General features: G+C 45.0%; 1 protein-coding gene and 1 pseudogene across 1 annotated transcript; one reads left to right on the forward strand and one right to left on the reverse strand.

The window, feature by feature from the left end:
* The first annotated feature begins 37,493 nt into the window (after positions 1–37,493).
* On the forward strand, positions 37,494–70,881 carry LOC123447034 (annotated as a pseudogene).
* Positions 70,882–92,749: 21,868 nt separating this feature from the next.
* Positions 92,750–94,237, reverse strand: LOC123449510. The gene is made up of 2 exons (XM_045126755.1): positions 93,708–94,237; positions 92,750–93,571 (listed from the first exon to the last, which is right to left on the reverse strand). The coding sequence occupies exons 1-2, from the start codon at positions 94,059–94,061 to the stop codon at positions 92,978–92,980; spliced, it is 948 nt and encodes a 315-aa protein (XP_044982690.1). The 5' UTR covers positions 94,062–94,237; the 3' UTR covers positions 92,750–92,977.
* Between the last annotated feature and the right edge of the window lie 49,942 nt (positions 94,238–144,179).

Raw genomic sequence — 144,179 nt, forward strand, 5'->3', positions numbered from 1 at the left:
GTATGGACGGTACCCGAGGATTCGGCTAGCCGTGGAGTGTGATTGATTGGTGGTGGGGGATTTAAAACTTTACTTTTTTGTTTGGGAACCGCCTATAGCATGAGTAGCATGGAAGATATTGAGAACTCTTGGTCATTGCATTGAAAATGAAAGCATTCCACCCAAAATTATTATCTCTGTTTTCAAAGCTTGAGCTCTGGCACCTCTGCAAATCAATGCTTCCCTCTGCGAAGGGCCTGTCTATTTATTTTCCTGTTGAGTCATCCTCCTCTTATATAAGCACCAATTAGAGAGCACCTCTGTCATTTTTATGCTTTGCTTTTGATTGATATTGAGTATGACTATGACTGGATCTTCGTTGCTATGAATTACAATGTTTAGTCAGCCCTTGATCTTTGAAAGTGCTCTACGTTTATGTTTTGCGGTCTCAGAAAGAGCTAGCGAGATACCATCTATTCATATTGCTTCATGCTTGTTTTGATTGAAGTGTTGGTATTTGAAACTCATTACTATTTGCTCGTTAGCTGATTATGCCATTGATATTAGTTTACTGTGAGACCTTTGTGTCATTTGCTTATGTGGTTAACTTGTGATCTTGCTGAAATTCTGGTTATGAGTTAGACATAGTTGCAACAACAAGATCAAGCAGAGTTTGTCAAAGTTTTTCTTTCTCTCTGAGTTTGTCAACTGAGTTGCTTGAGGACAAGCAAGGTTTTAAGTTTGGGGGAGTTGATACGTCTCCATCGTATCTACTTTTCCAAACTCTTTTGCCCTTGTTTTGTACTCTAATTTGCATGATTTGAATGGAACTAACCTAGACTGACGCTGTTTTCAACAGAATTGCCTTGGTGTTATTTTTGTGCAGAAATCAAAGTTCTCCAAACGTCCTGAAAATCTACGGGGAGCGGTTTTGGAAAATATAAAAAATATATGTGCCAAGTTCCACCTGAGGGGGTGGGCCAGAGGGCCACAAGCCCTGGCTCTGCCACCACCCCCCTGGTGGCGGTGGGCAGGCTTGTGGGGCCCACACGGCTCTGCCGCCCCCAACCTCAGGTCTATAAGTTCACTTTCGTCCCAGAAAAAATAAAAAGAGAAGTTTTTGTCGCGTTTGCGATACGGAGGCGCCGCCACAACCTGTTCTTCATCTGGAGGGCAGATCTGGAGTCCGTCTTGGGCTTCGGAGAGGGGAAATCATCACCATCGTCATCATCAACCTTCTTCCCTCTCCAATTCCATGAAGCTCTTCATCGTTCGTGAGTAATCTATTCGTAGACTCGCTAGGCGGTGATGAGTAGGATGAGATCTATCATGTAATCGAGTTAGTTTTGATGGGGATTGATCCCTAGTATCCACTATGTTCTGAGATTGATGTTGCTACTACTTTGCCATGTTTAATGCTTGTCACTAGGGCCCGAGTGCCATGATTTCAGATATGAAATTATTATGTTGTCACCAATATATGTGTGTTTTAGATCCGATCTTGCAAGTTGTAGTTACCTACTATGTGTTATGATCCGGCAACCCCGGAGTGACAATAACCGGAACCACTCCCGGTGATGACCATAGTTTGAGGAGTTCATGTGTTCACTAAGTGCTAATGCGTTGGTCCGGTTCTTTATTAAAAGGAGAACCTTAATATCCTGTAGTTTCCTTTTGGACCCTGCCGCCACGGGAGGGATGGACAATAGATGTCATGCAAGTTCTTTTCCCTAAGCACGTATGACGACACACGGAATGCATGCCTACATTACATTGACGAACGGGAGCTAGCCACATATCTCTCCGTGTTATAACTGTTGCATGATGAATATCATCCAAACAAATCACCGACCCATTGCCTACGAGTTTGTCCTACTGCTGTTACTTGTCTTGCTCTGCTGCTGCTACTACTGTTGCTACTTCTGTTACTTGCCTTGCTCTGCTGCTGCTACTACTGTTTCTACTGTTGTTACTTATCTTGCTCTACTGCTACTATTGCTACTACTTTCGCTTGCTACTGTTGCTACTTGCTACTGTTGTCACTACCGTTGTTCCTTGCCACTGCCGTTACTCACTACTTTGCTGTTACTACTTTGCTTGCAGATACTAATCTTTCAGGTGTTGTTGAATCTGATCAATTCAGCTGCTAATACTTGAGAGTATTCACTCACCTCCCGTCGTGCGAATCAACAAATTTGGGTCGAATACTCTACCCTAGAAAACTGCTACGATCCCACGCGCTGGTGGGCGTCAACAAGATTCTTATAGTTTCGATTGCCGGAGAGTTCTAACAACATTCTTCTGGTGTCGTTGCAAAGGGGAAGAACAGTTGACATCATGGAGCAATAGTAGTAGATGCAGAAAGTATCGGTCTACTTGTTTTGGACGTGATGCCTATAGATATGATCATCGCCATAGATAACGTCATGACTTTGCGCGGTTCTATCAATTGCTCGACAGTAATTCGTTCACCCACTGTCTACTTGCTTTCATGAGAGAAGCCACTAGTGAACACTATGGCCCCGGGTCTATTCACAACTATCGTCTCCACTTTTACTTTTACTTTGCTTTGTTTACTTTATGCTTTCAGTTCTCACTTTGCAAACAATCTATAAGGGATTGACAACCCCTTCATAGCGTTGGGTGCAAGCTCTTTGTGTTTGTGCAGGTACTTGTGACTTGATGCGATCCTCCTACTGGATCGATACCTTGGTTCTCGAACTGAGGGAAATACTTACTACTTCTGTGCTGCATCACCCTTTCCTCTTCAAGGGGACACCAACGCAAGGCTCCAAGGCCGCGGGGAAATCCTTTGCATATTTGCCAAGGAAATCCCTATAGGCGTAGCCAGCAGCAGAAGGACCTCTAACGCCGTTGCCGAGGAAGGTCTTTTGTTGTTGTAGCAATAATCACCTACATTGAACTCACGCTTTTGTATCCTTTTATCATGCCACCTTTTAACCTTTTCTTTGAACAACTTGGCATTTTCATATGCCTGAGCTCTCCATTCATCAAGTGAGCTAATATCAAATAATCTCTTCTCACCAGCAAGTTTGAAATCAAAGTTGAGCTCTTTGATTGCCCAATAAGACTTATGCTCTAGCTCAAGAGGTAAATGACATGCTTTACCGTAAACCATTTTGTACGGAGACATGCCCATGGGATTCTTATAAGCAGTTCTATAAGCCCACAGTGCATCATCAAGCTTCTTAGACCAATTCTTTCTAGACCTATTGACAGTCTTTTGCAGAATTAGTTTAATCTCTCTATTGCTTAGCTCTACTTGACCACTGGGCTGAGGTTCATAGGGAGATGCAATTCTATGATTGACATCGTACTTAGCAAGCGTTTTACGGAAAGCACCATGAATAAAATGTGAACCACCATCAGTCATTAGATATCTAGGGACTCCAAATCTAGGGAAAATAACTTCTTTAAGCATCCTGATAGAAGTGTTGTGATCAGCACTACTAGTTGGGATAGCTTCTACCCACTTAGTAACGTAATCAAAAGCAACTAGGATATGAGTATACCCGTTGGATTTTGGAAAAGGTCCCATATAATCAAAGCCCCAAACATCAAATGGTTCAATGACAAGTGAATAATTCATAGGCATTTCCTGGCGTTTACTGATATTACCTATTCTTTGACATTCGTCACAAGACAAGACAAACTTACGGGCATCCTTGAAGAGAGTGGGCCAATAGAAACCTGATTGCAATACCTTGTGTGCAGTTCTATCTCCCGCATGGTGTCCTCCATAAGCCTCGGAGTGACACTTTTGAAGGATCTGTCCCTATTCATGCTCAGGTACACAACGTCTAATAACACCATCTACTCCTTCTTTATAAAGGTGAGGATCATCCCAAAACTAATGTCTCAAATCAAAGAAGAATCTCTTCTTCTGCTGGTATGTGAAACTAGGTGGTATATATATTTGGCAACGATATAATTTGCATAATCAGCATACCACGGTGTACTACATGAAGTATTGATGACATTCAATTGCTCATCAGGAAAGCTATCATCAATAGGTTGTGGGTCATCAAGAATATTCTCCAACCTAGACAAGTTATCTGCTACTGGGTTCTCAGCACCCTTCCAATTCTTGTAGCAAGAGAACCCATCTGATAAGTCTAGGTTTAGCGTCTTTCGTTTCCATGAGGTACTTAATAGCAGCGTGATCAGTGTGAATAATGAATTTGGAATCAACTATGTAAGATCTGAACTTTTCACATGCAAACATGACTGCTAAAAATTCCTTTTCCGTAGTAGCATAGTTTCTTTGGGCATTGTCTAGAGTTTTACTAGCATAGTGAATGACATTCAACTTCTTATCAACTCTTTGTCCTAGAACAGCACCAACAGCATAATCACTAGCATCACACATGATTTCGAAAGGTAAGTTCCAACCACGTGGTTGAACAATAGGCGCAGTTATCAAGGCCTTTTTAAGTATTTCGAAGGCTTCCTCACAATCATCTTCAAAAACAAAAGGAATATCCTTTTGCAAGAGATTGGTAAGAGGCCTAGAAATCTTAGAAAAGTCCTTAATGAACCTTCTATAGAAACCAGCATGACCAAGGAAACTTCTTATACCTTTGATATCTGTGGGGCATGGCATTTTCTCGATTGCATCAACCTTAGCCTTATCGACTTCAATACCTCTTTCAGAAATTTTATGTCCTAAGATGATGCCTTCATTAACCATAAAGTGGCACTTCTCCCAATACAAGACAAGGTTGGTATCTTTACATCTCTGCAAGACTCGATCAAGGTTGCTGAGGCAATCATCAAAAGAAGACCCGTAAACGGAGAAGTCATCCATGAAAACCTCAACAATATTTTCACAAAAGTCAGAGAATATAGCCATCATACATCTTTGAAAGGTGGCAGGTGCATTACATAAGCCAAAAGGCATACGTCTGTAAGCAAAGGTACCGAAAGGGCAGGTGAAAGTGGTTTTCTCCTGATCAGATTGTGCAACAGGTATTTGGGAGAAACTAGAATAACCATCTAGAAAGCAAAAGTGTGTGTGTTTAGACAGTCTTTCTAGCATTTGGTCGATAAAAGGCAAAGGGTAATGATCTTTCCTAGTGGCTTTATTCAATTTCCTAAAATCAATCACCATCCTATAGCCAATGATAATCCTCTGTGGGATCAATTCATCCTTATCATTAGGGACAACCGTAATACCTCCCTTCTTAGGGACGCAATGTACCGGAAATACCCAATCACTATGATCAACAGGATAGATAATACCTTCTTCCAGGAGCTTTAGTATTTCTTTTCTTACTACCTCTTTCATCTTAGGATTTAATCTCCGTTGATTATCAGCAACTGGTTTGGAATCAGGATCGGTTTTAATCTTGTGCTGGCATAGAGTGGGACTAATGCCCTTAAGATCATCAAGAGTATATCCAATAGCAGCACGGTGCTTCCTGAGAGTTTTCAGTAACTTCTTTTCTTCATGCTCTGAGAGGCTAGCACTAATAATAACAGGATATATCTCTTTTTCATCGAGATAAGCATACTTAAGAGTATCAGGCAACTGTTTAAGCTCGAACACAGGATCACCCTTTGGTGGGGGTGGATCTACAAGCAGTTCAACAGGCAAATTATTCTTAAGGATAGGATATTGTTCAAAGATAACTCTATCTATCTCACCCCTTCCATCCATATGCATATCATTTTCATGCTCAAGCAAATATTGCTCTAAGGGATCAGTAGGAGGCACGGCAATAGAAGCTAGGGCAATACGTTCATCCTTACTAGGCAACTCTTTTTCATGAGGTTGTCTACCAAACTTGGAGAAATTGAACTCATGTGACACACCTTCAAAGCCAACAGTGACATTTTGCTTCTCACAGTCAATATGAGCATTGACAGTATTGAGAAAAGTTCTGCCAAATATGATGGGACAAAAGTTATCTTGTGTGGTAGCAAGAACGAGAAAATCAGAAGCATACTTCGTTTTACCACACAAGACTTCAACATCTCTAACAATTCCCAAAGGGCAGATAGTATCTCTATTGGCAAGCTGAATAGTGACATCAATAGGTTCCTTCTCAACAGGTGCAATCTTGTCTTTAATTTCATCATATAAGGATTGAGGTATTGCACTAACACTAGCACCCACGTCACATAAACCATGATAACAATGATCTCCTATCTTAACAAAAACAACAGGCGTGCCAACAACATGCCTATGTTTGTCTCTAGCATGAGGTTTAGCAATTCTAGCAGCATCTTCATAGAAGTGAATATCATGGCCATCAACATTGTCGGACAGGAGATCTTTGATAATATCAATGCTAGGTTCAACTCTAATTTGCTCAGGGGTGTAGATGTTCTAATGTAGCCTCCACGTATCACAGTTGAACCTTTAGAATGATCCTTTATTATAACGGGGAAAGGTCGTCTCTCAATGTAAGCACTAGGAACAATAGGATCATTATAGGCAATGACTTTCTCTTCAACTATATTGGGTTTAACTACATTGACTTCTAAGGGAGGATGATATTTAAACCACTTCTCTTTAGGGAGATCAATATGAGTAGGAAATGATTCACACAATGAAGCTATTATCTCAAAGTCAAGTCCATATTTAGCGCTAAAATCACAAAAAGTAGTTGTTTCGACAAAGGATTTAACGCAATCAAACTTGAGATTCATACCTGACTCCTTACCTTATTCAAACTCCCAATCTTTAGAGTTGAGTTTAATTCTCTCCAATAAATTCCATTTGAAGTCAATATCTCCCTTCATAAAAGAACCGGTACAAGAAGTGTCAAGCATGGTGCGATCATCATGAGAAAGCCGAGCATAGAAGTTCTGAATGATAATTTCTCTCGAGAGCTCATGGTTGGGGCATGAATATAACATTGATTTAAGCCTCCCCAAGCTTGAGCGATGCTTTCCCTGTCATAAGGCCAAAAATTATAAATATAATTCCGATCACGATGTACTAGATGCATAGGATAAAACTTTTGATGAAATTCCAATTTCATTCGGTTGTAGCTCCATGATCCAGTATCATCACATAGCCTATACCATGTCAATGCGTTATCCCTCAAAGATAAGGGAAAGACCTTCTTCTTGACCTCATCCTCGGGCAAATCTGCAAGCTTAAATAAACCACAAACTTCATCTACATAGATTAGATGCAAGTCTAGATGTGATGTTCCATCTCTTGTAAAAGGATTAGCCAGCAGTTTCTCAAGCATACCCGAAGGAAATTCATAGCAAATATTTTTAGTAGGTGTAGCAGGTTGAGGAGCAACTCCTTGCGCTTGCGTTCGAGGTGAAGATACCCCGAAAAAGCTCCTCAAAGGATTAGTTTCCATAGTGACAAGTGACAATAAATTTCACCACACTATATAAATGTTTCCTTACCAAATTCCACTTACCAAAGGCGCTTCACTCCCCGACAACGGCGCCAGAAAAGAGTCTTGATGACCCACAAGTATAGGGGATCTATCGTAGTCCTTTCGATAAGTAAGAGTGTCGAACCCAACGAGGAGCAGAAGGATCTGACAAGTGGTATTCAGCAAGGTATTCTCTGCAAGCACTAAAATTATCGGTAACAGATAGTTGTGTGGTAAGATGATTCGCAGCAAGTAGCAAGTATCAATACTAACAACGGTGCAGTAAAGTGGCCCAATCACTTTTGTAACAATGGACAAGCCTGGACAAACTCTTATAGGAGGTAAAGCGCTCCTGAGGACACATGGGAAATTCTGTCAAGCTAGTTTTCATCATGTTCATATGATTCTCGTTCGCTACTTTGATAGTTTGATATGTGGGTAGACCGGTGCTTGGGTGCTGCCCTTACTTGGACAGACCTCCCACTTATGATTAACCCCTCTCGCAAGCATCCACAACTACGAAAGAAGAATTAAGACAAAGTCTAACCATAGCATTAAACTAGTGGATCCAAATCAGCCCCTTGCGAAGCAACGCGTAAACTAGGGTTTAAGCTTCTGTCACTCTAGTAACCCATCATCTACTTACTACTTCCCAATGCCTTCCTCTAGGCCCAAATAATGGTGAAGTGTTATGTAGTCGGCGTTCACATAACACCACCAGAGGAGAGACAACATACAACACATCAAAATATCGAACGAATACCAAATTCACAAGACTACTTATGGCAAGACTTATCCCATGTCCTCAGGAACAAAAGTGACTACTCACAAAGCATAATAATATTCATGACCGGAGAGGTATTGAATAGCATCAAGGTTATGAACATATAATCTTCCACCGAGTAATCCAACTAGCATCAACTACAAAGAGTAATTAACACTACTTGCAACCTTACAAGTACCAGTCGGAGTCGCGAGACGGAGATTGGCTACAAGAGATGAACTAGGGTTTGGAGATGAGATGGTGCTAATGAAGATGTTGATGGTGATGAGTCCCCTCCGATGAGAAGAGTGTTGGTGATGATGATGGCGACGATTTCCCCCTCCGGGAGGGAAGTTTCCCCGACACGACGACCCTATCGGAGCTCTAGATTGGTTCTGCTCAAGTTCCGCCTCGTGGCAGCGGCGATTCCTCCTGAAAGCCTCCTCTTGATTTTTTTCTGGAACGAAACCCTCCTTATAGAAAAAGAGGGGGGCTAGAGGGCCAACAGGGAGCCCACAAGCCCCCTAGGCGCGGCCAAGGGGGTAGGCAGCGCCTAGCAGGCTTGTGGCCTCCTGCTGGCTGCCCTCTGGTACTTCTTCGGCCCAGTATTTTTTATAAATTCCAAAATAAATCCTCGTTGATTTTCACGGCTTTTGGAGTTGCACAGAATAGGTATCTCAAACTTGCTCCTTTTTCAGGCCAGAATTCCAGTTGTCGGCATTCTCCCTCTTCAAGTAAACCTTGCAAAATAAGAGAGAGAAGGCATAAGTATTGTACCGTGAAGTGTAATAACAGCCCATAAAGCGATAAATATAAACATAAAAGCATGATGCAAAATGGACGTATCATGTCCCAAGCTGTCACCATTGGGATCGCTGGTTCCGGACTATAATAGGTGTATACTACTCATAGATAGGATCAAGAACACAAATATATTCATGAAAACATAAAGTATTCAGATCTGAAATCATTGCACTCGGGCCCAAAATGACAAGAATTAAGAGTAACAAGTAGTAGCAAAGATGATAAACACCATAGTAGATGATAGGCAACATGCCCCCAACAATCCGACGAACTATTACATGATCTAATTCATCCAATCTCTTCCATCCCCTTCACCTACAGCAGGGAATTACTCACACATGATGGAGGAAGCCATGGAAGGGTGAGGAAGTGATGATGGTGAAGACGATGGCGACGATTTCCCCTCTCCGGAGGCCAAAACAGCCTCCAGATTAGATCTCCCGAAAAAGAACAGATGGTGGCGGCGGCACCGCGTCGAGAACTTGCAAAACGACTTCTGTTCTAGGATTTTTTCGTCATGAGTAAAAATAGGAGCCAAACTAGGGCACCAGAGGGGACAGACCCCACCCACGCGGCCTCCCGGTGCGGCCAGGGGGAAGGTCGCGCCCACAGGTCGCTTGGAGCCCTGGTGGCCCCCCTATGGCCCATCTTCTGGCCCAAGGACCCTCATGATGCGTGGATTTTCTCTATTTTTTATGGGAATTTTCCCGGACGTCGAAATATCCATTTTCCTGCACACAAGAAAACCATACAGGCAGCTCTACTAAAAACAGCATCAGTCCAGGTTGGTTTCATTCAAATCATGCAAGAATCAAGCCAAAACAGTAGCAAAAGTGTTTGGAAAAGTCGATACATTTGAGACGTATCAACTCCCCAATCTTAGCATATTGGTTGTCCTCAAGAAATTCAGTTCAACGAACTGGACGCGACAAAGAAAACTTGACAAACTCTTTTGCTTCATTAGATGTATATAAGCATGCACTACGAACAAGTTCAACGAGTATTGAAGCAATGCTACAAAGATGATGCACGAAGCAATCCTTCGATCATGTGAAGAATTTCAAACAACTAAGAACGAATAATATGCAACTGAAAATCATGACGAGATCACAATGTACATGACTCGGACATACTAGAGTGGTATCTCGCTAACCCCCATGAGTTAAGCAAACCATAAATGCAGACGCTCCTTCAGAGTTTTTAAAGGAGCCTAGAAATAAATACTTCAGAATAAGTAATATCACAATCATACAGAAGACAATGTGGTACCTTGGGACAATGCACATTACACTCAGAATGACAATTATGCTACCTATAGTTGGTGCTTTTTATAAGAAGAGGACGACTCAACAGAAAAGTAAAATAGATAGGCCCTTCACAGAGGGAAGCATTAATTTGCAGAGGTGCGAGAACTCAAGCTTTTAAAATAGAAACGAATCAAAATTTTGAGTGGTATGCTTTCATTGTCAACGTAACAACTAAGAGATCTCAACATCTTCCATGCTAAATACATTATAGGTGGTTCCCAAACAGAATAGTAAACTTTTCACTCCCCCTCCACCAATCGATCACACTCCACGGCGGGCCGAATCCACGGGTACCGTCCATACAAACAACAATCATGGGAGAGCTTTGTTTCATTAAATTTGATTTGACTTTGAGCATGGAACTGGGCATCCCGATTACCAGCCACTTTCTCGTGAATGATAGTGAATCAACACATATGTTGAGAATAACCCACTTAGCATGGAAGATACTCATAGACCCTAGTCACTACATGAGCGATTCGGGCATACAAAGCAAAATATTTATTTGAAAATTTAGAATACGACACATGCAAATTTACTTAGGACGACACATAAATACCGCATATAGGTAGGTATGGTGGACTCATATGGTGCAACTCGTTTCAAGGATTTTGGATGCACAAGCAGTCAATCCGCTTAGTACACGCGAAGGCTAGCAAAAGACAGGGAAGCGACCAAATAGAGAGCAATAACTGTCATAATCATGCAGAGCGACAAAGCAACATTGACTCAAGCATGAAAGTGATATAACTATTCTGAAATAAAAAGATCATCAAGGCTTGACAGACTTCTAGTCATAAACATGTTTAAGCATGTGCCAAGTCAATCCTAAAATTCTTTGAAGGGAAATACCACTTCAATATGCCAAACCATGAACAATGAAATGCATGCAAATCATTTAGGTAAAAAATTATGCACTCCAACTATTTGAGACTAGTCACAAAGAAAGCATGAACTAGTAGGAAGGCATTGTAATCATAGCACTATGTCGCTACAAGCTGGTCTCTAGATCATAAGTACATGCATATGTACAAAGGTAGCAACAAATAGAGTTCATACCAGTTTTCCTTGTTGCATCCCTTCCGTCGATCTTCGTCATTATTGCATCGTCACTTGCACGACCGAACGTAGAAAGATGTAATCAAGTGCAATTGCAACCATGGACGTGAGTTGAACTCTGCAAACAAAGTAAACTAAAGAGAGAAAAGAAATCTTTTTGGGTTTTCCAAAGGTTAAACGAAAGCAAAAGAAAAGAGAAATATTTCTGTTGTTTTTGCAAAGAAAGAACAAAGAAGAACGGGCAAAAACTTTGAAAAGATTTAAAATGGAAACCACAGATGATACAATGGAAGGGGACAAGGGTACGTACTCCCCCAAGCTTAGGCTTTTGGTCCAAGTTGAGCTTGGCTACTACGGGCTCCAGGACCTCCCTCCGGCTCCGGAGTGGTATGGGTGGCTCCAAGAATCATACGAGGCCTCGGGCGCGTACACTGATGCCCGGCTGGCCTCGCAAGAAGAAGGCTCTTCTTCCTCGGGAACAACCCCCTCCATGGGGTTGTGGAACTCCTTGTGGATCACGAACTCTTCGAGCTCAATCAAGGTGAAAGACCATCTGTTCCTGCTAGTGTAATCAAACAAAAGTGGTGCAGGTAGACGGATCTCACGAGTAGTAAGCTCACCAAACCTCATAATATAAACAAGGTTACCAAACTCAGAAGTCCTAGTAACAAACGCGTGCCTCTTCATAGCGGTAAGATCAAAGCTTATGAATGAAAAAGGCATATCATCTGTGCATACTCTGCGCCCGAGGTGCTCGACGATAAGCGTGGCATAAATGCCGCCAAAGTGAGGCCCTTTGCCGCTGTTAGCGACGAGGCGACGAGCAATCAAAGCACCAATATTATACGTCTTATCTCCTAAGAGGGCAGTTGCGAAGATAGCGAGATCCGAAGCCGAAATGTTGCTCGTGTTGTCACGAGCTAATACCCCTCGAGCAATGTAGTATGCGAAATACCTGATGTGGGGAAACAAGATGCTGGAGATTTCCCCCCGGTGAATGTCTTGCGGATCTTTGTTGCAAAGGGAATCGAATAGGGATTTTAGCTCGTAGGGCTGAATTTTCATTTGGGTCGTCTTCCCGACATTCCGCACACCTATAACGTCACAAAATTCTTCCAAAGACATGGTAAAGACATTCTCATATAATATGAATTTAATCATGGAAGTTTTATCATTATATCTAAACGAGTTGACAAAATAATAGGTGAGTTTTGGATATTATTGCACACATTGTGTTACGAGACGTGTCAAACCTGCAGCTGCACAAAGGTTATCAAACTTATCCTTAATACCTGCCGCCATAAGGAAATCTGCACACGGGTATGTCATGGCATGTGCCGTGTCCGTCTCGTGGAGCAACTCCGGTGGCACGATATCATCACTGTTACTTGTCCTCACAGTGGAAGGTGAAGTTGTAGCTCTAATACTGTGTTGGTAGGCTCGGGTCTCTTCTTCCCAAGCCATCCTTTTTCTTTTCCAAACAAACTCATTTCTGAAATTTTTATGCATCACAAAAATGAAGGTTTAAGCAAAAAATGAGTTGGAGAAAACTATTCTACTCCCTTCCCCGATGCATAAGCTTGCGTCAAAACTTCATAAATAAATTCCTAAACATGCATGCAAGCTGATATGAACAACACCAAGAACTCTTAAATACTCACAAATAAGACTACCAATCAAAATTCTAATTGGAGGAGTGGAGGAGTCACATACCAAGGAGCAAATGCTCAAATTCTCAATGCAAATGATGGGGTGAAGAGAGAGATCGAAATTTCCCACCAAGAACAGCAAGAACTCGAGCTCCACGAGAAAAATCAGGATTTTTGGAGTGAGAGAGAGAGGAGGGAGCAAGAAGTACGTGGAAAGGGGACCAGGTGGGCCCAGGCGACCTGTGGGCGCGGCCAGAGGCCAGGTCGCGCTAGCTAGCCGCCTGGACCAGGGGTGGCCCCCCTGGTTGGCCCCAGGTGCCCTTGCGTCTCTTTTTTTATGGAAATTTTTATTTTTTATTTTTCTGGAATTTCTCTGACAACTTCACTTTTGAAAAAAAGTCGAAGTACCGAAAGTTGCAAAACTTCCGGAAAGCTCGAAACAATGGTTAAACATATGAAGCTTCAAAAACATAAAACTTTGGTACAGCAAGGAGAATGAAAGATGAAATAAATGAAAACATAACAAACTTCTCTTTTTATTCATATAAAACATATTTGTTAGCAAGGTTGATCAAGTCTTACTACCAAATAGGTGTTACATCAAGCAAAAAGTTTCACTTCTTATAAAGCAATCATGGCACCTTTATTTTAATGGATATTGTCCCCACCATAATGGTTTTGTATTTATGGTGCACATGTAGAGGACAATACCACTCTCCAACCTTCACGGTCTCAATATTCTCAATAGAATTAAGGTCATGCCTTTTATCATTCTTGTTCGGAAAATATACTATATGCTCCTTCTCATTAACATTGAAAGTCACCTTTCCTTTATTGCAATCGATAATAGCACCTGCGGTGTTAAGAAAAGGTCTACCAAGAATAATAGACATGCTCCCAACCTCGGGCATGTCGAGCACAACAAAATCAGTAAGGATCAAGCAATTAGCAACTTCAACAGGAACATCCTCACAAATACCGACAGGAACGGTTGTTGACTTATCAGCCATTTGAAGAGTGATATCTGTAGGGATTAGTTTATCTAGACATAGCCTTTTGTAAAGGGAGAAAGGCATAACACTCACTCCTGCACCAAGATCACATAAAGCAGTTCTCACATAATTATTTTTTATGGAGCAAGGAATGGTGGGTATACCTGGATCACCAGGCTTCTCAGGAATCTTTCACTAAAAGAGTAATTAGCAAGCATAGTAGATGTTGCCTCATTATGAACTTTTATTTTATTAGTAACAATATCTTTCATATACCTCGAGTACGGAGGCAACTTAATAGCATCGTGTTGGGGATATTGCTTATTAAGTGACTCGCCCAGTATGGGCCGGGTTACTAGTAGGGCGATTCATCCTTTGGGGCTAGTTGGGCCTCAGCCTGGGCGGTTCAAGGCCGCGGGATGGTTATGATTTATGGAAGGTCTTTGGGTTTTGCAAGACGGCGACTCAGAGGCCGCGGTGGTCACGATTTGTAAAGAGGAAGGGACTCTTGTAAAACCCTAAAGCCTCGACCTCTATATAAAGGCGAGTCTGAAGGGGGATAGATAGGTTAGAAATCATCGAGTGCTAGGTTAGGCGAGTTACGCCTTTCTTGTAATCGAATCCACATAAATACACGCCAAGCAGGACGTAGGCTATTACCTCCACACGAGGGGCCGAACCTGGGTAACCCGCCGCGTTCTTCCTGTTCAACCCCTTTGAGTCGCCACCAAAGTGCGATGGTTCCCATACTAAGTCCATTCACGAGGACATCTGCCGTGACAAAACCACGACAGTTGGCGCCCACCGTGGGGCCTACGCACGGTGGAGTTGAGTTCTCAAAGGGAGCCCTACCAGGGTTTGGGAGTTATGCGACGGCGCTCATGACTTGGAGCCGAAGCGGCATAGCCTACATCGACAACCAACGATGGGGACCTGAAGCGAATTCTCTCGAATCAGGCTACAGGGTCCCCTTCGGCAAGATCAACGTCTTCATCGGCATGATCGGGTCATCTGTTCCTGAGCCGGACATCTCCTCCGACATCGTCGAGCCGGCCAGGTACGTCCATCCAGTCATAACACGGAATCTGACCCACTCGGTCTTTGTGGGGTTCACGCAGGGGTCGGAGGAGCCAGAGCACGCGGCGGCTCAGGAGGTCACCCCGGTCAACTCTGACGATGAATCATCCATGGGCGATTCAGATTCCATCCAGTCCCTCCACGGAGACGGTCTCGGAGGCTTGTCATTGGCCATGGATCTGGAAATCCTCGATCAAACCCGCCGCCAGATCGCCATCTACATGGCCGGGGCGACTCAACCCGCACAGAACCCCGCCGGAGGCGATGGGACCGGCGGGACATCCAGAAGTGCGTCAGCAGTCCTGGTGGATTTAGCGGCGGAAATCACGAGACTAATGTCAACCCCCCTCACGCCAGAGAACCAAGAAGAGATAAACGCAGAGTTAGCAAAGCTGAGGGAGGCGGTGGCAAAGGCCCATCGGAATGCTGAGACGGAGTCCGCCAGGATGGAAACTCGACAAGCCCAGATTATGGCCGAAAGGATGCGATTGAACACAGACAACTGGCGGCTTGAAAGACAGCAGCGCGCGTCCGACGCCGTCCATCAGCGGAGACACCAGGGTCGCCTGCCCCATGACCTCAATCCGACTCGCCTGTTCGACACTCCCCAAACACCCGGGATGGGAGCCGCCCCAGCAGGAGGACCGGGCCGCCCTCCTAACCCGCCGATTCAGCCGACTGAGGGTCAAATTCCTTGTTTCCGTACCCCTCGAGGCCACTTCTCTAACCCGGTGGATAACGTGCTTGCCGCAACTCGCCATCTGGAGTCTCTTCCGATCCACGGCAACACCCCAGCTGAGATTGAAGCAAGGAACGCCATCGAGATGTTGAAAACGGCGGTGGTCCAAAACGCGCAGTTCTCGCACAGCCCTGAGCGATTGCACTCCACCCCCCCAGGCGAGCTATACCAGGAGTAGACCGGAGGATCAGCCAGCCGTAAACAGTGCCCCGCGACACTTCCCGCAGGACAACCCGCCCGAGCGGAACCCGCCGGGCAGAGATCCACCCAACATTCAAGAGGCCCAGACTCCCCTCGCGGGGACCGGAGGGCGAGTTGGGGTGCCCTGCTTGTCCCTAGCCCTTCGAAACGAAAGAATGCCCAAGGATTTCAAAGGACCAAGAAAGGTGCCTAATTACACACCAGATCTCAAACCAACATCTTGGATCGAGGGCTATGAGATCGCCATGGACATGCTCGACGTAAACGAGGCGGTTTGCGCCAGATATTTCACCATGATGCTCGAGGGATCGGCGCGCACTTGGTTGAAAAACTTACCCCCCCCCAATTCTATCCAGTCCTGGGCCGAGCTGAAGGAGCGTTTCATCAAAAACTTCCGGGGAACCTGTAAACGGCCGATGACGATCGTCGACTTGCAACACTGCGTACAACGCCCGGATGAGTCGGCGCACCATTGGTCGCGGCGAGTCGCGGAAATTATCCATTCATCGGATGGCATCACGGCAGCGCAAGCTGTGCTTATCCTCGAACACAACTGCCACTATGAACCGCTGGTCCAGAAATTGGGGCGACTCAAACGGAAAGTTCAGGATATGGGTGAACTGATGGATACCCTCACTAGATACGCCGAGGCCGATGATACCAAGGATCCCGGCGAGGATGGTAAGGGTAACTCGCCCAAGAAGGGCGATTCAACCAAAAACCACACCCGCCTCCAAGGCCGCAACCGTCACAACCAGGGGACCAACGGCAAGCGTAGGCCACAGGAGGAGCCCTCGGATCTGTTGGCCAACACCAACGCCAATGACGGCAAAAAGAAAAATCAAGGCTTCAGTGGGAAAAGGCCGCGTAATTACGAAGAGCTACTCAAAGGCCCTTGCCCGCACCACGCCACGGCTGACGGCCCGGCGCACCACTCTTGGGAGAATTGTTTCGTGATGCGAGAATTTCGGGCGAAGGCAATCAAGAAGAGCCAGAACGAGGACCCGAACCGACGCCAGGACCAACTCGCCGCGCCCAACCAAAGGCAGAACCCCTTTGGCGGTTTTCCCGAACAGGGGGCTTAGGGAGGCCCGCAGCCAGGCAGCGGCCAGTACCCGGTGCACCACCAAAAGCGGTACAACCCGTCGGGAGTTTTCCAGCAGCCGCCCCCACAGGGGGCTCCACAGGACCAGGATGACCACGGGGGCTTCCGTAACAATCCTAAACAGCTAAGTAATGGGCAGTACCATGTTTTCACCACTAATGCTTGCAGGCGTGATAAAAAGGTAAATCACCGGGCGTACAGCGTAATTGAGCCGGCAATTCCTAGATATCTCCACTGGTCCGAACAGACCATAACATGGAGCAGAGAGGATCACCCGCCAAGAATAGATAACCCGAGCGACCTGGCATTAGTCGTGGCTCCCCAAGTGGGGGGTTACACTCTGTCGAAAGTACTAATGGATGGCGGCAGCAGCATTAATATCCTATACTTCGACACCTTCCGGAGGATGAATCTATTGGAGAAAGACTTGATGCCTTCAACCACGGTCTTCCACGGCATTGTCCCGGGAAAATCGGCTTATCCCATAGGCCGGGTCAGGCTCTCAGTAGCGTTTGGAACTGCGCAGAATTACAGGTCGGAGTCTCTGGTCTTCGAGGTGGTCAAACTGAAAAGCCCGTACCATGCGCTGTTCGGGCGACCGGCTTACGCTCGCTTCATGGCCCGCCCGTGCTACGTCTACCTCAAGCTCAAAATGCCTGGTCCTAAAGGACCTATTACGATTGGCGGAGATAGAAGAATCGCAAAGGAGTGTGAGGAAGGAGACGCGGCTTATGCGGAAGTCGCCTGCGCGGCGGAAGAGCTCAAAAACCATCGGGCCAATGTTGACCCGGCAGACATGTCACCACTCAAGAAGCCGACTACAGATTCCAAGTCGCCCCTCAAGTTCAAACCAACGGATGACACAAAGACAGTCGATTTCGTCCCTGGCGATTCATCCAAGCAGTTCACCATTGGGACGGGTCTGGACCCCAAATAGGAAAGCGCGCTCATCGAATTCATCCGTGAGAATCGGGACATCTTCGCATGGAAGCCCTCTGACATGCCGGGTGTACCGAGAGAATTCGCTGAGCACCATCTTAATATTGACCCAAAATGCAAACCTGTCCAACAATACCTTCGCAGGTTTAACGAGGAGCGACGGAAGGCGATTGGAGAGGAAGTCGCCCGTCTTTTAGCCGCCGGGTTCATCGTGGAAGTCTTTCACCCCAAATGGCTAGCTAACCCGGTGTTAGTACTCAAGAAGAATGGCACGTTCCGTATGTGTATTGACTATACGGACCTCAACAGAGCTTGTCCCAAGGATCCTTTCGCTCTTCCCCGCATCGACCAAATCATTGACTCGGTGGCGGGATGCGAACGATTGTGCTTTTTGGACGCCTATTCAGGCTATCATCAGATCAAAATGGTCGTGGAAGATCAAGAGAAGACGGCCTTCATAACCCCCTTCGGGGCCTTTTGCTATGTGTCCATGCCGTTCGGGCTCAAGAGCGCAGGGGCGACTTACCAACGCTGCATCCAGAACTGTCTTCATAACCAAATTGGCCGCAACGTCCATGCTTATGTTGACGACATTGTGATCAAGACTCGCCGGGAGGAGACACTTCTGGAAGACCTTAAGGAAACCTTTGATAATTTACGGGTATATCAGATGAAGCTAAATCCTACCAAATGCGTTTTCGGCGTACCTGCGGGAAAACTATTGGGTTTCTTGGTATCGGAGCGCGGCATCGAGGCTAACCCGGACAAAATTGAAGCGGTTACTTCCCTCGGCAAGCCGACGAATGTTAATCCAGTTCAGCGATTGGCGGGTCGCATTGCGGCTCTAAGTCGTTTCGTGAGCCGCCTCGGAGAAAAGGCGATTCCTCTTTATCAATTGTTGAGGAAGTCCGACCGATTCGTATGGACAGAGGAGGCAGATGAGGCGCTTCAGGCCTTGAAGCATCAATTGGTTAACCCGCCGGTCCTGGCTGCCCCGACTGAAAAGGAGCCTATGCTCCTGTATATCGCCGCGAATTCCAAAGCGGTCAGCGTGGCTGTGGTCGTCGAAAGAAAGGAGGAAGGAAAGGAATACCCGGTGCAACGCCCGGTGTACTTTATCAGTGAGGTGTTAACTCTTTCCAAACAGCGATACCCACATTGGCAGAAACTGGTCTATGGGGTGTTCATGGCGAGTTGAAAGCTTAAACATTATTTCCAGGAACACCCGATCACCGTGGTCAGTTCCGCGCCCCTCGGTGACGTCATCCAAAATCGGGAGGCAACAGGGCGAATCGCCAAATGGGCAATAGAGCTTGGGTCGCATCACATACAATATACCCCCCGCACGGCCATCAAGTCCCAGGCACTAGTTGATTTCGTTAACGATTGGACGGAGCTTCAGGCTCCGGAAGATCGGCCTGACCTTACCTATTGGACTATTTATTTTGATGGATCCAGGCAGTTGGAGGGCTCGGGGGCTGGTGTGGTGTTGATATCCCCTCAAGGACATAAGTTCTGCTACGTTCTCCGGCTCATGTTCCCTTGCACAAATAATGCGGCAGAATATGAAGCTCTGCTTCACGGTTTGCGACTGGCAAAAGAGATGAACTTAACCCGAGTCAGATGCTTTGGGGATTCAGATTTGGTGGCGCAACAGGTTTCGGGTACCTGGGACTCTCGGGATCCTATGATGGCGGCTTACAGGCGAGCTGTATCTGACGTGGCGGGCTATTTTCATGGGTACCAGGTTGATCATGTTGATCGGCGACTCAACGAAGCAGCTGATGCCCTCTCGCGACTCGGCTCATAGAGAAAACCGGTCCCCCCTAATGTTTTCTTGGATGTCTTGCATAAACCGTCTGTGACTGTACCCACGGAGGAGGAATTGGCGATACCAGATCCCGAGTCTCAGCTTGTGGCGGTTCTCCATGCCACTCCGGATTGGGCTCTTCCTTATCTGGCTTATCTCGCTCGTGGCGAGTTACCCACCGACGAAGTTTTGGCTCGCGAGATCGTTTGACGTAGCAAGTCCATGGTCATCATTAATGGCGAGCTATATAAACGAAGTGCTTCAGGGGTCTTTCAGCGGTGCTTTTCTTCCGAGGAAGGATGCATAATCCTAAATGACATCCATTCTGGAGACTGCGGGCATCACGCCGGGTCACGTTCTTTGGTATCAAAAGCTTTTCGACATGGTTTCTTCTGGTTGACGGCTCATGCAGATGCAGAAGATATAGTACGGCGGTGTGAGGGGTGCCAACGATATGGGAGACAGGCTCATGTGCTGGCTCAAGAATTGAGGATGATTCCCATTACTTGGCCTTTCGCGGTCTGGGGGCTGGACATGGTCGGTCCCTTTAAGATGTCCTCTAACAAGAAAACTCACTTATTGGTGGCGGTTGATAAGTTCACTAAATGGGTTGAGGCGGAACCTGTTGGAGCTTGCGATGCGGAGACTGCGGTCAAATTTCTGAAAAAGCTGATTTTCCGTTTTGGATATCCACACAGTATTATCACGGACAATGGTACTAACTTGTCCCAAGGAGCGATGCTAGATTTCTGTCGCCGTGAACATATCCGGCTTGATATTTCTGCAGTTGCTCACCCGCAGTTAAACGGGCAAGCAGAGCGGGCGAATCAGGAAGTCCTACGAGGGATTAAACCTCGCCTCATGGTTCCCCTGGAAAGAACTCCAGGGTGTTGGGTTGAGGAACTACCTTCGGTATTATGGAGCATCCGGACCACCCCGAATCGATCCACGGGGTTCACCCCTTTCTTTTTGGTCTATGGAGCAGAAGTTGTCCTTCCTACCGACATAAGACATTATTCTCTTAGAGTCGCCGCATATGTGGAGCAAGATAATGAGTTGGCGCGTCAGGATTCCTTGGATGCCTTGGAAGAGGCGCGTGACTTAGCGGCGGCTCGTTCGGCTATCTATCAGCAAGATCTGCGGCGTTATCATAGTCGTCGGGTTAAGAGTCGGGCTTTCCAGGAGGGCGACTTGGTACTTCGTCTGATACAAGATCGGGCGGGCATGCACAAGCTCTCGCCCCCTTGGGAAGGGCCTTTCGTCGTCAGCAAGAACCTCCGCAATGGCTCTTACTACTTGATGGATCTTCGGCCTGATCGACCGACTACAGAGGCTGAGTCAACTCGCCCTTGGAATATTGCCCATTTGCGGCCTTACTACGCTTGAGTTCTTAAAAACTCCATGCTTTGTAAGTTTTTCAGTTTCATTATGAAGTAATAAAATGTTCCTCGACTTGGGGGCTTCTTCCTTAAAAAGAGCAATCTGTGTCATCCTGTTGCGACCTTATGAGCCGGCAGAACCTGCATTTTAGGGTGGGTGCACGAGCTTTCTGACTCGCCTCCCCCTGTCGCGACCGTATGAGCCGACGAAACCTGCATTTAGGGTGGGTGCACGAGCTTTCTGACTCGCCTCTCCCTGTCGCGACCGTATGAGCCGACGAAACCTGCATTTAGGGTGGGTGCACGAGCTTTCTGACTCGCCTCCCCCTGTCGCGACCGTATGAGCCGACGAAACCTGCATTTAGGGTGGGTGCACGAGCTTTCTGACTCGCCTCCCCCTGTCGCGACCGTATGAGCCGACGAAACCTGCATTTAGGGTGGGTGCACGAGCTTTCTGACTCGCCTCCCCCTGTCGCGACCGTATGAGCCGACGAAACCTGCATTTAGGGTGGGTGCACGAGCTTTCTGACTCGCCTCCCCCTGTCGCGACCGTATGAGCCGACGAAACCTGCATTTAGGGTGGGTGCACGAGCTTTCTGACTCGCCTCCCCCTGTCGCGACCGTATGAGCCGACGAAACCTGCATTTAGGGTGGGTGCACGAGCTTTCTGACTCGCCTCCCCCTGTCGCGACCGTATGAGCCGACGAAACCTGCATTTAGGGTGGGTGCACGAGCTTTCTGGCTCGCCTCCCCCTGTCGTGACCGTATGAGCCGACGAAACCTGCATTTAGGGTGGGTGCACAAGCTTTCTAACTCGCCTCTCCCTGTCGCGACCGTATGAGCCGACGAAACCTGCATTTAGGGTGGGTAGACGAGTTTTCTGACTCGCCTCCCCCTGTCGCGACCGTATGAGCCGACAAAATTACTGAAACTATTTGTAGTTCTTTTGTTTTCACAGATAATGTGTTCAAGGTTTAGTCCTTGGCGGATTAAGCATTGCAGAAGATTCTTATAAGGGCGGACCAAATATTTCAAACCGCTTCAAAAGCGGTATAAGGGTTTTTCTTGCAGAAGATGTCATCAAAAGATAGTACTGACTATTACATGGCTCGCGGGCCAAATTCAAGAAAAGTCTACTCCGCTAAGTCCTGGCGTGAGCCCTGACCAGCTTCGATTTGTAAATCGCCCAAGACCCAATTGCACCTGGACAAAGAAGCAAAATCGTCTTCATCGGTCAAGATTGATGCCAGGTCTGCTTCCCAGTCGAAGGGATTCTTGGGTCGCCGAGGAATTAGGTTGGTCACCACGAAGGTTGGCGGGTTGATTTTCTTATTCTTACCGTCATAAGCCACCTGATACTTCGTTAAATCGAGACTTGCGGCGAGTTGAGTTGCAGCCAACCGAGAATCCTTGACAACTTTCTGGTAATCCTCTTCCACGAATTCCGAGCCATGTCTTTGAGCTGAGGGAAGCCGGCGGCTACTTCTTCCAAATTAATCTCCGGAGCATACGCTAAGCAGCGACTCAGGGCCGTCAGGACGCCTTTACGGGCGGCGGACCGAGTTAACTCGCCAATCTGGGGAGGAAGTGTGGACAGACATCCAAGTACTTTCTTGATGGATGTAATCGGCTCTTTTGCGCCCATTACAGCTTTGACGGTCAACACACTGCCTGTGTACAGTTGCTCTGTCAGCGTATAGATCGCCTTCAGCATCAACACACAGTCTTCTTGCAGGTTGGCGATTCTTGGACCTGAAATTTGATAAACCGGTAACTTAACATCAGAAATTTGGCCCAAAGGAGGGGATAAGGTTGGAGATTTAGGTAAGGCTTACCGAAGATGGCTTGCGTCATGTTAGTGATATGACGTTTTAAGCCGGACAACTCCTGTTGGACAGTCGCCAGCTTTGCTTCAGCTTTTTCTGCTCTCTTCAAAGCCGCGTTTTGGTCAGCTTGAGTTTTTTCTAACTCGGCTTTGAGCTTTTCCAGTCCAACCAGAGCCAATTTATATTTATCTTCCGACTGAGTTCGGGCATCTTGTTGATCAGCCAAGTTTTTCCTTAAGTCGCCCAGCGCTAGTTTGGTCTGGGCAAGGTTTTCCTATTTAAAAAGTTTAAAACAAAGACAAGTCTCATAATTATTGCAAGGCAATACCCCTGACACTTGGGGGCTAATGTATAATTTCTCAAGGAAAATTATACAGAAATCGAGACCCGGCTCATCATTTTACTGATGACCCGGCCCTTGGGGGTTACTGGTCGCGAAGTTTTTTTAAGACCCGACTCATCTTTTACTGATGACCCGGCCCTTGGGGGTTACTGGGAATAATATAGAGTATAAAGTTTACCTCATGTTTTTCGTTTAACATCTTCAGCAGATTTTTCTCCATCTCATAGCTCGCTTCCAGGCGACTTGCGAAGCCAGAACAGAGTTCTTTAAACTCCAGATTTGCATAGTCGGAAAGCTTCGCCTTGGAGAGCCCAGACTCGGGGATTGCTTGAGAGGAGGATGCTACGTGTTTAGATAGAACTGTCGCCGCCGGCTTGGAAAAACCTGAACCAGTAATGACTACAGCGTCTGGGTCATCCGCTGTTGCCAATATGTTTGGCGATTCAGGGGCGTCCGCTGTTTCTTTCGGCGACTCAGGAAGATCCACTTGCATAGCCGGCTCAGCTTGACCCGGATCCTCTTGAGTCGGAGTTGATTTCCTTGGAAGTTCGGAAGTTGCGTCAGGGATTGATCCACTGGTTTTCCTTTTTTTGGCTTGTGCCCTAATCAAAGGAGATAAGCGAGTTAAGGAATTGAAAAAGATCATTACTCTCAAAAAGTCAAGGCAAAAGACTTACCCCGGAACTCGAATCATTGGTGGAAGTGTTGACATTGCTGAGTCGCCGGAAGAGGGGGGAGAATTCTGCAGGAATTATACATTAATAATGCAGGCGGGTTGCAGATGTAATCCAAAGCAGCACGAACAATGGTTGTTCTTATATAAAAAAGGATCCTCGCTTGGTTTTCTTTTGTTTGTTGGTGGCAAGCCAGATATTAGATCGCCGGAGTGACTTCGTGTCTTCCGGTTTGAGGTGTGTTGTGTTCTCTTCAATAAGAAATTTGGGTCCAAATGGGCATCTGGATGTGAGAAGGGGACTTTCCCACATATTCGCCGGGCCGGCTTAGGCGGGGAAGGAGATGAATCGGAGGAAACAGAAATTACCTCAACGGAGTCCTCTTGGCTTTCGTTATCTTCATTCTGTTACAAGAAGAATGGGAGATATGGATAAGAGGTCAAAAGTAATAGGTGGCGAGTGAAAAGGGGACGGATTTGTACCTCTGAAAGTGCGTCGCCGGCTTGAGATTCGTCGACTTCAGATGGCTCGGCTGCAGCAGATTTACCTTTGCCCTTGTTTTTCTTGGAGGGCGGCTTAGCAGTCTTCATGGATTTTTTTTAGGTCTCCTAGACCAGAACTTGTCGCCTTTCTGGAAAGATATATGGCATGAATTTATAATGACAATAAAACAGAAGGAACAAAATCAAGGGCGGGTCAGCTTTGGTTACCTTGGGCGCCGGGTTGATCTTGCAGAAGGGCTTAAGGCCGATTTGGCCGCACTTTCCTGCGGGCTCGCCGGTCAGTTTTTTGATGATGGCGACGATGTCTTTCTCCGTTAATGCTGTGTGAAAGTAGCATTGGGGATGATCCAGAGTGCCGTCAAATTCACACATTAGACCATCTCGGCGGCTCAGAGGAAGAATCCGCCATTCGACCCAGCAGCGGATCAGGTCAACCCCGGTAAGACCATTGTTCGTCAAGGATCTCAGTTCAGACAAAATTGGGATGAACTCCGACTCTTTTTCCTCGGTGAGCTTGTCGGGGAGCTTGAAGTTAACCGGAAGGCGGGTTGGCCTGTAGCCCAGAAGTTTGTTCTCACCAGCAGGGGACGTTTCTTTACAATAAAACCAAGATTCACCCCAGCCCTTGGGATGGCTAGGCATGGTGAGTGAAGGAAACGGACTGTCCCTACGTCGCTGGACGTTGACACCGCCGAGTTCCAAACTGGGGCCGTTGTGGAATTCCGTCTGGCGATTCAGATGGAAAAAGTGCCAGAATAGAGGAACGGAAGGCTCGATCCGCAGATAAGCTTCGCAAAGGACTTGGAACTGACTCAAGTTGCTTATGGAATTGGGTCCCAAATCCTGGAGTCGGACATTCATGAAGGTCAAAGCGTCCCTAAGAAATTTGGATCCGGGCGGCTTAAAACCCCGTTCCAAGTGTTCCACAAAGACTACTATTTCCCCTTCTTTGGGGTTGGGGAGATCTTCTCCCAACCCGGTGCGCCATCCAATGACATCTTGAGGATCCAAACAGCCGGCTTTCACGTAATTAGCTAGAACAGCATCATCAACTTTGGTAGGAAGCCAATCGCTCTTGAAAACGGCGCCCATGCTACAAGTAGGTAGAAGTCTGGTATTACATGTCTCGAACATCTACTGTGTGAATCGGGATCGGTTCATATTAACCCGCCAGACTAAGAGGCCGGGTTGGGTTGATGTGGCGACTTATCGAAGCAGGGATATTTCCAAAGGCAATATTACTATGGATGGTAAGGTCTATTCGTTCCGAAGCACTAAGGGGGGGATGAAGGTTACAAACAGTTTTTTACAAACAGTGAATGAGGAATGGATCTGCCGAACAGATATAAGACCTACGAATATGGCTGAGCATGAACAATATATTATCAGGTAATGCCCCTCGTTTGGAGAAGGTATTGTATTCAGAAAATCGCAAGAACAGCGAATGGTTAAAATTATTCGAAGCACTGGCTACCCTAGCGGCGCTCGGACTCATCGATTCGAGGGAGATAAATGACTACGAGCGGAAAGCTTCAAAGCTACGGCAATGGCGAAGATACGAGCAAAGAATAAACCTACTCCTAAGAGGGGGAACGAGGACCTAACCTGATGCTCTCGGTCGAAGAAGACCGGCGGTGACAGAGATCGCCGGGGAAGCGCGGGGGTCCCGACGAACGAAGAGGCCTTCGGCGGCGGTGGAGCTCGGGGCAAGCGGCGAGGTTGTCGGTAATGGTGTGATGGACAGTAACGGCGGACGGATTGACCGAGGTGCGAAGCTTGACGACGGCGACGGCTTGCGGGTGGCGCTGGAGCTCCTCGAACGGGGGCGGAAGTTGCGGCCGGCGGCGAAACCCTCGGGAAGCGGTGCGGTCTTCTGTTGCGATAATGGGGGGGACTGACGAGACTGGTAGGTGGCCAGCGCCAGCCCTGTCCCTTCCGCCTATTTATCAGGCCGGGCGCTGGAATCGAGGCGCCGTGAGCGGGAACCGTTTGGGAATAAAAGATTCGCCATGATGACGTCCGAAAATTTTGGGATAATGATGCACTAAAAGATCCGTTGGGATTGTGTTAAATTTCCCGAAGATCGAGGGCTAAGGAAGGTGCTGACGGGAAATGCATTGGCGACTCAAAGATTTTTCCGGTACCGGTTGGCGAGTTAAAATTTCTGACGTATGGAGGAACATGAAGGAGTGAATCACCTTCAACTAAAGCGGAAGCATTGGCATGAAGATTCAAGCAATTTCGGGCCTAATGTTGGGGATATTGCTTATTAAGTGACTCGCCCAGTATGGGCCGGGTTACTAGTAGGGCGATTCATCCTTTGGGGCTAGTTGGGCCTCAACCTGGGCGGTTCAAGGCCGCGGGATGGTTATGATTTATGGAAGGTCTTTGGGTTTTGCAAGACGGCGACTCAGAGGCCGCGGTGGTCACGATTTGTAAAGAGGAAGGGACTCTTGTAAAACCCTAAAGCCTCGACCTCTATATAAAGGCGAGTCTGAAGGGGGGTAGATAGGTTAGAAATCATCGAGTGCTAGGTTAGGCGAGTTACGCCTTTCTTGTAATCGAATCCACATCAATACACGCCAAGCAAGACGTAGGCTATTACCTCCACGCGAGGGGCCGAACCTGGGTAACCCGCCGCGTTCTTCCTGTTCAACCCCTTTGAGTCACCACCAAAGTGCGATGGTTCCCATACTAAGTCCTTTCACGAGGACATCTGCCGTGACAAAACCACGACACATCGGTCAAAGGAATTTGAAGAAAAAGAGGTTTCATCCATTCACAAAATTTATTGTAATGCTCTTCTTCTTTGGTTTTGAAAGACTTACCTGGGAAGGGCATTGATTTCTGTACCCATGGTTCTCTTTCCTTCCCATGTTTTCTTGCAACAAAGTCTTCTCTAGTATACCTCTTATGCTTGTCGGGTGCTTCTTTTTCTTGTACTTCAGGTGGATCATTTTTCTCATTATCTTTATCAGGTTGAGCACCATCTTTAGTTTCAGCATCGGAAGTAGATATACTATTAGGATCAACAATAGGTTCTTCATCAATTATGGGATCATTTGAGTTATCAACTTCCTTGTGTTTCTTCTTCTCCGAGAAGCTGACAACGTTTTCTTCCTGCAATTGAGAATCTTGCTCGATCATCTTTGGATGCACCTCCGGATAGAGAGGGTCCTGGGTGTGTGTACCACCTCGGGTCTTTATGCCATATGCCTTCGTATCAACTTGTTTGGCATTGTTAGCCAGCAAATCTTTTTGCACATTAGAAATTTGTTCAAGATGAGTTTGAACCATGTGAAAATGCTTAACAAGACCTTTAACATCATTAACAGTTCTACTTAAAACATCAAGCAAAGTTTTGATAGCAAGGGAATTGTCATGCAATTGGCTTTGAATCCTCTCATTAAAGTGACTTTGCTTGACAATGAAATTATCAAGCTCATCTAAACATTGACTAGGAGGCTTACCATGAGGGACGTCACTTGCATTGAATTCTAAAAGAGAGGGTAACTCTACCATAGGTGGGTGAATGGTAGGCTCACATAATTTCTCAATAGGAGGTAGAATCTTCACATCTTCAGCGTTAATACCTTTCTATTTAATAGATTTCTTTTCTTTTTGCATAGTTTCGGGGCTTAGGAAAAGCATACCCCTCTTCTTTGGTGGTGGACGAGGTTCAGGCATGGACCAATCATCATGATTCTTAGCTATCTTACCCATTAGTTCCTCAGCATCGCCCGGTGTTCTTTCCCTGAAAACACAACCAACACAACTATCCAGATAGGTTCTAGATTCATCGGCTAGACCAGCATAAAATATATCAAGCAATTCATTCTTAGGGACTCCATGTCCCGGTCTAGCCTTGAGTAAAGTGCAATACCTCCCCCAAGCTTTAGGGAGGTGCTCATCCCGCAACTGTTTAAAGTTATATATTCTTTGTAAAGCAACATGTTGCTTATGAGCAGGAAAATATTTAGCAACAAAAGATTGAGCTAAATCTTGAGGACTCTTAATGGAACCACATGGTAGTGTATCATACTATGCTTTAGCATCTTCCTTCAAAGAGAAAGGAAGTACCTTAGTAACATAATAATTTCTCTTCTTGTCCTCTGTAGTGAATAAGCCACCGAACTCACCGAATTTGGTAGGATGTGCAATAGCATCATCATTTTCTCAGCCATAAAAGGGGTCAGCTTCAACTGTGGATATAAGTGAAAGATCAACGGAAAAATCAAAATCAGCATCCTCAATGCAAATAGGAGATGAAGCAAATTTAGGATCAGGAGTAAATTTGTTCTTCATAGAATGCTTTTCAAGCAGCTTCTTAACACAAGCGGGGTCAGAGTCAGCACACTCTGTAAGTTCCCTGCATAAATCATCATCAAGTTCAACATAGTCATCATCAAGAATTCTTTCCTTGAGACCACTCAAGTCTGGCTAACCAAATGATCTACCAATGGGGTAGCGTGTAACAGGAAGTTCAATTCCAGACTGCTTAGTAGCCTTAGCAATTTGAGACTCAATAAAATAACCAAGTAAACCAGTCTCATCAATAGTAGTAGAAGCATCATCAATAGTATCAAACATAGAGACGGACTCGGTAGAAGCAGCATCTAGTGGTGGTGAAGCAAACTTACTCATTACGGAAGGTGAATCAAGCGTAGCACTAGTGCTAAGAATAGTACCTTTTCTCGTAGTGGATGGTAAAATTGGAACCTTGGGGTCTCCTTTCTTACCCATGGTGAATAAATTGCAGCAAGCAAAATAACTCCAAGTAGACTTGTAAATAAAGCTATGGTCCCCTGCAACGGCGTCAGAAAATAGTCTTGATAACCCACAAGTGTAGGGGGTCGCAACAGTCTTCGCGGGTAAGTTAACCCAATTTATTGATTCGACACAAGGGGAGCCAAAGAATATTTATAAGCTTTAACAGTTGAGTTGTCAATTCAACCGCACCTGAAATATACTTGCTTGGCAACGAAATATTAATAGCAATGGTGATATGGAAGTGATGGTGGCAACGGAAATAATAGTGGCAAAGCAACAAAAGTAAAACGGCGAAAGTAAAGAAACTCGTAACTAGCAGTATTTTTTTTGACCCGCTACTGTAGGGAATCACCCCACGGCATTTTCTTTTAATTCTATAAAAAGAGTTTGTATGTACAAGGGAGGGAAAGAATATACAAAAATAGAAGTGAGGGGAGGGGGGTGTATGAGATACAAACCTCAAGGAGGTAAAAATGCTATCCATCTAAGGAGATCATCCCTAAAACTAGGTTTAATCCTGTGAGCTAGGAGAGAAATATCATGAATAAAGCTAGACCTCCATTTTCTGAACTTGGGTTGCTGATGATGGAAAACTTTGGCATTTCTCACAGTCCAGATGTTCCAGCAAGCAATGAAGACAACTTCAGGGAAGAGGGATGATGAAAGTCTCTTCTTGCAGCTAAAGAAGTAGTCCACATGGAATTTCCCTGCCATGATACCTGAAGATAATTCCAGATCCTGGTACTGAAAAGACAGTTGAAAAACAGATGATCTCTGTCCTCCTTGGTCCTGGCATGGCATAGAACACATAGATTTGAATCAGACACATTCCAGTGACGCCTCTCCAGCATATCTTGAGTGTTGAGTCTGTCCATGATCAACAACCAGGCAAACATCCTAATTTTCATAGTGCAACAACTCTTCCAGATCCAGCTGAGCAAGGGGTTTGGTGTGATGGGTTGCTAGATATGGACATAATACTTCTTGGCAGTGTAAGCTCTAGAATCTTTACTCCAGAGCCAGACATCAGCAGCATTTTGGTTTATAGCAACGTCCTGAAGCAGAGTGTTGACAGTATCTAGTTCTCGATAGGCTTGTTCAGAGAGAGGTAAGTGGAACATGGAAAGCATATTGTTCTCTTCGAAAGCATGGAAAACTTCCTCAACAGTGCAAAAAGAATCAATAACAAAAGAGAACAGTCTCTGGAACCTAGAAGCCAAAGGTCTGATAGAATCTCCAATCAACCAGGAATCAGACCAAAACAAGAATGTATTACCTCTATTGGGTTTAACATATGTCATAGTTCTGAAATTATCCAGACGCTTGCAGATGTCTTTCCACCAAAAGGAACCACAAAGTGAGGTACCTTGGGGAACTGTGTTATGGTAGTATGTGTTCCAAATTAGCTTGACCCAAGGTATATTAGCTTTGTTCAGGAATTTGTCTACATGTTTGAGTAGCAGGGCCTCATTCTGGACAGCGAGATTCATGATCCCCAACCCACCCTTCATCTTAGGTCTGCATACAAGGTCCTAGGCAGCAAGAGAGGGGGCATGATCTTGACCATTCTTTCTCCATAAACATTGTCGTTGGATCCGCTCTAGCTGCTTAAGGATCCCTGGATGAACATCTAAGGTGCAGAGAAAGAAGATAGGGACCGAAGACAGAACTGAGTTCAAATTAAGGACAGTAAAACTGAACCTAAGCCGAGTCCTCACAGCCACTTGCGTTTTCGGCCATCCATTTTTTTGATCTAAACATTTCTAGATGTTGGATATGATGTCTATAGCTAATTGTACTGCATTTGTTAACTACTGGCCCAGCTGTCCTTTGGCCTCCTACTCCTGAGGCCGAAACGAAGCATTCTGATAATTTGGGCCTATTCTGCAAGCCCATCTAACCAGTCGAGTGTGCTGGATCGCTTACCTCCCGGAAAAAAAGCTCACAGTCGTTGGGAGAGGGGAGGTCAATGGAGTGGATCAAAGGCCATGACTGGATCCAGCCGCTCCCGATTTGGGCCCCGGTCACAGGAAGAAGGAAGGTCAACGGGATCAATCGAAGTTAATGGCTCGATCCAGCCCTGTGCAATGGGTGGAGCGCTCGATCGGTTTACAAGGGAACTCCAGCTGATCAACGACTGCGTCAGCGGCAGGAACTGCTCTAATGCGCTGCTCTACGACTCGGAGCCTCATGTTCCACATCAAGCAGGTAAAGGCTACCCCTGTCCCCTTTATCCAACTTGGAAATATGTATACTCCTCTCAAGTTCAATCTTCCCCTATTCTTCGCTCCAGGATATCTTCATGGGACGGTGATCGTGCGGGCGAGCGGTGACAAGTGGTTGCTCCTCTATTGAAGCAGAACACTTTGATTCTTGGGGTATTTATTCTCGTATTTAAGGTACTATGATGTATACCACAAGCTTACGTTGTTATTTCTGTCACTTTTTCTGAAGTTCGGTCAGCAGGTGCAATAGAATCCACTTGCAATGGTTATATGTTGATCTTAACTTTTCGCACAGTTCCCTGTTTAGATGAATGGATGAGAAATCTACATGAAAGCCAATCTTTGGCTTGTCTGAATTTCTAAAGTTATTTCATTGCTAGGAATTAGTCAGATCCTTGTTTAAAAATTCATCCTTTTTTAGACTGAATCCAACCACATTGAGATATGACACCAGCCATGGTATGAATGGCACCAGTGGGCGCCCACCCTGATTCCAAACACCTATGATTGTAAGTCATTTCTCTACCTGTTCTATTATCTCCACCCTTGGAAGATATGGCGTAGCTTTGAATTCTTCAATTTTTAGTTTTTTCATGATTTCTTAATTCCTACTATTATTATTCAGTAGCCTTAGAGAAGTAGGATCTGAGAGACATTTGATTTGCACATGATGGTAGATGTTGGCTTTTCTCTTCAGTTTGAGAGGAACCATTTTGTGTTGTAGTAGTTGCTATTGGCAGTGGATTTTTCATAATCTGAGAGTTGTGCGCTCGTTGTCATTTTTGGAGGCATGGAGCAATCAGGGGGGAGCTGCCGATCTACTCGTGCACATAGCGCATTGTTGGCAAGCTCGAAATTATTTGGACCATGGGGGAACCACCTCAAGGCCTTGAATGACTCAACCACCAACAACATCCATCCGGTTATTTTTCCTCTCTTTAACCATGATTTATTCCCATGTCGTAAATGAGATACCTATTACGCTATGGGACGCATTGATCGTGTTGTAAATAATTTATTGCTTCTATTTTGTCGTTACTTGGTAATGTTTTAGTTAGTATTGCCCAACAGAGATATAAGTGAAACTTAAAGTTAGTTAATCCATGTTCGATTATTTTCAACATATGCAATTAGTTTCACTCGACCATACCATAAGATCTTGCAATATTGACTAATCATACAAGCTCCTACGCATGGTGCAAGGTATTTCAATTTTATTTAGTACTCTCTCCATGTTTTTAGTACTCTCTGCATATATACATAGAGGAACAAGTATTCCATAGAGTTCGTGATGTTGTACCTATCAAGATTCATGCAAATTCTCTATTAATAGACATTCTTTTAACAGTTTTGTGCTAATTTATAGATATTGCAATCACATAAGCTTCCAAAATCATGATATTTGGCTATAGAATGAAGGTGTGTGATGAGTTGTCCTAAGATATACCTTGGTCATTAGAAAGAACAGTGGTGTCATTCTAACGACAACTTATGGGAAAGTTACACATGTCTTGTATGCTTAACAAATATAAATCTCTACATAGAAACAGATTCGTTCGTTCCTGTTTTAATGCTAGGAGTAGAAGAGGAGATATTTTTGTTAATGATGTAATGTTCGCAAATCACTTCCTTTTTGTCTTGTTACTTTCATAGTATTCGAGTTGTCTATTTTCCTAGAGCTTGTAATGGTGGGGCTGACACGCCAGCTGGGATTGGTGCTTCCTAGGACTATGTAATCCTATTTTGTTTTGTCTATCACATCACAAACTTTGTAATTTGGTGGCTGTCAATTTGGCTAGCTCATCCCTTAAATGAAAACTTTATTTTTTTAGAATGATATTATATCTGAGTAGTATGGCGCTTATGGCATCCTTGGTTGTAAATCACATGTTAGAGTGAATTTGATTATATGATAAAGATGTCATTTTCTTATCAAATATGCTCATTGTTGGCTAAAAGGATTTTAGATTATATAAATTGACATATGAGCAATGCCATTTTTATCAACTCTTTTGCAAATGATGTGTCATATTATGATAATTAAAACAACAACTTATGAACCAAATATTGCCACTTGTGTGGCAATATGTGTCTTTGTGCATGGGTAACTAGATCAACAGGACGTATGGTCACCTTATGCAAAGTTAACTTTAACATTATGCTTCTATATTTATGCAATTTTTAACCATTTTATTGAAACAATAGGCGGGTGCGGCACCGCGCGCCTTCAATGATCTAGTATTGTAAACGGCCCCCCTGAGCCAGGAAGGATGAACTTGCACTGAGTCTTCTTTCCATATTATCCACTAAGGGCATGAGATCAATTATCCTTGGTTTGGTTGTTCCTACAGGTAAACCAAGATAGGTGAATGGCAAGGAACCCAGCTTGCAACCAATAGCATCAGCTAACCTTTGGAGCTGTCCTTGATCTATGTTGATGGGGAGGAGAGCAGACTTGTCATAATTCACCTGAAGACTAGTGGATTGGGAGAACAGAAGTAGCATTTTTTTGAATTCAAGCAACTGAGATTCTTCTGCACGTAGAATGATGAGAGTATAATTAGTATATTGTACTATGGGGAAGTCTCTGTCATGGCAGGGAATTGGCAATTGAATGAGGCCATCCTCCAAGAGCTTATTGACCAAAGTTTGAAGGAAATCTGCAGCAATTGCAAAGAGAAGAGGGGACATGGGGTCTCCCTGTCTGACCCCCTTCTTACACATGAACTTCCTTCCAGGAACTCCATTTAGAAGTACGGAGGAGGAGCCAGAAGTGAGCAGTTGTTGCATCCATAGGAGCCATCTATCATTAAAGCCCTTATATCTGAGAACCTGAAAAATGAACTCATGTTCCACAGAATCAAAAGCTTTTTCAAAATCCAGTTTGAGCATGACAATAGGTTGCTTGGACTGATGACATTGGTGCAAATACTCTAGTGTCCAGCCCACACAATCTTGGATGGTTCTGGATTTGATAAAGCCATACTGATTTTTGTGTATGCATTTCATAACTTGCAGTTGCAGTCTGTGGCCACCATTTTAGACAAAAACTTAAGTCTCATCCCTGTGAGAGAGATAGGCCTAAAATCACCAACCTGCTCAGGGGAGCTCTTCTTGGGTATCAAAGTTATATAGGATGAGTTCATGTTTTCAAGCTTGGCAATGCCAGCATGGAAATCAGCTGCAAGTTGATAAAATTCAGGGCAGATTAGAGACCACCATTTCTTGAAAAATAGGCCATTGAAGCCATCGGGGCCAGGGGCCTTGTCAGTGGGCATTTCTTGCACTGTCTGATCCATTTCTGACTTGGTAAAAGGTTCTGTTAACACATCCAGCCCATCCACCTTCTGAATTAGGGACTGTAGGTCAAAAGCCATATTAATACCTTGAGAGGAGCCCATCCTATCCTTGAAAGAAGTCCAGAAACATCCAGCAATTTGCTCATGATCAGAGATGATAGAACCATCATTCAGCTTAAGAGATGAAATGGAATTTTTTCTATATCTTTCAGTTGCCATGGCATGGAAAAATTTAGTGTTCTCTTCTCCAACTTTGATGAAACAAATTGTAGCTCTTTTCTAGTAAAGGAACTGCAGGTGCAAGAGATGATCCAAATGCAACTTTACAATCACCCTGAAATTAGCTTCAGGTTTGTATCGGGGTCTTAGCTCTTCCAGATCATCAAGGCAAAGCACAACCTGGTTGCACCTATCAATAAGAAGCTTGAGCTGAGAGAGGTTGGTTTGCCATTTCTTTAGGGCCTGTCGTAGGTGCTTCAACTTGTCCATGATGATGGCAGTGATCTGTCCTTTCCTGGATGGAATTTTCCAAGAGTCCTTGACACAATCCATGAGTATTAAAACACTGTAGGCTAGGGATATGGACGGTTGGTCTTGGATGAGAGATATCATTTATTTAACTTGGGGCAAGGCACATAGAAAATTAATGATCATCTAGGCATATATCAAACATTAGGCATGTATCCCAAGGTAGTCGTGCATGCTTGCAATAAGAACTTGCACAACATCTTTTGTCCTACCATCCCGCTATCAACGTGGCCAAAAGGAACTTATGGAGATTAAGGTGCTCCTGTCAAAGAGCACCGGAACAATGCATTAACAATCAATGGATACATGGACTCCTCAATATATAGTCTATCCCCTTTGGTGTCCCAAGCTGTCACCATTGGGATCGCCGGTTCCGGACTATAATAGGTGCATACTACTCATAGATAGGATCAAGAACACAAATATATTCATCAAAACATAAAGTATTCAGATCTGAAATCATGGCACTCGGGCCCAAAGTGACAAGCATTAAGAGTAACAAGTAGTAGCGAAGATGATAAACACCATAGTAGACGATAGGCAACATGCCCCCAACAATCCGACGAACTATTACATGATCTAACTCATCCAATCTCTCCCATATCCTTCACCTACAGCAGGGAATTAGTCACACATGATGGGGGAAGCCATGGAAGGGTGATGAAGTGATGATGGTGATGACGATGGCGACAATTTCCCCTCTCCGAAGGCCAAAACAGCCTCCAGATTAGCTCTCCCGAAGAAGAACCAAGGGTGGCGGCGGCTCCGCGACGAGAACTTGCAAAACAACTTCTGTTCTGGGATTTTTCCGTCACGGGTAAAAATAGGAGCCAAAGTAGGGCACCAGAGGGGGTGGACCCCACCCAGGCGGTCTCCCGGCGCGGCCAGGGGGCAGGCCGCGCCCAGAGGTTGCCTGGAGCCCTGGTGGCCTCCCTCTGGACCATCTTCTGGCCCAAGGTCCCTCCCGGTGCGTGGATTTTCTCTAATTTTTATGGGAATTTTCTCGGACGTCTAAATATCCATTTTCTTGCACACGAAGAAAATCATACAGGCAGCTCCGTTGAAAACAGCGTCAGTTCGGGTTAGTCTCATTCAAATCATGCAAGGATGAAGCCAAAACAATAGCGAAAGTGTTTGGAAAAGTCGATACGTTTGAGACGTATCAAGACTCTACGTTCACATACAACGGGTGCAAAACAGTTGCCCACGCGGAACACTCAGGTTAAACTTGACGAGCCTAGCATGTAAAGACACGGCCTCGGAACACAAGAGACCGAAAGGTTGAGTATGAATCATATAGTTGATATGATCAACATGGAGATGTTCACCATTGAAACTATACTCAACTCACGTGATGATCGGACTTGAGTTACTGAATTTGGATCATGCTTCACTCGAATGACTAGAGGGATGTCAATTTGAGTGGGAGTTTATTAGTAATATGATTAGCTAAACTCAATTGTCTTGAACATAGTCTAAGTAATCTTTGCAAAATTTTATGTTGTAGATCAATGGCTCGCGCAGTAGCAACCCTGAATTTCAATGCGTTCCTAGAGAAAGCTAAGCTCAAAGATGATGGAAGCAACTTTGTTGACTGGGCTCGTAATCTGAGGCTTATCCTCATGGCTGCCCAAAAGCAATATGTCATAATGCAGCACTAGGTGATGCACCACCCGATACGGTGACCCAAGACGTTTTGAACGCTTGGCAATCGCGTAAGGATGACTACTCATTAGTTCAATGTGCAATTTTGTATGGCTTAGAACCGGGACTTCAAAGACATTTTGAACGTCATGGAGCATATGAGATGTTCCAGGAGTTGAAGTTTATCTTTTAGAATAATGCCCAGATCGAGAGGTATGAAACCTCTGATAAGTTATTTGCTTGCAAAATCGAGGAGAACAGGTCTGTTAGTTAACACATACTCACAATGTCTGGGTACTCTAACCGTCTAGCTGAGCTGGGGATTGCTCTCCCGCAAAAGGCTATCACTGACAGAGTTCTACAGTCACTGCCACCTAGCTATAACAACTTTGTGTTGAACTATAACATGCAAGGGGTGAATAAGTCACTCGCCGAGCTATTTGCGATGCTGAAAGTCGCAGAGTCAGAAATCCAGAAAGAGCATCAAGTGTTGATGGTCAATAAGACCACAAGTTTCAAGAAAAATGGCGAGGGAAATAAGGGTAACTCCAAGAAGAGTGGCAAAGCTGTTGCCCCTCCGACGAAGAAACCCAAGGCTGGACCCAAGCTGTAAACTGAGTGTTATTATTGCAAGGGTACTGGTCACTGGAAGCGAAACTGCCCCAACTATGTGGCCGATAAGAAGGAGGCCAATGCCAAACAAGGTATATTTGATATACATGTTATTGATGTGTACCTCACTAGCTCTCGTAGTAGTGTCTCGGTATTTGATACCGGTTTTGTTGCTCCCATTTGCAACTCGAAACAGGAACTGCGGAATAAATGAAGGTTGGCGAAGGATGAAGTGATGATTCGTGTGGGAAATAGTTGCAAGGTTGATGTGATCGCCGTTGGCACGATCTCACTTCAGTTACCATCGAGATTAGTGATGAAATTAAATAATTGTTATTTAGTGCTTGCGTTGAGGATGAACATTATATCTGGATCTTGTTTATTGCGAGACGGTTACTCATTTAAGTAAGAGAGTAATGGTTGTTATATTTATATGAGTAATATCTTTTATGGTCATGCACCCAATGTGAGGGGTTTGTTCATGTTGAATCTCGATAGTGATGACCCTCATATCCATAACATTGACACCAAAAGATATAGAGTTAGTAATGATAGCGCCACTTTCTTGTGGCACTGCCGCTTAGGTCGTATTGGTGTAAAACGCATGAAGAAACTCCATGCTAATGGACTTTTGGAGTCACTTGATTTTGAATCAGTTGACACATGCGAACCATGTCTCATGGGCAAGATGACTAAGACTTCGTTCTCCGGAATAATGGAGCGTGCAAGTGACTTGTTGGAGATCATACATATTGATGTGTGCGGACCAATGAGCATAGAGGCGCACGGTGGGTATCGTTATTTTCTCACCTTCATTGATGATTTGAGTAGATATGGTTATATTTACTTGATGAAGCACAAGTATGAAACGTTTGAAAAGTTCAAGCAATTTCAGAGTGAAGTTGAAAATCATCGTAACAAAAAGATCAAATTCCTACGATCTGATCGAGGAGGTGAGTATCTGAGTTACGAGTTTGGTGCTCACTTAAGACAATGTGGAATTGTTTCATAGTTGACACCTCGTGGAACACCACAGCGTAATCGTGTGTCCGAACGTCGTAATCATACTTTATTAGATATAGTGTGTTCTATGATGTCTCTTACCGATTTGTCGTTATCATTTTGGGGCTATGCATTGGAGACAGCTGCATTCACTTTGAATAGGGCACCATCAAAATCCATTGAGACGACACCATATGAACTGTGGTATGGCAAGAAGCCAAAGTTGTCGTTTCTTAAAGTTTGGGGATGTGATGCTTATGTCAAAAAGCTTCAGCCTGAAAAGTTGGAACCCAAAGCGGAAAAGTGCATCTTCATAGGTTACCCAAAAGAGACAGTTGGGTATACCTTCTATCTCAGATCCGAGGGCAAAGTGTTTGTCGCTAAGAACAGAGCTTTTCTTGAGAAAGATTTTCTCTCCAAGAATTGAGTGGGAGGAAGATAAAACTTGATGAGGTTGTAGAACCTTTGATTCAACCAGATGGTAGCGCGGGACAAAAAGAAGTTTTCGTCGAAGCTACACTAGTTGAAGAGGAAGCTAATGATGATGATCATGAAACTTCAGATCAAGTTGCTATGGGACCAATTAGGTCGACAAGTGCACGTACTGCTCCAGAGTGGTACGGGAATCATGTCTTGTCGATCTTGTTGTTAGACAACAATGAGCCTACGAGCTATGGAGAAGCAATGGTGGGCCTGGATTCCAACAAATGGTTAGAGGCCATGAAGTCCAAGATAGGATCTATGTATGAAAACAAAGGATGGATTTTGGAAGTATTACCTGAAGGCCGAAAGGCCATTCAGAACAAATGGATCTTCAAGAAGAAGACGGACGCCGACGGTAATGTGACCATATATAAAGCTTGACTTGTGACAAAGGGTTTTTCACAAGTTCAAGGAGTTGACTATGATGAGACTTTCTCACCCGTAGCGATGCTTAAGTCCGTGAGAATCATGTTAGCAATAGTTGCATTTTCCAATTATGAAATTTGGCAGATAAATGTCAAAATAGCGTTCCTTAACGGGTTTCTTAAGGAAGAGTTGTATATGATGCAACCAGAAGGTTTTGTCGATGCAAAGAATGCTCACAAAGTATGCAATCTCCAGCGATCCATTTATGGACTGGTGCAAGCATCTTGGAGTTGGAATCTGCGCTTTGATGAGGTGATCAAGGCGTTCGGGTTTATACAAGTTTTTGGAGAAGCTTGTATTTACAAGAAAGTGAATGGGAGCTCTATAGCGTTTCTAATATTATATGTGGATGACATATTGTTGATTGGAAACAATATAGAACTTTTGGGAAGCGTAAAGGATTACTTGAATAAAAGTCTTTCCATGAAGGGCCTGGGAGAAGCTACTTACATATTAGGCATTAAGATCTATAGAGATAGATCAAGACGCCTAATAGGACTTCCACAAAGCATATACCTTGATAAGATTTTGAAGAAGTTCAAAATGGAACAATCCAAGAAGTGCTTCTTGCCTGTGTTACAAGGCATAAAGTTGAGTAAGGCTCAATGTCCAGTAAGTACAGAAGATAGAGAAACGACGAGTGTCGTCCCCTATGCTTCGATCATAGGGTCTATCATATATGCAATGTTGTGCACAAGACCGGCTGTCAGCCTTGCCATAAGTATGGCAGGAATGTTTCAAAGTAGTCCAGGAGTGGAGCACTGGACAGCGATCCAAAATATTCTAAAGTACCTGAAAAGGACTAAGGAAATGTTTCTCGTTTATGAGGTGACAAAGAGCTCGTCGTAAAGGGTTACGTTGGTGCAAGCTTCGACACTCATCCGGATGACCCTAAGTCTCAAACCGGATACGTATTTATTCATAATGGGGGTGCGATAAGCTGGTGTAGTTCCAAGCATAGCGTCATAGATGATTCTACATGCGAAATGGAGTACATAGGTACCTCAGAGGTGGCTAAAGAGGGTGTCTGGATGAAGCAGGTAATGTCAGATCTTGGAGTGGTGCCAAGTGCACTCGACCCAATAAATATGTTTTGTGACAACATTGGTGCCATTGCTCTAGCCAATGAACTAAGGTCTCACAGAAGGACCAGACACATAAAGCGATGCTTCAATGCCATCCGCGATTACATCAAGGAGGAGGACATAAATATTTGCAAAGTGCACACGGATCTTAATGTTATAGATCCGCTCACTAAACCTCTTCACGAGCAAAACATGATCAAAACATATTAGATTAGTTACATTGTAAATCACATAAGATGTGAAGCTAGATTATTGACTCTAGTGCAACTCGGAGACTGTTCGAAATATGTCCTAAAGGAAATAATAAAATATTTATTATTATATATCATGTTTCAATATAATCATTTATTATCCATGCTATAATTGTATTGAATGGAAACACAAATGCATGTGTGGATATATAGACAAAACAGTGTCCCTAGTGAGCCTCTAGTTGACTAGCTCGTTGATCAAAGATGGTTGAGGTTTCCTAGCCATAGAAAAGTGTTGTAACTTGATAACAGGATCACATCATTAGGAGAATGATGTGATGGATAAGACCCAAACTATAAACATAGCATGTTATTGTGTCATTTTGTTGCTATTATTTTCTTCCTGTCAAGTATACGTTCCTATGACCATGAGATCATGTAACTCACCGACGCCGAAGGAATGCCTTTGTGTATATCAAACGTCGCAGCGTAACTAGGTGACTATAATGGTGCTCTACAGGTATCTCCGAACGTGTCCGTTGAGTTAGCATGGATCAAGATTGGGATTTGTCACTCCGTATGATGGAGAGGTATCTCGGGGCCCACTCGGTCATACAATATCACGAACAAGCATTGCAAGCAATGTGAGTAAAGAGTTAGCCACGGGATCTTGTATTACGGAACGAGTAAAGAGACTTGCCGATAATGAGATTGAAATGGGTATAGAGATACCGATGATCGAATCTCAAGCAAGTGACATAACGAAGGACAAAGGGAATATTAAACAGGACTAACTAAATTCTTAACATAGAGGTTCAACTGATAAGATCTTCGTGGAATATGTAGGATCCAATATGGGCATCGAGGTACCGCCATTGGATATTTACTGGAGAGTGTCTCGGTCGTGTCTACATAGTTCTTGTACCCGCAGGGTCTGCACACTTAAGGTTCGATGTCTTTTCGGTATAGTTGAATTATTGATGTTGGTAACCGAATATTGTTCGGAGTCCCGGATGAGATCAAGGATGTCACGAGGGTTTCCGAAATGGTCCAGAAATGAAGATTGATATATAGGAATGTTGCATTTGGCTTCCGGAATGATTTCGGGCATTACCGGTAAAGTACCATGAGTGACGAATGGGTTCCAGGGTTTTACCGGGAGGGGCCACTCACCCAGGAGAGGACCTAATAGGCCTATGGGTGGTGCACCAGCCCTTAGTGGGTTGGTGAGTCCAGCCCAATAACCTGTTTTGGCTCCCTTTGGCTCGGCCGAACCCTCCTACTTTGAGTAGGAGGCAAGGCAACCCCCCCCCCCTCTTGTTCCACCTATATATAGTGGAGGTTTGAGTGGATTTTTGCACCCCCAAGCCATAGTGCAGCCCTCTCTCCCTCCACCACTTCGTGACACCCCGTAGCTAGTTCGGTACGGCATGGCAAAGCCCTATCGGAGTAGCTCCACCACCATCACCGCCACGCCATCGTGATGCCAGAGAATTCAGATACCTCTCCGTCTCTCTTGCTGGATCAAGAAGGCGGAGATCGCCATCGAGCTGTATGTGTGCTGAACGCAGAGGTGCCGCCCGTTCGGTACTAGATCGGGACAGAGTTCATGGGACGCTTGCGATTCGAATCGCGAAGACGTTCGACTACATCAACTGTGTTTCTTAACGCTTCCCGCTTAGCTATCTACAAGGGTATGTGGATCCGATCTCCCCTCTCGTAGATGATCATCACCATGATAGGTTTTGCGTGTGCGTAGGAAATTTTTTGTTTCCCATGCAATGTTCCCCCAAGAGGTAGGGGTGGAAAGGCTTCTGATCTAGGATTTTAAACCTATTCTTCAGAGCCCCAAATGTCCTCTCAGCCTTTACTCTAAGGCTAGAGTGTCTAAGATTAAATAGTTCCCGAGGATTCCTAGGATAGTTCCTACCAACGGACTTGTTCATATGGTACCTGGTCTTCCTGAAGGGTGGAATAACGCCTAGCCGACAAGCATAGCCATCATATCCTAGGTAGAGCTTCCCATATGGGATGTTGATGCCATCAGGTCTACACATGTTGTCACTAAGAATGTTAGCATCACGTGTTGATCCTTCCCATCCAGCCAGCACATATGTAAACCTCAGATCGCGGTCAACAACATCAAGCACAGTTTGTCTTGTGTAGTGCTTTCTCCCTCTATATGTTGTAGCTTGTGACCTCGGCACTCTCGTAGTGACATGAGTACCATCTGTTGACCCAATGCAATCCTGGGATGGCATTACAAGACGGTGTTATGGCTACAACAAAACAATAATAATATATGAAGGCATTAACAACATAGTGTTAGTGCTCACCTCAAAGTATGGACACTATCTTGGGATAGTGTGAATCTTGGTAGGAGTCCGGCCAGCTGGTGACACGGTCATCTCTCCTATGAATTCTCCGATAACATACATCACTTGCTTGAAGTACATGGAGATGATATTTGATCTCTTGAAGGTGTTTTGTACAACCCTAAACCTCTGGTTATGACAAACAACATGGAGGAACATGGCTACTTGCTCTTCCACAATGGTGTGGATGTTATATTCTAGTGGCGAATGTTTGCGCAAGCCTGCGAAATGACTTCTTTTCATTCGAAGCATCCACAAAGCCTTTGTGTCATTACAGTTGTAGATGTAGTCCAGAGTCGCTATCGTATCCTGATCCCAGATTAACATTGGACCATACCGGATGAGAGGTTTCTCATTCCGATGAACAACTTCTTATGGACCAACAACATACATGCATGAATCATAGCTATCAATGACGCTACCTGAACTAGAAACTTCGTCCACAACCTAAGCGACATATATGATGTGGTCAACGATGGCGTTATCGACACTAAACGGTCCTATTGAACGACCTAACAAATAACAGAGGAGGGAGGGTAGCTTACCAGCTTCGGAGTCTGGGGAGACATGGTGGAGACAAGGATAATCGGACGGAGTCAAAGAAGAAGGGGAGAAGCATCTGCCGCTGCCAGGGAGTGTCGTTGCCGCTGTCGGGGAGTGTTGTTGCCACCACTAATGTTGTCGTTGCCATTGCAACCGCAGATCTGAGTCATCACTGCCACCGAAGACAATAACATAGGAGGGCTTGTCCTGCATGTAGGGGTGAGCGAGTGAATGGGGATGGTGAGGGTATATTTTGTACCATCCCTCGCTCCGCCCATCCTGCCATCTTCGACTGAATCCCCCTGCACCACGTCTTGCTTTTGCACCCACCTCAGCCTGACTCACTGGAAGCGGCCAATTCAAGTGTTCTCGATGAGCCAGGCTCTAAGATGCTTTAAGTTTCATGCAGATACGAGCTAGGCCTCCTTGCACGCAACGAAACAACCCATTTTCATTTCGCCCAGGCCTGGTTGGGCTGTATTTAGCCTACCACTAGAGGAGCTACGGCAAGGCCAAAGTGGTCGTGGTCTACCCAGGATCACTATGTTTTTTCGTTCATATACTATTATGCATCATTAGTACGACCCTAGCCATCAAGCAGTAATTAACTATGTGCCACAAGGAGCAGCACAACAAGCAATAATGGCCACCTTGTTTCCCTCGCGAGTATCATCCATTGCACAGAAGGGGCGGCCGCCTTTGCCGCCTTTCCATGAGAGCACCGGTTGTATATATTTGTTGATCTTGTTAAAAAAACGTCGAGGATTGACTTTTGTCTAATGAAGTGGCATGATTTATCATTTTTTTTCTTCTAAATGTGCACTTGTTTGCCTTCCTCACCCAACTATTTTTGTGTACCTCCACCACTTCAGCCTATCAAATGCGTCCTTAGGTTTGATGGTAACCTCTTTACTATGTTGTTTAATATAACTAATGAAATTCAATTAACCTTGTAAATATAAATTATGCCTTCCATTATTTAAAAACAGTAATGGTCTTTTCTGCACTAAGAGTGTTGCCATATGGTATATCCTGTTAATGTACTATAAGTCCTAAGAAGTGGCAAATTTTAACATGCTTAATTTTACATCCTCTTTTTACATGTGAGATAAGAAAGTAAGAATTAATCACCAATAATTACTAAAATCAACGGTTTAGATCTATTATATATACTCCTACCTTTTATGTGAAAAGACGGGATAAAAGGAAGCATGTTAAAACTGCTCCTAAGAAGTATCTACATACTAACTATTGCAAGCACTTTTTTAAATGGCGGGATTCTTGCATCCATTAAGAAGAAAAAAGTTCCTCGGTTAATTAGGAAAACTGATCAAAAACCAGATTGCCCAATTAATTATGCAGAACCAGGCGAAAACCATCGAGACCGCTGATCGGCACACATAAGATACCCCACACACCACTCTAACGAGGGCCTCGTTGAGACTGCATGCATGTGTCATTGTCATCAGTATTCTCCTAGAGGCGTCATCGCGATCCCTAAACCCTGAACAATGGACTCCAACTTCACTGTAGGCGGTCATCGGCCCAACATATGTTGTAGAGAACATGTGGGGATGCATGAAGATGCGTCAAAACTCAGACACCTGCGACCAGACAGCGCAACTCTGACTCTGATGAAGAACCACGATAGAGAACTAGGCACGACTGCACCATAGAAGATCATCGAATGAACCACATGTTGCCCGTCATCGTACACCACCGAGGCCCACCACCGTAGCTTTGACTTCGCAACAATGAACCAGCCGAGACAATCCTATGAACACGCAAAGAAGAGCCGACTACCACAAGCATAGCCACCTCTCCGATATTTCTCTCCCATCATCATTGCCACTGAAGCTTCGACACCAACACCACTCACTCCCGCTAGCCCGGTCACCAATACCCAACTACAAAAACAAATCCACTGGGGGGAATACAACACCAAAGGTGCCGCCATCGTACTATCAAACAGGATCCATGGTATCCCCCGGAGCTGCAGTGGTCCCTGCACGAGGGGGGTACGGCAGAAATACAACTATGACTCTAAGAAGGTTAGTGAAGGCCAAAGCCGCCACCATCAGTGGTCACGGCCAAAACCAAGACACGGTTTTCACCCAAGCACCTGACCACCTCATCAGCACACCTTCTCCAGCACCTGACCACCTCATCAGCACACCTTCTCAAGCAGCTGACCACCTCATCAGCACACCGTCTCACACCGCCACTTACTCAACTCGTAGTGGAAGAAGCCCATCGTCGTAGCAGCCAACTGCACCTTGCAAAGGTTAGCAACCAACACCAACTACTGGATCCGCCAACCATCAACTGAAAGACAAATTGCCGAACACAACGCGAACTGCCAATCCATGTCGAGCATCACGCCGACAGGGACCGAAGAAATTCCACCCAAAGCCATGACCACCTCAGTTCCCAGCTACGACCAAGCCTCCACGCACACGCACACCATGTGTGCCCGTCAGAGAACCGAGAAAATCCAGCAGCCACCGGTGCACTCCTGCACCTTCATAGCGAAGACGCCCCACCATGGAACAGGGCACCTAAGCAGTGCGTCACTCGACCACCGAAGTCGCCCGAGGCCGCGCGACTGCATGTCGCGCCCTCGCAGTGACGCCCACGCAGCCTGGCCTCGTTGCTATGTTGCGTCTCTTGGAAGTGACCTACATATGTGCCTCACGGAAAAAAAAATCCGGAAGAAAATATGTGTCTCTACTAGAGATTTGCTTTTCGTCGGACCACAGATTTGCTTTCGCCAGAAGCATAGCTATACCTCTGAGTAAAAAAGAAAAGCATGTACTCCCTCCGTAGCTAAATGTAAGTCTTTTTAGACATTTCAATAGGGACTACATACGTAGTAAAATGAATGAATGTATACTCTAAAATATGTCTATATGCATCTGTATGTAGTTTGATAGTGAAATATCTAAAAAAAACTTATATTTAGGAACGAAGGAAGTAGCACATATTTGCTTCTAGCGGAGAACGCATAGATTGGCTTCCACTACAAGCATAGTTGTGTCTTTTGAGAGTGAACTTTGCATGGGATACCTGTTAACTAATGATTTTCGATGTACGCTCATGTTGCCTAAGGAGCAACACGATCAGGTCAGCGCGTACTCTAGCAGGTTGTATGTTTAATCTTCTTTCTTTTTCCAACTTTTCATTATTGCCTAAGGAGCGTTTGATTTTATATTTATTTTTGTTTTCTTTTCTTTTTTGTTTGTTTTTGTTTCTTCTGTCTTTGATTTTTCTATTATTTGCCATTATAAGTCCTTTTTCTTTCTCTTTTCATCAGTTTTGTTGGTTCTTCTTTTTTGTTTGTTATATATTGGTTTACCTAATTTTTTTCTTGATTTTCTTTGTTTATTTATCTTTTTTCACTGTTTTCAATTCTTTTGCATTGGTTTTCTTGGCTTCAATTTTCCTTCATTTCGGTTTTTTTGTTTTCTTTTTTTATATTTAGTTTTCATTGAGTTTTATTTTTCTTTAATACAGAAAGGGAATATATTCTTATGCACATTTCTCTTTTACTTATATACATTAAATAGTTTTTGTGTACAGGTTGAACAATTTTCAAATACATGATTACATTTTTTTAAATACCTGATGTATAGTTTTATTTTCCATATATGTATTTCAACACTTTTTTAGTATGAGGACAACATCTTTTTAAAATATACAGGTATCAATTTTTCATAGACACCAGGTAAATGTGTAATACATGTGTAAGATTTTTGAAATATATTATCAACAATTTCTCCAATATATGTTTTGACGCCTATTTCATTTCGCAAACACATATACATTTTTGGTATACACATAAAGACATTTGTATTCTCTCAAAAACAACATATAAAGATATTTGTATACATTTAAGGATTATCCAAATAAATTATTAATACTTTTTAAAATATATATTTTGATAAACCTTGCACATATTCCTTACACATCTGGATCAATTTTATATACAATGTTATCATTTTTCCAAATGCATGATCAATATTTTTTAATTATTTCTTTTTTATGAGTACTTCTTTGAACACACCTTGTACTTTTTTTATACATTAGGAAAAAATTCAAGTACATGATTAACATTTTTCAAACATATATTTCAATTTAACTTTCTATCATTAATGTTGTACATTTTTCGTATCGAAGTTCAATATTTTTGTATAGACGGTTAACATTCTCTAAATACTGATTAAAGTTCAATGTCTTGTGAAAATTACTGAAATACTGAGCAATTTTATGAAACGTTGCGAAAAATGAGCACGTGATTTTTTTCTCAAAAACAGAACATTTTTTTAATTCATTTTTTTTAAATACAAGCATGTTTTAAAGTTCTGGAACAGAATTTGAAAACAAATTTATTTTTTCAAAGCGCGAGCATTTTTAAAAATTCCAAACCATATTTCAGAATGCAAACATTTTTTAGAAACTAGAAAAAAAGTTGAAACTCCAGAACAAAAATTGAAAGCACGAACATTTATTTAAAGTTCCAAACAATTATTGAAACTAGAACATTTTTCAAAACTCCTGAACAAAATTTTAAAAGAGGAAAATATTTAAATCTTGTGAAACTCCTGAACAAATTTGAGGATAACTAGCAAATGAGCTCGTGCGTTTCAACGGGTAAAAAGAAAATACATTTCCGAACATAATAAGCATGACTCGAGACTTCAATAGGTCAATATCCTTTATTTCAACACATGTCATCCCATCAGTGTTTCTCTTTATCTTTTCCCACTCTCGTCAACGGTGGCCTTAGTGTTCATACCATCGCAAGACGTTTGAATGTTGTCATTCTTAATACGTCTCCCTCTTGGTGTAGGATGATAAATCTATTTTTCTGAGAGATTTTGGTACGGAGTGTATGCGTGGTTGTAGATATTTTTTCGTTTCACATCTTGATTTTACCGAAGTGTTCATTATCAATTCTGTCGGCGCCGGTATGAATGAAAGGCTGACCATACACTCTTGATTAAGGTTTAAATTGTTTCCAAACCGAATGTTGGAGCACAAACATTTTTTAAAAACTATATTTTTATCAAAACTTCGGAATAAACAGTGAAACACGAATATTTACTTAAAAATTTAACCAATTATTAAAACTTGAAAAAAAACTGAAGCTCCTAAACAAAATTTTAACATAGGAACAATCTTCAAATACAATAACATTTTTTGAATCTTCGAACTAAACTTGGAAACATGAACATTCTTTGAAATCGGCGAAATTTTTTGAAAAGAAATTATTTATTGAAATTCCCATTTTCTTACGAAAAAGTTGTGACAATTTTGAACAAAAACAAAAGGCAAAGAAAATTTTGAACATTTTCTGTGAAACTCAAAGAAATTAATCAGAAATGTCAATTTATTTTAAATTCCCAAACATTTGTTAAAATTAGCAAACATTTAACAAAATTGTGAAGATAATTTGAAAACAGGAAAAATGTATTGAATTAAGAACAATACTTCAAATTTCCAAACCATTTTTTAAAAAAGATAAAAATAAACATGAACAAAAAAAAGGAAAACCTCTCTCGAACTGAGCTACTTCTGCTTTTTCTAACAAAAAGTTCGAGTAGTTCAGTGAAAAAACGGTCAAGCTTTGTTCCATCCTACCTAGCTCCTCAAGATTGCACCCGCTCAATGCCTTTTTCATTGTCCGTTCTAAGATGGATTTGAACGACTCTCTCTGTTTGGATTTCGAGTCCAAAAGGCCCAGCGAAAAAGGATTTTCAGTCATATGCCCATGCGAGCGAGAACCATTAGAAGAGAACAAAAGGAAAAGGAAACTTGAAAAAAGAAAAGCTAAAATCAGAAGAAAGTCACGTTCCAAACTGGAACAAGGGAACTGGTCAAACGGTCCGGCCCAGTCGCTTCGCTAGTGTGCCTCGCTGTGCGACGCTGCCACAATTTGCCGCGACGAGCGGCTAATAGAGATTTCCAGACATAAGGGAGCTCCTTTACGGCGGTAGATGCTATATGACGCCCTTCTGCGTCTGATCGTCTCTCGTTCGCGGGAATCATTAGTTAGCAGGCGCTCCTTTCGGAGTTTCCGAGAGAGCACTCTTGCGTGTTGTTATTTGGCGCGTTTTCAACCGCCGCCACGTGTCACGTTTTGAGCGTTTCTTCGAAAATTCGTTTTATTATTACTAGCAAAAGAGCCCGTGCGTTGCAACGGGAGAGAAAATAACACGCACTCTTGATACAATAACCACGACTCAAGACCTTAATAAGTCCACGTCTTTTAGTTTCAAATGCCATCACATTTTAAGATCCCTCTCTCTGAGAAAAAATTCAGTACGTTCAGTATGCTTAGTTACAGAGAGATTATACGTCAACTCGATGCATACTTAATTAACAAATCAAGAAATCAAAGTATGAAAGAATATTGCGTGTAGGTATTCCAAACAATTTAAATTTATGTCATGTGAACTTATATTATTAATAAACATATAATAAGTAAGCATGGATATGATCTTACTTGCTGTTTCAAGTTGCATGGTCTGTGTCCTCCTCGGTGATGACCATAAATATTTGCATTATGATGAAAATAGCAAAGTGTGTTTTATTAATTAATGATAGCATATGCATAAAAGCATTATTTTTGTCTTGCTGATATAAGTGTTTGCATTTGTAATCCAAGTAAAATTTTAATTTGGTTGCAAACATATTAGACATCTTCATAAAAAACAATAAATTTATAAGTACATGCATGCCAAATGTTCAAGGTTGCATATCAACATCCATATACTTAAAAAAAATCATTAGCAAAACAGTTTTAAAAAATATGAAAAAACAAAGTTAAGCCATTGGTTTACGTAAAGTTTGTATAAGCATCATTGTTCAGTTTTTTATACGTTAGAAACACTTTTTTACGGAAAGAACTTGCACCAACTGATCAAACAAACTTACTCTTGCACGTCTATACTGCAGCGTGATTGACAGCAAACATAGAACTGTGCCCATGCCTGCACCTGCATTGATAGATAAATTGGGAAATCGAATTAGCATGACTGTTTCAAACAAGCAGCAGCATGGCTGCATGAGCGAAGAGATCCCAATTTTAGAAATAGAAGGATCAGTACATCTAATTATCAATTACACCTTTAGTGGTTGAATTTGTAAGTTGTAGCTGTGAAACTGAATCGATGTGGCGTGCTGCCCCTGTCGACTGCGAAGATCAGAACGAAAGGAGGCAGGGAGCGAGCCAGCAAGGGATGGATTCTTGGCGCCGTGCGCGCTGCCGTGCACACGCGCTATCATTGATCAGCCGGCAGCAACAACCGTGGCCTGCACTGCCGCGTGCCGCCGCCGCACTTCGCCGCCCCGCGCACCTGCGCTGTCGCGCGCCACCGCCTCCTGCCTCGCCACCCTGCCGCATGGTGCGTTGCGCCCGCCACCAGATCCGGCCCAGCTCGCCATGGACCCGGCCTCCCACGCGCCCCTCGGCCTCGCCTCCACCTCTGACCACCGCCGCGATGCTCGCCGGCGACGGACCGGCGTCCTCCTCAGCCAGATCGGGACCAGACCATCCTGATCCACCCCATCCCTCGACCGGTGGAGGACATTTTTTTTTGAGAAAATGAAATGTTTTTTTTCACTTAACGGAGGACCGCGAGTTGATTTTAAAAAACCAGGGGGGCTTTTTTGCAAAACCGCCACGACGGACGACAGAAACATTGTCTGCTTTATTATTAGGGAGAGATTATTCACACACGTTTTCGACGTTTTAGAATTGTTTTTTTTTTTGGTTTTGTAATGGTCGTTCTTAGTTTTTGGACAAAAACAATCAAATTGTTTTGACGAAAAAATACGTTTTTTTTTCACGAGAGGCACGGTTTGTTTTTGCGAGAGCCATTTTTTTGCTTCCGCAAGAGGCACGGTTGTGCCTCTTGAAAATGAAAAAAACGTGTTTTCTATCTTTTGGCGAGAGGCACGGTTTTGCTTTCCGCGAGAGGAACGGCCCTGCCTCTCGAAAAAAGAAAAAAAATGCATTTTTTGTTTTTTTGCAAGAGGCACGGTCGTGCTTCTCGGAAAGAGAAAAATGTGTTTTCTGTTTTTTTTGCAAGAGGCGCAGTTTTGCTTCCGCGAGAGGTACGGTTCTGCCTTGGTGACACGCACGCCCGTACCTTTTGAAAAGGGAAAAGTGTGTTTTTTCGTGAGAGGCACAGCTTTGCCTGCCGTGACTCTCGGGAAGGGAAAAAAATGTGAAAAAACATATTTTTTTTCTATCACACGAGGCATGGTTTTTTTTGTTCCATTTTTCCGTTAAAGAAAAGTTTTCCAAAACCTCTCAACATGGTATCTAGTTTTGAAGATCTCGACGCGAGAAATCCAATGATGAAAACGGTTCAACATTTGAACGCGCAATTTATGAGATGAAACGTTTTGAAAAAATGAATCTAAAAAAGAAAAGGAAAACTCACGGGTAACGACAACGGGCACGTTTTCAGTGTGTCACTTGTCGCAACATAGTAGTTTGAGTGATTTTTAAAAGGTGTACCCACTAATTAATGGTTCGGTGAAGCGAAGCCAGTGACCCAGGTGACACGGGCCAGCTCCCGGTTTGGGGAATCTTGTAGTAGGTTCTCAAACGGTTCTTTTCTCTTTTGTCGGGTTTTCCTCGTTTTTGTTTTTTTTTTGTTTCTGTTTCTATTTTCCCATCCTTTCAATTCCTTTTCTTTTTCTTCAGAAAAATGTTTTGAAATCTCAACTATTGTGTGTAAATTCAGAAAGTGTTCATAGTTTTCAAATTTTCACTTTTACAAATTTTACTCACAATTTGAAATTGTTTAGTGTCTACCACAACAAATTCCGTTGAGTATTTAAATACATTTTATGTGCATAAAACGAAAAAAAATATTTAATTAAAAATAGTTGACCTTATATTTAGAAAATCTTCAATTTCTAAAATTTACTCATCGTATATAATAAAAATGTTTAATGTGTTTTAAATATTATTAAGTGTATGTCAAAAAATGTTCACTGTGTATTTAAAACATTTATTGTATATCTAATAAATATTCAATGTATATTCGAAAATTGCTCATAATATATATATAAAGTCAATAACTTTTCGTTCATGCTTTCAATAATTGTTCACTTTTAGAAGAAAAAAACATGTTTTAACAGTTTGTTTGAGTTTCACAATTTGTTGAAGAAAACATTATTCATTTTTTAAGGAAGATTAAAAACAGGATATGCACTGTACATGGTACTTTATATTTGCGCTGTACATTAAAATCAATCGTAACAGCTTTATATTTGCGCAGCCATGAAATTTTTTGTTCGTTACATTCTTTATTAGTACGTTCACTCGTGGCCTGGCAATGAGCCGTCCTGGAGGGAGGGGGGAATACCGTGTACTCCCTTACAAGCATTTCAACGATTATTTCCATACATCGTTACTTGACACGTTTCCAATCATCCCCACATGTCGTGTTTTAAGCGTTTTCTTCAAATTTTGCTTTTTAAATTTTTTAGCGCACGTTTTCGCTTTTTTTGAATGGTTTCGTTCGAACTTTTTTAGTGTTCCGGTTTTTCACCGGTCTTCTGTAACTTTTGGATGAAAAAAATATATTTTTTTTTCTGTTTTTTACGCGAAAAAATATGTACTCTGTTTTTTATACGAGAGGCACGGTTTTACCTTCGTGAAAGGCACGACCGTATCTCTCGGAAAGAAAAAAACGTGTTTATTTTTGATTTTTTGTGACACACATGGTTTTGCCTTCGCGAGAAGCACGCTCGTGTCTCTCGAAAAGGAAAAACACGTTTTTTTGCGAGAGGCACGATTTTGCTTCCACGAAAGGCACAACCGTGCCTTCACGAGAGTCATGTCTATGCCTCTTCCGAAAGGGAAAAAAAACTCGTTTTTTTTTTGCGAGAGACATAGTTTTGCTTCCGCGAAAGGCACGATTTTGCCTTCGCGAGAGACACGCCCATGCCTCTCTCGAAAGGAAAAAAAACGTGTTTTCTGCTCTCTTTTTCCGCGAGAGGCACGGTTTTGCTTCCGCGAGAGTCATGGTTTTGCTTCCGCGAGATGAACAGTTTTGCTTTCGCGAGAGGCACGAGTCGTGCCTCTCGGAAAGGGGGAAAAACGTTTTTTTGTTTTCCTTTCTATCGCGTGAGCCATGGTTTTTTCGTCCGATTTTTTTCTTCCGGTTGTTTTCTTCAAAAAAAAGTTTGTAAAAACCTATCAACATGGGATCTATTTTTGAATATCTCGAAACGCGAAAGCCAACAGCGAAAACGGTTCAAGATTTAGATGCACGGTTTAGAAGATAAAACATTTTAAAAATACGGATCTACAAAAAAAGGGGGAACTCTCAGGTTGCGACAAGTGGCACGCATGCAGCGAGCCACTTGTCGCAACCTATGAAGATGGGAGTAATCGTTGAAAGGTGTACTCGCTAAGAGCAACTCTAGCACACCTTGCATTCGTCCGGCCCGCAAAATATGTTTGCAGTTCGCGTAAAACGGCTTTTGCGGGCTGGCCCGGACTGGCACAGATGCAGACCCCAAACGGACCCGTAAAAGAGCATATTCGCGGAATATGCTTTGGTGGGGGAAAGCGCGGGCTGAAATATCCCCCCACCAACCGCTTTCGCTCATATGCGAGGCACCGCAACGGCGAGGTGAAAACCCACGAATACACGGGTTGGGGCTGAGATTTTGCCGTGCTCCGCAAAAATATTTGCGGGCCGGGGCGGGATACGGGGTCTGATCGGGCAGGGTTTTCCGCCCCGACCCGCATTTTGGCGGTTATTTTTCGGGTCGGGGCGGGATGCGAGGTCTGCTATAGTTGCTCTAACTCCTGATTTTCGCCTGTTCGGCTCCCCTCATGCGAGTAAGTTTCCTTTTACATACACACACTCCGATGGTTCTGGGCCTCGGCCTATTACCACGCCCTCGTGAGAATTCGCTCCCCCTCTGCCCTTATGTATCTAAGGTGATTCGTGGAAAATCCTATTTGACGCTTTCTGAGTCAAGATGTTGACGTTTCGTACAAGGAGCACGATCGAGCGATGTGATATGGACCGGCCCATTAACGTTTGCTTCGATTCCCGTTTTGGGAACCTTCTACGAGGTTTCCCGAACCCTTTTTATCCTTTTTTTCCTTTTTTCGTTTCTATCTTTTTATTTCTTTTTTTTTCTCTTTGTCCCTTCTTTCCGTTTCTTTTTTTCGAGGTTATTTTATCTTTTATAGAATAGGTTCATGTTCGAAAGTTATTCTTTAATTTAGAAAAATGTTTTTGTTTTCTTAAAAAATGTTCTAAATTTCAAAGAACTATGAAAATTCATATGTGTGATAGATGGGTATATCGAGAGCCACACACTAAGTTTCAGAATTGTTGGGTTTATATTTATTTTATAATAAATATAACTATAATCCAAATAGCTATGGGTTAATTCAAAGGCCTAAAAATAATAAAATTGAACCACCAAAAATATTGGTTTGAGTTTTCCTCCTACCAATATTTTCAATGTTTAATGGGAACATTTCTCGGGCACATTTGAAGAAGTTTTTAATGTTGATCTTTATAAAAAAACTGAGGTTTGAAAATTCGTTCAATTCAATTTCCTTAGAAAATTAAACATGATGACATGATGATGCTAATGCAACTAATTACAAAAATTATTCTAGGGTTCTGACAAACTCGGTAGAAACAGTTGAATCGGTCCTTTTCAGCGAGTCACACTCGGTCGAGCTAATTCTAGCACACGCGATTGGTCCCGTTGCACGAGCGAATACAAAAGGGATGCGACCTTTGTAGGTGGTTTCTTCTCTTGCATCTACTAAAATCCTCTCTAATCCCGGTGTCTTTGTCCCTTCTGATCTACATGGTGATATTTTGATTCGAAATAAGGTCCATACGAAAAATATACACATCAATGTCATGATTTCATTCAGAAGTTCACTTCGTAGTTTCGTCAACCGTAGAGGCGAGGTGACCTTTCAGGGCAGCCATGACACAAAAAAGGAGAAGATCACACATGAGTAGAGGGAGAAGAAGCACGGGAGCGAGAGGAGAACGGGAGGACGGGACGATTCTGAGAATGGTGACGCGTCGAAGCGGCTCGCCGGCCAATGCGGCGTGAGGAGCGGTGAGGGAGTAGTTCTGGTGAACGCTTAATATGTCAACTTCTCAAAGGAAAAACTAGACCCTCACGTCATAGTGCAATACACTAGGGGCGTGTTTGGTTTGCATCGTTTTTTACCCATTTGCATACTTGTCCCAGTTGGGCCTGGTTGAGCATATACACGCAAAAAACCAACATCTCCATGTTGATTGGTTGCCTGCATGTCCTCTCCATGCATCATAGCGATGCCTCTACGCACCGCGTTTGGTTGCTCGCATTGTATGTGCTCACACAAGCGCACGTTGCTTGGTTACATCCAGGACAGTAATGTGGTAACCTCCTCCTCGATGTGGTGAGGTTACCAAAGGCACACATGAAGTACTAACAAGTAAACTAGGAGAGACACAAGAATCTTAAGAACAAATATAAGTCTTAACCACGCAGAACAAGTTTAAAACCAAGATAGTAAGATAAGTTCTAAACGAAACCCAGATCTTAACAACAACTCAGGTGGTCGCGGCGAAGGCATTGTCGTGCTCCTTGCACTTGGTGACCACCTCCACGCCCTCTTCGTGAAGATTATCACCTTCATGGTGTCGGGGGTCAGTAGCTTAAACGTCAGCATGTACCTGATCATGATCTGGTGAACGGCAGCGAAGGTGGCCCAACCCTGATCAAGGGTGACACTGCCGTTCATCAACCTCACCATCACCCTCCATGCGCAGCCGGTGTTCGTCTTCAGCTTGAAATCGCCAGGGATGGCGGGGAAGTGCTTCATCAAGTCCAGGGGCAATGGCAGACTCTCCAGCTTTGGAGCAAGGATAACCTTGCAGAAGTGGCTTCGTCCTGACTCCTGTGTTGGGGAACGTCGCATGGGAAACAAAAAATTTCCTACGCGCACGAAGACCTATCATGGTGATGTCCATCTACAAGAGGGGATGAGTGATCTACGTACCCTCGTAGAACGTACAGCAGAAGCGTTAGAGAACGCGGTTGATGTAGTGGAACGTCCTCACGTCCCTCGATCCGCCCCGCGAACAATCCCGCGATCAGTCCCACGATCTAGTACCGAACGGACGGCACCTCCGCGTTCAGCACACGTACAGCTCAACGATGATCTCGGCCTTCTTGATCCAACAAGAGATACGGAGAGGTAGAAGAGTTCTCCGGCAGCGTGACGGCGCTCCGGAGGTTGGTGATGACCTTGTCTCAGCAGGGCTCCGCCCGAGCTCCGCAGAAACGCGATCTAAAGGAAAAACCGTGGAGGTATGTGGTCGGGCAGCCGTGGAAAAGTCGTCTCAAATCAGCCCTAAAACCTCCGTATATATAGGTGGGAGGGAGGGGACCTTTCCTTGGGGCTCAAGGAGCCCCAAGGGGGTCGGCCGAGTCCAAGGGGGAGGACTCTCCCCCCCCAAACCGAGTTGGACTAGGTTTGGTGGGAGGGAGTCCCCCTTCCTTCCCACCTCCTCCTTTTTTTTCTTTCTCTCTTGATTTTCTTCTCCTTGGCGCATAGAGCCTTTTGGGCTGTCCCACCAGCCAACTAAGGGCTGGTGTGCCACCCTCAAGGCCTATGGGCTTCCCCGGGGTGGGTTGCCCCCCCCCCCCCCCCCCCCCCCGGTGAACTCTCGGAACCCATTCGTCATTCCCGGTAACTCCGAAAACCTTCCGGTAATCAAATGAGGTCATCCTATATATCAATCTTCGTTTCCGGACCATTCCGGAAACCCTCATGACGTCCGTGATCTCATCCGGGACTCCGAACAACATTCGGTAACCAACCATATAACTCAAATACGCATAAAACAACGTCGAACCTTAAGTGTGCAGACCCTGCGGGTTCGAGAGCTATGTAGACATGACCCGAAAGACTCCTCGGTCAAGATCCAATAGCGGGACCTGGATGCCCATATTGGATCCCACATATTCTACGAAGATCTTATCGTTTGAACCTCAGTGTCAAGGATTCATATAATCCCGTATGTCATTCCCTTTGTCCTTCGGTATGTTACTTGCCCGAGATTCGATCGTCAGTATCCGCATACCTATTTCAATCTCGTTTACCGGCAAGTCTCTTTACTCGTTCCGTAATATAAGATCCCGCAACTTACACTAAGTTACATTGCTTGCAAGGCTTGTGTGTGATGTTGTATTACCGAGTGGGCCCCGAGATACCTCTCCGTCACACGGAGTGACAAATCCCAGTCTTGATCCATACTAACTCAACTAACACCTTCGGAGATACCTGTAGAGCACCTTTATAGTCACCCAGTTACGTTGCGACGTTTGATACACACAAAGCATTCCTCCGGTGTCAGTGAGTTATATGATCTCATGGTCATAGGAACAAATACTTGACACGCAGAAAACAGTAGCAACAAAATGACACGATCAACATGCTACGTCTATTAGTTTGGGTCTAGTCCATCACGTGATTCTCCTAATGACGTGATCCAGTTATCAAGCAACAACACCTTGTTCATAATCAGAAGACACTGACTATCATCGATCAACTGGCTAGCCAACTAGAGGCATACTAGGGACGGTGTTTTGTCTATGTATCCACACATGTAAATGAGTCTTCATTCAATACAATTACAGCATGGATAATAAACGATTATCTTGATACAGGAATTATAATAATAACTATTTTTATTATTGCCTCTAGGGCATAATTCCAACATCCTGATGGTAGTGGCCATAGTTCCTTCGCTTGGGGCTTGGGTGATTTTGCACTATCTCTTCAACCAATGAAGATACAACCTCCTTGCCCTTCTCCAATGGTGGCACCACCTCTTTGCCCTTGTCCATCTGCATTATGAACAACACGTAGTTCAATAGTTATCATTCATTCATATTGGCCTATATTAACCCACCTCACTAACCCATCACTGCACTCAAACCCCCTCTGTTTGACCATCTCTCCTCTTCCACCTCTCTGTTTCAGCACCTCCCCGTGGGCATGAACTCCAACTCCAACTCTCTAGACAACGGGCAAGATGGGCCAAGTACAGGCAGTACGAGGAGCCTCTAGACCAGCGTGTGGTGGCGTACTAGCGTACGTCTTCGTGTCGTCGAAGGCCGACGACGACGAGGTGCAGATGGTGGTCAGGGCACCGATGGTAGGCGACCATGCAAGACCCATCATTCTTGACGAAGATGACGAGGACGAAGAAGACGAGGAATAAGAGGAGATGGCGACCCCCCCCCCCCCCGCAGCCACCGCTCGTCGCGACTCCAGGGCCGCCGCGGCTAGACAAGAAACCCCCAATCCCAACCCCGGTGTAGTCAAAAAATAACCTATGAACCCTAGTGGTCGTCTATGCAGAATCGATTGATGGCAATCCTCCACCCCCGATGTGTTCAATCCCCTCCCCTAACTCATCAATCGGCTGCTCTAATCTAATCTAGCCCGAGTCGAAATAACTGAATGTACAGAGAGGACAAGGTCTTATCACTATGGCTGATGCCTTCGGTGGTGGTCTGCACTCGCTCCAGTGGTTGGCGACGCCGTTTTGGATCGCTTCGCAATAGAGCTCAGATTGTCGCCGTTGCCGCCGCCGCCGATGTGAGTGAGGAAGAGGGGAGAGAGCGGTAAGAAAGTGAGGTGACGGTAATTATTGACCGACGCGTGTGGAAACAACGCGACGTCTCGGAACCGCACCCACGCGTGCAACCAACCACACCCACGTACCTAGGGTTGTACCGCGCGGGCCTGGCTCCACAAAAATGACCGATTTGGATGTTCCTTTGGATGTAGGCCCAGAGATGCCTTAATCTTTGTGCTATGCAGACCCAACAGTAAATACGAATAACCAAATTGATATTTTTCTTTTCGCGCGGGTCTGGATGAAGTATATGCGATCAACCAAACGCGGCCTAGAATAATGCATGCAGTTAGTTGTTGCGGGAAGAAATTGTGCTTTGTGGATAGGGATATGATATCATAGAAAACCAGATGTGCGTCTTGAGAAGGAAATATTATTTCTGAGGTAAGTGTACCATCACTGACTGCCTCCGTTTCATAAAACAGAATACAGTCATGTACCACTCCGTCAGATGCCGATAGGCGGGACGCTGTCCAAAGAAAAGGACATGTTAGAAAAGGAATATATATGCATGAATATAAGCCAAATGGAGCCGGGAGGGAGGGTCATGACTTTTGCATCCAGTTTTTTAATCGCGACGGAGGTTGAAGGACCTGAGCACTCGGTTTAAGAACCGCCATCAGGTTTCAGAGCAGAAGAGTACAGTACAGTAGTACTAGATTATATAGGCCCTCCTTTTCTCTTGAGCTGTCAGGAATAATGGAGTCATCGGATCCCTTGTGGCCGCAACACTGGTGCCATGGAAGCAGTCCGGTTATGCTTTCACTTTGGACCCAACCGGCGCTAATCAACTAGGTACTCCGTAGTATGTATGTTAGCTGCCGGTTGTTTACTTGCTAGGACAAGCATGCGGTACGAGTGGTCTGATGGCAATGGCTTAGCTTTATGTCCATGTCTCGCGGGACATGTCCTTTGCATTTTGTTTGAGCTGCACCCTTAACGCCTGCTCCTGTTCACGCGTCGCCGTGGTGGTACAGACACATCACGGGCATGCAGTGGCTACGTACACCTTATCTTGGGGGCAATTGAAAGATGCTTTTCACCTACACATGCACCGTCCATGGCACCAGATGAGAGATGTACTGCTACTACCACCACCACCACTGACCACTGAACGTAGCACTTGGTGGTACGTAGCCAGGTACGAGCCTGCAGGTTGCACACACAGCACGTACAATTGCTCGACCGTGTATGCATGCATGCATGCAGGCCGCATCATTGATTCGCGTACTAGCCGCGACGACTATTCATACGATTCTTTTCTGCTCTTGTGGTGTCCGCTCTGCTCCGTCAGGAACGGAACTCATGAATGCGTGCACTCAAGCTAGCGTCCATGCATGTCGCGGCGAGTAGTGGAGGTGACCCTAGCTTACTCCAGCTAGGCGGTAGTGGTACTACAGCAGCTCCGTCAGCGTGCATTTACGGGAGGCGCAGCCGGTGGTGCACCCCGAAAGGGGGACGCGCCTCATTCACTCCCGCAGTCGACGCTTGCGCCCGTTGCAAGGGACGGGGCACGCGGTCGGTCGTTTCCGTGCATGAAAGCGGCGATGGCGCCGTAGACGTAGGCAGGGGGCAGGCATTGGCATGGGCAAGACGATCTAGTGCTAGCCTGGTTTCCCCGTAGCCTTCCACTCTCGGCCAGCCAGTTGCGAGCCAGCATCGATCACTGCCCTGACCTAACCTGGGAGCCAGCTCTGGTGCGCAACGCAACACCGGTGATGGTGAAAGTTGAGATAGATCGAGTCCTTTTCTTTTCATAAGACCGAGCAAGGTCGATGCGATGCGAGGCCCCACGCGCGCACTCACTCACTCACTGGCGCTCAAGAGAAATGCGTGGCCCTTTTCCCCCATCATCTCATCGGAAACAAAAAGGAGGTGGTGAGAGAGCGAGGTTCGTTCCTGGCTGCCCGCTTTTGCGTCCCGGAGAGGGCGAAAGGGCAAAGCGGGAAGGGGAGCGCAAGCAATCATCGTGTGATGGGCAGCGGGGCACAGCCGCATGCAATAAAGCCGCGTCAGTCAGTCAGTGGGCGACGGGGGAAGAAAAGGGAAGGAAAAGGAACACGAGACAGCATCGAACTTGTCCACAGTGGAGCCGGTATGCATCAGTGTCATCCAAAGCTACAGTGTTCCTTTCTGGTTTGGAGCTCGTGATCAAGTCTCAAGTTCGTTTCAACCCGGATCCCCTCGATGCGGCGGGAGCCTGGCGTTGGCGACGTGAATACGTACTTGAATACGTCAGTAAATGCGCGTCTGTTGTGCCGTACCAGCTGTGGAGTCAGTGCATCCATGGCAGACAGCGGTACGTACCGCGGCGCTGCGCAGGCGGCCGGTCACCGCGAGCTGCTCCGGCGGGCACACGACGTGCATGAATGCATGCATGCTATTGCATGCTCCGGAGTGCGTTTGTACCGTGGGTACGTGCAAGCGCGCTGCCACGGGCACAGGGACGATCATCGATGCCCCGCGGCGCGGCGAGTACGGTCAGAGCAGGTGACAAGGTGCAGATAGAGAATATGCCGGTGGTGAGAGACAGAGAGTGGCCGAGGCAGGACCGGAATTCCGAGGCCAGGTCCAAGCTAAAACTGCGACGTGCAGTACACCTAGGTTGGACACATAATTTGCACGGTCACTACTAATCAACTCCATCACTACTCACTAATGGTGTCCAGATAGTACACGCTTCACGGGTGGGATGCATCTAGACATGCGTCACGGCGGAGTACACGCACGATCTGGTTCAAGAAAAGCTCTCTCCAACGAATCGAGAAACTTAGGGCAATCCAACTGACGACCGGTCCGTTTTGTCCGGATTTGTCCATTTGAGAATGAAAATAGAGCATCTTCGTCCGAATCTGTGTTTGCATCGGTCGGGCATCCAACACACGGCCGGATCTTCGGTCCATCTTTTTCATGTGCATGTAATCGTTGAAAACAAAGGTTTTTTTATCACAATGGCGGTTCACACTTGTTCACGATGATCAGCAACACAACCGACGTCCTATAGAATACATGCTAGAGTCTCAAGTCGGCAACAGAGCCAACGGTCGGAACATGAGCCAACCTTCAAAAATGACATGGTTCACATGAGCAACAAAGCCATCATCTTCATGCCATGAGTTGTTGGAACATGGTCGTGCTCCTCTTCATCATTGTCGACGAATTTAGTGTCCTCGTAGTGGTTGCGGCCGTCGTGGCTCTGGATCTTGTCGGGATCGAAAGACTCGCCTTGGCAGTCGTGGTGGAAGGCCTCGCCACGGCCCTCGAAGATGACGCTTTCCATGAACGCCTAGCAATCAGGGTCATCGGCTGTACTATTCCGTCAAACAGCTTGCGGGTGCCGGCGAAACTTGCCATCGGAAACAACAGAGGCTACTTCCTTTGCGTCTAGTCGGACGTGTGGCCAACAACATTGTACCCCGGCGTCACGTCGAGGTCAATCAATCCCACGGGCGTGGCCAGAGCGACCATGCTGCACTCTGGCGACGTTGTGAACCGTGTCTGCCCATGGTCGTAAGGCGGTGGAGCGGGTGTGGTGGAGGAGCTCAACGACGTGTACTGAGGAGGACGAGCGGTCGACGATCCCGTGCTTGCCGCAACCATGGCAGCGACCGAAAGGATGGTCGACGGTGGTCATGCCTACCCTAGCATGAGGAGGGTGTGCGCCTTGGAGACGATGGATTTTTTCTCATCAACGTCGGCATGCTACGCCTCACGCCGCGCGACGGCTTTGACGGCGTAGGACGCAGCCGCCTTCACCTTCGCCACCTTTAAATGACAGCACCTCCTCTTCCCAAAGTCAGCGTCGAGTTTGACGATCTCCGCCGGCGTGAGCTCGGACCGAGGCTTCCTGGGACCCTTTGTAGGATCTGAAGTATGTCTAGAGGGGGTGATTAGACTACTTGACCAAATAAAAGCTTAGTTTTTTCCTAATTTTAATTGTGGGTCAGTTTTAGCAATTTGTGACTAGTCAAGGACACCCTACCCATGCATATCTAAGAGTATAGCAGCAGAAAGTAAAGACATGCAAATCTAAGTAGAGGGTAGGGAAAGGAAGATCAAACGCAAAGGTTGACACGACGATTTCTAGCATGGTTCCGATAGGTGGTGTTACCGTACGTCCACGTTAGTGGAGACTTCAACCCACGGAGGGTAACGGCAACGAGAGTCCACGGAGGCCTCCACTCACAAGTGGTCCACGAAGAAGGGCCTTGTCTATTCCACCATGGCTTACGTCCACACAGTACTAGTCTCACTCGGGGTAGATCTTCACGAAGTAGACGATCTCCTTGCCCTTACAAACTTCTTGGTTCAACTCCACAACACGAAGTAGGAGGCTCTCAAGCGATACCTAACCAATCTAGGAGGCACCATCACCCAAAAGGTATTAGATGCGATGGAACAATGAACTTCTTGCTCTTGTGCTTCAAAAGATAGTCTCATCAACACTCAATCACTTATTCACATATTTGGCATGGGTAGGAGAGATTGATTCGGAGGAAAGCAACTTGGGGAGGCTAGAGATCAAGCTTCTAATGGATGAATTGGAATATCTTGGTTTTAACACATGAGTAGGTGGCTCTCTCTCAGAAAAATGGATATGGCAAGTGTGTGAGTGTGTTCTAAGTGCTTCCTCTGTGGATGAGAGGTGGTTGAGGGATATATGTATGCATCTCCCAAAATCCAGCCATTACAACATTATTGCCCAACTCAGTGACACCAACATGAATCTCGATGGTACCAAGTTGCACTAAATTGGCAACTTCTGAATTCTCGGTGAGACCGATATGAGAATCTCGATGGTACCGATATGGTGACCTAGGACAGTTCCCAAATCTCGGTGAAACCGATTTTAAAACTCAGAAATTCCGATTCTTGAAATCGACACACCAGAAAATTGGTCAATGACTTTCGGTGGCACCTATGTGAAACTTGGTGGTACCAAGAGATTAGGGTTTGGCAAAGGTTCTCTCTCTAGAAAATCGGTAGGGCCGACATGGAATTCTTGGCGGCACCTATTTTTAATGTATAGGCTTCGGATAGAGATTTTGTGAGAGAATTGTTGAGTATTTTTGGTGGCTATCTCTAAGCACTTGAGCAACCAATTCATCATAAATACCTCACCCCCTTTTAATAGTACTAACTTTCCTATGGACTCACAAAGTGATGATAAAAAATGTAGATTCCACTTGCTTGAAGCTTTGCCAATCCTATTCCTTTCCTTGCATCAAGGGGTTTCTACTCACAATCCTTTAGCCAATGCATCTTTGAATTTTTTTGAAATATACTTGGATAGAATCATTAGATCAATGATACATATGTTGTTATAAATTACCAAAACCACCTTAGGGAGCAATTGTGCTTTTAATCTCCCCCTTTTTGGTAATTGATGACAACATATAGATCAAAGTTTCGACAAAAGATATAATCAATGATTAGCATCGTTTCGTTGAGAAGTATGTGAAAAGCAAGAGCTCCCCCTAAATTCGTGCACTATTTTGAATTTGCGATTGAATGCAAATGCACAATCGATTAGGATCATGGGTCATTCTTTCATGTCACATACATCTTGGTGGTGCGCATAAATGATGTGAATGAATAGTAATGCACATAACACCAAACAATGAGTGAGTGGTCATAATGTTACAGAAATAGGACTTCTGCGCTAGTCCAATTATTCGGGAACCTTCAATCATGAATCCGTTCCGGGTCCATTTTGGATCCTAGTGGAAAAGCCCCAAACTACTGCCCGGACGTCTCTGAAATGCCGAAGACACCACGAGGTATCTTTCACTTGACCAATTGAACCTCGATCGATTTGGGGGATACTGATGGGGTTACCTACTAAGGGTAGGGTCGTGGACCTGCCATCCAGGGCCCACCTAAGGCCCCACACGGTTATTAAAGTCCGAGGACTACCGATGCAACTCGGGTTTCACTCAGACGTATGGAGTCCCTCGGCCGATCCTTCACTCAGTCGAACACACTCCAACACTCAGACCAGGGCAAGCATGGACGACGAAGGAGCTGCAACGGCTAAGGGACTTAACATCTTAGATAAATCACATTGAAGACCTAGTTAGATCTGTTGTTACTAGTAACTTTCATAGTTATTAGCATTAACTCATCCTTGTAATGACGCTCAACGGGGACACGCGACTCTATATAATGTCGCCTTGAGTTCCATGGCAAGGGTTAAGCACCCTGTGTATTCACACCCTCCCATAAGCAAACACTAGTCTCTCGGTTTGAGACATAGGGTCTTTACCTTTTCCGAGAGGGGTCTAGACTCATACATCCAAGTGTTATACTTGCGTCGTAGCTAGGCTCTGCTCCCTCACTCGTACCCCCGATACTATTATCAGGCCCATTCCCTCGTCAGCAGTCACTGGCGAACGACTTCGTCGCCGCCTAGGAGACGACCTTCCCCTGGGCTGTCCCGGGGCCAACCCTCGTCGACCTCACCGGCCCCGAGGACGATGACGAGGACGCCTAGGGCAACGCCTAGGCGACGCACCTCCTCGTTTTTAGCTTAGTTAAATTTTCTATTTAATGCAATGTGGAATCATGCGACTATTGGCAGGCTTCGAGGCCGGCATTAATGTTTAGTTAACGTTTTTTATATTTTTAAAGTATTTATTGTGTTTTATTCTCGAATTACTTGAACAATGGGTCCCGACAGCGTTGGACGCAAGCATAGACCGAATTTCAAAAACGGACATGAACTTTCGTTGGATCGATCCAAAAAATTAAAACAAATAAAACATACGTTAATTTAAACCGCACGGTTGGAGTTGCTCTTACTACTACCCAGGAGGTTGAGACGAGGGTTAACTGACAAACTACGAGTGCGAAGTTTGTGTGACCGAGCACCTCGGTGCTCTGTATCTGATACGTTGAGCCATGCGTGTGAATCATGAACTGTCTAGTCGCTGTCCCCTGGTAGGCCGGGCTAGCATTAGGAGCTAGATTGTGTAGGCGTAGCTACTTGGTACAAGTGTTTGACACATTGGTCCATTTACGTGAAGTGTTTTCGGAGCATGGCGTCCTCTCTTGGAACATGACTTGTGACCGTGTATGTACCCACCAGACGGAGCGTTTACCTAATCGTCAACCTAAGGGGATCCCATTAGCTCTGCCCACTAGCTCTTCTTCCTCGACCTGGGGCGCAGCTCCGTCCGCTCCCCCAATGGACCAGTCGATGGGAGAGATGCGTCATGGAGCGCCCAGGTAACAAATCCTTCAAGTATTTCTCTACCATTTGTCGCCGGATCCACTGCGTCATGCTTTCCCCTCAATGGGGAAATCTCTGCGGCTAATAAAAAATATCAGATCTCATGCGTTTTTCCCTGGATCTGCAGCCTTGATCTCAATGCTTCCGGTCCAGTATGTTCTGCTCATCCGGGTGAGTCTCAAGCTTCTATGAGCATAGCTGTTGGAGAAGAAATACATGGGAAGGACTCCCTGGACGACGGAACAAGTGTCGAATTCAGTGCAAGATGCACTGAAGCAACCAGCGGCTGGACTAGGAGGTATTGTCCTCGAAGGCGCTCATTTTTCATTTGATTCCAAAGGAATCAATTTCTTACTTGCTTCGAACTGAAATGCTTTGAGCAATTTGATTGTGTCTCAGTTTTGATGTGCTGGTGGCATATTCTAAGTACTTCCCATATATGCTTTGTCGCAGTGGAGTTGTAGTCAATATTTAAGAATATACAATGTTTATGAATATACAAACTAAAAGCTTTCTATTTTTGATTCGAAGTATGGATTTAGTTTGACGTCAAATTAATTTTGAGCCTGCAAGGCTTTAAGTAACTGGATGTGGTTGTGACTTGATAAGTGGCCTGGTCTTGTTTGGATTTTATGGAAAACACATCAATAGTCGAGGGGTTGAATTTGTAGTTTTAATTTGATGCCTGGTGCTCGATGGATTCGATATGACGTGTGTGTTTTGTTTGATGGCTCTGCCGTTCTGCTTTTTGATCTAATAGAATGCTCTTGTAAATTGACATTTGATTGGATAGCTTTCCCTATTCGAACTTTGTAAATGTAATTTAGCCGTACATAGATGATATCAAATGAGAAAGTAGTTGCAAATTTTTCAAACTATGTGACTTGTTGAATGCTACGTTATAGCCTGTGTTTTTTGTTGTTTTGTGTTTGGATGTAGAATTTTTGTGTTTGGCTGGTCTTAATAACAATAAATCGACTAATGTTTCCTTTGTCTGTTTTATCTGCCTGACATTTTTCTTTAATTGTATATACAAGGGTTAGGATTGGCAAGGCATCCGTCGAAAGGAAAATGAGTGCAGCGAGGAAGAGTGCTTTGGAATTATCAGTGAGAGCTTACATAACCAAGCGCGATGGGAATGTTGCCAACCCTGTTATTGGAACCTCGTTCGACTCCATAGACGAGGCTTACAATTTCTATAATTTATATTCATGGGAGGTTGGTTTTGGTATTAGGCTATCAAAAAGCCGGCTCAATGTTAACCGGTCAAGGTGCATGCAAGAGATTGTGTGTGGCTGTGCGGTTAGTATTTGTTTCGCTGTCTTGCTAGTTATTCCGTTACATTGGATACCGCGGAATTTATTGGTTTGTATAATTTTCTGATTTTTCAGGGGAAGCCGGTGAAAGATAACATTAGATCATCCAGGTGTGGGTGCAATGCTATGATCAGGCTATTAAGGTCGGAAGACAATGGGTGGTACATATGTGAGCATCGCTCTTCACACAACCACCCTCTCTCGATGACGTGTGGCGAAAAAATGCACTGGCAATCTCACAGACACATTGACCGTTACACTAAAGATTTGGTTACACAGCTAAGGCAAAACAATGTTAGTCTTGGAAAGGTCTTAAGTATAGTTGGAAGTTTTTTTGGGTGTATCGAAAATGTTCCATTCACCAAGAGGGCGTTAAAGACACTGTGTGGCAAGATTAATAAGGAGCATAGTGATTCTGATGCCAGGAAAACAATGGACATTCTGTCTGAGATGAAGGCAAATGACTCGGCGTTCAATTATACTGTGCAGTTTGACGAGGAGAGCAGGATAAAGACACTTATGTGGGTGAATGGTAATAGCATCGACCAATTCATGTGTTTTGGAGATGCTATAACGTTTGACGCAACATATCGGACAAACTTATACGATATGCCATTTGGATTATTTGTTGGTGTGAACAACCATTTCCAGAGTATAATTTTTGGTGGAGCGATGCTTAGGGATGAGAAAGAGGATACATTCAGATAGGTCTTTCGTGAGTTCATTAGAATGGTTGGTGGGAAGCATCCACAGACGATACTTACTGGTATGTCTTGTGTTGGATTGTCTTTCTTAACACAAGCTCGTCATTTTAAAATGTCTCTTTTGTGAATGCTTACATCTCACATCTTGCCAATGGATGTTATTCCAGATCAGGCTCGTTCGATGGAATTGGCGATTGAGGCAGAGCTGCCAAATACAGTGCACAGGTGGTGTAAGTGGCACGTGTTGAAGAAAGCGAAAGAATCAATGGGCGCATTGTGGGGGAAGAATAGTGATTTCAAGACTGAGTTTCACAAGTTGGTCCATCACATGGTGAACGAAGAAGAGTTTGAAGGTGGGTGGGCTGTCAGCCTGGGCGTTCGGGTATTTTGGTTATTTCGGTTCGGGTAGTCCGGTTTATGGGTAATTCGGGTATTCGAAAATGGGAACCAAAGTTGTTTTTGTCAAAAAAATATCCGAACCCAAATTACCCAAAATTTTGGTTCGGGTAATTCGGGTACCCAAAATACCCAAAATATTCGGAGCATACATCAACTTTTGATATGAATAACTCGGATATTATGGGTATTTTTGGTAATATGGGTATTTTAGTTAGTATGGGTAAAAAGTTAGTGTAATAATAGCATGGAAATTTTGGACAGTATGAATAATTTGGGTAGTATGGGTATTTCGGGTTTTCCAGACTAGAACCCGAACCCTAACCCGAAAATCGAATAGTCAAGAAATGAGAACCGTACCCTTACCCGATACCCGAATTACCCGACAATTCAGGTAATTCGGTTCGGTTTGGGTTCGGGTAACGGGTTCGGGTACCCAAACGCCCAGGGTGAGTGGGCTGCAATGCTGGAGAAGTACTCGTTGAAGAAACATCCATTCCTGACACAAATCTACGAGGTGCGTCACAAATGGGCGAAGCCGTATTTTAGGGGAGTGTTCTGTGCAAAGATGACAAGCACGCAACGGAGTGAGAGTGCAAATCACATGCTGAAGGGGTATGTTCCGCCTGGCTGTGCTATGCATCTATTCCTACGCCAATATGAAAAACTACAATTTGACAGAGATTCTGAAGAAAGCTTCCAGGAGAAGCGCACCTCACTGGTTAGTTAGCGTTACCGCGTAGTGTGGTCGGTCATCTGGTATCAACTTTAGTTTTTCCCCCTTGGTAAAAGAGATCTAACAAAATATATTACATGTATGCAGAGTGGAGTATCTTTAAGATTTAACCTGCCAATTGAGAGACATGCAAGCAAAATTTACACGAGGGCTATGTTTGAGTAGTTTGGGGAAGCTCTCTACAAGGCTGGTGCCTATGTAGTTGATGTAGTCCAGCCTATGGCAATTTATAAGCTAACACATGTTGATCCAGCAACGCGTGCGAGATGGAGCAAAGTTGAGTTCATAGTTAAAGTGAACGACGGCAAATCATTTTTTATCTGTGAATGCGGGTCATTTGAGCACTCTGGCATGGTCTGTTGCCATTCGTTAATAGTAAGTTTCATGACATACGTGGAACAAGATAGGTTTATGGTTTATATGAGAAGACGTGATTGTGCTCGGAACTAATATCGTTTTGAACTGTGACAGGTCATGATTGAGTTGCGGCTTAGCAGAATACCAACAAAGCATATATTGAAGCGATGGACGAGGGATGCATGGGATATCTTGCGTGAGCGACTTGTTCGGTACCAAAGAGATAGTGGGCCTCCTGCTAGCAATACATACATGCATCATACTATGTACATTCAAGCTTTGGATTGCGTACGGCTCGGTGACAGCAATGTGAAATGTTTTGAAGTTTTCACGGCGATGATGAAGGAAGTTTATAAAACCCTACTGCCTCTAAGTCAGTATAAGGATGGTATGGGACTTGAAGATCGCGAGACAGCTGTTGATGGCAACAATATGGTTGATCGTGTGTCGGAACTATCAAACTGTTCAGGAATTGCTCCCGCAAAGTCTAAACGGTCAGCGGGGAGGCCATCTTCAAGTAGAGAGAAGGCTCCATATGAAGAGAAGCTGAAGAGGTCTAGATTTTGCACCATATGTCGGGGTGAGGGTCACAAAAGTACAACTTGCCCTGATCGAGGTGATATACCCAAAGCCCCCAGGAGGTTGCCGAAGTGTGGAAAATGTGGAGTGATTGGTCACCGAAAGACTGCTTGCGGCAAAATTGTTGATCCGTTCAAGCCGAATTTCCTGTAGGCACGTCGCATTTTCAAAAAAAAATTATGGGAGGTGCGCACAAACAATTTCTGTTGGTTTCGTATTAAGGCAGTGTGCCAGAATATTTGATGGCAAACATAACGTTGCTATAATTTATGTAATTGCGAATTTTGTACTTATATTGGTTCTGAGAATTTTTATTCTACTATTGTGACATGAGTCCTCGATAAATCCTATAACGTTGAATGCATGTACTTATATTGGAAAAAATAGGAAGTTCATATTTTTATGGAAACTGCTATATGTACATGTTTCATGCTATGTTTTTATCGTTGTTGAAAAAAGCATGCATTGTTGACCTGGAATTGAAGCATACACCAATCCTGTTTGGCATCGATTTCAAAACAAAACATTCCCTGATGTGTGCCTGTAGGGGTAACATTTTTCGCACAAGGTTTGTGGGAGAAAAATATACAAAATGCTGATGTGTGGCAGGGTGCCGATTAGTGGACAGCATGCATTCTGGGAGGGGATCACTTGGTAGATGGATCGGATGGTTCGAGGCTTGCCCTACAAGACAGACATGGGTCCGGTTGATGGCGATGATGGTGAGTGGACTGGTCATACCAGTGCCATGCGCTTGGCACTGTTGGCACGCTGTGCGAAGCGATACTTGGTACACTGGTGAAAAGATCTCCTATTAATGCACCAGATCGACCCCTGTGCGCGCGCGACAGGCAAGCGTGTTTGATTTCTACCGAGGCCGGGTCGGGGATCTGTACCGAGTGATTGATTGGAAAGCAACGATTATTAGAGAGCACAGACAGAGAGGAGAACACGCGGGCGTGGTCTGTGCCGCTGCCGCAACCCCTTCTCATTTGACTTTTTTTCCCTTGATTAATTACAACTACGGCGTGTACAGACAGCAGAGGAAAACACATGGGCGGGTTGGCGTGTACATGCAATGGCTATGCATTTACTACATCTGTACTACGCTGTGATGTGCATGCGACACACCGGTGTACTGTGTATAGGTACACATTGTGAATAAAAAATACCTTCTCTAGTTGTTGTTACCGAGGATTCAAACTTTCACCTTTGAGAGCGTTTGGGATTTGAAATTCAAAATATAGAATTGGAGGGAAACTGAAAAATTTTCTGTTTCTATTTAAGGAGGTGGCGGGGTTGGCCGAAAACCTCAGCCAAAACGAATTTCATGGCGCCCAGCAGAAACACCAGCATGCCGTCTGGCTTGACGATTTTGTCTGCTTCGACCTGGGTGGCAAGCTCGCTCGTAGTGAGTTATATGACAGTTTTGCTAGTTAGTAAATAGTGCAGACAAAATATACCACGTGTATCTTAATAGACTTAATTTTCTTGGCGTGCAGCTTGATGGTGGTGGTAATGTACTGCCGGTCCCACATGAAGCTACCCATTCTTCTTCGCTAGCTACCGCCATTGATGAGGTTTTTAAACTACATCCTTGAAAGAAAAATTTATGCTTATTTTCTGGGTTTAACTAAAAAAAGCTGCTATTATCTAAAGGCTAGTGTGCTAGGACAAGGTCCGATAGCAAGGTGTGCGCTGGATGATAGCCGAGATGGTACACAGGTTAACTATAAGCTTCTGTACTAAAACTTATATGTGGTTCAAAAAAATATATAGGCTCATCGTTTTCTTATTGCTAACCATGCTGTTGTGGGGCCAGATTCCAGCTCGTGAAGAGTGTTGGAAATATGCCCTAGAGGCAATAATAAATTAGTTATTATTATATTTCTTAGTTCATGATAATCGTTTATTATCCATGCTATAATTGTATTGATTGGAAACACAATACTTGTGTGGATACATAGACAAAACACTGTCCCTAGTAAGCCTCTAGTTAGCTAGCTCGTTGATCAAAGATGGTCAAGGTTTCCTGGCCATAGGCAAGTGTTGTCACTTGATAACCGGATCACATCATTAGGAGTCTCATGTGATGGACTAGACCCAAACTAATAGACGTAGCATGTTGATCGTGTCATTTTGTTGCTACTGTTTTCTGCGTGTCAAGTATTTGTTCCTATGACCATGAGATCATATAACTCACTGACACCGGAGGAATACTTTGTGTGTATCAAACGTCGCAACGTAACTGGGTGACTATAAAGATGCTCTACAGGTATCTCCGAAGGTGTTAGTTGAGTTAGTATGGATCAAGACTGGGATTTGTCACTCCGTGTGACGGAGAGGTATCTCGGGGCCCACTCGGTAATACAACATCACACACAAGCCTTGCAAGCAATGTAACTTAGTGTAAAGTTGCGGGATCTTGTATTACGGAACGAGTAAAGAGACTTGCCGGTAAACGAGATTGAAATAGGTATGCGGATACTGACAATCGAATCTCGGGCAAGTAACATACCGAAGGACAAAGGGAATGACATACGGGATTATACGAATCCTTGGCACTGAGGTTCAAACGATAAGATCTTCGTAGAATATGTAGGATCCAATATGGGCATCCAGGTCCCGCTATTGGATATTGACCGAGGAGTCTCTCGGGTCATGTCTACATAGTTCTCGAACCCGCAAGGTCTGCACACTTAAGGTTCGACGTTGTTTTATGCGTATTTGAGTTATATGGTTGGTTACCGAATGTTGTTCGGAGTCCGAGATGAGATCCAGGACGTCACGAGGAGCTCCGGAGGTAAAGATTGATATATAGGAAGTCCTGTTTTGGTCACCGGAAAAGTTTCGGGCTCATCGGTAGTGTACCGGAGTGCCGGGAGGGGTGCCGGGGACCATCGGGAGGGGTGTCACGCCCCAAGGGGTCTCATGGGCTATGGGAAGAGATAAACCAGCCCCTAGTGGGCTGGAATAAGTTTCCACTAAGGCCCATAAGGTTTGAGAAGGAAAAAACACAAGGTGGAAAGAGTTTCCAAGTGGGAAGGTGGAATCCTACTCCAAGTAGGATTGGAGTAGGACTCCTCCACCTCCAATTTCGGCCAAACCTTGAGGGTTTGAGGCTGCCTCTTCCCTCCCCCTCCCTCCTATATATACTGAGGTATTAGGGCTGATTTGAGACAACTTTTGCCACGGCAGCCCGACCACATACCTCCACGGTTTTTCCTCTAGATCGCGTTTCTGCGGAGCTCGGGCGGAGCCCTGCTGAGATTAGATCACCACCAACCTCCGGAGCACCGTCACACTGCCGGAGAACTCATCTACCTCTCCGTCTCTCTTGCTGGATCAAGAAGGCCGAGATCATCGTCGAGCTGTACGTGTGCTGAACGCGGAGGTGCCGTCCGTTCGACACTAGATCGGAGCGGATCGTGGGACGGATCGCGGGACGGTTCGTGGGACGGATCGCGGGACGGTTCGTGGGACGGTTCGCGGGGCGGATCGAGGGACGTGAGGACGTTCCACTACATCAACCGCGTTTCTTAACGCTTCTGCTGTGCGATCTACAAGGGTACGTAGATCGGAAATCCCCTCTCGTAGATGGACATCACCATGATAGGACTTCGTGCGCGTAGGAAAATTTTTGTTTCCCATGCGACGTTCCCCAACAGTGGTATCAGAGCTAGGTTCATGCGTAGATGTCTTCTCGAGTAGAACACAAAAGTTTTTGTGGGCGGTGATGTGCGTTTTGCTGCCCTCCTTAGTCTTTTCTTGATTCCGCGGTATTGTTGGATTGAAGCGGCTTGGACCGACATTACTCGTACGCTTACGAGAGACTGGTTTCATCGCTACGAGTAACCCCGTTGCTCAAAGATGACTGGCAAGTGTCAGTTTCTCCAACTTTAGTTGAATCGGATTTGACCGAGGAGGTCCTTGGATGAGGTTAAATAGCAATTCATATATCTCCGTTGTGGTGTTTGCGTAAGTAAGATGCGATCCTATTAGATACCCTTGGTCACCACGTAAAACATGCAACGACAAAATTAGAGGACGTCTAACTTGTTTTTGCAGGGTATGCTTGTGATGTGATATGGCCAACGATGTGATGTGATATATTGGATGTATGAGATGATCATGTTGTAATAGATAATATCGACTTGCACGTCGATGGTACGGCAACCGGCAGGAGCCATAGGGTTGTCTTTATAACTAACGTTTGTGCTTGCAGATGCGTTTACTATTTTGCTAGGACGCAGCTTTAGTAGTAATAGCATGAGTAGCACGACAACCCCGATGGCGACACGTTGATGGAGATCATGATGATGGAGATCATGGTGTGACGCCGGTGACAAGAAGATCGTGCCGGTGCTTTGGTGATGGAGATCAAGAAGCACGTGATGATGGCCATATCATGTCACTTATGAATTGCATGTGATGTTAATCCTTTTATGCACCTTGTTTTGCTTAGAACGACGGTAGCATTATGAGGTGATCTCTCACTAAAATTTCAAGACGAAATTGTGTTCTCCCCGACTGTGCACCGTTGCGACAGTTCTTCGTTTCGAGACACCACGTGATGATCGGGTGTGATAGACTCAACGTTCACATACAACGGGTGCAAAACAGTTGCACACGCAGAACACTCGGGTTAAGCTTGACGAGCCTAGCATGTGCAGACATGGCCTCGGAACACATGAGACCGAAAGGTCGAGCATGAATCGTATAGTTGATATGATTAGCATAGAGATGCTTACCACTGAAACTATTCTCGACTCACGTGATGATCGGACTTGAGATAGTGGATTTGGATCATGCACCACTCAAATGACTAGAGAGATGTACTTTTTGAGTGGGAGTTCTTAAGTAATATGATTAATTGAACTAATTATCATGAACATAGTCTAATGGTCTTTGCGAATTACGATGTAGCTTGCGCTATAGCTCTACTGTTATTATATGTTCCTAGAGAAAATTTAGTTGAAAGTTGATAGTAGCAAACTTTGCAGACTAAGTCTGTAAAACCGAGGATTGTCCTCGTTGCTACGCAGAAGGCTTATGTCCTTAATGCACCACTCAGTGTGCTGCACCTCGAGCGTCGTCTGTGGATGCTATGAACATCCGACATACACGTTTCTGATGACTACACGATAGTTCAGTGCAAAATACTTAATGGCTTAGAAGCAAGGCGCCGAAAACATTTTAAAACGTCACGGAACATAAGTGATGTTCTACAGAGATGAAATTGTGATTTCATGCTTGTGCCCTTGTTAAGAGGTACGAGACCTCCAACAAGATTCTTTGTCCACAAAGTAAAGGAGAAAAGCTCAATCGTTGAGCGTGTGCTCAGATTGTCTGAGTACGACAATCACTTGAATCAAGTGGGAGTTAATCTTCCAGATGAGATAGTGATGGTTCTCCAAAGTCACCGCCACCAAGCTGTGAGAGCTTCGTGATGAACTATAACATATCAAGGATAGATACAATGATCCTTGAGCGGTTCGCAATGTTTGACACTGTGAAAGTAGAAATCAAGAAGGAGCATCAATAGTTGATGGTTTGTAAAACCACTAAGTTTCAAGAAAGGCAAGGGCTAGAAGGGATACTTCATGAAATGGCAAAACAGTTGCTGCACTAATAAAGAGACCCAAAGATTAAACCCAAACCCGAGACTAAGTGCTTCTGTAATGAGGGGAACAGTCACTGAGGCGGAGCAACTCTAGATACTTGGTAGATAAGAAGGCTGGCAAAAGTCGAAAGAAGTGTATTTGATATACATAATGTTGATGTGTACTTTACTAGTACTCCTAGTAGCATGAGGGTATTGGATACCGGTTCGGTTGCTAAGTAATTAGTAACACGAAATGTAAGCTACGGCATAAACGGAGACTAGCTAAAGGCGAGGTGACGATACGTGTTGGAAGTGTTTCCAAGGTTGATATGATCAAACGTCGCACGCTCCCTCTACCATCGGGATTGGTGTTAAACCTAAATAATTGTTATTTGGTGCTTGCGTTAAGCATGAACATGATTGGATCGTGTTTTTTGCAATACGATTATTCATTTAAAGAGAATAATGGTTACTCTATTTTCTTGAATAATCACCTTCAATGGTTTATTGAATCTCGATCGTAGTGTTACACATGTTCATGATATTGGTGCCAAAAGATATGAGTTGATGATGATAGTACCACTTACTTGTGGCACTGCCGCTTGAGTCATGTTAGTATAAATTGCATGAAGAGGCTCCATGCTGATGGATCTTTATACTCACCTGATTTCGAATCACTAGTGACATGCAAATCATACCACATGAGCAAGGCCTTGTTTCCATTGAGATGAAATAAGATAGTAACTTGTTGGAAGTGATACATTTTGATGTATGCAGTCCAATGGGTGCTGAGACACGCAATGAATATCATTATGTTCTTACTTCACTGACGATTTGAGTAGATACAGGAGTATTTACTTAATGAATCACAAGTCTGAAATATTGAAAAGTTCAATTCCGTTTCAGAGTGAAGTTCGTCGTAACAAGAGGATAAACTGTCTACGATATGATCATGGAAATCTGAGTTACGAGTTTTGGTACACAGTTAAGACAATGTGGAAATTGTTTCGCAGTTCATGCCACCTGGAACATCATAGTGTGATGATGTGTCTGAACGTCATAGCCACGCACTATTTGGTATGGTGCATACTATGATGTCTCTTATCGAATTACCACTATCGTTTATGGGTTATGCATTAGAGACAACCGCACTCACTTTAAATAGGGCACCGCGTATTTCCGTTGAGATGACACGGTATAGACTGAGGTTTAGAGAAATCTAAACTGTCGTTTCTTGAAAGTTTGGGGTTTCGACACTTATGTGAAAAAGTTTCAGTCTGATAAGCTCGAACCCAAAGCGGATAAATGCATCTTCATAGGATATCCAAAACAGTTGGGTACATCTCCTATCTCAGATCCGAAAGCAAAGTGTTTGTTTCTAGAAACGGATCCTTTCTCGAGGAAAGGTTTCTCTCGAAAGAATTGAGTGGGAGGGTAGTAGAACTTGATGAGGTTATTGAACCATCACTTCAACCAGTGTGTAGCAGGGCGCATGAAGTTGTTCATGTGGCGCCTACACCAATTGAAGTGGAAACTGATGATGATGATCATTGAGCTTCAAATCAAAGTTACTACAAACCTCGTAGGTCGACAAGGTCGCGTACTGCTGCAAAGTAGTACGGTAACCCTGTCTTAGAGGTCATGTTGTTGAGCAACAGTGAACCTACGAGTTATGGAGAAAGCGATGGTGGGCCCAGATTCCGACAAATGGCTGGAAGCCGTGAAATCCGAGAGAGGATCCATGTGTGAAAACAAAGTGTAGACTTTGGTAGAACTACTTGATGGTCATAGGACTATTGAGTAAAAATGGATCTTTAAAACAAGACAGACGATGATGGTGATAAGTCACTATTAAGAAAAGCTCGACTTGTCGCAAAGATGTTTTCGACAAGATCAAACAATTGACTATGATGAGACTTTCTCACTCGTAGCGATGCTAAAAGTCTGTTAGAATTATGTTAGTTGTTGATGCATTATTTATGAAATATTGCACGTAGGATGTCAAAACATTGTTTTCTCGACGGTTTCCTTGAGCAAACATTGTATGTGATACAACCAGAAGGTTTTGTCGATCCTAAAGATACTAGCAAGTATGCAAGCTCCAGTGATCCTTCAATGGACTGGTGCAAGCATCTCGGAGTTGGAATATACACTTTGATGAGATGATCAAAGATTTTGGGTTTGTACAAGGTTTATGAGAAACTTGTATTTCCAAAGAAGTGAGTGGGAGCACTATAGAATTTCTGATAGGTATATGTGGTTGACATATTGTGGATCAGAAGTAATGTAGAATTTCTGTAAAGCATACAAGGTTGTTTGAAACAAGTTTTCAAAGGAGTACTTGGATTACGCTACTTGAACGTTGAGCATCAAAGATCTATGGAGATAGATCGAAAGCGCTTAATAGAAGTTTCAACAAGATGCATGCCTTGACAAGTTTTTGAAAGAGTTCAAAATAGACCAGCAAAGAAGGAGTTCTTGGTTGCGTTGTGAGGTGTGAATTTGAGTAAAGACTCAAAACCCGACCACGGCAGAATAAAGAGAATAGACGAAGGTCGTCTTCTATGCCTTAGCCGTAGAATCTAAAGTATGCCATGCTGTGTACCGCACCTGAAGTGTGCCTTGACTCAAAGTATGTTGAGAGGTACAGAGAGTGATCCATGATTGAATCACTAGCAGCGGTCGAAATTTATCCTTAGTAACTAATGGACTAAGGAATTTTTCTCGATTATGGAGGTGGTTAAAGAGTTTGTCGTAAAGGGTTACGTCAATGCAAGCTTTGACACTAATCCGGATAACTATGAGTAGTGAAACGGATTCGTATAGTAGAGTAGATATTTGGAGCATTTCGAAATAGCACGTAGTAGCAGCATCTATAAGATGACATAAAGATTTGTAAAGAACGCACGAATCTGAAAGTTTCAGAACCGTTGACTAAAACCTCTCTCACTATATGGGTGTTGGATTCATTGGAATCACATGGTGATGTGAACTAGATTATTGACTCTAGTGCAAGTGGGAGACTGTTGGAAATATGCCCTAGAGGCAATAATAAATTAGTTATTATTATATTTCTTAGTTCATGATAATCGTTTATTATCCATGCTATAATTGTATTGATTGGAAACACAATACTTGTGTGGATACATAGACAAAACACTGTCCCTAGTAAGCCTCTAGTTGACTAGCTCGTTGATCAAAGATGGTCAAGGTTTCCTGGCCATAGGCAAGTGTTGTCACTTGATAACGGGATCACATCATTAGGAGAATCATGTGATGGACTAGACCCAAACTAATAGACGTAGCATGTTGATCGTGTCATTTTGTTGCTACTGTTTTCTGCGTGTCAAGTATTTGTTCCTATGACCATGAGATCATATAACTCACGAACACCGGAGGAATGCTTTGTGTGTATCAAACGTCGCAACGTAACTGGGTGACTATAAAGATGCTCTACAGGTATCTCCGAAGGTGTTCGTTGAGTTAGTATGGATCAAGACTGGGATTTGTCACTCCGTGTTACGGAGAGGTATCTCGGGGCCCACTCGGTAATACAACATCACACACAAGCCTTGCAAGCAATGTGACTTAGTGTAAGTTGCGGGATCTTGTATTACGGAACGAGTAAAGAGACTTGCCGGTAAACGAGATTGAAATAGGTATGCGGATACTAACGATCGAATCTCGGGCAAGTAACATACCGAAGGACAAAGGGAATGACATACGGGATTATACGAATCCTTGGCACTGAGGTTCAAACGATAAGATCTTCGTAGGATATGTAGGATCCAATATGGGCATCCAGGTCCCGCTATTGGATATTGACCGAGGAGTCTCTCGGGTCATGTCTACATAGTTCTCGAACCCGCAGGGTCTGCACACTTAAGGTTCGACGTTGTTTTATGCGTATTTGAGTTATATGGTTGGTTACCGAATGTTGTTCGGAGTCCCGGATGAGATCACGGACGTCACGAGGAGCTCCGGAGGTAAAGATTGATATATAGGAAGTCCTGTTTTGGTCACCGGAAAAGTTTCGGGCTCATCGGTAGTGTACCGGGAGTGCCGGGAGGGGTGCCGGGGACCATCGGGAGGGGTGTCACGCCCCAAGGGGTCTCATGGGCTATGGGAAGAGATAAACCAGCCCCTAGTGGGCTGGAATAAGTTCCCACTAAGGCCCATAAGGTTTGAGAAGGAAAAAACACAAGGTGGAAAGAGTTTCCAAGTGGGAAGGTGGAATCCTACTCCAAGTAGGATTGGAGTAGGACTCCTCCACCTCCAATTTCGGCCAAACCTTGAGGGTTTGAGGCTGCCTCTTCCCTCCCCCTCCCTCCTATATATACTGAGGTATTAGGGCTGATTTGAGACAACTTTTGCCACGGCAGCCCGACCACATACCTCCACGGTTTTTCCTCTAGATCGCGTTTCTGCGGAGCTCGGGCGGAGCCCTGCTGAGATTAGATCACCACCAACCTCCGGAGCACCGTCACGCTGCCGGAGAACTCATCTACCTCTCCGTCTCTCTTGCTGGATCAAGAAGGCCGAGATCATCGTCGAGCTGTACGTGTGCTGAACGCGGAGGTGCCGTCCGTTCGGCACTAGATCGGAGCGGATCGTGGGACGGATCGCGGGACGGTTCGTGGGACGGTTCTCGGGGCGGATCGAGGGACGTGAGGACGTTCCACTACATCAACCGCGTTTCTTAACGCTTCTGCTGTGCGATCTACAAGGGTACGTAGATCGGAAATCCCCTCTCGTAGATGGACATCACCATGATAGGACTTCGTGCGCGTAGGAAAATTTTTGTTTCCCATGCGACGTTCCCGAACAAAGAGCATGTGTACATCGAGGAGGGCACAGGGGACTTCGATCCGATGGTTGCAGGGGTGTGCTGTGCGGAAGAGTTGGTTCTGGATGATGGCGATAACGCGTCATGCGTTGGAGCTGTGGATGACAAAGCAGATGAAGACGACGCAGAGAGCCGTCCAACGAAGCGCGCCAAGCTCAAGTTTGCGCAAAATAAATATGGTGATGGAATCTACGAAGTTCACGTCTGTGTGGTCAAAAATGATGTAACTTGTAGTGCATCTGAACTTAATGGGAAGAGGATTAACTGTTAAGATGAACCTCCTGATATTGGTTTGGCATCGTCCTAATTACTTCTTTTATGCGACAAATGGTTTTGCATGCATGCATGGGTGGGTGCTTTGCATTGACGGGTGGGGTGAGCATTGAGTAATCATACATTGAAGAAGTAAAAAAATTGAATGACTAGGATAACCGGTCTCACCTACGCATGTGCCATCAGCCTGCTTGGCCACCAGTTCTATTTAAAGCATGCCCTGGACCGGCACATGCTTATCCACACAAGAACAGCAAGAATATCCGCAGGTTCAGGTGGGGGGTCTGCACCAAGAACAGCAGCAAGAAAGAGAAGGTTGGTGATCTTAATCTCCTCGTGTTAACTGCATCTCATTGAAGCTGGCTTGCCATCTAATAGTGTTTCTTGTTTCGATGCTCTTGTTCCAGAAAACAACGTTCCATTCGGAGACGAGCATGGCGCGTGGTCGTCCAAAGGGGAGCTCGCCGGCGGCATTGAGGCAAGGAGTAGCCGTCGCATCGGCGATGACTAGGAGTGTTCGGACTGTGCAAACTAGCTTCACCTCCATGGCCTTGCAATCCATCGCAGGTGAATGGAACCCTCTGGTCCGAGAAGTATTCGCTGAAGTAGGAATGTCAGAGCTTTGCAAGATTAGAGTCTTAGGAAACACAAATAGGATCTTCTCCATGTCTTTGATTTCTAGGATAGATCCGGATACCATTATGATGGACATGGGGGATGGTGTTTTTCTAGAGTTGAATGCTAGAGAGGTTGCCAAAGCTACTGGCCTACCTCCGGGTGGTAGGAAAGTAGTCATCCGAGCTGGGCAGTGCCTTGCTGACCGTGAGGTTTTGCTAGCAAAGGTTCATGCTATCCTTGGCACTGACATGCCTCGTTCAAACAGCATCCCAGTTTATAAGGTGAAAAAAATAGTACAATCTGCTAGCAAAGATGCTATACAGGGTGATGAGCGGACTGCGATGAAGGCGGCTGTAACACTTTTAGCTAGTTCGACCTTTCTTGTTCCGAGAGGTGCGACAGCCAAGATAGCAAATGAGCTACTGCCGGTTGTAGCTGAGCCCGATAACATCGCAGAGTTCGATTTCTATGACTATGTTGTTGAGGGGTTGAGGGTGGCGGCAAGAAAACTTAGAGAGGACCTATCAATGGATGCTGCAAATGTAAAACTGGAGGGATGCCTTATAGTGCCACAGGTTAGTTTTGTCGTGCTTGTATATTTTTTGTTGTGGTGTAAACTTCTCTCAATAGCATCGCTTGTGGCTGATCATGTGGCTGGACTATCATGAACATGGCCTGCATGGGAGAGAGACTCTTCAGTTGCCAAGAATTGGGCATTACTCGGACACAAAACTGAAGGACCTCATCAGAAAGCATGCCACCGCGCAGGGGATTGAATGTGGCCTGGAGGTAGAATTATTCATACATTGCATTTAATTCAATGTTCTTTCTGTTTTCACCATTCCTTCCGGTTTGTTCCTTTTTGCTGCTCAAGGTTTGTTTGCGTTTTTCTCTGGTTCTTGTTTTGTGGTCGATGCATTTCATTTGTTACTATTGTTCGTTTTTCAGTTAGGCGATGTTCCCTGATCACCAGCGATTAGTGTACCTGGGTCATGCTCACAGGCGGCGCGTGCACAAGCAGTTGCCGCGCAGATGGTGGGGCATTGCTAGTGGGTCACGCAGCGCAACTGGCCCGGTTGATATGGATAACTTACCACTCCTGCCAACAAAGGTTTGGCGATGGATTAATTTTCATGAAAAATTGTTTCTCTTTGAAACGCGTATTTAGTAAAATGCATACTAAAAAAAGTTTGGTTGTCTTTTTTTAGGTTGTTGAAGCTTTCAAAGCTACCATGGAGTTCCATTACAAGAGATGTGAGGTGGAGATGATGAAGGTGGTGGACAACATGAGGGACAAAATCGCAGTAGAAATTAGAGCCGCGTCGTCAGCAAAAAGGCAACGGGATGCTGCGGAAGCTTTGGATTTCTTTATTGGGCAAGTGAAGAAGCAAGCTTCTCTGGCTGTGGCTTCCCAAGTTCGTGTTCCTCATCAAGCTTCTGGTTCCGCGGCTCCAAAAGTTCATGTTACTCATGGGGCGAGTGCTTCTACATCTGCAGGTTGGCATAGCATCCCTTGCTACTTTCATGTACACGCGTGTTACCGTTTGCTACATTTGCATGCTAGTATTTGTGTTGTTGATCATCTGCAATTATGCACCTAATTAAGTATAGCTCTTGGTGCAGTTGCTCGTGATTTGGCGGCAATTTCAAGAGAAGCAGCAAAGTCGATGATGGAACTAGACGTTTGTGCTCAACATTCTGCCGATGCAGGTAATACGCCTAATGCTCATGAGTTACATCATAATAAAAACTATCTCCTCATTGATTACCATCAATTTAGTTGTGAGACAGGTGCTAGTTGTAGTCATGGATTACCAGATGCTTCTACTAAAGGGCAGCCAGGTATTGTGGAAGGGAGTTATTCGGCTGCACATGATCGGCCTGGAGGTACGCAAACAAAACGTTGCTGAGTAGTTTCACTGTTGCCATGCATGGGAGAGTAAGGACAAATTTTTAATGACCTCCAACATTTCATATAGGAGAGCTGCTGGCCAATCTGGGTAGCGAACCGATTGACAAATGCATGGTTCTGGATCTGAAGTGCAAAGGAATAGCTACAGGTTTGCTCGATCAGTATAAACCTGCTGTTGTTTTACTTTGGTACTGATTGCTCCACTCGATGCATGTGTGTCAGGTGTCCCAAGGCCCACCCGTCAGCAAACCATGCATGAACTTCTCCCACCCGTGCCTAACGTAGAGGCCGCCGCTCCAAATGCATACCATGAGCCTATGATCGACACCTCATTTCTTTATCTCATGACTGAGGGTATGAATTATTAAGTCTCACTATTTTGCAATATATGTGCCATACATCCATGGAACAAATTTTGCGGCACCGTACCTAAAAAATCTATTATTTTCTTAGACACGTTACCGCATCAAATTGTTGGGCATAGCTCTTCGGGGTTGGTTAGTCCAACTACTACTTCAATTTCAACTTGCACGCCGATAAGTAACAAGAGGATATGTATTGCATCCGTTGACACAACTTCGCCGCTTGGTACTAAAGTTTATTCAATCTCTACACTTCCAAATGATGTTTAGGGTTGCATCCTGATATTCATGTGCACGTGATCGCGCAGCTGTTATCCCTGCTGAGGAGTACTTTGCACAAGAAGAGGAATACGGTTTCTCACCGTTTGAACTTGAGTTGTCTCACGCCGACCTGTAGCCCGATCATGTCTGCCAAAACTTTTTCGAGGACTTCATTTACCTTTCTTGTGCGAAGAGTCTAAGCAGGTCAGCTCTATGAGCCGCCAAAAAATGTGTTGATCTTTTATGTCGGTGTATCTCTTGTGCTAATGATTTACATTGTTTTATGGGCAGCACCTGGTACAAGAGTTCTTCCCCAACAATTTTGGTGATGGATGGGCATAAGCTGAAGTATCAGTTCAGCCTGGGTGGTGCGATGTTCCACAACGGCATGGAAGCTTGGGTGCGTGGGTTCAACGAGAGGGAGAAGAAGATGTTTGATAGGGTTGGATTGCCAGTTTCAAGGGGTCTCCTCTCACGAGATGTACCTTTAAGTTAAACAAATGGCAACTGCGCATGATTTATTTGCATGTCTGTTATGGTTTGATGCGCTTGTGAACATTTGATTTGTGTTTTTATTGTATTTCAGCTACATATGGAGAACACGTGGAACAGAGAGGCTCCATCCATGTTGAGGAGCTTGATGTCAACAATTAGCCTTGGTTATGCACTCAGGCTTTGCAGGATGGTATGTACCATGCACATGTTAATTCACTGGATAAACGTCATGTCTAATTTATTTGTGCTATATTTGCAGATCATGGTTCCAATAGCATTTGATAGGGATTGGTGTTTGTATGTGTTTGACAAGCTTCTCAAGCGCTTGAGTGTGCTTGACCCCATCTTTACAGGGATGGCAAAAGAGGATTACAGAGATAAGCATGGCGTAACTATTGACTACATGCTTAAAGGTATGAAGTACGTGGGGGAAATGCTAGATGACGGCTGGTCCATGCATATACCAGATTGGGGTGTGAAGTACAACATCAACATGCATCTTGCGTGTCCCTGGTACAGAGACCCGACTGTACAAAACTTGATTTAAGATTAAGTTATTTCCATATTTTGAACAATTTGTTCGTTTCTATTTTCCAGCGGTGAATCTCCTGGTTACGTTGCTTACTACGCTGACAACTTCAATGGGACTAGACTAGAGGAGGACATACCTCGGGTAATTTGCAAAACATGGTTATGAGTATTCCTATCAAAAAAAATTACATTTGCGCGATCTTTTGCTAACCCTCAAATGTGTTGTGTTTGGTTCTGCAGGCTGGATTGGCGTCTAGGAGGAAGAGGATGTTGTACGAAACTTTGGCGGCCCAGTGCAACACTGCTCCTCGCGCTGGCTTCATGGTACAGGTGGCAGAAGAAATTTAGGTTAACATGCGGATGAAGGAGTTCCATCCCGCGTCGGTCAAGCGCATGTGCGTTGGCTTGGTTTAGTAGCGTAATAGTTAAGCTTGATGTGTTGGCGATCCTTTTGTGAACCTATCAGTGACTATGGTGCTTTTGTGAACCATGTATTATTATGTTGTAATATTACTTATTGCCTAGACATCCTAATCACTACACCAGCTTGTGTGCTAGCCGTTGGTATGTGCCTAGCCGTTTTCAATATGCTTGCATGGTGCTTTCGCGTAACGTCTCTACGTGTTTTGAATTGGCAAGTAGCCATTGGTATTGGGATTGGACATGGAGGGGTCTATAAAAACGACCCAGCTTTCCTTGGCCAGCCTCATCCTCGTCCCACAACTTAGAATACACACAAAATGGCGTCTTCTGGCTCTTCGTCCTCAGCAGCTCGGCCTTCTTCGCGTAGAGGGTTTGGGGCCCCCATGAGGTCTCCCGTGAGGTACCGCCATGGGCCTCTAGACTACGAGCCAGCTGATGTGTGTGACTGCAAAGAAAAAGCAGCCATGTGGATATCGTGGAGCGATGATAATCCAGGGAGGAGGTACTTTAATTGTATGCGTTTCAAGGTGAGCAAATGCAGAAACTTGCTCTTCGTTATTCTGTCGAATCTTTTCTGGTTTTTATATTTCAGACCAAACACATTGCTATTTCCCCTTTGATCAGCGAGGCGGGTGTGATTATTTGTCATGGCGCGATGACCCTATCAAGGACCCGTTCCTAAAGCAACTAATAGTTGATCTAAGGGACAGGGTCTGGATGCTTGAGAGGATGAACGAACATCTACATAGTGCTGCAAGGACCGGTGAGGAGGAAATCGCCAATGAGACTCGTCAGCTGAGAGACAGACTTGAAGCAATGAACGAAGGTGTCCTGGCTGCTGAACGAGCTGCGAGAGATGTCAATGGTACAAATCAAATGAGGATTGATTTGCTCATTCTGGTGTTTGCTGTGCTTTTGTACCTGACGGCGACACGTTAGGTTTTTAGTATGCCTCCAATCCACTTAGCTACGTTTACATGTGTTCCCCTATGGAGTTTCATTTCGGTTTGTCCCCCATCTACTAGCTTAGTTAGTTGGTGGCAAGTTGTATCCAGCTAGTTTATGATTTGGTTGGTAGTCATTTGTATCAAGATAATTGCTGAGTATGTTGGTTGTTTGCAAAAAAAAGGTAAGTGTCAAACCACTGGACAAAAATGGAGGAAATACCATCCTGATTCCATTCGATTATGTGATGTGCAGTAATGTGATACAGGAAGAAGGAACGCATGAAAACATTCGCCATCTTGGTCTATTTGAGAAAAATATAAAAAATACAAATATTTGGTGTTCGTTAAAGGAATTGAGACATGGCGATCTTCATAGAGCTAGGAATGATCCCTTGATGGCTTCAATGGCGTCCGACGAGATCATTGACTCGTTACCATCCGTGTGCATCACCTCGTAAAGCAACCAGTTCTTGTGTCTCTCCATATTGTCCTAGTTTCAAAATCAAAGTGTATCGAGTGTTAATACACGAACACATACAAAAACAGGAGCTAGCTTCCATGTTAAAAATGGTAGGTACTAACTTTCGCCACCGGGATTTGGAACTTCTCCCCGTCGAAATTCCATGCAAGGAATGTAGTCCGTGCACCATAATTATATCTGTGGCAAAATACGATGAAGCACCTTTGTAATTCAACTTCAATCTATATTAAAACCAAAATAATCTTTAGGGTGTTAAGGTTATAGAAACATACTTTTCCATATTCTCAATCATCGGGACTGGAAAAGACCTAGTCCATTCTCCACAGCTGTAATGCCAGTTCTCAAACATAATTTGCAAACATCTAAAAAGTGCACTATGAAGTTTGTCTGAGACGTATGTGTGCATGTTCACTTGGCGATTGCTGAAGCCAAAAGGTCCTACTGCAGGGTCAAGTACTACGATCCTTCTTTTCAGCATGTCAAATGAGTAAAGTGCCCAACCATCAGGTAGAATTGCTGGGATATGCCACTGCGAGAAAAATTATCCAATTTTATCAAAATATGATCTTATTCCGTTGTTGAGATGTATCAAAAAATAAAAAACTTACAAGCCTGCTTGATGCTGGGTTCAAATCAGCCACTCCGTCCGTGAAGCTTGTCCGAATAGATTGGATGGTCAATGGGTCAGCGTTAGACAATACCGCGGTCTGTTGCAATGATAGTAGTGTTTAACATTTACAATGAAAAGAAAAGTATTTTGTCGCTGTATATGAGTTGACAACGTATGCAATGATCTTACAGCGAAATCAGGCTCCAGGAATTTCCTCCATATCATTGTTGTTGTGTCCTTGTTGTAGAACTTGTCCATTTGGCCGAATCGCCTGAAGATGATAGCGCCCACCTCGTGGCTAAGTTCGTCAATACCGGCTAGTTGTTGATGCAGTTCAATGCCATCTATACATATGAGCCTTGGCTTTGGGTGGGCAATCCATTGTCTATGCATTGGTAATAAATAGTTAGCGCGGATGCCGCGAACTAGCAAAATATGAGATTTTGGTAGAAAGGTGAGTTGATCACGAAAATGTTTGTTTCGAAAAGATGAGTTGATTACCATACAAGAAAAGAATATGGCTTACCTTTCTAGTGTTAATCGTGAAGCTTCTAGGAACCAATCCTTGATAGTTCTCAGAACAGTTTGGCTTGGGGGAGTGGTACTGATCCAACTGACCATGGATCACGTGCCAGTTTACATTTTGGTAATCGTATCTTACTCGGCACAACATCGTTTGTAGTTCTGAAAGTGACGTAATTAGATGATGGTCTTAACTCGGCGTAGTAGCTGACAATACATGCAGTTAGATCGTCAAAAAATGACAATACATGCAGTTAGATCGTCAAAAAATGAATATACAATGTCGGCAACTTGATTGCGTGCATCGTCCTTTGCATATATAGATGAGTTGTTCAGAATATCAATGCCAGATGGCGTTCGAACTTGGATTGGTTCATTTGGTGAAACACATATCTTCTTTTGTGACTCGGTTGCATTGCTGCTGCCCATCACACAGTTCCTCTTACGGGCATTTGAACTATTCCCAGAATAACTACGAGCCGCATAACAATTAAAGTTAGACACACCAAATAATAGACTGTGTGTGTATGAAATAGCAATGCATGACAATTTGGAAAACAAACGATTAAGCGTTAACAAAACGGACCTTCGTTAGCAAAAATGCCTTCTAGTCTAGTGTTTATCTTATTGGATATCGGGGTAAAAAAAACAGTTCCTTCATTGTTAGGAGCTGGTGCATTTTCCGCATCGATGTCATCTTCGTTTTTCAGCCTGCATTCTTTCCTACCAAACGCCTTGCAGTATATGCAATTGTCAGCAATGCATGATACTAACTTGTCTACAAAGTTGAACATTGTTGACTGGAACGACCGTCTCATTTCTGAAATATGAGCCAAGCCTCGTGCATTGTGTTCGTTGAGAATCATACCAAGCTTTTCTCCCGACTGCATTAAATGGTAATTTCATTAAAAAAAATATGAGAGACGTTTTAGTCGTCTAAACAGAGTTACGGTTGGGCATCAAAGGGGCATGGACTTACTATTGTCGGGTATTTTGTGCGTATATGATTAGCAAATTCTAGTGGACCAGTCTTGATGTAGCTTGCTCGTTTGGCGGGAGCAGATGTAAACTGTGCCCGTTTCGGTGTCGGTGTAGGCCGAGGAAAATTGTTTGTAGGATCGTCGACACACACGAGTTCCTTGCTGACATTTTGTTCCCTACGAACCTGGTGCGTTGAACAAAAGAGTTTGGAGCGTCAGGTAAAAATAGAGAATGTGATTCTGGGACTAACCGAGGAACGGTGGTAAGATATTTCTCCTCCTCTCATGTTTACAGATATGGCGTCAACCATCTTTTTCATGGAATCATAATAAAAAATTGCAAATCTTGGATAGACGCCCTGCGGTTTGCTGTTGACGTCGAGATCTAGGCTATCTAGAACAAGAACCTACACATGTGTTTGGTGGGGTTAACAACATAAATTACCTGTGCGTGTGCCATGCTGTGAAAAAAATTTGGTTTCGTGTACCTGCAGGAAAAGATGGCACCCAACAATGTGTATGGTTGGGGGTCGCCTCAATACATCTGACTTGAACTTCCTCACAGCTTGGAATAGGTGAGATAGCACGTAACGACACCAATTCCATTCATTGATTTTGGTAACATCGTTTAAGGCTGACCAGAAATCAATTTTGATGTAGTCGTGTTTGGCAGATGGCGCAAGGGCATGCCCAACTACAAAGATTACAAAAGCAATTTTGAAACAATCCTTATCTATCTTCCTGGAGTCAACTGTGATGTCACGGTTAAGGTATTCCTCTAACGCCTTCAGACTATGAGTACCTTTGTCACTAATGCCTGCTGCAACCCGTGTAAATTCAACGCAAGCATCTGATGGCTCCACACCTTCAGAAAAAATTGTGTGCTCACCGATTGGGATGCCAAACACATAATGTACTTGGTTGTCTGTGAGCTCGAGCATCCCCTGGCTTTCTAGATTGATGATATTGTTCTCCACATCAACTCTATCCATCAAGTAAGCGTTGTACTTTAGATTTATCTTCTGCCAAGACTTGATATGCAGCAATCCATCAAACCCAGTTTCTCGGACCAACTCCTTCTTGAAATCCGAGAACTTTGAAATCACGGCGCCTATTTTCAGCAATGACAACCTAGATGTTATTGCTGGGGTTCCAGGAGGGCCCGGGGATCCTCCTGAACCGTCGCCGTCACTGTCAAAACAGTCTGGTGATGCTTCGTTCATTGTTTCTTGATTTACAACTACTGGTGCTTCTTCCATGCTAAAAAAGATTATCCAACGCTCGTTTTTCCCTAATATTTACATACAGACGTTTCTCTATCAATCTCGTGGATGCGATTAAAAACCTATTTTAGATCTATGCAGTCTATGCATGGAACGGTGGCGAAGTGTTGGGGGAACTGATAACATACCTTTCAGGGAGACCCTCGGCTAGCCTCTGAGCAGCTCTCCCGCACGCGCATCCTTGTCCGTGTTCTTCGGGGGCGTGGATGAGCTGGTAGGATGAACGAAGCAGGCGATATGTATCAGGCGGGGGGTGGACGAAGATGTGGTAAATGCCCTCCCTGCCGCCAGGGCTAAGAAATAATAAAGAAGTACTTTTGATTTGACTTGAGCATGCTCTGAATTGATCACAAAGTTTCTACTTTTCACATGCATGTACAGTGCTTGGCCCTGTATTTGCAGCGCTGCCATGTACCAACACTGTTTATTTGACCTTCTGTTTCGGACTGTATGCGCTAGCTGGCCTCGCCCCGGCTTGTGTTAGTGTTAACTGTGACCTTGGTTTTAGGGTATTAAGCTCAATTAGATAGTACTGGTACTAGAGAACGTTGTATCACCAGGAACAATTAACGAGAAAAAGCTCACAAAAAAAGTGAGCTCATGGGCCCTCCATGTCCAAATTAACAAACTTCATATTAAAATCCGAACACCGCATGGATTAAAATCTTCTCCTACTAATTGTTGATTAATTCTAATTGATTATATAATTAACGACGGCAAGCTTGCGTTGGAATCTAACCCTGATATCTATTGAAACATCACGCGTCGTGTACTGCTGGTCCATCACCGGTAGACGTAACATGGGCCAATCCAATGGATGTCGACTGAATAACCCATGAATGTGCCAAGTATCATCTACCGATCCACTGCATGACGATAAAACATGGACCAAAATCTCTCCACTCTAACCCGTAATACAAGGAAAGCTGCCTCCTATACGGAGGACAGGCCAAAACAATACGATGACGACGCAGATCCCTAGCGGGTGTGTATGGACAGGATGCCGAGCAACAAGGTGCTCGTCCTCAAATCAGAATTTTCGGACGAACTACTCCATATCTCTCCCCAATCATGGAGCAAGCATTATGGTGGGAAGCGTACGCGAGCAAGGAAAAGATCGCAGAGGATCCGGGGGCGCTGCGCTGAATAGATCTACACTTGTACAGGGCCCTGCGACCTGTGCAGATTATCTTATCAAACAAGATTCGGATTTACGGCACTTGTTTATGGCGCTGAATTAAACAATTACCGATGCAGTGCAGATACACGTATACTACTCCTCCCTATGCAAGGTCCTATCCACTGGTTCTTGCGTCACCTGAGCTGATTTTCGCTTGGCTTGCACAGTACAGCCACCTCGCGATCTTAAACTATTCGAGAAACTTCTCTCAATCCTTGAGCTCTGCTAGCTTCATGCCTTCATCCCAAGATGAATTCGTCACCGGTGTGGGGTGGGGTTTGGCTGCTTCTGGTTCACAAAATGTTTTTTTTACTGAAGAATGAATAGGTATCACTGTCCCAGCAACCACCACACGGCCTCCGTGCCCAGGATTTCAGATCAGGGAATGGAAGGCGTTGTCAGTCAGTTCCCCGGGTATCTTGTTCTGCGCAAACAGGCAAGTTCCAGCGAGTTGCACCGCACGCCATCCATCCATCCCGCGTGGGAAATAATAAGAGGAAACCGATCAAGAAAGCAACCGGAATTACTCATGTCAGTTCAGTTCAGTTCAGTTCAGTTCACCATTCCATTTCTGAAATACAGGTCGGTTTCATCCCAATTTTATGGCCACATACATACAGTAGTTGTGAGAAATTTGATTTGATGCTGAGGAACAATGCAACATAAAGAGACAGGGTAACCTCCTGAATCTCTTTGAACTAAACACTAGTAGAATTTATTTATTTAGTTGCTCTTCCTTCCCGGTACTTTACTTACTGGAAGTTACTGCTAGTACTCCGTTACCCATCAAAAGGGTCAAAATGAAAGAGAAAAAGGACGGAAATATAGCAAAAAGGAACATCTGCGTCCGGCGGGGACTGCGCTGCAAATTCCCCTCAGGAGAAGAAAAAAAAATCAACTAATGGCGGATCCTTAATTAATCAAACTTTGGCTCCATCTCCGCCTCCCTCGCCGATGTCGGCGAGCTCACTGGCACTGGCACTGGCAGGGGCAGGGGCATCCGGCGCCGGAGGAGGCGCCTCGCGCTCGTAGGGGGAGAGCCACTTGGCGCGCATGTACTCGGGCTTCCGCCACGGCGCGAGGTGGAGGCCGCGCTTCTTCAGGCTGGCGCGCGACGAGTCCGCGGCGGCGGCCACCAGGAGGCGCAGCCGGTCCTCCCTGCCGACGAACGCCGATGGGAGCCGCTGCAGCACGGCGCGGTAGGCCTTGGTGGGCCGTGCGACCTCGAACTGGGACCTGAAGTCGACGTCCACGAGCACGCGCTCCCGGTCGCCGCGCTCCGAGCCGGCGGGGAGAAGGACGTCGACGTAGGCGTGCTCGCCGGCGGGGTGGGAGGACGACTTGTCCCAGCGGGAGAGGCAGAGCGCGGCGTCGTGGCCCATGGCGCGGAGGGACGCCGCGAGGAGGCGGAGGAGGTCGCGCTTGCGCGCTCCCGCCGCGCGGTGGCGCTCCACGAGCGTGGACACGTCGGCGAGGAGGTTGCGCTCCCGGAGGCTGGCGCAGTGGACGAGGCCCTGAAAGCGCACAACGAGAAATGGAAGAACGGATCAGTTCAGTTTCGACGCCGACAAGCGGCCGGCCGGCGTAGCAAGACGACCAGAATAAATAAAAAAATCAGCACCCGGCGGTCGCCGCACACACACACACTACCTTGATGGTCTCCGCGGCGTCGGAGATGGCAGACGCCTCGGCGGCAGCGGGGCCGTCCTCGTCGTCCGAGGCGTCGCCGCCGTTGAAGCAGTTGCAGCAGCGCGGGGCCGGGGCCCGCTCGCCGACGGCCCCACCGCCGTCCTCCAGGAAGCTGCGCACCATGCCGTCCAGGCACACGGAGCTGGGCTCCAACTCATCCTTGTCCTTGTCCCCGCCGGCGGGCACGGGCGGGAGCCGCTCCGCCGGCGAGACCCGCAGCACCTGTCGCTCGAACAGGCGCTTGAGGCGTGACTTGGCCAGCGCGGCGGGGGACGGGGACGGGGACGGATCGATCTGCGCGGCGGCGGACCTCATGGCTGGCAGCGGGAGCGAGCGGGCGGGGTCGGCGTGACTAGAGGCGGCGATCTTGGTGTCCCGCGTTCGCCGGCCGCATAGCCGTCGATCGGCGCGGCTAGGGTTTAATTTTCCTTACGAGTTAAATTTGTTGGTTGCGCTGCGAAAGGAATCCCGGGGAAGAAGACGAAGAGGGGAGTGGGAGAGGGGACCGGGATTTAAAGGGCTCCGGCGCGGTGACGTGGCAGGCGTAAATGAGGCGTGGCTTCCTGCGTGGTCGTCCCTATCCTCGATGTTGTCCTACGTGTGCTCTGACAAGCGGGCCATCCAGGTGAAATGCCTCCCCTGCCCTCGCTTGGCCCGTAGTTAATCGGTGCATCGGGGGTTGCAAATGCCGGCAAACAGGGAGGGTATTTCCGGTATTTTGCAGGTGACAGGAGCAGAGCAGGGCAGTGGCCTCGTGCCCGGGGCGTGTTGATCCGGGCTGCAGAACGGGGCATTCTTGGCACCGTGGTTTCCCTTTGAAACTGAATTCCAAGGCATTTGTTCTCCTAATTATGGATGGAATGGCAAAGAAAGGAAGGGAATAATGCATCATTTACTCGCTTTATTTATTTTCATGGACCGCTGCGGTACGTGGCACGAGGATCCAGTTCATTTCCGGAAGGCCTTGACGGGAGGCCATGTCGGTTCGTTCGAATGAAATTAACATCACACTGAGGCGGTTCCATCAATTCGCTCGCAGCACCCGGCGTCGTCAGGTTCACGACGCGGGCGGCGGTGCAACGCTTGTGCCGGCGCCAACGGCTCATCGGTCGGTCGGTCGGTCACAGCCGCGGGCGCCGACGAATCACCGGGGTGGGATTGCGGCCAAGCAACCGGCTTGCTTGCCACGGATGGTGCAGGGAAACGAGCACCGCGTGCGTGCGCGCGCAAGCGATGTACGATGATGGTTGTGGAGTGTGCCCGGCTGGGCTGGGCTGGCCTTTGTCCCGTACGTGCCACGCTCCCATCTACTTCCTCCGTTTCTAGATATATACTCCCTCCGTCCCAAAATAACTGTCTCAAGCTTAGTACAATTTTATACTAGAGCTAGTACAAGTTAAGACACTTATTTTGGGACGGAGGGAGTAACATATTAGAGATTTTTTTTAAAACTATATACAAAGCAATATTGTACATATATCCGCATGTAGTTCATAGCGTAATATTTCAAAGATCTTATATTTAGGAACGGAGGGAGTACTCCTCGTATATTATCCGTTGCGAGCTGGCTGCACTTGCACATGGGGAGTTGATGTAGAATCCAATCCGAGCGGTTGCTGCTGCTAATGCCATGACTCACTCAAACTCGGGTGGATGTATGTGTCTAGTGTAGCTTTGGGACACCAGGCCGGCCCAGATTCCCGCGGGGTAGCCGGCCCCCGACCTATGGCTCGTGTCAACGTAAAATCGAAGCCAAGAACCTGAGCGTGCAGACTGCCGGGATTGTAGGCATACGGCTAGTTCATAAACCGCGTCTCGCTTGCCGTGTCGTGCGTGACGAATCTTAAGGAGGGATGTTGGTGCCATTCCTGACCACAGAATTTGTCCCCGTGCACGCCATGGTTCTACGCTCGGGCTGCATCTTCTTACTCTGATGAGCCAAAGGAACACCCATAACTGCTAAAAAAACGGATAACCACCTCTCTCAGGATTTTTTTTCCTTTTTACGAAACTAAGGCAAAAAAAAAATGCCTTGTCGATAGGAATATTAGTAGTTGTCAAATCATAAGGATAGAGCCGAGGACTAAATTAGAACGGGTTTGAAACTGTCCCACCATCTCAGCTCAATTATTCGTCCAGTTTTTTTTTTCTTCTTCCTTGCATTGTGTGGATCGATTTGCGATGAAACAGTCTCTCCCTGACGCGCGTGTCACTGTACGAGTGAATGCAAGCACAGCGATGATGCAAATTCATGTCCGCTCGACAAGGACCGGGCCTTCCTTTTCGCTCGCTCCATCGAGAAAAGAAGGATAACGGGTGGTATCCAGCTTTATGCTATGCGCCAATCAGTCAAAGCCATTATCAGGTTATACAGCAACATCATGCATTCAATGCCATATTTTCTCCCTCTTAGAGCATCTACACGTGGACATAGCAAATACAAGAACATTTTTTGGCCCGGCGGTCCCATGCAGAACCCAACGCATTGTGGGGGGGGGGGGGGCACTTGAGGGTTCCGGTGAAAGGAAAAATGACACGTGGGCCACCATTGTTACGCAAGAAACGCCTTTCCCGCGCCCAAATTCGACCTGCGAGCGGTAGGACAACACTTTCCTTTTCGTCGCCATGCCGATCTCGGTGCCACCCACCTGCCTATAGTTGTTGCTTCGCCGCTAGAAAGGTCATTCCTCCGTCGTATAGAGAGGGTTTTGCCGCGACAGCCTTCATCCCGCTCATGGGCGAGCTCTCGAGCACTCCGGCCATGCAGGCAGGGATACCGAGGGCTTCCTACCCACCACGCCCGCGAGGTGTTCATCGAATTGCGTGTTCGGCGATGGACTCCGACCACGCGGAGGCGTTCGCAGCTCCGATGGAGGAGGAAGTCGAGGCCGACACCGACGACGAAGAGCACCTCATGATCCTTGTCGCTTTGGTCGACCTGTTCACGAACAATGCGAAGCCGCGACGAGGTGACTCGGCGTCGCGACGCTGCAAGAGCAAGCAGAGGTGTCGAATGGAGGGCTATTGCTTGCTCTACACCGACTACTTCGTCGATGCTCCACTTCACGGCGAGAAAGTATTTCAACGCCGTTATCGAATGAGCCGGAAGCTTCTTTCTCAAGATTGTGAATGCCATCCGGTAGTTCGACAACTATTTCATTTGCAAGAAGGATTGTACCTGCACACTTGGATTCTTCTCGCTCGAGAAGTGCATGACAACTATGAGGATGCTTGCATACGGAGCTCCCGATGATATACATGAAGACTATGGACGCATGGTCGAGTCCACCACCATTGAGTGCTTGTACAAGTTTTGCAGGGCAGTGGTGACAGTGTTTGGACCACAATATTTGCGATCACCCAATGTTGAAGACGCTCCTCGGATCCTACCACAAAATGCAGCAAGAGGATTTCCTCGGATGCTTGGAAGCATCGACTGCATGCATTGGGCATGAAAAAACTGTCCATTTGCTTGGCATGGGATGTACAAAAGCGTCAAAGGAGCTTGTTGTGTGGTACTTGAGGCAGTGGCCACACAGGACCTCTGGATTTGACACTCCTTTGATATGTCAGGAACTCACAATGACATCAACGTACCGCAATGCTCGAATGTCATTGCCAAGCTTGTTCAAGGTCATGCTCCTCCGGTGAACTTCAAGGTCAATGGACACCACTACACTAATGGATACTACCTAGCACATAGCATCTCTCCAAGATGGTCCACATTTGTGGAGACTATCTCAAACCCTGTGCCACGAGGCAAAAATTCCTACTTTCCTATCTGTTACAAGGATTGCAGGAAGGATGTCGAGCGGGCATTTGGTGTGCTCCAATCTCGATTTGTTGTTGTCCGGTACCCCGCTCTGACCTGGTCGAAATCTCAGATGTGACAGGTGATGAATTGTTGTGTCATCTTGCACAACATGATCATTGAGAGCAAGCACCATGAGCTAGTGTTTGACACTGAATCATATTTTAGACAAGGTTCTCTTGCAGCCGTTGATCACCAGATACCGTCAACATGGGTTGCCTTCCTCAATATGCGCCAGGAGATTGGAGACCCACGGGTGTATCAAGAACTGCAGCACGATCTCGTGAAGCACCTATGGAGGCTCAAGGGCAATGCCTAGTTCGATGTGTCATAATTCGTGTTCAAATTATGAGCTTGTTTCGTTGAACTATTTTTTTTGTATTGATTTCTATGATGAACTATCTGATACAAAATAGTTTTTGTTGAATTTGTGCCAAGTGTGTCGAATTTGGGCCAAATTTACGTTGAATTTGGACCAAAATCCGTGACTCGGGGGCGAACTTGGGGCGATGACTGGGAACCCGAGGCCCCCACGTCGAACATACTGCCGGTTAGCCCCTAGGAGGCGCTATTTCAAGCCATTGGAGGCCGAACGGTTGGAGATGCTATGAACTTCTAAACACACGCAGACGCGTTCGGTCAGCGACCGGACGTGTCCGCTATTTGTCCGTCCGCGAAGTTACACTCTTTATTTATTTTTCATATGTCCGATCACTTACACGTGATTGACGTGAAAGAAAAGAGAGAGAAAAAATAATGAATAAAGAAAAGAAAAATGTGGGCGAGATGGAGTCGCGTCCTATGTGACGGACTGTGCGGACGTGCCGTCCGTGAACCCTTACATCCTCTCCATATGACGGTTCGCGGATAATCCTGATGTATAAAAATGATATGAAAATGTCCGGTTGGATCATCTTTTTGTTCTTATCTTTCTTGTCCGGTTACTGTACTGGATGCGTCGGCGGAAGTATGGTGGTCGTCTGAGGCGTGTTCTTACCACGACACTGGTTAGCACTTAGCACAAGACCGGTCTCTTATGCCAGCAGTACGGTTTGTTTTCTAGCCTGGGTAATTTCTCGATCCAGACAGATAAATCACCAAGACTACCCGCTTTGATGCATCGGGCGTCGCTAGCTACCGTCCCTGAACTTTTCCTCGGCCGGCCCTCTCCGATGATCAAGGTGTCCTTAATTCAGGACGCCAAAAAGTCGATGGAGGCCAGCAAGGGAATCAAGAGCCATGACAGGTACAAGGAAACAAAAGGTAGTACTGTACGACGGCCTGCCTCTCGCAACGCCCCCCTCCCCGCTCACAAGTTGTGCATGCCCGAGCGCTCACGTACTACGTACCGGCAAAAAGGGCAGGCAAGCGAACAACCCCTTTTCCTTCCTCCCTCCCTGACCCGATCCCCCCTGCGTGCGTTTGGCCATGATTCCCGTGTGCCTCGTATCGTATGTACGCGTCGTGCTATCCGCAGCTTGGGCGATCGTGGAGACGGGCGCCCGATGATCGTGTTGATCGATGCATGGAGATCGGAGGAGCTCGATGCATGCATGCATGAATGATGGGTGGGGGGAGCGGATGGTACGTCGGGGTCGATCGTCTATCCATCGATCGGCGTCCGGGGCCCGGTTGCCGGAGCGCGGCGTACGTGGAGGGCGTCGCCGGGGGACCCTCGTGCCGGGCGTTGCCCGGCCCGGCGGAAGAGAGCGGTGTATGTGGATGATTACGTGCAGCGAACTGATGGGATCGTGGCTTTGCGATTGCGTTGATGGGAGCAGGCAGGCATGTAGGTGTGTGCCTGCCCGGCCCGGTCCAGCCCTGGTTGCTTTCGTGCGTGTCCATCCATGGTCCCGACGGGTTCACGAACCATGATTGGGTATTAGGTCAGCCGTAACTTCGGCTCCGTCCGCTATTAACTCTCCCGATAAGCACGGCTTCCCAAGTGATCAATGTTTGCTGCCGAAGCAAACTTTGACGCGACCGAAGATTGCTTCCGTAAAAGCTTCTCTGAAAGTGGCCTGGCATAAAAGCTTCTGTAAAACTTCATCGGCGATGGAAAAAAGATTGCCGGATCAGCAGTGAAGTCCATGATGATAAAGGTCCAATCGGAGGCGCTCGGGAGATGCAGGGCGTGGTGACTGGTGACCCATTCGGAGTTGAAGTGGTGGTGGGGCACAAGCGTTGGCTGCGAAGAATCCTCCCCGCTCGCATCCAAAGTTCCAAACCGCATGCAAGGGCAGGGCAGAGCGCAAGAGGGTCGGCGCTCGCTCACTGTTTTCAGAAGAATCACCGGTCAGGGAATTTCGATGCGCTCGACGTCCAATCGACTGCTGCGAGGAACTCATCAATCAGATTTGTTTCCCCCGTTGGTTGGGCGTGGCGGAAATGGCATGGCGATCGTGGGCAGGGCAGGCTAGGGCCATCCGTGGATTTGCGTGCATGATGGGGAGTAATGGACATGGCTGTGTCCATGCCTCTGCAGATCAGCGCCGGCCATCACGGGTGCCTGACGCGGCCGGCATGGATCTACCAACGCGCGTACGCGTACCCAAAGAGGCTGTGAGGCGTGAGCTCGTTTTTTTTTTAATATAAAATGGATTTTTTCCCTCCCAAGTGCATTATTTTTTTAACACAGTAAACGCTCGTATACACGCGCATACACTTATCCTTATGAACGCAAACACGCACATCGTATCTTTATGATCAACTTCGAGAGGCTGAGCCGGCATATTATCTTGAGATTTAGAAGTCACCATAGGCGTCTCGTCATTGACGGAACGTCTCCTTCCACTGAAAGCGTATCGCCGAAAATTCTGAAATAAATTTAGAAATAATGTAAACACCACAACTTAAACCGTGATGAGCTGGGGATACCATTGTGCCTCTAACCATCCAATCATAGGTTGGTTTGCTTCCACAAGTGCATTAGAGCATCTATATACAACCGGACTTGATAACCCTATACGTCTGCAGACGCATCGCATCGCATCACATCTTGACTACCCTTATTATTGTGTATGTGGCATTAATATATCATAGAGTAATTCCAACTGGTCGATCCAAAGTTGCTTGCTTTGTCTGTTTTTTATCCGTTTCTGAATGCTCGCCCGTTCCTTTATGCAAATGGGTCGGCCATGCATTCAACGGAGCTATCCATTTTTCGTTCACGCACAACTTTTTTTTATAAAAAGGTCCGCAGTTACAGACCATGCATGGTACCATGCCAGCGTCAAGAGTTTACGTCGTTGATATGCGAGCGACCAACATATATATGCCAGCCTCCAAAAATACGCAATTTTCATACTAGGCGCACTTCCTAGCGGCGGGCTCACATGCTAGCACACAAAATGCGACTATAAATCGAGCACACCATCCCCGCCGTGGTCATGCCCGCACACTACGCCGTGGATCACTCGTCGTTGAGGTTGAGCATGTTGGCCTGCATCTTCTCGAACCAAGATCGCTTCCTCGGAGAGACCGTGCTCAAGTCCACATTCATCATCTCGACTCCCTTCGTCATGCAAGCGAGCCGAACTTCTTTTGCTTTGGTGGCTGCTTTGGTGGCCTCAGTCTCTAGCATCTTCGCTTACTTCTTCACCTCCTATGTGAGCTTCTTATTTTGTATGTCCATGAAGGCCTTAATTTGCTCCTCCTTGTCTTGTCGACGCTTCTCATCTCTTGAATCCTTGTCGGTGATCATGCCTTGCAAAGCAGCTTGCAAGGCAAGGGATGCCGCCTAGTGCTTGTCCTTTTTCTTGGAGTTGGTTTTTCCCCGCGGTCGTGGCTTCTCACTCTCACCATGTTTTTCAACGGCAGCACCCCCCTCCCCCACGTGCCTTGTTGGCGGCGTATTGCGCTTTGAACTTCTTTTCTTCGTTGTTGATCGTCCAACAATGAGTGAGGTTGAAAGACTTGCCCACATAATGGACCTTGAATGCTTACAAAGCTTGAAATACCTACAAATGGACAAGCAACATTACAGACGAGCAAGCTACGGTACAATCAAATAAGCAAGCATCTCGGCGTACCATGTTTTTTTATGCCGATGCCACTCACGGAACGGTCCTCGATGCTCTCAAGGATCGAACAAAACTTGTTGCACTCCTCTTGTATCACCCTCCAACGCTTGTCGAGCAAGACTAACCCACGTTTGCTCTCCATTTGGCATGGTTTAAACTTCTTGCCCTCGCGGAACTTGCGATTCCCTCTTTGCCAACATGTCGAAGCCTTTTGCTCCGAGCCTATCTTGGGGTATTGGCCAATGTCTCTCCAACATTCACAAAGGAGTTTGTCCTCATCCTATGTGTATGCTTTGGTACCTTGCTCTTCCACTTATTCTTTGCATTGGCTTCGACAGGGAGCTCTTCCTCGAACAATGGCTCTCCATCGGTGCCCGCTTCATCATCCTCTTCGTCCAGGCCATAGTATTCGGGAACTCGTAATCTAGCAGGAAAGAGTTGCCCAAGCTGAGTTGGTCTTCTATGAGGGGGTCGGCCATGCCTCTGTTGTCTTCATCAAACGAGTACCCCATGCCATCGTGTGCAGCCACGAAGGGGGTGCAGCTATCTTGGCTTTGTGGCTCGTGTAGATCGAAGGGGATGATACTGTCACCACCTTCGTAGATGAGGCTCTCCATGAACACGCGGTTGGCCTCATCTTCCGTAGTTGACATTTTGTCAAACAGGTTGTGGGCGTTCCCCATAGAGTCGGCTGGGAGCTCGTGATGCCATTTGCGCGCACCCCCGAAGGACAATCCACCGCCCAGAGGTATCTCGTTGAGATCGATGCCCATGGGTACTGGCGTGACACACGCAACCACGCTCACCTCTGGTGAACCGGAGCACAACAAGTTGGACAAACGAGAGGTTTGCGGGTGGTGCCGTTGAAAGCCGTGCGACTACGGCGTGCTGTGCATGCGCGGTGCCAACGACTGCGATGGTGCTGGCCGTAGCCACAGCGGCAGCGATGAGCCCGTGCTGGCATAGGTTTAACCCTAGCATCAGCAGGGTCTGCCTCGTTGCCTCGCGGACGAGCTGGCTAGTCTTTCTAGCTTGGACCTCTTGTTGTGTGGCAAAGACGAGGGTGGACGCGACCGTGGCGTCATTCGTGGCTTCTTGCGGATGCCGAAGGTTCTTCCTCGTGAATAGTTGGACGAGGCGCTCCTCGGGCATCATCATCTTCTTCTTCTTGGTCGGCGCCGACCCTTTGCGTGCTTTGGTGGAGACGGGACCGACGGATGCGATGGAGTAGAGGCCAGTGGCGAGGTCGAGGTTCGGCGCGTCGTGTGAGTTGGCGGGAGTTTTTTTTGGAAAATTGGGGGGAAGTGGTGGCGTTGTGCTACAGATGGGCAGGTGAGAGGGAGGAGAAGGGCGGGCGTTGCGCACGGCCATCCCGTGTCGGCGCCGACGCAAATCCGACCCAAACTTGAGCCTCGAATGGGTCGCGGGCGGATAAAAAATAGACGCGCATTCGTTTGGGTCAGTGCATTGGTGAGAGCTTTGTGTCCTCGGTGACCCACACAGACGAAATGGATCGACCATTTGGAGTTGCTCTTAAATCCGGACTCTTAAATACATGCACATACATCGTACATGCCAATGTCACACATAAATATCAAATTTTGATAGCAAAAAATATATAGTTCTTACATAAATTTTATTTTAAGTGCACACCTAAACATTACCTCTTTGATTTCCATTCTTAGTCCACATATGCTCCACGAGATTATTGAATAGTTGTGCATGCACCTGATGATCTCAAAAATACCGATGCATTTGCAGAAAATTCATAAGATGATTTGCATCCTGATCTTGTGGGATTTGAAGTTGTTCTTGAGGCGCTTGAAAATCATTGGTTTGGGCAACACCATTCCTCTCATTCTGGATAATCACATTGTGCAAAATAACAGAATATGTCATGAGTGCTATAAAATTTCCGATCCCACATCATTGTAGCTACACGAACAATTCCCCATGGAACTTGAAGCACCCCGAATGCTCTCTCCACATCGTTCCTAGCTGCTTCCTGCATTATTGCAAAGTGGCTTTGTTTGTTGTCGTGTTGTTCGGATATGGTCTTTACAATCAGCGCGCTCACATGAAAGTAACTCTTTACATGTATCTGCAACTGGTGTTGTAGTAATTTGTGAGCCACAGGGACTCAGCAATCTCATTTCCAAAGGTATCAAGACTAGCAAAGCTTAATGGGTGAGGTATGATTAAGTGGCGAGGCTGCAGCAAGCAACTAAGCATTTATTTGAAGTGGCTAACTTACGAGTACAAGAATAAAAGAGGGGGATGATCTACGCATAACAGACGTGAACTACTGATGATCAAATGAATGATCCTAAACACCTACTCACGTGAGACATAACCCCACCGTGTCCTCGATCGAAGATGGAGCTCACAAAAGAGACAATCACGGTTACACACTCAGTTGGCAAGTTTTATTAAGTTTACTTTAAGTTATCTAGAACCGAATGTTAAACAAATTTCCACGTTGCCACATAACCGCGGGCACGGCTTTCCGAAACATTTAACCCTGCACGGGTGCTCCAACTAGTCCACCACAAACTACCACATGCTGCGCCGGAATGACCTCGATCAGGTATAACCCGTGATCTCCTCGGGTTCCTATTGGAAAATGTCAACCTCGAGATAGCCCAAAGTATCCTCGTAATCCCACGCACGAGACGCTCGAGAAAGATAAAACAAGTCCAGCAAGGCCGCCCAGCGTGTCAACGATCCCGATAGGGGCCGCATATCTCGTTCTCAGGAAACGACGGATAAGCGACGCGTACGGTGGTCTGATAGAAATCACCCAAGTTGCCCTGGATTGGCCCCGCACAGTGCTCTCGGTTGGACCAACACTCATGAGGAGCACTGGCCCGGGGTTGATTAATTATCCACGGGGTGATCAAACCCTATGTATATTTTAGTTTGTTATTAGCAAATAGTACCAATGTTGGGCCTTGCGAGGCGAGTTTTATCCCAAAACGAGAATCTAGGGGTCCCCATAACAACCCCAAGCATGTTAGGAACGCTCATTTATGGAACATAACACCGGTAGCCGAAACTAAGGCGACAAAGGTGGAACAAAACACCACGCTAGAAGGCCAAGCCTCCCACCTTTTACCATGTATATATAGGTGCATTAAATTAATTTGCAAATAATATGGTGATATAACAAGGAGCCCATGTTGTCACACGGAAGCACTGCACCTGCAACTAGCAACACTACCACATGGGTAAGCAAGCGGTAACATAGCCAATCAGTGGTTTGCTAGGTTGTGAACAGGTTGAAGGTTTTCATGGCAATGTTGAGAGGCTGACATTTAACGGGTGGTAGGCAACGAAACATAGCAAAAGAAACCAGACAACTAGCATGGCATTGATAGTAATGGTATCTAGGGAAATGATCATCTTGCGTGAGATCCCGCTTGGAAGAAGAACGAACTCCGTGAAGCAGACGAACCGACGTAGTCGAACGGATCCTCACACTATGAAGCAGTTCGGACTCTATCGAGATGAAGCAAAACGGAAAAAAGAATTAACACACGATATTCACCACGGCACATGCACGATATGATGCACACACTAATATGATGCATGCCGTGTTTCAATTATGCAAGGCATGGCATCGCAAATCACAACAATCAAACACTACACATTAAGATAAGCTCAATATGCAACGAATTGCATATTGACGGAACTCCACATTTAATTATTTAGTTCACTCCCATTTATTTACATGACAATATTAAATGTTGCTAAACATGGCATGAGGTGAAGCACAAATAATCTACCTATCTAGGCATTTTAAATGAGGCCGAAAACGACATATAACATCTCCGAAATGACCCCATATGTTAACTTTGCATTCTGTCCAGATCTGTCCTAATCAAATTTTATGTTTGTTAAATGGCAAAACAAAGTGGTTCACGTGAAACTACACGCCGTTCTAGTCCATTTACATATATGGCTCATTGTAACACCCAAGATGCAATCCTATCCTCAATTTGGCACGAGGGCCTCGTCAGTGATAGAAGCACATCTCATCGTTTCACAAGAATGGATATCGTTACAAGTACATGTACGAAAAAGATGAGATATATGGAATTGGCTTACACTCACCACAAGCTACATCAGAGTCACATCAGTACAATACATAAGCATCATGAAGAAGAGCAGGGTCCGACTACGGACGAAAAACAAACGAGAAAAGAAAACGACGTCCATCCTTGCTATCCCAGGCTGCCGGCCTGGAACCCACCCTAGATCGATGAAGAAGAAGAAGAAGAAGCAACTTCAAATGAACAATCAACGCGCTCGCGTCAAGTAACCTTTACCTGTACCTGCAACTGGTGTTGTAGTAATCTGTGAGCCACAGGGGACTCAGCAATCTTATTTCCAAAGGTATCAAGACTAGCAAAGACTAATGGGTGAGGTAAGGTTAAGTGGTGAGGCTGCAACAAGCGATTAAGCATGTATTTGGTGGCTAACTTACGAGTACAAGAAATAAGAGGGAGATGATCTACGCATAGCGGACGTGAACTAATAATGATCAAATGAAAGATCATGAGCACCTACCTACGTCAGACATAACCCCACCGTGTCCTCGATCGGAGAAGGAGCTCACGAAATAGACAGTCATGGTTACGCACTCAGTTGGCATATTTTAATTAAGATTACTTCAAGTTATCTAGAACCGTATGTTAAACAAAGTTTCCACGTTGCCACATAACCGCGGGCACGGCTTTCCGAAAGATTTAACCCTACAGGGGTGCTCCAACTAGTCCATGACAAATTACCACAAGCCGCATAGAAATCCTCGATCACGAAGCTCACGATCTTGTCGAACTCCTTAGTGGAAAACCTCAACTCTGAGATTACCCAAAGCATCACCGGAATCCCGATGCACAAGATATTTCGTAAAAGGTAAAACTAACCCAGCAAGGCCGCCTGACGTGCCGACAATCCCGATAGGAGCCGCGTATCTCGTTCTCAGGGCACACCGGATGAGCGATGGTTACCACGCCAAACGCCGAGTTGTCCTGGGTAGCGTTAATAAGCTGCTCTGTTTGGGACCAACACCATCAACACTGCCCCCCCTGTATTATATAGAATTACTCCTCGGGTAGTGCTAACTCACTATGCATTTCAGTATTAACAGAATTATTATGTTGGGCAAATATAGAACCAATGTTGGGCCTTGCGAGACCAGTCTTAATCTTAAACGAATTATCAAGGGGGTCCCCATAACAACCCCGATCGTATTAGGAGCGCTAAATTATGGAACAGAACACCGGTAGCCGAAACTAAGGGGGCAAAGGTGGAACAAAACACCAGGCTAGTAAGGCCGAGCCTTCCACCTTTTACCAGGTATATAGGTGCATTAAACTAAATGGCATTTAATAGGGTGATATAACAAGGAACCCATGTTATCACATGGAAGCAACTGCACCTGCAACTAGCAACGCTAATACATGGTTAAGCAAGCGGTAACATAGTCAAACAATGGTTTGCTAGGTTGTGAACAAGTTGAAGGTTTTCATGGCAATGTTGGGAGGCTGATACTTAACAGGTAGTAGGCAGCATGACATAATGATAGAAACGATAAAACTAGCATGACAATGATAGTAATGGTATCGGGGGAAATGATCATCTTGCCTGAGATCCCGCTTGGAAGAAGAACGACTCCGTGAAGCAGACGAACTGACGCAGTCGAACGGGTCCTCACATTCCGACACGCTTGGGGAACTCTATCGAGACGAAGCAAACCGGAAACAAGAATCAACACACGATATTCACCACGGCACATGCACGACAAGATGCAGTCCACATATGATGCATGATCAGTTGAATATATGCAAGACATGGCATGGCAATTCACAACAAACAAACACTACACAATAAGTGAAGTTCAATATGCAACGAGTTGCATATTGATGAAACTCCACATACAAAGTATTTAGTTCTATCCCAATTATGTATACGACAATATTAAATATTGGTTAAACATGGCAAGAGGTGAAGCGTAACTAAGCTATATGTCTAGGCATTTTAAATGAGGTCGGAAACGATATAGCATCTTCGAAATGACCTCATACGTTAATTTATAAATCTGTCCAGATCTGAACTAACATGTTTTAATATCTGGTCAACAACAATATAAATAGGTTCACGTGATTCTACGCGTCCTTACAATCAATTTACACATAGAGAACATCTCCAACGGAGCTACGGTTCAAAAGATACAAACACCGCAAGATATGATGGCATGAATGCAATACGTGTGCAACGAGAGTCACAAGCATCCCAAACCAAGAAGACAACAACATATTATGAAACTACACGAGATTCTAAGCAAGTTTCATATAGGACACGATCAAAACGTTGCAACGGTTCAACAACTACAAGCTAAACAAGAAATAGACATAATGTGCCAAAATTAGCCACATAGCGTTTTCTACACCCTTGAACAACTAGCTACAAAAATCCAATATGGTCAAACAAGGCATGAGACAGTAGAGGTCAAGATGCACTACAACATACTACTAATAACATTTAGCATGGAAGCATGGATCACCAGGAAAAGAACTCACAAAATGGCATCTCACACACAGTTTCGGACTTAGGGAAAATATGAGTTTTAGGCAGTGCAGTTTTCGATCTAAAGGCATATTGACAGCAACAAAGCTATATGATACAGGTCTCCAAATGGCATGAAAATTTACAACATGCTAGAAAATCTTAAGGGCTACAACTAACTCCATTGCACCAACCTCAAAAGAGCTATAGATCACCAGATAAACTCATGACAAGACAACAACAAAATATAACAGATTTCAGACTTAAATATTTCAGCATCTCCAAATAAGCACTATTTCCTAGCATATTGAGAACAAGCAAACAACACCTAAACATCGATTTCTATTGCAACCAAAATTACCAGGGGCTAGCATACATATCCAAGGACAAATCTCTAGTTGACAACCCCTTCATATCATGCACGGATTAAATCACACAAAATAAACAAAAGGGCAACATGGCAAAATATCACGCGCACGAACTTGCCCAAAAGCTAAAACTAAGTGCACAGTTAAATTCTATGGATTTTTCTACCCCAAAAACATATATAAAATGAGGGGATCAAAAAATAAAACTACGCCACAGAAATATGCGAGATTATGTCCTAAACGCGATATAACAATCTAGTGACGGAACTTACATGCAAAAATGCAAACAACTACTCTAAAATACATGGCAAAAGGTCCCTAAAAACATGAGCATTTAAACTACGGGATTTGAGCAATCCGGACACGCACGAAAATAAATACGGGATAAGCAACCTATTAGGACAACACGCGTTTCTAGGCATATGGCAAGTCAAATAACTTCAGACATGCATGCAAGTTGCAAATTATGAATCTACGCGAAAAATTAATCAAGTTACATATTTAATTCGACCCAATCCGATGCACGATTTAGAAACTACACGCGTTTTCAAACCTAGAAATTTTTCTAAAATTGAAATAATTCGCAGGGATAATTAAAAAAATGTCACGGGCCGAATCTACTTCAACGGGCCAAAGGGCAACACCACTAACTGTCGCCCAGGGCGAGGGATAGTGGGCTCGGGGGGAGGCTCACCTTGGGCTCAGCCGAGGAGAGAAGGAGCTAGGCCTCGGCTTGGGGGCGAGGCAGGCCGGCCGGGCGACTGGGTCTGGGGCGCCTGGGTCGACGCGAGACGGTTGGCGCTGGAGCGCTCGCCCTCCAACGGTTCGAGCACGCGAGGGAAGGCGGGACTGCAGGAGGTGGCGGCAAGGCTCGCCGGCAGCAGGGGCGACAAAGGCTGGCGAGGCCTCGTCGGGATCTGGCCGAGGGGATCGATCCCGACTGGATCCGGGGGGAGGCGCATGCGTCGGCTCATCAGATCTGGCAAAGAGCGGGGCGGCGACCAGAGTGGCGCGGCGGCCGGCACGAGGGTCCTTCGGCGACCAGGCGCGGGGCTGCGGCAGGAGGCGGACGGGGACAACGCGGGGCCGAGGGGGGCAGCGAGGCGGCGCGCTAGGGCGAGGGGGAGCTCGGCTGCTGCTGTGGGGGCAGGCTGCCCCAGGTCCAGATGAGCTCGGGGCGGGCTGCACGCGGGCTTTGGCGGGCTCGGCGGCTGGAGGTGGAAGAGAGGCTCAGGGTGGCGGCTAGGGTTTGCACGAGATTCGAGGAGGAGAGCGAGGGTGTCTAAAAATGGCACGGGGGTCTATTTATAGCAATGGGGGGGGCTAGGTTTAGCAATGCCTGAGCGCTATGTTATGGAGGGAGAGATAGCCGAGGATTTTCTTGCGTGTAAGGATAGCTATGATGTTGAGAAATTACTGCTCAAGTGGAAAGAAAAGTCTCTGAACGCTAGGATGAAATACGACCCGAAGTTTGCTACTTCGCCTATCTTTGTGACCGATAAGGATTATGAATTCTCTGTCGACTCTGAGTTAATCACGTTGGTCGAATCTGATCCTTTTCATGGTTATGAGTCTGAAACGGTTGTAGCCCATCTTAGCAAACTACACGATATAGCCACCCTATTCACTAGTGAGGAAAAGATCCGCCACTACTATATCCTCAAGCTGTTTCCTTTCTCGCTAAAGGATGATGCTAAGACTTGGTTCAGTTCTCTTGCTCCTGGTTGTGTGTGTAGCCCCCAGGATATGGTCTACTACTTCTCTGAAAAATATTTCCCTGCCCATAGGAAGCAAGCTGCCTTGCAGGAAATATACAACTTTGCTCAAGCTCAAGAAGAGAGTCTCCCACAAGCTTGGGGAGGCTCATCCAGCTACTGAATGCTTTGCCTGATCACCCTCTTCAGAATTATGAAATACTTGATATCTTCTATAATGGACTTACCGATGCTTCTAGAGACCACCTAGATAGTTGTGTCGGTTGTGTTTTTAGGGAACGAACCGTAGAACAAGTTGAGATCCTATTGAATAACATCTTGTGCAATGAGAAGACCTGGACTATTCCCGAACCACCTCCTAAGCCAACTCCGAAGAAAAGAGGTATTCTATTCCTCAGTCCTGAAGATATGCAAGATGGTAAGAAATCTATGCGAGAGAAAGGCATTAAATCTGAATATGTCAAAAATCTACCACTTATCGAAGAGATCCATGGTCTTGATAACCCGATACAGGTAGTAGAAGTAAATTCTCTGCGTAGTTTTGATGAGAGTGATATTCCTTTTGATAAACCTGCTAGTTTATGCCTCGATGAATTTGATAACTTTGTTGCCAAAGAACAGAGTTTCAATGATTATGTTAGCAAACAATTGGAACAAAATGCTCGTATGCTTAGTCATTTTAAGTGCTTGTGTGGACAGAAATGTCAATGATCCTAAGCTCCTGAGTAGACATGCCTCTATGGTTACTACTCAAGTAGAACAAGTACTTAAGGCTCAAAATGACTTGCTCAATGAGTTAAATGACAATTCCGTTAAAGTCGTCACTAGAGGCGGTAGAATGACCGAGGAACCTTTGTATCCCGAGGGTCATCCGAAGAGAATTGAACAAGATTCTCAAGGAGTTAGCACTGATGCACCTAGTCATCCTAGAAAGAAGAAGAAAGATGATAGGGATGTGCACGCTAGCAACCCTATTGATGCTACACCTGAGAGTCCAAACGATGCCTCTGTCTCTAATGCTGAAACACAATCTAGTGATGAACATGAGCCTAATGATAATATCAATAGTGATGTTCACGTTGATGCTCAACCTAGAAATGATAAGGATGTGGAGATTGAACCTATTGATCTTGATAACCCACAACCTAAGAATAGAAGATACGATAAGAATGACTTCGCTGCTAGGAAGCATGGTAAAGAAAGGGAACCATGGGTTCAGAAACCTATTCCCTTTCCTCCCAAACAATCCAAGAAAAAAGGATGATAAGGATTTTGAGCGATTCATTGAAATGATTAGACCTCTCTTTGTGCAAATGCGTTTGACACATATGCTCAAAATGTCTCCGTATGCTAAGTACATGAAAGATATTGTGACTAATAAGAGGAGGATACCTGAGGTTGAGATTTACACCATGCTGGCTAATTATACCTTCAAGGGTGGAACTCCTAAGAAACTAGGTGATCCCGGTGTGCCCACTATACCTTGCTCCATTAAAGGTAACTACGTGAGAACTGCTTTATGCGACCTTGGAGCCGGTGTTAGTGTTATGCCTCTCTCTCTTTATCGTAGACTTGAATTGGATAAGTTGACACCCACTGAAATCTCTCTGCAAATGGCCGACAAATCAACTTCTTTCCCTATCGGCATTTGCGAGGATGTGCCTGTTGTGGTTGCTAACGTCACTATCTTAACATACTTTGTTATCTTGGATATCCCTGAGGACGATGCCATGGCGGTCATCCTCGGAAGACCCTTTTTAAACACTGCATGGGCTGTTATAGATTGCAACAAAGGCAATGTCACTTTCCATGTCAACGGTAATGAGCATACGGTGCACTTTCCGAAGAAACAATATCGAGTACATTGCATCAATGCTATCGAAAAGACTTCATCGATTCTTATTGGGAGCTTTGAATGCCCTATACCTCCTGGTAAGATGAAGTATGATTTGCTTGTTGGGGAGATACACATCCCCATTGAGGTGACTTAGTGATTATTCAAAAAATTCTCCGTCTTCTTTTGCAGTTCGAAAAGGTTTGTCGAGGAGGCTTGATCAACCTCACTAGCGGATTTCTCTCGATGACCATGAGATGGATGAATCGAGGAGTCACGAACCTCTGTTCCAAGCTTTCACCTTCGGTTGCTTAGAAGAAAAATGATAGGTTTAGTTTAGTTTTCCCTGTTTTCTGTTTTAGCGTCCGGTAGAAAAGTACCCCGAAAATAAAAGTTCTCCCAACGTCCTGAAAATCAAGTATGATTTTTTCTGGAATTTTTGAAAAATACTGGGACGAAGAGCTTGTCTCGGGGCTGCACCTGGCCACAAGCCCTTGGGGCGCGGGCACCCCCTGGCCGCGCCACCCAGGCATGTGGGGCCCACAGGCACCCCCTCCACTCATTCTTCCTCTCATCTGGTTCTCCTACCTCCAGAAAAAATCGTTTCGCAGCTCAAACCCGTGTTCTTGCTCCTCTTGCTGGGATTTTTGATCTCTTTTCTCAAATCACCATTCTCCGAACTGTTTTGGGGAAATTACTCCTTGGTAAATGACTCCTCCATTGGTCCAATTAGTTTTTGCTCTACTCCCTTATGCTCCGCGTATTTTTGCTGCCTTGGTGACCATGTTCTTGAGCTTTGCATGCTGATTTTAGCTGGTCCCAAGAAGTTTTGATGCGTAATATGGCCTCTAGGCGCTTGTTGGAGTAGTCGCTACGAGTCTTGTTGAGCCTTGTTCACTTTTCCTTAGAGTCACTAAAAAATTCAAAATTTTCAGAGATAGAAAAGGGAAAAGATGATGAGGTTCTTAAGAGGCTCTTCAAGCCGTGACCCCAAGGATGATGTAAGTGAGAAGAAGACCAAGTATCTGGTCCCTCGAGTCGCGGAAGTTCGAGCGTCCGAGTGGCCAAGCGACGTGTTCTTACGCGACGCTGGAATTTATGAGGACTTTTATCACTTGGTGGAGAACGCAGGCCTCACCGCCTTCGTTGAAGATAAGTGTCCGCAATACCTCCTCCTCACTAATATCTTCATACAAAGCTTTAACTTCTATCCGAGGAAGAATCCTCCTATGGTTGATTTCAAACTTTATGATATCCCCCAACGCATGTCACTCCGGGATTTTTGCAATGTTTGCAAATTACCTTACGTTGGGGATATTCATGAACCTCGTCCAAGGGACTTGGAAGCTTTCATCGATACTATTGTTGTAGGAGAGGAGAGAGGAGTGTCTTGTGCTAGAGCTGTTAGCATTCATTTTCCCGTGCTTCGGTACTTCTCATTATTAGTTGGAAAATGTTTGATTGGCCGTGGGAAAGCTGGGTCACTTAGTTCCCCAGATCTTGCGGTCTTGCGCGAAGCCCTTTATAACGATAAAACTTATAGCTTGGGCGCTATAGTAGCTCAACGGTTGAACATGAACCGTTCTAAAGGCATTGTCTATGGAGGTATCTATGCTACTCGTCTTGCTAGACACTTTGAAATACCTATTAGGCTGGAGGAGGAAGAAGACATTCTTGTTCCCGAGATATATCTAGTTTACAATCTATAACCTGGTATTTAGTCAGGGTACTCGTGAGACTATTACTTTGCGTGCTCCTTCTTTGTTCAATCTTTGTGCAGGCACGTAAATTATTATGCCCTCGGACATCTACGCATATTGGGGCCTAGCCCAACCATAGGTGCCCGTGCCCGAGCCACCAGTCGAGTACCAGACGCTAGTTTATCAGTGGGAGCCAGAGGAGCTCACACAGCAGTGGCATCCTCAGTCCACTCCGGAGTATCCAGGAGCGGGTTATTTCCCACCTTGGGAGTATACCAACTTAGGCCAAAAGCCTAAGCTTGGGGGAGTACGTGTTCTCACCGACTTTACATTCTTGCTTATGCTTTCACTTTGTTAGCCGGTGTTCACACTTTGCCACTGTATCATCCATGTTAGTTTCTTTCTTTTTCTTGTTTTCTTTTCGTGTGTCTGTCTAGTTTGAGAAAACCCAAAAGATTTTCTTGTTCTTCGTTTGCTTGTTGGGAGATTTCCCGTGTAAATAGTTTTCATTTTCTTTGGGTCAAGGTAGAAGACTATAGTTATAATGTTTTGTGGCTCTCGCATGCATACCTCTTTAGCTGTCAAAGAGCCATATTACTTTGTCTTCTCCTTTGTGTTTGCCTGCAGATTCCAGCGTAGTCCAATGCACGAGCACTCTTATTATTGTTCACATCATTCGGTCGTGCAAGTGAAAGGCAATAATGACGATATATGATGAAGTGACTGAGCCTGGAAAAGCTGGTATGAACTTGATCTATTTCGTTTTTGTAAATATGACTAGCTCATCATGCCTGATTCAGCTTTGTTGTCAGAGAAACATGTTTGCAATGACAACTTAGAGATCATAGTTGCTTTTGCCATGCTTACTTAGCTAGGAGCTTATAATTATTTGTCTTGGATGCCCACATGAATTTTGAGATGATTGTGTTGTAGTATGATAGGATGGTATCCTCCTTTGAATGATTCAAGTGGCTTGACTCGGCGCATGTTTACGCATGTAGTTGAAATAAAATTAACATAGCCTCTATGATATTCATGTTCATGGTGCTTTATGTCCTACTCATGCTTGCACTCAATGTTAGTTAATCTCAATGCATTTTGATGACTGTTGTTGCTCTCTAGTTGGTCGCTTCCCAGTCTTTTGCTAGCCTTCACTTGTACTAAGCAGGAATACTGCTTGTGCATCCACTCCCATAAACCCAAAGTTGTTCCATGTGAGTCCACCATACCTACCTATATGCGGTATCTACCTGCCGTTCCAAGTAAATTTGCATGTGCCACTCTCTAAACGTCCAAGAAATAATCTGTTTTGCATGACCGAACCGCTCATGTGGTGACAGGGGGCTATCAGTATCTTCCATGCTAGGTGTGTTATCCTCGATATGTGTTTATTCACTATCATTCATGAGAAAGGGATCGGTAATTGGAATTCCCAATTCCATCCTCAAATCGAAAAGATAATTGCAAACAAAACTCCCCCAGGATTGATGTTGGTATGGACGGTACCCGAGGATTCGGCTAGCCTAGAGTGTGATTGATTGGTGGTGGGGCAGTCAAAATTTTACTTTTCTGTTTGGGAACCGCCTATAGCATGTGTAGCATGGAAGATGGTGAGAACTCTTAGTCATTGCGTTGACAATGAAAGCATGCAACCCAAAATTATTATCTCTGTTTTAAAAGCTTGAGCTCTGGCACCTCTGCAAAATCAATGCTTCCCTCTGCGAAGGGCGTGTCTATTTATGTTCCCGTCGAGTCATCCTCCTCTTATAAAAGCACCAATTAGACAGCACCTCTGTCGTTTTTGTGCTTTGCTTTTAACCGTGTTGAGTATGACTATGACTGGATCTTCTTTGCCATGAATTACAATGTTTAGTCAGCCCTTGGTGTTTGAAGGTGCTCTGCATTTATGTTTTGCGGTCTCAGAAAGAGCTAGCGAGATACCACATGTTCGTACTGCTTCATGTTGTTTTGATTGAAGTGTTGACATTTGAGGCTTATTATTATTTTCTCGCTAGTTGATTATGCCATTGATATGAGTTTACCGTGAGATCTAGATGCCATTTGCTTATGTGGTTTGCTTGTGATCTTGCTGAAATTCTGGTTATGAGTTAGACATAGTTGCAACAACAAGATCAAACAGAGTTCGTCAAAGTTTTTCTTTTGTCTCTTTCAGTTTGTCAACTGAATTGCTTGAGGACAAGCAAGGCTTTAAGCTTGGGGGAGTTGATACGTCTCCATCGTATCTACTTTTCCGAACTCTTTTGCCCTTGTTTTGGACTCTAACTTGCATGATTTGAACGGAACTAACCCTGACTAACACTGTTTTCAGTAGAATTTCCATGGTGTTGTTTTTGTGCAGTTTTGTGCAGAAATAAAAGTTCTCACAATGACCTGAAAATTTACGGAGAATCTTTCTGGAATTAATGAAAAATACCTACGCAAAGAATCACCGGTGGAGGTGAGCCAGTGGGCCACAAGCCCAGGAGGCGCGGCCACCCCCTGGCCGCACCATGAGGGCTTGTGGGCCCCACGAGGCTGCACTTTCTCCAATCTCAGTTCTATATATTCCGTTTCGTCCGGAAAAAAAAACACAGAGAAGGATTCATCGCGTTTTACAATAGGGAGGCGCTGCTACTGCAACAAAAGACCTTCCAACGGTGCCAGAAACACGTGCTGACGGGAGACTATTCTTGTCTTGATACTCCTCAGCAACGGCACCAGGAATCCTTCTGCTACGGCTACGCCTTTAGGGACTTCCTAGGAAAATATGCAAAGGATTTCCCCCGTGGCCTTGGAGCCTTGCGTTGGTGTTCCCTCGAAGCGGAAAGGGTGATGTAGCACAGCGACGGTAAGTATTTCCCTCAGTTTTGAGAACCAAGGTATCGATCCAGTGAAGGAATATCACAAGTACCTGAACAAACACAAAGAGCTTGCTCCCAGTGCTATGAAGGGGTTGTCAACCCCTTATAGATTGTTTGCCAAGTGAGAACAAAAAGCAACAAAGTAACAAAGCAAAGTAAAAGCAAAGGTGGAAACGATAGGTGTGAATAGACCCGGGGGCCGTAGTGTTCACTAGTGGCTTCTTGATACGTCTCCATCGTATCTACTTTTCCAAACTCTTTTGCCCTTGTTTTGGACTCTAATTTGCATTATTTCAATGGAACTAACCTGGACTGACGCTGTTTTCAGCAGAATTGCCTTGGTGTTGTTTTTGTGCAGAAATCAAAGTTCTCCAAACGTCCTGAAAATTTACAGGGAACTTTTTTGGAAAATATGAAAAATACCTGCGCAAAGATCCACCTGAGGGGGTGGGCCAGTGGGCCACAAGCCCTGCCTCCGCCACCCCCTGGTGGCGGTGGGCAAGCTTGTGGGGCCCACACAGCTCTGCCGCCCCAACCTCAGCTCTATAAGTTCACTTTCGTCCCAGAAAAAATAAAAAGAGAAGATTTCATCGCGTTTACGATACAGAGGCGCCGCCACAACCTGTTCTTCATCTGGAGGGCAGATCTGGAGTCCGTTTTGGGCTCCGGAGAGGGGAAATCGTCGCCATCGTCATCATCAACCTTCTTCCCTCTCCAATTCCATGAAGCTCTTCGTCGTTCGTGAGTAATCTATTCGTAGGCTCGCTGGGCGGTGATGAGTAGGATGAGATCTATCATGTAATCGAGTTAGTTTTGATGGGGATTGATCCCTAGTATCCACTATGTTCTGAGATTGATGTTGCTACTACTTTGTCATGCTTAATGCTTGTCACCAGGGCCCGAGTGCCATGATTTCAGATTTGAAATTATTACGTTGTCACCAATATATGTGTGTTTTCGATCCGATCTTGCAAGTTGTAGTTACCTACTATGTGTTATGATCCGGCAACCCCGGAGTGACAATAACCGGAACCACTCCCGGTGATGACCATAGTTTGAGGAGTTCATGTGTTCACCAAGTGCTAATGCGTTGGTCCGGTTCTTTATTAAAAGGAGAACCTTAATATCCCGTAGTTTCCTTTTGGACCCCGCTGCCACGGGAGGGATGGACAATAGATGTCATGCAAGTTCTTTTCCCTAAGCACGTATGACGACACACGGAATGCATGCCTACATCACATTGACGAACAGGAGCTAGCCACATATCTCTCCGTGTTATAACTGTTTCATGATGAATATCATCCAAACAAATCACATACGCATTGCCTACGTGTTCGTCCTACTACTGCTGTTACTTGTCTTGCTCTGTTGCTGTAACTAATGTTGCTGCTGCTGTTACTTGTCTTGCTCTGCTGCTACTGTCGCTTGCTACTGTTGCTACTTTGCTTGCAGATACTAATCTTTCAGGTGTGGTTGAATCTGATAAATTCAGCTGCTAATAATTGAGAGTATCCTCTCACCTCCTGTCTGGCGAACCAACAAATTTGGGTTGAATACTCTACCCTCAAAAACTGCTACGATCCCATGCGCTGGTGTGCCGTCAACAACATTCTTCTAGTTTCGATTGCCGGAGAGTGCTAGCAGCATTCTTGTGGTGCCGTTGCAAGGGAAGGTCTGCTGTTACGGAGTCAGCATTTTTCTGGCGCCGTTGCCGAGGAGGTATTGCTATATTCTCTGAGTCACTTGGGATTTATATCTGCTGATCGCTATGAAGAATCTGAAGGATCCAAAAACCAAAGTCTTGCCCTCAACTACGAGGGGAGGTAAGGAATTGCCATCTAGCTCTGCACTTGATTCACCTTTAGTTATGAGTAAGTTTGCGACATCACCTCCTGCTAGAAATCTTGATATGTCGCGTGTGCTTGATGACGCTTATGATGCCACTGCTAGAGATACTATGCTTGATACTATGCCTGATGATGCTATGCCTGATACTGCTAGAGATGTTATGCCTGATACTGCTAGAGATGCTATGCCTGATGATGCTTATGATGCTATGCATGATACTGCTTTGCTTGATACTGCTAGAGATGCTATTATGCCTGATGATGCTATGCTTGATACTGCTAGAGATACTACTTTGCCTGATGTTCCACTCGGGGTGTTCCTTGATGCTCATATTGCTAGAGTTACTGCCAATGCTCGTGATGCTTCTGAAACTGTCGATACTATTGAGATGGAACCTGCTTTTGCTCCTGCTAGATCTAGCTCTCCTAGATATGAATTTCCTGATATACCTGAGGGTTACGTTATGGAGGGAGAGATAGCTGAGGATTTTCTTGCGTGTAAGGATGCCTATGACGCTGAGAAATTACTTCTCAAGTGGAAGGAAAAATCTCTGAAAGCTAGGATGAAATACGACCCGAAGTTTGCCACTTCACCTATCTTTATCCCCAATAAGGGTTATGAATTCTCTGTCCACCCTGAGATAATCTCTCTAGTCGAATCTGATCCTTTTCACAGTTATGAGTCTGAGACGGTCGTAGCCCATCTTGCCAAACTACACGATATAGCCACCATTTTCACTAATGAGGAGAAGATCCACCACTACTATATCCTTAAGTTGTTTCCTTTCTCTCTAAAGGATGATGCTAAAGCCTAGTTCGCCTCTCTTGCTCCTGGATGTGTGAGTAGTCCCCAGGATATGGTCTATTACTTCTGTGAGAAATATTTCCCTGCCCATAAGAAGCAAGCTGCCTTGCAGGAAATATACAACTTTGCTCAACTCCAAGAAGAGAGTCTCCCACAAGCTTGGGGGAGGCTCATCCAACTACAAAATGCTTTGCTTGATCACCCTCTTAAGAAGAACGAGATACTTGATATGTTCTATAACAAACTTACCGATGCCTCTAGAGACCACCTAGATAGTTGTGCCGGTTGTGTTTTTAGGGAACGAACTGTAGAACAAGCTGAGACCCTACTGAATAACATCGTGATCAACGATAATGCTTGGACTATTCTCGAACTACCTCCTAAGCCAACTCCGAAGAAAAGAGGTATTCTATTCCTCAGTCCCGAAGATATGCAAGAAGCCAAGAAATCTATGCAAGAGAAAGGCATTAGATCTGAAGATGTCAAAAATCTACCACCTATTGAAGAGATCCATGGTCTCGATAACCCGATACAGGTAGTAGAAGTGAATTCTCTGCATAGGTTTGATGAGAGTGATATTCCTTTTGACAAACCTGCTAGCCTATGCTTTGATGAATTTGACAACTTTGTTGCCAAACAACAGAGTTTCAATGATTATGTTAGCAGATAGTTGGAACAAAGCACTTGTATGCTTAGCCATCTAAGTGCTTGTGTAGACATAAATGTCAATGATCTGAAGCTTCTGAGTAAACATGCCTCTATGATTACTACTCAGGTAGAACAAGTACTTAGAGCTCAGAATGACCTGCTCAATGAATTAAATGACAACTCTGTCAGGGTTATTACTAGAGGAGGCAAAATGACTCAGGAACCTTTGTATCCTAAAGGTCATCCTAAGAGAATTGATAGAGATTCTCAAGGAATCAATGCTGATACACTGAGACATCCTAAGGAGAAGAAGAAGGATGATATAAACCTACATGCCAGTTCACCAAATACTGTCACACCTGAAGAACCTAATGATATTTCTGCGTCTGATGCAGAAACACAATCTGGTGATGAACATGAACCTGGTGACAATATGGACACCGATGTTCATAATAATGCTCAACCTAGCAATGATGAGGATGTGGAGATTGAACCTACGGTTAATCCTTATAACCCACAACCTAAGAGATACGATAAGAATGACTTCACTTCTAGGAAGCATGGTAAAGAAAGGGAACCATGGGTTCAGAGATCTATGCCCTTTCCTCCTAAGCCATCCAAGGAAAAGGATGATGAGGATTTTGAGCGTTTCGTCGAGATGATAAGACCCGTCTTTTTGCAGATGCGGTTAACTGATATGCTCAAAATGTCTTTGTATGCCAAGTACATAAAAGATATCGTGAATAATAAACGGAAGATACCAGATCTGGAGATCTCCGCCATGCTTGGCAATTACACTTTCAAAGGTGGAACTCCTAAGAAACTTGGTGACCCCGGAGTGCCCACTATACCTTGCTCCATTAAAGGAAACTACGTAAGAACTGCCTTATGTGACCTTGGAGCCGGTGTTAGTGTTATGTCGCTCTCTCTTTATCGTAGACTTGAGTTGGATAAGTTGACACCCACTGAAATTTCTCTGCAAATGGCCGACAAATCAACTGCTTTCCCTATCGGCATTTGCGAGGATGTGCCTGTTGTGGTTGCTAATGTCACTATCTTAACATACTTTGTTATCTTGGATATTCCCGAGGACGATGACATGGCTGTCATCCTCGGAATACCCTTTTTAAACACTGCAGGGGCTGTTATAGATCGCAACAAAGGCAATGTCACTTTCCATGTCAACGGTAATGAGCATACGGTGCACTTTCCGAAGAAACAATATCGAGTACATTGCATCAATGCTATCGAAAAGACTTCATCGATTCTTATTGGGAGCTTTGAATGCCCTATTCCTCGTGTCAAGATGAAGTATGATTTGCCTGTTGGGGAGATACATATCCCCATTGAGGTGACTTAGTGGCTATTCGAAAATTCTCCATTCTCTCTTGCGATTCCAGAAGGTTTTGTCATGAGGACTTGATCAACCCCATTGACGGATTTCTTTCGATGACCATGAAATGGATGAACCAAAGAGTCACATACCTCTGTTTTGAGCTTTCATTTTCTCTTGCTTAGAAGAAAAATGATAGATTTAGTTAGTTTTCCTGTTTTCTGTTTTAGCGTCCCAGAGAAAAATACCTCGAAAATAAAAGTTCTCCGATGGTCGTGAAAATTTAGTATGATTTTTTCTGGAATTTCTGAAAGTTACTAGGCGTGAGAGCTGGCCTGGGGGTAGACCAGTGGGCCACAAGCCCTGCCACCGCCAACCCCTAGTGGTGGAGAGCAACCTTGTGGAGCCCGCAGGGACCCCCTCCACTCATTCCAGATCCCAGCCTCTTCTCCCACATCCAGAAAAAATTGCTTCGCAGCTCAAACCCATGTTCTTGCTCATTTGGGTGTGATTTTTGATCTCCTTGCTCAAAGCACCATTCTCCGAACCGTTTTGGGAAAATTACTCCTTGGTAAGTGACTCCTCCATTGGTCCAATTAGTTTTTGCTCGAGTGCGTTATCTTTCGCGTATTCTTGCTACCTTGGTGACCCTATTCTTGAGCTAGAAAGGTTGATTTTAGCTGGTCCCAAGTTGCTTTAGCGCGTGATACGGTCTCTAGGCACTAGTAGGAGTAGTTGCTACAAGTTGGGTTAACTTTATTCACTTTTCTTTCGAAGACTCTAAAAATTTCAGAATTTTACACAGCTAGAAAAAGGAAAAGATGAAGAGGTTCTTGAGAGGCTCTTCAAGCCGTAACCCCCAAGAAGGATGAGAAGAACCACCCCAAGTACGTTGTCCCTCGAGTCATAGAAGTTCGAGCGTGCGAGTGGCCAAGTGATGAATTTTTGCGCGCCGCTGGGCTTTATGAAGACTTTTATTACTTGGTGGAGATCGCAGGTCTTACTGCGTTCGTTGAAGATAAGTGCTCACAATACCTCCTCCTCACCAATATTTTCGTTCAAAGCTTCAACTTTTATCCGAGGAAGAATCCTCCCATGGTTGAGTTCATGATATATGATGTTCCCTAGTGCATGACACTACAGGATTTTTGCAATGTATGCAAATTACCTTATGTTGGGGATATCCTTGACCCTCGTCCATGGGACTTGGAGGATTTCATTGGTACTATTGCTGTTGGATAGGAGAGAGGAGTGTCCCGCGCTAGAATTGCTAGCATACATTTTCCTGTGCTTCGATACTTCTCACTATTTGTGGGAAAATGTTTGATTGGTCATGGGGAGGCTGGATCACTTAGTTCGCCAGACCTTGCGGTTTTGCGCGAAGGCCTTTATAACGATAAGACTTACAACCTCGGTGCTATAGTGGTCCAGCGGTTGAACACCAACCGTTCCAAGGGTGTCGTCTATGGAGGTATCTATGCTACCCGTCTAGCCAGACACTTTGAGATACCCATTAGACTGGGAGAGGAAGGAGAGATGCTTCTCCCTGAGAAATATTTGGATTTTGACAGCATGGTTCACCATGATTTTCTGGATAGAGATGCTAGTAGACAGATGATTTATAACCTGGTATTTAGTCAGGGTACTCGAGAGACTATTACTTTGCTTGCTCCTTCTTTGTTCGATCTTCATGCAGGCAGGTACACCATTATGCCCTCGGACATCTACGCATATTGGGGCTTGGCCCAACCACAGGCGCCCGTGCCCGAGACGCCAGTCGAGTACCAGACGCCAGCTTATTAGTGGGAGCCAGAGGAGCTCACACAGCAGTGGCATCCACAGTCTGCTCTGGAGTATCCTAGAGCTGGTTATTTCCCACCATGGGAGTAGACCAAGCTAGGCCAAAAGCCTAAGCTTGGGGGAGTACGTGTTCTCACCGACCTTACATTCATGCTTATGCTTTCACTTTGTTAGCCGGTGTTTACACTTTGCCACTGTATTATCCATGCTAGTTTATTTTCATTTTCTTGTTTTCTTGTTTTGTGTCCTTTTGAGAAAACCCAAAAATATTTTTCTTTCTTCTTTTGCTTGTTGGGAGCTTTCCCGTGTAAATAGTTTTGTTTTTCTTTGGGTCAAGGTAGAAGATATTGGTTTCAATGTTTAGTGGTTCTTGCATGCTTACCTGTTTAGCTTTCAAAGAGTCATATTACTTTGTCCTCTCCTTTGTGTTTGCCTGCAGATTCAGCTTAGTCCAATGCACGAGCACTCTTATTATTGTTCACATCGTTCGATCGTGCAAGTGAAAGACAATAATGATGATATATGATGAAGTGACTGAGACTGAAAAGCTGGTATGAACTCTATCTATTTTGTTTTTGTAAATATGACTAGATTGTCGACCTAGATTCAGCTTTGTTGTGAGAGAACCATGTTTGAAATGCCAACATAGAGATCATAGTTTCTGATGCCATGCTTATTTAGCTGAGAGCTTATAATGGTTTGTCTTGAATTCCAACATAGATTTTGAGATGACTATGATGTAGTATGATAGGATGGTATTCTCCTTTGAATGTTTCAAGTGGCTTGACTTGGCGCATGGTCATGCATGTAGTTGAAACAAAATCAACATAGCCTCTATGATGTTCGTGTTCATGGTGATTTATATCCTGTTCATGCTTGCATTCAATGTTAGTCAAACTCATTGCATCTTGATGACTGTTGTCGCTCTCTAGTTGGTCGCTTCCCAGTGTTTTGCTAGCCTTCACTTGTACTAAGCAGAATACTGCTTGTGCATCCACTTCCATAAACCCAAAAGTTTTTCCATGAAAGTCCACCATACCTACCTATTTGCGGTATCTACCTGCCGTTCCAAGTAAATTTGCATGTGCCACTCTCTAAACCTTCAAGAAATAATCTGTTTTGCATGCCCGAACCGCTGGTGACAGGGGGCTATTGGTACCTTCCATGCTAGGAGCGTTATCCTCGACATGTGTGTATTCACTGTCATTCACGAGAAAGGGGCCGGTAATTGGAATGCCCAGTTCCACGCTTAAATCGAAAATATAACTGTAAAACAAGACTCCCCCCGGATTGATGTTAGTATGGACGGTACCCGAGGATTCGGCTAGCCGTGGAGTGTGATTGATTGTTGGTGGGGGAGTTAAAACTTTACTTTTCTGTTTGGGAACCGCCTATAGCATGAGTAGCACGGAAGATATTGAGAATCTTGGTCATTGCGTTGACAATGAAAGCATGCCACCCAAAATTATTATCTCTATTTTCAAAGCTTGACCTCTCGCACCTGTGCAAATCAATGCTTCCCTCTACGAAGGGCCTCTCTATTTATTTTCGTGTCGAGTCATCCTCTTCTTTTACAAGCACCAATTAGAGAGCACCTCTGTCATTTTTATGCTTCGCTTTTGATAGATAGTGAGTATGACTATGACTGGATCTTCGTTGCTATGAATTACAATGATTAGTCAGCCCTTGATCTTTGAAAGTGCTCTGCATTTATGTTTTGCGGTCTCAGAAAGAGCTAACGAGATACCACCTATTCATATTGCTTCATGCTCGTTTTGATTGAATTGTTGGTATTTGAAACTCATTATTACTCGTTAGCTGATTATGCCATTGATATTAGTTTACCGTGAGACCTTTGTGTCACTTGCTTATGTGGTTAACTTGTGATCTTGCTGAAATTCTGGTTACGATTTAGACATAGTTGCAACAAAAAGGTCAAACAGAGTTTGTCAAAGTTTTTATTTCTCTCTCAGTTTGTCAACTGAGTTGCTTGAGGACAAGCAAGGTTTTAAGCTTGGGGGAGTTGATACGTCTCCATCGTATCTAATTTTCCAAACTCTTTTGCCCTTGTTTTGGACTCTAATTTGCTTGATTTGAATGGAACTAACCTGGATTGATGTTGTTTTCAGCAGAATTGCCTTGGTGTTGTTTTTGTGCAGAAATCAAAGTTCTCCAAACGTCCTAAAAATTTACGGGGAACATTTTTGGAAAATATGAAAAATACCTGCGCAAAGATCCACCTGAGGGGGTGGGCCAGTGGGCCACAAGCCCTGCCTCCGCCACCCCCTGGTGGCGGTGGGCAAGCTTGTGGGGCCCACACAGCTCTACAGCCCCCAACCTCACCTCTATAAGTTCACTTTCGTCCCAGAAAAAATAAAAAGAGAAGATTTCGTCGCGTTTACGATACGGAGGCGCCGCCACAACCTGTTCTTCATCTGGAGGGCAGATTTGGAGTCCGTTTTAGGCTCCGGAGAGGGGAAATCGTCGCCATCGTCATCATCAACCTTCTTCCCTCTCCAATTCCATGAAGCTCTTCATCGTTCGTGAGTAATCTATTCGTAGGCTCGCTGGGCGGTGATGAGTAGGATGAGATCTATCATGTAATCGAGTTAGTTTTGATGGGGATTGATCCCTAGTATCCACTATGTTCTCAGATTGATGTTGCTACTACTTTGCGATGCTTAATGCTTGTCACTAGGGCCCGAGTGCCATGATTTCAGATCTGAAATTATTATGTTGTCACCAATATATATGTGTTTTAGATCCGATCTTGCAAGTTGTAGTTACCTACTATGTGTTATGATCCGGCAACCCCGGAGTGACAATAACCGGAACCACTCCCGGTGATGACCATAGTTTGAGGAGTTCATGTGTTCACCAAGTGCTAATGCGTTGGTCCGGTTCTTTATTAAAAGGAGAACCTTAATATCCCGTAGTTTCCTTTTGGACCCCGCTGCCACGGGAGGGATGGACAATAGATGTCATGCAAGTTCTTTTCCCTAAGCACGTATGACGACACACGGAATGCATGCCTACATCACATTGACGAACGGGAGCTAGCCACATATCTCTCCGTGTTATAACTGTTTCATGATGAATATCATCCAAACAAATCACCGACCAATGGCCTACGTGTTCGTCCTACTACTGTTGTTACTTGTCTTGCTCTGCTGTTGTAACTACCGTTGCTGCTGCTGTTACTTGTCTTGTTCTGCTGCTACTGTCGCTTGCTACTGTTCTACTTTGCTTGCAGATACTAATCTTTCAGGTGTGGTTGAATCTGATAAATTCAGCTGCTAATACTTGAGAGTATCCTCTCACCTCCTGTCTGGCGAACCAAGAAATTTGGGTTGAATACTCTACCCTCGAAAACTGCTACGATCCCACGCGATGGTGGGCCGTCAACAACATTCTTCTAGTTTCGATTGCCGGAGAGTGCTAGCAGCATTCTTCTGGTGACGTTGCAAGGGAAGGTGTGCTGTTATGGAGTCACTTCTCTCATGAAAGCAAGTAGACGGTGGGTGAACAAATTACTGTCGAGCAATTGATAGAACCGCGCAAAGTCGTGACGTCATATATGGCAATGATTATATCTATAGGCATCACATCCATAACAAGTAGAACAATACTTTCTGCATCTACTACTATTACTCCACACGTCGACCGTTATCCAGCATGCATCTAGTGTATTAAGTCCAAAAGAACAGAGTAACGCCTTAAGCAAGATGACATGATGTAGATGGACAATCTCATATCTACAATAAAAGCCCATCTTGTTACCCTTGATGGCAACAACACGATGCGTGCCTTGCTGCCCCTTGTGTCACTGGGAAAGGTCACCACACGGTATGAACCCAAAACCAAGCACTTCTCCCATTGCAAGAATCATAGATCTAGTTGACCAAACAAAACCCAAGACTCTGAGAGACTTACAAGGATATCAAATCATGCACATAAGAAATCAACAAAGACTCAAATATATATCATAGATAATCTGATCACAAATCCACAATTCATAGGATCTCGACAAACACACCGCCAAAGAGGATTACATCGGATAGATCTCCATGAAGATCATGGAGAACTTTGCATTGAAGATCCAAGAGAGAGAAGAAGCCATCTAGCTACTAACTACGGACCCATAGGTCTGAAGTGAACTACTCACGAGTCATTGGAGGGGCGATGATGTTGATGTAGAAGCCCTCCATCTTCAAAGTTCCCTCCGGCAAGGCACCGGGAAGGGTCTCCACATGAGATCTCGCAGAAACGAAAGCTTGCGGCGGCGGAAAAGTGTTTTCGTGGATTCCCCAATTTTTCTGTATTTTAGGGAATATATAGGCAAAGGAGCTAGGTCAGGGGCGCGCTAGGGAGGCCACAAGCCTGGTAGCCGCCGCCCCCCTGGTGGCGGCTACAGGGCTTGTGGGCCCCGTGTAGCTCTCCTGCCTTGGCCCTCAATCCCCCTGATCTTCTTCAGTTCGGGAAAAATTTATTTCGGGGATTTTATTCCGTTTGGACTCCGTTCCAAAATCAGATATGAAAAGAGCCAAAAACACAGAAAAAACAGGAACTCGCACTTGGCACTGAATTAATAAGTTAGTCCCAAAAAAGATATAAAAAGTACATAAAACATCCAAAGATGACAAGATAACAACATGAAACCATAAAAAATTATAGATACGTTTGAGACGTATCAAGCATCCCCAAGCTTAACTCCTGCTCATCCTCGAGTAGGGAAGTGATAAAGAATGAATTTTTGATGCTTTCATGGTACCTAGGATAGATGTCCTTTGTAACTCCTCTTATGTAACGTGAATGTTCACATCCATCAGATTCAAAACAATAGTTTGCTATTGACGTGGAAACAATAATACTTCAAGAAAACTAGTAAGGTAATCATGAACTTTCAAAATAACAAGCCCAAAGAAAGTTATCCCTACAAAAGCATACAGTTTGGCTATGCTCTATCATCATTGCACAACGAATTTATATCATGCACAACCCCGGTATTGGCCAAGTAATTGTTTTCACACCTTTACTTTCTCAAACCTTTTCAACTCTCACGCAATACATGAGCGTGAGCCATGGTTTTAGCACTATAAGTGGTGTGGAGTGTGGTGGAGGTTGCAAGACAAACAAGGAGAAGATGATCACATTAACTAGGCATATCAATGAGCTGTGGAGATGCTCATCAATAGATATCAATGTCAATGAGTAGGGATTGCCATACAAATGACGCACTAGAGCTAAGAGTATGTGAAAGCTCTTAAAGAAAACTAGTGGGTGTGCATCCAACTTGCTTGCTGATGTCAGCTGTGCTTCCCTTGCAACGATGCCAGGTATACTTCTCCTACCTCAAAAAGATCTCCGGCAACGGCGCCGGAAATTGTCGTGTCGACGGCACGAGGAATCCTTCAGTTGCGGCTACGCCTTAAGGGACTTCCTAGGCAAGTATGCAAAGGATTTCCCCCGTGGCCTTGGAGCATTGCGTTGGTGTTCCCTCGAAGCAGAAAGGGTGATGTAGCACAGCGGTGGTAAGTATTTCCCTCAGTTTGAGAACCAAGGTATCAATCCGATGGAGGAGTATCTCAAGATCCTGCACAAACACAAAAGCTTGCTCCCAACGCTATGAAGGGGTTGTCAATCCCTTATAGATTGTTTGCCAAGTGAGAACTGAAAGCAACAAAGTAACAAAGCAAAGTAAATGCAGAGGTGTAAACGATGGATGTGAATAGACCCGGGGGCCGTAGTGTTTACTAGTGGCTTCTGTCATGAAAGCAAGTAGACGGTGGGTGAACAAATTACTGTCGAGCAACTGATAGAACCGCGCAAAGTCGTGACGATATCTATGCAATGATTATTTCTATAGGCATCACGTCCAAAACAATTAGATCGATACTGTCTGCATCTACTACTATTACTCCACACGTCGACCGCTATCCAGCTTGCATCTAGTGTATTAAGTCCATAAGAACAGAGTAATGCCTTAAGCAAGATGACATGATGTAGAGGGATAATCTCAAACCAATGATAAAAACCCCATCTTTTTACCCTTGATGGCAACTACTTGATGTGTGCCTTGCTGCCCCTATTGTCAATGGGAAAGGTCACCACATGGCAGAACCCAAAACCAAGCACTTCTCCAATTGCAAGAATCATAGATCTAGTTGGCCAAACAAAACCCAAGACTCGGAGAGACTTACAAGGATATCAAATCATGCAAATAAGAAATCAGCAAAGACTCAAATATATATCATAGATAATCCGATCACAAATCCACAATTCATCGGATCTCGACAAACACACCGCCAAAGAAGATTACATCGGATAGATCTGCATGAAGATCATGGAGAACTTTGTATTGAAGATCCAAGAGAGAGAAGAAGCCATCTAGCTACTAACTACAGACCCGTAGGTCTGAAGTGAACTACTCACGAGTCATTGGAGGGGCTATGATGATGATGAAGAAGCCCTCCAACTCCAAAGTCCCCTCCGGCACGGCGCCGGGAAGGGTCTCCACATGAGATGTCGCAGAAACGGAAGCTTGCGGCGGCGGAAAAGTATTTTCGAGGCTCCTCTGATTTTTTGCGGAATATTTGGGAATTTATAGGCCAAAAACCTAGGTCAGGGGGCGGCTAGGGAGGCCACAAGCCTGCCCACCGCCGCCTCCCCTGGTGGCGGAGTGGGGGCTTGTGGGCTCCCTGGAGCCCACCTGGCTTGGCCCAAAAGCCCCCTGGTCTTCTTCCTTTCGGGCAAAAATCATTTCGGGGTTTTTCTTCCGTTTGGACTCCGTTCCAAAATCAGATCTGAAAAGAGTCAAAAACACAGAAAAAACAGGAACTGACACTTGGCACTGAATTAATAAGTTAGTCCCAAAAAAGATATAGAAGGTACATAAAACAACCAAAGAAGACAAGATAACAGCGTGAAACCATCAAAAATTATAGATACGTTTGAGACGTATCAAGCATCTCCAAGCTTAATTCCTACTCGTCCTCGAGTAGGGAAGTGATAAGAATGATTTTTTTATGCTTTCATGCTACCTAGCATAGGTGTCCTTTGTAATTCCTCTTATGTGACGTGAATGTTCAGATCCACTAGATTCAAAACAATAGTTTGCTATTGACGTGGAAACAATAATAATTCAAGCAAACTAGCAAAGTAATCATGAACTTTCAAAATAACAAGGCCCAAAGAAAGTTATCCCTACAAAAGCATATAATGTGGCTATGCTCTATCATCATTGCACAATGAATTTAAATCATGCACAACCCCGGTATTGGCCAAGTAATTGTTTCACACCTTTACTTTCTCAAACCTTTTCAACTCTCACGCAATACATGAGCGTGAGCCATGGTTATAGCACTATAGATGGTGTGGAATGTAGTGGAGGTTGCAAGACAAAAAAGGAGAAGATAGTCACATTAACTAGGCATATCAATGAGCTGTGGAAATGCTCATCAATAGATATCAATGTGAATGAGTAGGGATTGCCATACAAATGATGCACTAGAGCTACGAGTATGTGAAAGCTCTTAAAGAAAACTAGTGGGTGTGCATCCAACTTGCTTGCTCACGAAGAACTAAGGCAATTTTGAGGAAACCTATCATTGGAATATACAAGCCAAGTTATATAATGAAAATTTCCCACTAGCTATATGGTGGTGAAAAAACGAGAGACTCTCAATCATGAAGATCATGGTGCTTAATATATACAAGTGTGGAAAAAGTGGTAGCATTGTCCCTTCTCTCTTTTTCTCTCATTTTTTTATTTGGTGGGCTCTTTGGCCTCTTATTTTTTTGGTGGGCTTCTTTGGCCTCTTTTATTTCCTCACATGGGACAATGCTCCATTAATGATGATCATCATACTTTCAACTCAAAACTTAGAGCAACTATGACTCTATATGGAATGTCTTCGGTAGTGTACCGTGGCAATGATCTAGCAAGGCATAAACATCAATGGAAACATCATGCTAGCTATCTTACGATCATGCAATGGCAATGTAGACATGGTGGCACATGTCATGGTGGTAGTTGCATGGCAATATATCTCGGAATGACTTTGAAAAAGCCATAGTAGGTAGGTATGGTGGCTGTTTTGAGGGAGGCTAATGGTAGGTTTTGTGCACCGGCGAAAGTTGCACGGCACTAAGAAGATAACGATGGTGGAAGGTGAAAGTGCAACATTAGTCATGAAGAACTCATATACTTGTTGCGAAAGTTTTATTAGTAATCGAAACAAAGCATTCAACGCATACTCCTAGGGGAAGGGTTGGTAGGTATAAACCATCGCGCGACCCCGACCGCCACGCAAAGGACGACAATCAATATACTAATCATGCTCAGATTTCATCACATAGCGGTTCACCATACGTGCATGCTACGGGAATCACTAACTTCAACAAAATTATTTCTAGATCCACAACACCTTACTAGCATGACTTCAATATTACCATAACCAAAATTCAAAACTAATTGAGATGAATCAAGCTTCTTTAACTATTCAATGCACATGAAGGTGGAAGTTTGCGTATCCCTTTGGATAACTACCCCTTTTGAGACTACTTTCAAAGCATAGATCAAGTACCAAGCCACGCACCGCTATGCTCTAAAAGATATAAGCGAAGCACATAGAGCTGAATTGTCTACCAAAAGATATAAGTGAAGCTCGACAAAATCACGGTGAGTGCATGCCTCTCTCTCTAGGTGTGCAGCAAGGATGATTGTGACACAACAAAAAATAAAAGACTCCTACGATACAAGACGCTCCAAGCAAAAACACATAACATGTGGTGAATAAAAATATAGCCCCAAATAACGTTACCGATGGATTGAAGACGAGAGAGGGGATGCCTTCCCGGGGCATCCCCAATCTTAGGCTTTTACGGTATCCTTGAATATCTTGGGGTGCCTTGGGAATCCCTAAGCTTAAGATCTTGCCACTCTTTATCTCTTTGTCCATAAGAACTTCACCCAAAACTTGAAAACTTCACAACACGAAACTTAAACAGAAACTCGTAATAACATTAGTACAAGAAAGCAAACCACCACTTCCTTAGGTACTGTAGCAAACTTAAATTCTACTTGTGCTGATGTTGGGTTACTGTACTTTCAATCTTCCATGGCTAATACCCCCCGATACTATCCATAGTTTCATCAAAATAGGCAACCAACACAACAAAAACAGAATCTGTTAACAGTAGACCAGTCTGTAGCAATCTGTATGTTTCGTATACCTCTGGTACTTCAAAAATTCTGAACAATTACAACAGTCTGAAGAATTTGCGTAGCAATCAGAAGCAAAAAGAATCAACTCAAAATCTCTTACAGGAAAAAATGAAAATTACTTTTGTGAGCAGAAAGTTTCTGTCTTTTCCAGCATGACCAAACGATCATCCCCAAGACTAATCATAACGGTTTTGCTTGGCACAAACACAAAAAGAAACACAAAAAACACAATCATAACAGAATTATGAAAGTGTGGAAAACACAAAACATAAAGAAAAAGGATAGATTCGTTGGGTTGCCTCCCAACAAGTGCTTTTGTTTTACGCCCTTACCTAGGAGAAAGTGATGGAATCACGTATAGTCATTTTTGGTGCTCAAACCATAGGTAGCCCTCATCATAGATTCATAAGGCAATCTTATTTTCTTTCTAGGAAAGTGCTCCATGCCCTTCTTTAAAGGAAATTGAAATCTAATATTCCCTTCCTTCATATCGATGATAGCACTAATAGTCCTTAGGAAAGGTCTACCAAGAATAATGGGACATGAAGGATTGCAATCTATGTCAAGTACAATGAAATCCATGGGTTCATAGTTCTTATTTGCAACAATAAGAACGTCATCGATCCTTCCCATGGGTTTCTAGACAGTAGAATCCGCAAGATTCCGCACTATTGGCAGGAGCAATCGGAGTACTAATTAAAATCATTATTATTAGTGCACGAGAAGTCGCAAAGTTTGGTGTTTTCAGCCATGATGACTTCAACAAACAAACAAGCACACAAGCAAGCAGGAAAACCGGCAAAGGAAAACAGCAAAAAGGCAAAAGGCAAAAGAAAACGGCAAAGAAGAAAGGCAAATGAAAACGGCAAATGTGAAGTGGGGGAGAGGAAAAGGAGAGGCAACTCGCAAAAAAAGCGCGAGAAATACTTCTGCTACTGCAACAAAAGACCTTCCAACGGCGCGAGAAACACGTGCTCACGGGAGACTATTCTTGTCTTGATACTCCTCAGCAACGGCACCAGGAATCCTTCTGCTACGGTTACGCCTTTAGGGACTTCCTAGGCAAATATGCAAAGGATTTCCCCCGTGGCCTTGGAGTCTTGCGTTGGTGTTCCCTCGAAGCGGAAAGGGTGATGTAGCACAGCGGCGGTAAGTATTTCCCTCAGTTTTGAGAACCAAGGTATCGATCCAGTGAAGGAATATCACAAATACCTGCACAAACACAAAGAGTTTGCTCCCAGCGCAATGAAGGGGTTGTCAATCCCTTATAGATTGTTTGCCAAGTGAGAACTAAAAGCAACAAAGTAACAAAGCAAAGTAAAAGCGAAAGTGGAAACTATAGGTGTGAATAGACCCGGGGGCCGTAGTGTTCACTAGTGGCTTCTCTCATGAAAGCAAGTAGATGGTGGGTGAACAAATTACTGTCGAGCAATTGATAGAACCGCACAAAGTCGTGACGTCATCTATGGCAATGATTATATCAGTAGGCATCACGTCCAAAACAAGTAGACCGATACTTTCTGCATCTACTACTATTACTCCACACGTCGGCCGCTATCCAGCATGCATCTAGTGTATTAAGTCCAAAAGAACAGAGTAACGCCTTAAGCAAGATGATATGATGTAGATGGACAATCTCATATCTACGATAAAAGCCCATCTTGTTACCCTTGATTGCAACAACATGATGCGTGCCTTGCTGCCCCTTGTGTCACTGGGAAAGGTCACCACACGGTATGAACCCAAAACCAAGCACTTCTCCCATTGCAAGAATCATAGATCTAGTTGGCCAAACAAAACCAAGACTCGGAGAGACTTACAAGGATATAAAATCATGCATATAAGAAATCAGCAAAGACTCAAATATATATCATAGATAATCTGATCACAAATCCACAATTCATCGGATCTCGACAAACACACCGCCATAGAGGATTACATCACATAGATCTCCATGAAGATCATGGAGAATTTTGTATTGAAGATCCAAGAGAGAGAAGAAGCCATCTAGCTACTAACTACGGACCCGTAGGTCTGAAGTGATCTACTCACGAGTCATTGGAGGGGCGATGATGTTGATGTAGAAGCCCTCCAACTCCAAAGTCCCCTCCGGCAGGGCATCGGGAAGGGACTCCAGATGAGATCTCGCGGAAACGGAAGCTTGCGGCGGCGGAAAAGTGTTTTCGTGGATTCCCCTATTTTTTTGTATTTTAGGGAATAGATAGGCGAAGGAGCTAGGTCAGGGGGGCGCCACGGAGGCCACAAGCCTGGTAGCCGCTGCCCCCTGGTGGCGGCTACAGGGCTTGTGGGCCCCTTGTAGCTCTCCTGCCTTGGCCCTCAAGCCCCCTGATCTTCTTCCGTTCGGGAAAAAATTATTTCGTGGATTTTATTCCGTTTGGACTCCGTTCCAAAATCAGATCTGAAAAGACCCAAAAACACAGAAAAACAGGAACTCGCACTTGGCACCGAATTAATAAGTTAGTCCCAAAAAAGATATAAAAGGTACATAAAACATCCAAAGATGACAAGATAACAACATGAAACCATCAAAAATTATAGATACGTTTGAGACGTATCAGGCGCCGCCACCTCCTGTTCTTCATCTGGAGGGCACATCTGGAGTCCGTTCTGGGCTGCGGAGAGGGGAAATCGTCGCCATCGTCATCATCAACCTTCCTCCATCGCCAATTCCATGATGCTCTTCACCGTTCGTGAGTAATCTCATCGTAGGCTTGCTGGACGGTGATGAGTTGGATGAGATCTATCATGTAATCGAGTTAGTTTTGACGGGGATTGATCCCTAGTATCCACTATGTTGTGAGATTGATGTTGCTACTACTTTGCCATGCTTAATGCTTGTCACTAGGGCCCGAGTGCCATGATTTCAGATCTGAACCTATTATGTTGTCTCCAATATATGTGTGTTTTAGATCCTATCGTGCAAGTTGTAGTCACCTACTATGTGTTATGACCCGGCAACCCCGGAGTGACAATAGCCCGAACCACTCCCGGAGATGACCATAGTATGAGGAGTTCATGTATTCACCACGTGTTAACGCGTTGGTCCGGTTCTTTACTAAAACAAGAACCTTAATATCCCGTAGTTTCCATTAGGACCCCGCTGCTACGGGAGGGATGGACAATAGATGTCATGCAAGTTCTTTCCCGTAAGCACGTATGACTACATACGGAATACATGCCTACATTAGATTGACGAACGGGAGCTAGTTACTTATCTCTCCGTGCTATAACAGGGCTTGTGGGCGGCAGAGACACGTGGGTCCCACAAGCTTGGTTGCCGCGACCATGGGGGTGGCCGCGGCAACAGGGCTTGTGGCCCACTGGCCCATCCCTCCGGTGGATCTTTGCGCAGGTATTTTTCATATTTTTCGGAAAAATTCTCTGTAAATTTTCAGGACGTTCCGAGAACTTTCATTTCTGCACAAAAACAACACCATGGCAATTCTGCTGAAAACAGCGTCAGTCCGGGTTAGTTCCATTCAAATCATGCAAATTAGAGTCCAAAACAAGGGCAAAAGAGTTTGGAAAAGTATATACGATGGAGATGTATCACCCACCAGCCCACTAAGGGCTGGTGCGCCACCCATAAGTCCTTTGGGCTTCCTCCAGGAGGGTTGCCCCCCTCCCGGTGAACTTTCGGAACCCATACGTCACTCCCGGTACATTCCCGGTAATGCCCGAAAACTTTCGGGTAACCAAATGAAGTCATCCTATATATGAATCTTCATCTCTGGACCATTCCGGAAACCCTCATGACGTCTGTGATCTCATCCGGGACTCCGAACAACATTCGGTAACCACGCATATAACTCAACTATACTAAAACATCGCCGAACCTTAAGTGTGCAGACCCTACGGGTTCGAGAACTATGTAGACATGCTCCGAGGTACTCCTCGGTCAATATCCAACAGCCGGACCTGGATGCCCATATTGGACCCTACATATTCTTCGAAGATCTTATCGGTTGAACCTCAGTGTCAAGGATTCATATAATCCCGTATGCCATTCCCTTTGTCCTTCGGTACATTACTTGCGCGAGATTCGATCGTCGGTATCCGCATACCTATTTCAATGTAGTTACCAGCAAGTCTATTTACTCATTCCGTAATACAAGATGCCATGACTTACATTTAGTCACATTGCTTGCAAGACTTGTGTGTGATGTTGTATTAACGAGTGGGCCCCGAGATACCTCTCCGTCACACGGAGTGAAAAATCCCAGTCTTGATCCATACTAACCCAACGGACACCTTCGGAGATACCTGTAGAGCACCTTTATAGTTACCCAGTTACGTTGCGACGTTTGATCCACACAAGGTATTCCTCCGGTGCCAGTGAGTTATATGATCTCATGGTCATAGGAACAAATACTTGACACGCAGAAAACAATAGCAATAAAACGACATGATCAATATGCTACGTTCATAGTTTGGGTCTTGTCCATCACATGATTCTCCTAATTATGTGATCCCGTTATCAAGTGATAATACTTGCCTATGGCGAGGAAACCATGACCATCTTTGATCAACGAACTTGTCAACTAGAGGCTCACTAGGGACAGTGTGTTGTCTATGTATCCACAAATGTATTTGAGTTTCCAATCAATACAATTCTAGCATGGATAATAAACGATTATTATGAACAAGGAAATATAATAATAACTAATTTATTATTGCCTCTAAGGCATATTTCCAACAATTGGCTCCTACACATTTTACGAAGATCTCTATAAGTTGAACCTCTATGTCTAGGATTCAGTTAATCTCGTATATTGTTCCCTTTGTCCTTCGGTATGTTACTTGCCCGAGATTCGGTCCTCGGTATCTCCATACCTAGTTCAATATCGTTATTGGCAAGTCTCTTTACTCGTTCCGTAATACAAGAGCCCATAACTAACTCCTTAGTCACATAGCTTGCAAGGCTTGTTGTGATGTTGTATTACCGAGTGGGCCCCGAGATACCTCTCCGTCACACGGAGTGAGAAATACCAGTCTTGATCCTTGCCAGCCCAACAGACACCTTTGGAGATACCTCTAGAGCACCTTTATAGTCACCCACTAACGTTCGACGTTTGATACACACAAGGTATTCCTCCGGTGTCCGGGAGTTGCATGATCTCATGGTCATAGGAACACATACATTGACATGCAGAAAAACAGTAGCAATAAACTGACACGATCATATGCTACGTTTATAGTTTGGGTCTTGTCCATCACATCATTCTCCTAACGATGTGATCCCGTTATCAAGTGACAACACTTGCCTATGGCCAGGAAACGAGCTAGTCAACTAGAGGCTCACGAGGGACGGTGTGTTGTCTATCTATCCACACATTTATTTGAGTTTCCAATCAATACATTTTTAGCATGGATAATAAACGATTATCATGAAGAAGGAAATATAATATTAACCAATTTGTTATTTCCTCTTGGGCATATTTCCATAGTGACACCCGAGGTAATTCTCGCACAGGGACACAAATGCGTCTAGGTACGAGACAACACTGGGGGAAAGGTAGTGGAGCCGAGCCCCGAAGAAACCAAGAAACGCTCGGAAAAAATGATGTGGAGGCAAAGAAAAACCTCTCTCGATGTGGGTGACCAGGAGCACTCGCTCGTCGTTCTGAGGTACTCGTTCTAACTCGCCATCCTCGGGCAGTCGCCAGCTCCCCTGTGCGACCACGCCTTCACCCTCCAGCTCCAGCAGCCACCCCTCCAAGACTCGGGACGACATCCAGTCGCCGTGGATCCATCCTCGTGGTTGCCCTCCAGCGCTCGAAGAAGATCCATGTGTCCCTTTCTTGGCCCGCTCAGCCTTCGATGTCGCTCCCTTCACCATGCTAGGCTGCGGAGAAGTCGGGGCTGGGAATCGTTAGGGGCAGCCGGCGGTTCTTCGCGTTGGTGGCAAGAGTAGGAAGCAGAGATGGAAAGGACTTGATTCTGAGGCACGGTCTCCTCTCCCTTCCACCTCGCTACTTAAATACCTAACAGGGAGATTCCATATCGAGTACATCCCCGGCCGAGGAAGATCTATAGTATCCCGAGGATGGGGTGCACTGTAGCATGACAGCGACATCACACGCATGGAAATCGGGGCGTCATCCCACTACTTCCACTACCGGCGTCTCCGCCGAAACCGCCGCCCCCGCGCGCGTTCCCTCAGTTCCAAAGCTGCGAAAAAATCGTCCCGCCTCATATCCCGAATGGATTCCGTATCCACGACGTGTGACGAGGTGTGCCGAATGTTCTTTTCGCCCCCCCCCCACGGGACCCTGATCATCCGGGAAACCAATGAGGACGACCTGATCGTCCTTGCCTCAATGCAAGTGGGGATCCGTCACAACTCGCCGATTGAGCACACATAGTTCAGAGCTCTCGTTCGCCCAACTCGTGGGATCTATCTCCCCAAAAGATAATCGGTCACTACCGACTGTGGGCATACATGTATGACCAGGTAGTCGGAATTCGTCACTCTTGAATCCGTGTAGGTTTGCCGAGAGTCTGAATGAAGCAGCCCCGAGCTACAACCCAAGAATCTCCAAAATGTTGGAGACATCGAAGGAAGTCATTCACTCGGTCTCCAAAACCTCAACCGATTCGGGGGCTACTGATGGGGTTGTACATTACGGGTAGGCCTACGGACCTGCTTCCCTAGGCCCACCTAGGACCCCTTACAGACATCAGTGTCCTTAAAGTCACCGGTGTAGTATCGACCTCACTCGATACAACATATCGTCACTCGGCGTGCGTGGAGTCACTCGGATCACCTTGTATCAGTCGGATGCATCCTCGCACTCGGACCACAGCAAGGTGAAGGCACCGAAAAGGCTGCAACGGCTAAGGACTTAATCCATCACATGAAGTGCACTGAAGACCCATGTTACGAGTAACGCCGAGAGTTATAGCTGTCGTTTCTAGTAACTTTCCTATTTATTAGCATCATCTCACCTTGTAATGAAGCTCGGTCTGTCATGACATGTACTATATAAGCCACTCCCGGGCTCGAGCTCAAGGGTTCATCACCTTGTAATCTTACCTACCCCATAAGAAAACATCAGCCTCAGGGCTCGAGACGTAGGGATGTTACCACTTCCGAGTGGGGCCTGAACTCGTACATCCGAGTGCATCCGTTGCGCCTAATTAGACTTCGCTCCTTCGTTCGTACCCCTAGGTACTATTGTGAGGATAATTCCCATGACAGTTGGCGTTGCGACTTGTGTAGCGACGATGATGATGGCGTTCGGAGCTGAGGCGCAGTTTGTCCTTCTGATGTCGACGGTCGGTCCTGTTCGCCAACAAGTGTGCCTATGCTTGTTACTCATTGTGAGTGAGAAGGATAATGAATTGGACTCCGCGTTTTAAAAAAAACTAACCAGAACATCGGCAAAAGGATAATAATTTCTTGAATGATTTTACTATTACCTTTTCTGTTCATCCCGGAGCAAACTCTCCTTGAAAGCCAAGACGCTAGACTTGCTCTGATCTAATTAACCGGATAACTATGCATCCCATCCCATGGCAATTACATCTCCGTTATAGTAGTGTTGCAGCCACAGAGAATCAGATGTTTCCATTATTCCTGACAGCTCAAGAGAAAAGAATACTGCGCTGCTCTGAGCCCGGTGATTCTTAAATTCTGCAAGTTCCTGAATTTCTTAAACGGACTAGCTAGCTGCTGTGTGCTGCTGAAGTCCTTCTAACCCCGTCGCGATTAAAACTCTGGATAGAAAAGCCATGGCCCTCCCCCTCCGCTCCATTTGGCCTAATCTAAATGTATATATTCCCTTTCTAACGTGTCCCATTCTTTGGACAAGGTCTCCCATCAGCTTCTGATTGAGTGGTACATGACGGTGTTTTTGTTTATGGAACGGTGACAGTCAGTGATGGTACGCTTATTCCAGAAACAATATTATACCCTTCTCGACGCACATAGTATTGTTTTCTACGATATCCCTATCCACGAACCCCAATTTCTTCCTGTACCAACTAACTGCACGCGTTTTTTCTATTGCCACTGCGTCATGGGGCCAAGTTTTTCTTGTCAGAGTAGACATGGTAAACGATCGCCAGAACTAGTCCTCCCCTGGCGTGGCAGCGTCCCTGTGCCAAGCCCCCTCGATCTGGAGGCGCATTCCTGTACAAACTTGGCAGCGATTTCATTGCTGCTCCGTATATGCCATCGATCGACCGAGCAGTACTACAGGACCACAGCATACATGTATACACGAATGTACTACCTTCCTTCTTAAATATAAGTTTTTTTAAAAATTTCATTAATGAATTACATGTGAATATTTATAAACATATTTTAAAATATAAATTCATTCATTTTACTTCGTGTATCGAACGTAATGAAATCTCTAAAAAAAATTATATTTAAAAATAGGAAGAGTACTCTGCATGGTTGGAGTATGGACTAGGCCAACCGTGCAGATCAATGCGAAATGAGATGGTTGGTGGCCTGGCGCAAAGAGGACCACTTATATTTTAAAAATTAAAATCGTGCGCGTCTACGTGCCACCGAGGCACGGAACCGGATAGCAAATTTGTGTACAAAAATGTCCAGCGGCCAAGACAGTGTGCATGCAGTGTGAGCGTGACAAATTATCCATGTGCCGATAGAGCTGTGCGTCTCCCCGCAAAAAAAAAAAAAAAAGAGCCGTGCATCCACGCTAACAGCGGCTTTTGCACGGGGTCATCAATAACAGCCTGATCCAGAAACGTTAGATCTACATTTCAGAGCTCTCTCTGGGACCGAGCCAATCCGCTCGAAAAATAACACTCCCTCTGTCCCATAATTTTTATAGTTTGTTTAAAAATAAATGTATAAATATAGTAAAACATGACTAGATGCATTTATATCTAGATAAATCTAAGACAAGAATTTTAAGACGTTGGGAGTACGTAGTAATCATGATCCAAGCTGTGCTACGTTTCTATCATGAGAAACCATGGTCCCTCTCTATCTGTATACGTGTCGTTTGGGATCGAGGCCTGACCCGTTCCCAGACGAATAGTGTACCCATGCATTTTCTTGGGGTCCGGTTTGGATTTGGATCTGGTGTCTCGGCTTACAAATGGGTTGGGGATCGGAACCGGGAATTACTTCTCGGATCCAACAATGCATCCACGAACCAGTTCATGCTCCATGATACCTAGCTCAGTAAACTACTGCTACTTGCACACTCTATACAAGATAAACAAAACGGAAAGTGTGTAGTGGTTAAGCGAAACCACTTGCGGCGCGTAGCGACGTACGCGCTACATGTTCGCTTGCGATTGGATAAGCAGGAATCACCCCACTCGTAGATGAAAATGGTAGTTTAGGACCGGTTGTTGATATATACAAAATTGCTGTCAATCAAGCAGGAATCAGCAAGCTTGCCCGTTAAAAAAGCAGCAAGCTAGCTTCTAGTTTAGCTTGCGTAGGGCACACACGAGAAAGAGAAAGAGAAATGCATCGATCGATTGCCTTGAGACTCGGACTATTACATCATCATCACGCGCGCATGTCTACCACCTCCTCTATCTAGCACTCTCCACATTTCCAGCCATAGCTAGCTTAGCTTAGTTAGTTGTACGCACTCTAGTGCATTACTAGTGCTACTCATCTATAATCAACAGGTTAAGCGAGTTTCCTGGGCATCTATAAGCACCGTTTTGGAGTATTCTATATCGTCAGCCCCTTTATCTGCCTTGGATGCGTGCGGTGTTGAATTGTATGCTTTTTTATATGTGCTTTGTTGTTTTATTTATAAAACGGGACGGAACACTTTTTCGAGATGGCATTGCAAAGAGTCGAAAACAACCCTTTTGTTTTGAGAATCTGGTGCCGGTCAGGTGGCCCTGCCTGCGGTGCATGCATGCGATGCCTGCGGGACGGAAAAGGTGGCAGCGTCTACTCCCTTAATTCCCGGGTAATCACGGATCCAGTCTCCTCCTCTCTCACCGTGAGCTAATTTGGATCGATGCGCGCCAGCAACAGCGATTAGGGTTAAGACTTGACTTGGTCACCCGGCAGCACTAGCTTTATCATTACTGCATCCATGCGTTCTGCTGGCCGATACACAGTTCTTTACTACGAGCCTGAATCTATCCATCACTCTGGCCTCTGGGCATTTGCGTTTCGGTGTGTTGATGAGGACTGGGTAGTACTGGATAGACCTGACAGTTTCGCACGGCTCGAGATGGGGTCGCGGCCGTGTCCGTCCTCGTGCGCTCATACGCCCATCTGTATAGGCTCCTCTTCTAGCACGGCGACGGCGAGCCTACCACCAGACGCTACTTGTTCCCGTGCAGACAGTAGCGACACCGCCAGAATCTTGGCTGCTCCTGCGCGCGAAGACCATATCTCAAATTTTTTAGACCATATCTCAGCTTATTTTTCTACGGGGTAAAAGGGACTTCATTGCTCAACTATTGAAGAATTCGTTCCTACTACAAAGCAGATGAACGGCTGCAGGTCTAGATCGCAACCAAATTGGATCGGCCGGAAGCAGCAAGGGTGTGGCTAACAGAGGGTTTGGTTTTGACTTACATGAGCAATAGAGATATCCCTTTCATCAAAGATCCTCTTAATATCCTGAACTATCATTCTATGTATGTGACTATCTGTCAGCGGCGGACGAATTGATCAACTTGACCGCATCCATGCAGTCCATCTCGATATTCATTGGGTAAGTAGACCATTATAGAGCAAGGCTTAAACCCTCCCGTTTGATGATATCTGCTGTTGCAAAATGGTTGAGTCATCGAAGTGACTCGGCATAGCTGATTAGAAATCTGCAACAGGCTTCAGTTGTAGGTGGTAGCTTATGGTGTATTCTCTCCATTTTTTTTAATACAAATCCATTACAAAAATTATAATTTGCAGCTATATAAGGCAATTAACATTAATCAAGGTAAAAATGATGGGGTTTGGATCATACCAGCAATCAAGGACATTAATATCATTTGCATGCATGCGAGGATGAGAAGGTTGGTTTGCACAAGTGCTGTATTAATCGCCCAATGAGGAGTGAGAGGGTTGGCTGTGTTGTGGGTTGGACAAAAAATCACATTAATTAACTCATCCAACAAGAACTAAAGCTAGCTGTGAACATTGGCTTAAACCAGCATTAATTTTTACCTTAATACATGTAAAGTGGGTTTGTAACCTTAGCCTGTCCGTAATAGAGAGTATCATATACTAGTATCATGCATATGATACAAATGTATGATACTACTTCCGTAATATATATATAGTAGTATCATAAGTTAGTACTCCCTCCGTCACGGTTTAGAGGGCACATTTAAACTTGCGTGCGGTTCCAAAATAGACTAGGTTTAAGGCGCGAAAGCAATTACTCCTATTAATTAGTACTAGTACTACTCATGCATGCGCTCTCTCAATTTGCTGCTCTCACATTAGTACTACTCCCTCCGTCCCGGTGTATAAGTCATTCGCGTAGTTTTAGGTCATCGTTTTGAGGTATTAAATATGTGTTATATGTCATGAAAATCATATCACTAGATTTCTACACGGATGTAGTTTCTAAATATATATTTTTTATCACATATAATACATATTTAGATAGTTAAATTGTCGACCTAGAACTACGCGAATGACTTATACACCGGGACGGAGGTAGTAGTATTTTTTTAGTTGATTAGACACATTAGCATTTACACCTGCTACATCTCACAACTAATCGATGACTACCTTGATCCCAGAGATTTTTCCAATTAGCGTGCCTTCTAAACCGTGACGGAGGGAGTATCTAAGGCCTTCCGTAATGGTAGTATCTTGGCACAATATCATAGGCAAAATGCTGACGTGACACTATATTTATTGAGGAAAGAGGAGGTTGTTGTATCTTATTTAGGATACGGC

Source organism: Hordeum vulgare, chromosome 4H (assembly GCF_904849725.1).
Source record: "Hordeum vulgare subsp. vulgare chromosome 4H, MorexV3_pseudomolecules_assembly, whole genome shotgun sequence".
In the NCBI taxonomy this organism is placed as follows: domain Eukaryota; kingdom Viridiplantae; phylum Streptophyta; class Magnoliopsida; order Poales; family Poaceae; genus Hordeum; species Hordeum vulgare.

Bases quoted from the DNA above. Each gene is read 5' to 3' on its own strand.
- LOC123449510 (XM_045126755.1), bottom strand. From the start codon at position 94,061: ATGAGGTCCGCCGCCGCGCAGATCGATCCGTCCCCGTCCCCGTCCCCC. The intron at 93,572-93,707 runs GTAGTGTGTGTG...GTGCGCTTTCAG, and splicing joins ACGCCGCGGAGACCATCAAG to GGCCTCGTCCACTGCGCCAG.